The sequence below is a fragment of the Lepisma saccharinum genome, chromosome 18, assembly GCF_977018435.1.
Source record: "Lepisma saccharinum chromosome 18, izLepSacc3.1, whole genome shotgun sequence".
Taxonomy (NCBI): Eukaryota; Metazoa; Arthropoda; class Insecta; order Zygentoma; family Lepismatidae; genus Lepisma; species Lepisma saccharinum.
In genome coordinates, this window is record NC_139246.1 from 36,131,268 (window position 1) to 36,275,446 (window position 144,179).

The following is a 144,179-nucleotide window of genomic DNA, read 5'->3' on the forward strand; positions in this document are numbered from 1 at the left end:
ACTTTTCTTGTATTTTTATGTTCACTAATAGCATAGAGGAGTTAGGGAGTAGAGGATTATCCCACATTTAAACCTCGCTGCGCTTTGAAATTGCATTTCCATCGGTGGCCAGTAGATGGCGCGGCCGTCTTCTTTTGCTGTTTCCAGCACAAATTGGGGGGAGAGCTCTTTCGGTGACAGTCACGTGGGTTTCAAACGTCCTTATTGGTCAGATCTCTTGTATGCCATCAAGGCTGTTACCAATGGCAAGGGCTTCCTTTTTCGCTGGTTCCCTTCCAAGCACCGCTGTTAGGGGTGGGGTGAAGAGATGGGATGGGTGATGCGTTTCCGCCACCGCAAAGTTCTTCGGAATCTTTTACTCGAAAGTAAGGTTGCCTTTCCTATGCAATTAACAGATTCTTTGAGTGTTTATTTGAAGGCGGAATTGGGAATGTAAAATGTAGGCATTTTCAACTGGCGCCTGAATTTTCAAATTCAGTTCTCAAAAAACTTTTTTTAAAAAATATTTCAACTTCGCTTGTGGAAATTTTCATTACCACTTTTGAAATAACGAGTACAGTGTGTGGGCCTCCCCGATGGCTCAGTGGTAGCGTCGTCGCCTTGTAATCAAGGGGTTCCGGGTTCGATACTCGGTGGAGCTACAAGTGGTTCGGATCCCACTTTAAACTGTAGGTCTAGTCCCGATTGGCCTGAGCAAAAAGAAAAAAATAATAGCTCATAACTGAAGTACAAACGGGGGGCGGCGAATTCCATGCACCGGCGCAACAATCATTTCTTGACTGCAACAATCTTTACTCGGCCTTGCCGCACAAGAAATGAAAATGAACTGAATAGCGTGAAATTCAAATAATTTTTGTTTCACTTTGCTCGAAATAAAATCGTTTCTTTAAGATAGGGTGACCATTCGTCTCGTTTTGACCGGGAGAGTCCCGTTTCATAGGCGTGTCCCAGTTGTCCCGTCGATATTATACAAGAAACACTATTTGTCCCGTTTTTTAAAAGTCTAGGAATTAGCTTGAAAACCAAGTCTAAATTTGAGAGATTCTTAAAAAGAATGACTTTCTGTGTCTTGGCGGAAATTCAAATGTCAAATCCCGCGTTTTGTGTTAGATATTAATATGTGATGCAACTTTTTCGGGGAGCTTTATTAACGGTTAGTAAAGAATAAAGTTGTTCTCAAGAAGATTGGTCCTTCTGCAAAATACTTCTGGCATAGTAGTCATACCGAGATTATAAAAATTAATAGCTCTTGACAACGAGAGATCATATTTTACATAGATATTGTTCATGATGTATCATTTATGTGATCCATACTATAATAAATAATAAAAAAGGTAAAGTGCTCCCCTGTGCTTTGCACCACGCCATGAAGGCGTATCTCGGCCGAAGCTTGGAGTGATGTGATCAGCACCACGCCCCTGGTCGCATTTACCTCCCAGAGTTTCCTCCAGGTATCCACTTTATACAACACTGGGCGAGCGCCGGAGCCGCATAAACAGGTGGAAAAAGTCCCGGTTCTCTCAGCCGGGGATCGAACCCGGGCCTCTCGCATGGTAGTCAGACGCAATACCGACTTTTTTATATATAAAATAAAGAAATTCCCCTATTCGGTGGTATCCCCCGTCATTCACACACATTTTCTCAACATTCGTACATATCAGTTTTTCTCTATATTCTCGGTTTTCTAAATTTACGGACAACACAAACATCCAAGTCCTAGCCGGGATTCGAACCCGGGACCACTATGCTAACCACTCCTCCACGGAGGCCGACCACCGACTGAGCTACAGCGGTTACTATAAATAATAATAATAATACGTTAATGACAATAATTTTATAGCTAATTAGGCCTAACCAATTTTTCAGGAGGGAGTAAAGTGACCTTTGGGTCAAAATATTATGGTCACCCTACTTTAAGAGCAACATCAAATCGTACTTGACCATGTTTTTATGTTTAAATTTTTGCAGCTTTTAAAAATTAAGATATACTATTGATGAAATCCTACGAGCAATATTTGTATTTTCCTCAACCACTACAAATTTTTAATTCACCATGCTCCAAAAAACTTGTAAAATTATTGCTTTTTTTTTTTTTTTTTTTTTTTTTTTTTTGAAGAGTGACAATTGTCAATTCAACCTGTATGTGGAGTGAGTTGACGATATGTTCGGGGTCAGTTGACAATACTTGTAATTCTACCTTTGAAATGGTTTGGCATATTTTATTTCAAACAATATACTGCCTTAAAATTACAGATTACAAAAATGTGATTTAATGAACAGCATAATATGTAACATAAATGTTCCAAACCAAGGTGCGGAATCCCGGGGGGACGGGGGAATTCCTCCCACCAACGATCTTGTCTTGAAATTCCCCCCTCCCCCCACAAAAATTCTTCCAAGGGGGGAAGAGTTTTTGTTTTAACAACAAATATAAACAATTAGTTTGAGATTCGAATATACATGACTGGAATAATATCGAGAACATACAAAAAGAACGGACAACAAAGAGCCTCACCTCTAAGGACACTAAACCCAGCAATCCCCAGAACACAGAAATTGGACCGACTTGTTACTTCTTCTCCATTTCTCATCGTCTTTCGTTAGCAACCACGAAGTACATAGATATATTAATAAAACACGTAATAGCATTTATATGTGAATTTTATACATGAAACTATATCATCTTAATATATCTTATTTTTTATCCCTCCTCCCTTATGCACATCATTGTTCATCTATTTGCAATTATACATTTTGATTGAAAGACAGTCGATATAATATATTGTATATATTATAAAATAATTTGAGACATTTAATGACATTATATATATAAATATGGGTCGGGTCATTCATTCCATGTCAAATCAGGCAGGAGTTGACCCTCATAGTCACGATGTTGATGATATTTCGGACACAGCTTTGCTTTGCTCCAAAACCTGTGAAAGGATTTTGCTGAAATATGATTATTACGAATTATATGAGGGTTGTTCAAAATGTCAGTTTTGAGCATCATGCTCTTTTCAATTAAGTATATCTCGGGAACGAACGAAGATACAGAAGCGTTCTTGAGCTCGTTGTAAAGGGGAAAAACGGTTGCATATTATGAGATGATAAAATGTTGAAACTTTGTAAAATTTGAACACACTGTTCAAATGTTCAAATTTCAAGTTTGAACAGCTCAAAACATCCCCTCATCGATTTTTCTCATTTTTGAATATTTTTAACTACCATCCTTCCTCTTCATACTAATAAAGTTTTATGAAGGTTTTTTTTTTATATAAGAGAGAAAAATGAATTTGAAATTTGTCCTGCATCAGCAATGAACTGAGCTATAATGAGACTTTTCATTTGTGTCGCGCTAGAGGATATACATACGTACTGTTCAGGGACAGATGATATTCCTCTTGATAATAGCCTTTATTTTGTGCTGTTATTGCTAATTTATACGTTACTGTTTTCATATTTTTAGCCGCGTTCATGGGGACGAGATGTGGGAGTGTTGTGAAAACTTCTGTGTTAGCCAAAAAAAAAAAATTAAGTTGAAAACGACGAATGTTGGGAATGATTCCGTAAAAGATGGATTTTGGTCAGTTGTTAGACCTCTACTAGAAGAAAAAAATCTCAAAAGTTCACGTCCTTCTCCCCTGTGCTTCTCCTCAAGCATCGGATTCACAGACTCTTAGTTACTGGCTTATATCTAAGCAGTTATTTTTCTATTAAACTTTTGATCCTCATTAGATAGACTGAAGAAAAGGTAATGTTTCGTTGTTCAATAATGTGTAACGATCTGTAGGATTTTATGTTTTGGTAATGAACGATGCCCCTATAAGATTGGATCACATATAAAGACGAATTCAAAGGAATTATTTTCCGGAGAGGGGCATCGTAACGATCTGTAGAATCTTTTAAATGTAACGTACAACGAACTCTAAAATCCCAGACATTTAGCCATCACTTTCCAAATCAGGAAATTGCTAGAACCATCTAAGGAATGTCTTGTTAGACATTGCCGAGCTTCCTTGATCGCCGTCGTTGCAAACAGGTGTAAACGATCGCAATCAAGGAAGAGTCTACAGATAACTGAGTCGGCATTACTTAGTAAATTCGATTGGAATAAATGTCTGGAAGGAGAGAGGTCAGTGGTCAGTTCTAAGTCAGTCAATCGAGGAGCGAGTACGAGGATTACGAAGAGAGATAAGAGGACGCCTTGGGGAGACCGTGTCGAGACGAGTCGCAAGTCAGACTCTTTGTATAGTCTCGAGCGTAACCTCTCATCGCATATCTTCAGCTGTAGTGCAGAGACAAGTATACCCTTTCCAATAAGCCACGTTGATCCAGTCTTTGGGGGTTTAAAACTCAAGTGGTGTGTCTTGCCACACGTAGGGTTACCAGACGTCCGGTTTTTCCCGGACATGTCCTACATTTTAGCCTTATGTCCGGCGTCCGGGAGGAATTTGAAAAATATCATAAAAGTCCTACATTTTGAGCGTCACAAAATATTAATTAGGAAAATAGGTAACAGAAAGAAATCATGCTAGCTACAAGTCTATGGACTACGCTTCCAAACTCAATAGTGAAATTTATTTTGCTTCAGTCATTGATGTCCGTGTGCACGAACGAAGATCAATTTTTAAACTCGGATCGGGAAAGGATCACTGGAAAATTCCATTGCACGAAGACGGTTCAACACTTGTTTGCCTTCTGATCGGCCATTCGCGACCGTTTTGGTGTGTGATCCTGGTTCACGATACTGACGCTTCGACTGCAGGCAGTTGTTTTTTAATATAAAAAGAGCGGAAAGTGATATCGAGGGCGTGCAAACGCTAGAGATGTTGGATGTACAATGCTAATAATTCGAGAACTATGTAAACTAAAAACTGTTAAAATAATAATAATAATTTGTGGTTCTGTGGTGCAAAGTTGTAATATTTATAAATACTGTACTTTCTATCCCAGAACACAAAACATATATAAATGTCATATATTACGCGCAAGGTAAATTAGAACACAGCAATGTTTACGATATTGCTACATGGTGTTGGAAATATGATTGTATAAATTTACGAAAATACATGTTACTGGCTATTTACACGACACGACAATATAAATATATAAGAATTAAGAAATGAAAAATTCAAATAGTTACCACAGTACAGTAATAATAGAAATAATAATAATAATATATCTTTATTGCGGGCGAGGTTCAGCGTACACTGTTCTCTCAAAATCGAATGTATTTCGTAAGGCATTAAAGTCCCGTAGAAGAAGGTTCCATGCTTTCTCCTCCTTTTGTGTTGTGCCGTCAGTTCTTTTTTAATATCATTATTTCTTTACGCTCCACTACATCCTTGTACATATTGACAAGGTTGATTAGTACATCTCTCAAATTCAGAGAAGTTTGCAGCCCGAATTATCTTCTTCTCCTACATGTTGATACTTTACCACATCACATTACTCTATGGAGTTCTTGGTTGTGATTTGTGTTAGCCAACCAATCAGGTATAGCCTTACAAATTAATCTCGGATCAGTTGAACGGAACCTCCTGTACGTCGTTTTTCGTTGGTGCAATGCAAATCCTTAAACCAAGTTCATTTATTGTGGATTAAAATTGATCTCGTTCATCTGAACTTCGAAATAATCGGAGTTGGTGAACGCGGCCATGAGTCATTGCCCCCCCCCCAAAAAAAAAGTTTGTCCTGCTATTAAACAAACAGGAAAACGGAAGCACTTAATGAACAAAGTTTTGGGACCACTTTCTGATAACGTCACTGTTCAATGCCTGAGCAGAATTTCTTGTTTAGGGTTTATACTGATGGAACAAGGTCTTGCCCATTCTGATTCAATATTCAATACAATTTGATTGTAAAGCAGGGGTATAGATAACAAAATTATTCATGGTGTCTGCCAGTCAAGAAAGTCATGGTAGTCAAGAAAAAGTAAATATATTAACAAGTAGGTCAAGAAGTCAATAAAAAGGCAATAAATTATTCTTGTTGTCAAGAAGTTTTGCTATCATAATGACTGATTGGTTGATTTAGTTTATTTTACTTCACTTTTTTCTGTCCCTTTGGCTAATCGCGAAGATGAGGATGAATGGTGGTAAGATAAGATGGATGAAGAGACAGTCACAAACATATAGGGACAACCGACACAAGCCCCACATGAGTAGACGCCAAAGCCTCGCTTATCTGCCAAACACAGTTCAGGCCCTTTAGTAGGGTTTTTCATTAAATAAATATTTATTTTCTTAATTACTAATTTTCAACTTTACCTAAGTAGCGGTCGAATAAATAGACATTAAGAAAAACGGAAAAAGGTATAGAAAAGTCCAGAAAAAGTCGAGAATTCTGGATGTGTTATTTTGGTAGACACCCTGGACACTACTCAAGATGAAACTTCTCGAACCATTTTCAATTACGGTAACTGCTGAATATTTGTTTGCCATTACAGGTCATAATTCAAATGTTGAGAGAGTACTTTCATTACCATCAGCACAACAGACTCACGAGAGAAATTATTTTTTCATGAAGTCTGTAAAATGTTTGTTTGGTACTGGTCCCTATAATTTCAAAGAGTTTGACTGTCCACTTTAACATAAATATAGTTTGGCTAAACCTGAAATTTTGATAAAGATTGTCTCCTCTGAGAAGTACCGCTTAAATCATGTAGTGAGAGGTGCATTGATTAGTATGATTGCAAGTTTTGAAATTTTGCATTTAAAAATTCATTAAGAATTATTTTTTTTAAAACTGAAAAGTGTCACTTTTCAACTACTTTCTAAAGTGTTCTATAGAAATATCTATTATTTATTGAGAATGTTTTGTGTCCTACCTACATTTTGGATAGCATGTCCTACATTTCCCTTACAGCGATCTGCTAAGTGCTAACCCTAGCCACACGTATGTGTTTAGTCAGTACCACTTGCACCTTACCATCAGGTTTGCCATGAACAGCGAGTATGCCAATAGTTGGGGGTGATGAATGATGAATGAGCTACATTACCCGTAGTACGATCCCACGTGGTGATAGATGTGGGATATTCATTTATTTCAATTCGAAATAAATGAAAATTGGAAGGATAGGCAATGATACGAATGTAAGTGGTTTTCACGTTATGTAAGAAATCATCTTTTAAAATAAAGACAAGTCTTGTCTTCCCCTGTAAAATAGAGACAAGTCTTCCTGTACTTTTAGAATTTTCTCCATTGTAACTATCAAATAAATTATGCGACAGAAAATTATTTGCAATAAAAATTATAGCCTAATTTATAAGCGTTAAACTGATATAAGTTTTAATGTATTTAATCAAAGAATCGCCATAAGATGTGTCTCCAAATAGAGGACTCGTACCCACACTCTTGATCACTGTCCAGCGGCTAAGTCCCTAATGATTGACGAATTGTTACACTTTTTGATAAAAGCAAGAGACTTGGTAGTATAATTGTTATGCCATTTAAGGAATTTTCAGTCGAGGAGCCAATCGCTATGTGCGTGCCGATGCCTCCCATGTTCAAAATAGTCCACCGTATTAGGTTTATTTTGGTTTGATATTTCTCGGGAACGGTGACGCCTATGAATGTCTGGTTTTCTCAAAAGTGCTCCAAACTTTCACACTAAATCAATAAATCTATTTTTAAAAAATAAACGATTATTTTGTGAAATACTCATTTTTAAAGTATTTTGTGAGAATAACTGCATATTGAAAATTTTGTTGATGGTTATGTTCTTACATTTTCAGTCATATAAATTAGAGCTCATTCCAACATCTCGAATTGAGGTCTCAAGCAATAAAATTTTGTATAACTGTCATTTGTCCAGTAACTTTATAAATATAAAAATAGTATTTTAAGAGGAAATCATGACCCTTGCCCGAGCGCGACCGTCTCCCCCTCCCTTTCCTAGAAAGACGAGTTTTCCCCGTTTATTTGTAAAAGAAGTAATCAATTCCACTCCTCCGTAACTATTGGACTTACGACCTTCATAATTTATGGGACACTTTTTAAAGGTTTATTTCATAATCTATTCACTCAAATTCTCTGTAGCAATAATGATTTCATACTTGATTTTAATTATATTGAGTTCGGTAACAGCGTACAATTGCCTCACTAAATGGTCGGCTTCTCACTTTCCGATTCCGAGTGTAAACAAAACAGGTTTCGAGAATCGACGGGACCGAGCGGGCAGTGGTTTCTAGTGTTTCGCCCGATGGGAGGGATTGAGAGAGGGGGGGGGGGGAGTGAACTGCCTCCTCCAGAATAAATAGCCTCGGTCTTTTACTATAGCCATGGGCAGGGGCAGCGTGACAAAATTCGCAGCAGCTTCTATTCTCCACTTGCTTGTGTCCATAGGAACACAGAGCAGATGGTAGGTTGGTTACTCTATCCCAGTGGTTCTCAACCTTTTCGAGACCTCGGCCTAGTATTTTTTTATTTTATAGGACGATGCCCAATCCCAACAAATTTATTCGTAAATACTTTTCATTTTTTTATAGTTTATACTAACAATTGGAAAGTGTGGTATAATCATAAAGACTGACAAATATAAATTTAAATTAGTTACCAATCACTGGAGCAAAGCAATATTATAGCATATAAGTTCCTCAAGCCATCATCATTAAATTAATTTCTGTTCATTATTATTGACAAACCCCTTTCTGATAAAAAATATATAATATTATTCCGTATAAAATTGATTATTGTTTTATTAAATTGATTGATTTTAATTGTGTAATTAAAACTGCCGGCCCCCGTGGCGGAGTGCTTAGCACATCGCGCTACGACGACAGGGGTCCTGGGCTCGAATTCCGGCCTGGGCATGGATGTTTGTGATTGTCCATTCATCAATTTCATCATATCATTCCTCATCACCATCCTCGCAAATTAGACAAAAATGGCACAAAAAGCGAAGTAAAAGAAAGCAAATCAAATCAATAATTTTAATTAAAACTGTACTCACTATAGAAGTCAATTAAGCAGGAAGCCAGCAGAAGAATGACAGCTTATCGGCGAAACCCTGTCCTATCATATATACACAACAAATATGTACATGCGTAAAATATATAATTTAGTCAATAAACACTAGTTCAACACTAATACCAGGCTGTCCCAGAAGTCCTGCACCATCAGCACACTGAGCCCTAAGATATGAAGTTTGCGAGGGTGGGTGGCGCCACCGGTGAAAGGCTGTTGGCAGGCATAGAGGACAGGTTCGTGGGATCAAGTGAAGGCACGCGCAGCATGTGTAGCGAGTGTTCCTTTGAAATTAAAGTGGGCACGATGAGTGAGGACCAAATTGCACTTCGTGCAGTGCTAGCTTTTTTTTATGTAAAAAATGTCTAACAGCAAAAGCGGCAGCGGAGGAAATTTGTCGTGTGGAGAACGAAGAAGTGGTGAATCGATGGACAGCTTCCCGTTGGTTTAAAAAATTCGCTTCGGGTGAAGTACGCCTCGCGGACAAGGCCCGCACGGGGTGACCTCCGATGAACATTAACGAGTCTCTGCAGGATGCTGTGCATGCTACACCACAATCCAGCACACGTGTTAGCCAGAGTGGTTGGGGCATCCAAATCGACAGTAAAACTTCGCTTGCATGACATGGATTACACCAATACACAGTCTCGACAAAGTCCACACGAGCTGACAGAGGTGCAGGCCCAGCGCAGAGTTGCAATTTGCCAGACATTGCTACAAAACCCGCATGATCTTCGTTTTAGGAGGAGAATTGTGACAGGAGACGAGAAGTATGTGTTTCTGAAAACCCCGATACACGTAAACAGTGGGTGAAAAGAAGGGAAGGAGGCCATCGCCCATGTGAAACAGGACAGATTTGGGAAAAAGCTCATGCTGAGTGTGTGGTGGAATATTGACGGGATTGTCCATTATGAGTTTGTTCCAGAAGACCATGCTGTAACAGGTGAAATGTATTCTGAACAATTACGCCGAGCGTATGCCATTCTGGACGGGAAATACCCGGCATTAACGAGGAGGAAGAGGTTACTGCTGCAAAATGACAATGCTCCCAGTCACCGGTCTCGAAGAGTGACCAACACACTAGCTGAGCTTGACGGATTTGAGTTGTTACCTCATCCCGCCTATAGTCTGGAAGTTGCACCATCGGATTACGGTTTGTTTCGCTCTCTCTCATTTCCTGTGTGGTCGGCACTTCAGTTCATATGATGAGGTAAATTCTGCCTGTCGTGAGGTTTTCAATTCTAAACCTGCCACCTGGTATCGCCATCAGATTGAACTGTTGTCGCAGAGGTGGGTGAAGGTAACTGAACATGGAGGCCTGTACTTTGCTGAATAAAGTCTGTCTTTGTTTCTGATATTCTGTGTTTCGTTTTCGTTCTAGTATGGTGCAGGTCTTCTGGAACAGCCTGGTATTTTATTTTGAATCTGCAAACTCGCTGAAAAAATAGTTGGCTTATTTTATTACAACTGAGCTTCTTTTTTTGTAAGTTATTCTAGTGAAACTTTTGCTGCCGTTTTCTGTCCGTAAGTTTGTTAATTCAGGAATGAATTAAAGTGATATCCAAACGAAGACAGTCACAAAATTGCAGGTTTTTACCTTGGAACACTAAAACACTTCTATCTTCATTTAACTTCTTGGATTCCATTTTCTAATATTCCTGTGAAGAGCATGTTCCAATGTCACTTCGGGTTCGGGCCTATTATAATAATTAATGCACTGTTACAGAAATTGAATTACATGTTTAAGAGATGATAATTAACCTATCGTTAATGTCCAGGTTGAAGAGGTCCTCCATTTCTTCTCTTGGGATCTCGTCAAAGAAGGCGTCATTAGAAATATTATGCTTATTTCTGTGCTTATGTCAGAAATTAGTTTTTAGATTATATTTAGTTCAGTCTTCACAGAATTGCTTCCACATAAAAAACATCCACTGTGAAATGAGATTTGAAAAGCCTCAATTGCGTACACTTTATACGAATCCATGTTCGAAAGACAAATTGAACGACATCCAAACAGCGCAAATTTGTAATTTATATTTTCAACAGATAGTTTCTAATTTATATGATCAGCGATCAATATATGTCGTGGGATATACACTAATGAAATCTGTCCGAAAATCTTACTAATTCAAACATTAATAGAATTTTCAAGAAAACGTGTACATTACCCAGGGCGAAGTTCGAACCTGGAATCTTCGGCGGTGAGATTTTGAGTCGATAACTCAAATCATTTGGCCACTGAGGCTGTCCATTAAATGTAGAAAATATAGGTACGTGTATCAGTTTGTACTTAATCACTCCGGATAAATTCTAAGATGCAACCATAATGGAGGCTCTTCCTCCCAGTTTCATATTTTTATTCCTCCATCTCGTCTTTCTTAATCTAATGATATAAAGAGCAATATATTTAAGTTTATTACACTTATATTCACCTCACCGTTAGATCAACTTTGATGGGAAAAAGTTTCAAGATAAAGAAAATTGAAAGAAAGCATACGAGGTCTTTATGGAAAACACAGTCTTATAATTCACATAAACTGACTGTATTTATTATTTTCGTTGCTTTTATAATTCTTAGCTTAATCGCGAGTATGAGGATGATGAAGCGTATACAATACAATTTCTCTCTCCGTGTAAACAATAATTATAATTATAACCCATGGCGCAAAGGTCCAAGCAGGTCAAGATACTGCCGGCATCACTCCCACATGCCTCAGCAGAGGGAGATCATGCAACAGTGGCGCAACTACAGGGGGGCATTGCCCCCCACCCCAACCTTGGACGGAAATGAGTTCTGGGGGGGGAAAACATTGACGGCCAAGTGCATCTGCAAGGGGCAATTACCGCCCACAACTTCAAATTTTATGTAAATAAAAATGCTTTTCGTAAAATTTTCTTCCTCGGTTCGCTTGCAGTACCTGCTTTTCTTAGTATTATCAAGTCCCGAAACATATCTGGGAATGGCGAAAGTCGGCCTTGGGCGCCGAACGATCTAAATGAAAAGAGATGAATTGTGGTTTTAAGTCCACTTTATGCACAGAAAGGCTAATAGGGACTGGACATACAGTTTAAAGTGGGATCCGAAGCACTGTCATGTGCCTCCGCCGGGTATCGAGCCCGGGACTCCATCAAAAGGTGACGACGTTACCACTACGCCATCGGGGAAGCTAAAAAGTTGTAAAAGAGAGAATGCGTTGGCGTCCCGTGAAATTATTTGCCCCCTATTAAATTTAAAAAAAATGGATCTAAAAATATTCTTGCTCGCAGGTTGTTTTCTGTAATGCATTGTAAATTACCAGAGAGAGAGTAACACTTTTATTAATTGATTTTGTTTTAAATGTATGAGCAATTGTTGAGGAAAAGGAGCGTGCACAATTTATGTAATTTTTGCTGTTGGTTTATTGTGAGATGGATGAATTTATTGTGTAATGTATTTAAATAATATATTATATTGTATATAATATGCATTAAAGAAACTTTGAATACGTACACAATTTAGTGTTGCATATGTGCGAAACATATATCGTGCATGAGTTATACATGTTAATGTAAAAGGGAATTATATTTGGAATGCATTTATCAAGCATTACTATCTTTCAAAAATAGTTTGAGTACTTGTTTTCCGTTATTAATGTGAAACTGAACGTCTTGAAAAATAATTTAGATAGTTTGTTCGAAAACAAATACTTTAGCACCAACTTCTACCCCTTTTTGCATAATTTACGAGGGTAATAACGTCTTTGATACTACTACTACTACCGCTACTACTACTACTACCAATAATAATAATAATAATAATAATAATGTTGGTCCCGGGTTCGAATCCCGGCTTGAGTGTCAATTCATCAATTTCATCATATCATTCATCCCCATCTTCGCAAATAAGTCAAAAGTGGCACAAGAAGCAAAGTAAAATAAAGAAAATCAATAATAATAACATTATTATTATTATTATTGGTACGTTTATTATGGTACTTGCCCCGCCCCAAGACAAAAATTTAAAAAATTCGTGGTTCCGCCTCTGTCATGCTACCAGTTACGGGATGACGTGTGATTAGCACGACGAACCCTCAGTTGTTGTTATAGGTTTCCACGACCTGATTACACTAATCGTTCGTAGCTCCCCAATTTGCTCATGATGGTGAGTGCCCTCCGGCCTCATACCCTGGCCAAAATTTTCGGGAGAAAAGTTGTTACTAAGTAGAAATATTTTCCAAGTATAATAAGTAAGAATTTGATATGGTTCTACTAGAAAGTTTGTATTACTAGGAAGCTAGCAAAAAGTCTATCACTGTTTTGCAATTGCAAGCCGAACGATACTGATTTTATATGACCAGGGGTCAACCTAGAATTTTACAGAAGTGTAAGGGTAAATTTAGAGCCGAAATAATCATAAATTTGACTTCAGTGAAAAATTTTTGGTGAGAGTTGAGAAATTTTGTAGTCGTTAGGGGTGCGTGGATAAATTTCTGTATAGGACGTCATTATTTTCACAGGTAAGGTAAAGCAAAGTTCACCGTGCCATAACACACATTTAGGGGATGTGAGGTAGGGCCCCACACATTCTCGGTCATGTGATCAGCACCACGATCCGGCCGCCTTTATCCCAAGGGTTGCCCCCAGATACACATTGATTAGAGGCTAGGTGAGCCTCAGAGCCGCTTTATGAGGGGACAAGGCCCACCTCCAGAATAGAAACAGGGTCTCCTACGTGGCAGTCAGACGCCCTACCGAGTAGACTACCGAAGCCGTATTCTTTATTTTTATTTCATTTTGTCTTTATTTTTTTTTATTTTTGGTGATCTGGTGTCCCTTGCTATCACTTCGCTTAAGAATGATTTAATACACAAGGATTCTCTGTTTATTTTTAATACACCAAATCGCCGACCTACGTGACGCTGTGGTTAGCACTGTGCGCAACAATGCCAGGGATTCAAGGTTCGAAGCCAGGGCTTTGCATGGTTGTTCTTTGTGAGTGTCGGTTCATCAGAACATCAATCATCCTCATCTTCACGATTAGCTAAAAGTGGCAGAAAAGCAAATAAAATAAACCAATTCAATCAAACCACAAAATCGAAATTAAATATTTGTTTTTACCCGGACATGCAAACAATTTTCATTGTGAACTCAGCCGGCTCCCGTGGCGGAGTGGTTAGCACATTGCATTCCAACGCCAGGGGTCTCGGGTTCCCGGCCTGGGCATGGATATTTGTGAGTGTCCATTCATCAATTTCGTCATATAATCACTCATCCCCGTCTTCGCAAATTAGCCAAAAAGTGAACAAAAGTTGAAGTAAAAATAAAGCTAATAAAAAATATTGTGAAATTTTATGTAAATAAAAATACTTTTCGTAAAATTTTCTTCCTCGCTTCGCTAGCAGTACCTGATTTTCTTAGTATTATCAAGTTCCGAACCGTAGCTGGGGGTGGCGAGAGTCGGCCTTGGGCGCCGAACGATCTAAATGAAAAGAGATGAATGGTGGTTTTTCCATTAATTCCGAAGAAGATCACCCTGCCGAGATTTCTTCTTTGGAACCTTTGAATGTGGTATTCTGCGCCTTTTCTTTCTACTATCTTCCATTTCTTGAAGGTTTACTCTTCCAACGAAGAGTTGGCACTTGTTACAAATAACACAAACTCCCGTTGTTTCGTAAAACACACTGAAAGGAGGTTCAAGCATTCCGTGGTCAAAAGCAGGCGGGCCATTAGCAGCACCCCTCCCTTCCTTCGCGGTCCTGCCGAAATGAGGGGGAAAAAACTCCAACCGCCGGGAAAGACCCCGTCCCGTGTAAAGGGTCGAGGTTGACTTCGCCTGTTTATGGCATTTGGAATGAACATTGCCAAATTTAATGTAAATAAAACCAAATATCAAACCATTTGTGAGAATGAAAATTTGAATGAATGGATTATGAAATAAACCTTTGAAAAGTGTCCCATAAAAATTTGAAGGTCCTAAGTCCAATAGTTACGGAGAAGTGTAATTGATTACTTCTTTCAGAAGTAAACGGGGAAAACTCGGGAGACGAACGCGGTCGAGCGAGAGCAGGGTTGGCATGTTTAAAACAAAAGTGTTTAAAACACTTTGTTTTAAACGTTTAAAACACACGGCTTTGTTTTTTACAAATGTTTTAAACGTTTAAAACAATGTGTTTTAAACATGTTTTTTTAGAAGTGTTCAAAACACATTTTGGTACTTGATATTTTATAGTCTGTGATAATTTTTTTGTTTGGCAACCCTGTCTCTTCATTGAATCAGTGTCAATTAATCCGTGCTTTACGGGTCTCACTTATCGCTCAACACTTGACCAACCTCATGTTCTGACATCACGGGCTACGTTGGTTAGGCAGGCTAGCTATGTATGCACAAGGTAGAAAAACTGTTTTGCGACAAGAAGGGCCCGTACTTTACTGTAGAAATGGAAACTTCTCAGTTCTTTGTTTCGTACCGTCCTGTAAGTTTGAGACTGGTGGAAGTATCTGAATACACAATGCGTGATTTTGATGATGATGTGACTTTTTTCTCTTGCGATAGGATTCATTCGTTTGTATAACTGAATAAAGCGCAGACGCTTACTTTTGTTAACACAATTTTGTACTTTGGATTGATAAATTGACCTGGAGAATCTATTATGACACTGCAGGTTGTTTTCTCCTATATAAACTGTTCAGGCAGCAGGAACTATTTCACACTGATTTTTCCACGACGAAGATAGTAATTCTATAATATTTAGTTTCTTGAGATTTAGATGAATATGAATCCTAATCTACTTCAGCAGTGGCGGAAAATGGGGGTATTACTCCCTACTTTTGTCCCTCAGTAGAGGTGTGCGTGATCCCGAAGAGTCGGCACCGGGATCGGGAAAAGAAATTCCCGTCCGAATCCCCACTTTTTGAGGTTCCAAGCAGTAGGGAAATACAGAATGGTCATTTTAAAAAGTCGCCAATTCTGAACATTTTCTTCAATGTAAATGTATGTCTGGAACGTATCGGAAATTGTTAGTTTTTGTTCCAGAAGTGCAAAAACAAACACTTAAGATGAAAATTACGTGTAGAATTCGCGATTACAAGAGCTTCGGGAAATTTCGAACATATCCCGTCCCGAATGTCGGGATTTAAAGAATTTCCCGTCCCGACCTAAAAATTCTGTCCCGCACACCCCTATCCTACAGTATGGTAAACCTTATCTGCAAAGGGATATAAACTGTCCTTGCAGCCACTGTACTTCAGTAATATAGATTCATAAAAATGAGTATTTTTTCTATAGGTGTGCGAGACAGAATGTTTTTGGTCGGGACGGGATCGGGACAGGAAATTTTTTTTAAATCCCGACATTCGGGACGGGAAATATTTGCCATTTCCCGACAAAGTCAGGAAATTTTCGGGACGGGAAATGATCGAAATTTCCCGAAGCTCTAAAAATCTCGAATTCTACACGTAATTTTCATCTTAAGTACTTGTTTTGCACTTTTGGTACAAAAACTAACTGCTCGGGAACCCGAAAAGTCGGGAAATTTTTTTCCAGATCCTGGTCCCGACTCTTCGGGATTCCGCACACCCCTATTTTTTCTTTAACGACTTTAACTATAATTTACTGGAAAAAGTTGACTTTCTTTTGTTTAAAACACATGTTTAAAACTTGTTTTTTAAAACTCATGTTTAAAACTATGTTTAAAACAAAAAAAACATATTTTAAACAAAAAAAAACAGTTTGTTTTGTTCTTAAAAAAAAAAAAATTGCAAACCCTGAGCGAGAGGCATCATTTCTTCTTAAGTATTCAGTTAATCTAAAATTTAAATTAAAACTTCTAACAAACATTGCCCAATATTACAATATATATAATACTATCGTTTGATTCGGGAATATTTTTAAGACTGCTAACTAACTAGTAGTGGTGATCGGCACAAGAAGAGAAGTAAAATAAAGTAAATCAATAATAATAATAATAATAATAATAATGTTACAATAACATTATTAGCAACATTATTATTAACATTATTTTATTAACATTATTATTATTATTATTGGTACGATTATCCTGGTACTTGCCTCCCACCCAGACAAAAATTCGTGTTTGCGCCTCTGGTCCCAACCAAGACAAAGCCTACATCACGCAGGAAGTCACAGCACGGAGTTTGCGGGTTGTTTTTAAAGAAATCGTTGACGCACGACATCAAACTATGGTCAATGGATCCGTCTCTCCCCCAACCTTCCCTCGCTCAAGGACGACTGGTCCTCTATGCCTCGCAAGAAGGCATCCCTTCTGTCCCGCAGTCAAGTTACGACGTGCGTCAAGTGGGAATCGCCACATATTAATAAATTATGAAATTATGTCTCAAACTTTGCACATCGTTAGCACACGAAAGCACACTATTTATTTTAATAAGCACACAAATATTAATCAAGATATTAAGGAGTTTATTGTGGCGATTCTGGCTTGATATCAAGCAAGAATCGCCACAAATCAAAAAATTATTTTTGAGCAACCAAATTGTACTATCTTTTAGGCATTCGTTAGCACACGAAAGCACACTATTTATTTTAATAAGCACACAAATATTAATCAAGATATTAAGGAGTTTATTGTGGCGATTCTGGCTTGATATCAAGCAAGAATCGCCACAAATCAAAAAATTATTTTTGAGCAACCAAATTGTACTATCTTTTAGGCATTCGTTAGCACACGAAAGCACACTATTTATTTTAATAAGCACACAAATATTAATCAAGATATTAAGGAGTTTATTGTGGCGATTCTGGCTTGATATCAAGCAAGAATCGCCACAAATCAAAAAATTATTTTTGAGCAACCAAATTGTACTATCTTTTAGGCATTCGTTAGCACACGAAAGCACACTATTTATTTTAGTAAGCACACAAATATTAATCAAGATATTAAGGAGTTTATTGTGGCGATTCTGGCTTGATATCAAGCCAGAATTGATATCAAGCCAGAATCGCCACAATAAACTCCTTAATATCTTGATTAATATTTGTGTGCTTACTAAAATAAATAGTGTGCTTTCGTGTGCTAACGAATGCCTAAAAGATAGTACAATTTGGTTGCTCAAAAATAATTTTTTGATTTGTGGCGATTCTTGCTTGATATCAAGCCAGAATCGCCACAATAAACTCCTTAATATCTTGATTAATATTTGTGTGCTTATTAAAATAAATAGTGTGCTTTCGTGTGCTAACGAATGCCTAAAAGATAGTACAATTTGGTTGCTCAAAAATAATTTTTTGATTTGTGGCGATTCTGGCTTGATATCAAGCCAGAATCGCCACAATAAACTCCTTAATATCTTGATTAATATTTGTGTGCTTATTAAAATAAATAGTGTGCTTTCGTGTGCTAACGATGTGCAAACGTTTGAGACATAATTTCATAATTTATTAATATGTGGCGATTCCCACTTGACGCACGTAGAGAAACTGGCTCTGGCGGGATTGTAAACACGAGAGTTGGGGGAAGAAAATGCCTGTAGGACCTTCAAAAGCGGGCCAAACCTGAATCAGATCCGCGAGCAGTTTGGGCATCGGGGGGGTAATGGTTGCGGTCGTAAACTTGGGAACATTACGACAGTGAGTGAGTCCTAACTCAAGGTTACCCCCCCCCCTCTCCTCCTCGAAGCCAATGCGTCGCTATTTTTCCACAGAAGATTTGAATCTGAAACCTGCGAAGATTGACATAACAGCTACTGAAGGCAGCCACGAAAGCTCAATTGATCATGATAATTAGCGGCAATGCAGGGTGTGGCGAGGTGTAGAACCAGCCCCGCAATATTCTTTCTCTCTCTCTGCTTCTGAAATTTTATATAGCTTAGAAATTCAACAGGAAGTGTCGCTTATGAAATAATTTAATTTACAAGACAGAAATCTGGTTTCCAGTAACATATGATACGACATCTTCGATAATAAGCAGGGGCGTTCTGGTTCGGCCAAAGGGGCCCGGCTAACTTAACATATGTCCTCCTCCGAAATGCAGAATTAACTTCCTTGCTCGCAGGTGGACATCTATAGGAAAAATCCCATATCTCATAACTAGACCTCGGATTTTTAGATTCTAAAAATCCTGAAATAGGTCCTAAAAATCTTAAGTTAGACTCGAAAAATCCTAAAATAGGTTCGAAAAACCCTAAAATAGGTTCTAAAAATCAGTGACGTGCAGTGACGTCGACACTTGGGGTAGCAATGAGTGGCGTGCCCAACGGGTCATAATCCCCCCCCTTTTATAGGGCCCGGTATTCCTAAAAGAAGAACGTCAAATACAGGAAAAATTGCAAAGTTAGGAATGACTACAAAAAATTGTACACATAACTTCCACCCACTTTCGAAAATCAAAAACGATTTGATTTGACTACTGAGCCAGAGATGCCGGGTTTGAATCTTGGCTTGGCAATGGGTGATCTTTGTGTGTCCCTTGCCCTTCATCAATTTTATCATATCGTCTTCGCGATTAGCCAAATATGGCGGAAAGCGAAGTAAAATAAACTAAATCAAACAATCAATCAATCAATGATTTGATTTGATTCGCTTTTTTATACATTTGTTTAATCGCGAAGATGATGCGACAAAATTAATGACACCCATGTCCAGGTAGGGGTTCGAACCAGGAACTCCTGGTGTTGTAGCGCGCTGTGGTAACCACTCCCCCACGGTTGGTTGATTTGATGGTTGATTTGACGTTTTAAGTCCATTTTACACACAGAAAGGCTAATCGGGACTAGACCTATAGTTTAATGTGGGATACGAACCACTATAGGCCTCCATCGGGTACAGATCCGGTCGGCCGACAACAAACATGTGAGGAAGGCGCTAACCATTCGGATACGTGGGTATCGGTAAAGCAAACTGCATTTTTCCTGAGTAGTAATTTTCAGTTGAATTTTTGAAATACCATCTTTCGTTTTTTAAAAAAATTTGCATTGCTTGATTTCCATAATTTCTCACGATCTCGTTACTGAAGGATCCGGGCTCGAGCCCTGGCCTTTGCATGAGTGTTTATTTGCAACCACTCTTCACCCGTTTCATTTAATCAACGTTCATCGTCATGTCAGAAATTAGGTAAAGCGATGGAAGAGAGAAGAAAATACAAATAATTTCCTCCCAGTGCATCTGCAGGGTACTGTGAAATCAGGAGCCTAGAATTCTCTGTTTATGATTGTCCCTCACGACTTTCCAAGCTCTTAGCTACTTATTCCGATTAAATCTATACAGCTAGAAAAAGCGATGGGTAACAAAACACAACTTTAAACAAACCATTTTTCTACTTTCTTCAATGATATTCATTTGGCTTTTTGAGTTCTGGGATACATTTTTCATTTCTAATTTTCTCATTATCCACTGCAGGCAGAGTACAACACATAAGAACAAGAATGCACGCTCGTCACGAATCCCGGCCTGAATTGTTCTTTGCGAGGTCCCTTCATCAATTTCATTATATCATCACTCATCCTCATTTTCGCTATAACCAAATGTGACAGAAAAGCGAAGTAAAATAAACCAACAACAAGAATTAGAACGAGCGTTCACTTTCCCAAATAAATAAATCCGTATTTATGATTGTTTAGCTTATCCATTTTTTTATTGGAGGCCAAGAGATTTGTATATTTTAATAAAACACTACTAAAACGAGATCAAGAGAGAGTGTGAGCACATATTTGTTATTTAACCATTATATATTCCATATTTTAAAAAAAAGCATAAAATTTTGTCTGCACAGAAGACGTTCCAATTGCATAAATGATAAAAGCACATCCCATAGTATACATACATATTGTACAACGTGTAAAAAGTAGTGTAAATACAGAAGACAGAAGTACTGCAGGAAAAATTCCCCTTAGTTCTTTAGAGGATTTCAAAGAAATCGAAGGGAAACCAATCCCCTATCTGTCCTATAGGAGATAGACTGGAGGACCTGAAAGCACAGGCTTTCAACCATTGCAGCGGGGGCGAGGGGGCAAGGGAGGTAGAGGCAGAAATCTTCCCTTTCGAAAACCCGTTTCTACCTGGAACTGTGAGGCGGAAAAAGAGCGAGCTAGGCCGCTGAACGTACCGAGGGACGAGAAGCGCGTGAAAAAAGTGTTGCATATAAACTGTGGCTTCAACAAAACAATAAATATTGTGATTTGAAAATAATTAGAGATTTGAGATTGATTGATCTATCTCTGCTAGACTAGCTACTTCTCAGTGCACGTCACTGCTAAAAATCCTGAAATAGGTCCTAAAAATCTTAAGTTAGACTCGAAAAATCCTGAAGTAGGTTAAAAAAACAAACTTAAAATAGTTCAAAATTTCTGAATACTGCTGATTAGGTATAGTCACCGGCAATGAAAATGGGACACATATATCCTGAAATATGCACTATCTTGCATAACGTTATGTGTGTTGCCTAACCCTACGGCGATGGCAGAACTCAACATTGGAAATTTGCTATTAAAATCCACTCATCGCCGTATAGTTAGGCACCAATCTGTTTTCATGTTATCCACAGTAAAACTCCGCAATTTTGTCTGTGAAGATCATCTTATATTCTGAAAATCTTACAACAAAAATATAGTGAGTGGTACAAACTTCAATGCTGAAATGTTAGTTTGCAAGGCGTGAATGCCACAAAGCATGGAAGTGACGCCAAAGTGAGCAAGACCACACAGATCAGACCACTTTGTATTGCACAGGTCACAGTGTAACCTAAAATAGGTTCTAACAAGCAAAATAGGTTTTTAGGCACTAAAAAACTTTTGTTGCGTTTTTTAACGAAACGCTGACATAACTTATTATTTCTTGCATGAATCCAGTATAGAAAGATCCAGTTACTCAACCAGTCGTTGCTTTGTTGCTGCACAATATAAAGAATTAAATTTGATAAATCATGAAGTTTTATCACTAATTTTAATTTTACGTGTGGTATTTGAATGTAACTTCACATCAAATATTTTCAAGATGGCTCTAAGCCTTTTTATATTCAAATAAGAGCTGAAAAAACTCTAAAATAGTTTACACATGTTCCATGTTACTTCAAAGTGGTCCCAAAACTCAGTTTGATGTGGAGTCGAATTATCCCTTTGCCCTAAGGGTTCACAGCGTATGGGTTAAATGTTACCATTATTTGGGGGCATTTTGTGAAGTTCATTTTTCTTCCATATTGAAATTCTGTGGACATTTCCTTCTTTCCAGTGTGTTTTTATTTTATGATCTACAGTGCTCGAAGTGGATACTCCTATAGCTGGTATGCTTGGTCGAGGAGGATTGGATTGATTTGGTGTTTTAAGTCCACTTTATGCACAGTAAGGCTAATCGGGAGTGGACCTACAGTTTAAAGTGGGATCCGAACCACTTGTGCCTCCACCTGGTATCGAACCCGGGACCCCTTGATTACAAGGCGACGACGCTACCACTGCGCCATCAGGGAGGCCTCTTGGTCGAGGAGGGTCTTTGTGTAGATCAGCATGGAGACAATGAAGAAGTGGGGGATGCTTATGCAAATTATCCTAGCAGGAGGCGATGGTTAATGGAAATGTACATAACTGGGGGAAAAGCACCCCTCTGCACTCCTTCTCCACACCCACAACTCCAGCACTGACGATCTATTATTAATATAAAAAGGTCTTGTTTCATGAAATATATCGAAAAGAAATGCTATTGTTGAAATTATTATTAATAATGTCCACTATTATTAAAATTGAAATCCTTTTCGGAATTCAGTCTTTCCGATCGACTTTCATTGAGTGACGAATTTTCAGTGAATGAAGTCCCATCACCGCCCTATTACCCGTCTTTCAAGGCTGGAGTTCCGCCATATTTCCTTCTACTAGATTTCAATTGAACTTGTGATGCTGGGTTAACACTGGAAATCTAGAGGTCCAGTTCAACCCCCAAAACAGAAATGAGCACATTGTTGAATACATTAGTTACTATTAGTATTAGAAGGCTAATGTGAGGGGATTACTTTATATCATACATTTTAGTCCGATGAGAAGGTCCGTAAAAATGCAGATAGATACCTCAAAAATTTTTAGATCCAATTTGTGCAATTGAAAACAATATTGATTTATTAGTGCGCAATTAATTTCCCTGGACGCCATGGCATTCTCTCTTTTACAACTTTTTTTAGATCATTCGTGCCCAATGGCTGGCTCCCGCCGCCCCTCTGAACTTGATGAAAACAAGAATAGCAGATATTGCGAGCGAAACAAGGAAGAAAATTTTACAAAATGAATTTTTATTTGCATAAAATTTGAAATCGAAGGGGTAATTGCTCGCATTAGCCCCTGTCCCCCCTGTAGTTGAGTCACTGTATAATGCAGACATATTTAAGCAATATATGTTTACTTTGGATACTTTAGGCTCACTGCCATTGTTAGTCAACCTTATTCTGCACAGTTGCTCGACTAACCTTGTGTTAATGCAAATACCACGCACCCTTCCCCCTTCCATCCAAACCGATTCTAAAGGCATAAGAGATAATGTTTTATTTCAACCCTATCGCCGCGATCACCCACAGGTAGGTAGAAAAATTATACATAATAACCAAAACTAAAAATCAATAACAAGTCAATCAAACGATAGTTTAAAGTGGGATCCGAATCACTATGTGCCTCCACCAGCAGGCACGTATCCAGGAATTCCTTTCGGGGGGGGGGGGGGCTGAACATCATCTCTTTAAGATATATAGATAGAACCTCACAATTGTATGTTTAAGGCCTGTGGTGGCGATTGGGTTCCAAAACGGAGGGGGGGGGGGTGCAAGGAAAGTTTACTTTCTCTTGGTAGACAAGGCCTAGGAATAAGAGGCAAAAAAATGGGGAGCAACTATAAAGTAAATTGTTGCCACTGTTTAAGGCTGCCATTTTAATCAACGTGAAATCGGAACGTTTTTTATCACTCGACTCCCCTCTTTCCATGCATTAACATTGTGTACCAGTACCATCTGAGTGTGTGTGTTTGTCCATTTCTTCTCATCAGGCAGGCATCAACACATCTATGGTGCCTGAGTGTTTTTAAGAAGCCGTTACACATGCACGGGATGGACAATCCACTCGACAATGCAAGATTGAAACTGTGGGCTGCGAGTTGGACGCAGACAGTTCTCGAATATTTCTCTCTGATTCGAGCCTGAACACCACTACTGTGTCTTGTCCTCCCATGTTTGCAGCTCTTATAAAAGCCGAACCCCACTAAATTGTTCATATTCAGGCCTCTAAAAAACCTTCCGTTCCCAACACATCTAATGTTTCGTCTCCCAATATGATCAAATGCTTACTTATTTATTTCTATTGACGTGCCGAAGGGAGCATTGGTGGGGTCATAACTCCATTTGATCCAGTATTCCTTAAAACAAAAAAAAAAAAAAAACTTCAAAGACAGGAAAGGATGGCAAAATGAGGACTGACTACCAAAAATAGTATTCGTAACCCTTCTCCCTACCGATAATCCTGGGAACGCCATTCTTTATCTCGGACACATTTTTTTTTTAAAATCAACTCACCAGAAGTTTTTATCATTTCGTATTCGAGACTTAAGTAAAGTCTTCCTGCAGGTTTGGATTTTATCCTTTAGAGTGCTTTCGCCTGCCTTCGCACCTAACCTTAACAAAGCCCTAATTTTCCACCCTTGTGACTTGGATCTTCAAAACTTAAGTAGATTTCAGACCGAAGTGATACGCGATACATGACGTATGGAATGAGACAATGAACAAAACGTTTCACACCGTAGCGACACAAAAGGCCTCACAAACCAACGTTCGACTTGTGAAATCCTCGGGCAACACAGTGTGAAGAAAACTCCATCAATAGGCCACGAGCAGCAGCTCGTGTTGACCACCGAAGAAAAATGTCTCCTCAACCGGTGGGAATGCCCATCAGTTTTCTTCTTTCTCCTTTATTTTCTGTGCTTGTTAATAAAACAGGTAACATCTTACAATTTGACATACACAGAACATGTACTATGTAGCCTATACATTTTAGCGCAAGCTCAGTCGAAGTCAAGGGTGGCTCGTGGATCAGTTGGTAGAGCAATGGCATGGTGTGCCAGAGCCCTGATTCAGGTCCTGGTAGAGCCTGTAATTTCCGTTAAAATAACTACATATGCAACATCTTCTTGTTTCTCTTCTCGACATTCATGAAATTTTCGGCTGTCCCTTCATGGTAGTTAAGTATTTGTGTGTGTGTGAACCCAGTAGGCTTAAACAAATTTATTTCTTTTATGCCATGAAATTCTCGGACTGCATACATGAAATTTTGTTCGGGCACAACTAAATCATCACTCAAAACTTTGATTTTCAGTTGATCTGTGAAGCATATTTCTGTTTTAATAAACCTCTGAAATATTCACTTTAGAGAGAGAGACCTTCGATCTCTTCGGCCCTCGACCTGAACTAGCTGCACTACACTGAGGCTCCGGAAGTTCCGCTGTCGTCAATGTCTTCAGCTTTGGACCCGAACTAGTAGACTTCGTTACTTTACGATATTCAGTCCATTTTATTTTAGAATCACTAGATCTTACAAAGCAAGCAATGGACACTCACAGATCACTAATCGACTGTATGAATTGCCATACTCTGGAAATTCTGAAGTCTCATTAACCGATTCTGTTGTACAAATCAACTGGTAAATTGAAGCAGCATATTTATATCCTCATTATATTCTAGAACGTTCCGCAGATAAAACGATTCGTTAATATGGCCAGTAGTTCGACTCCTCTTATTCAAGAACGTTCCCTCTCGTGCTTTCCAGAGATTAAAAATTACAACGAATCGTCCTACTAGTTGCGCTACCTTTGTTGTGCAGCTTCCAAAAAGTTTGCTGCGACAACACCAAAAGCACAAGAATGGTTTACGTGCAATATTATCAACAAAAGGGTTATATAGAACATTCTCCGTCTTTATAATTAAGAATCTCCTTCAATTATCGTTACAGTATTCAAGAATACAAAAACATAATTTTATGTAGTGTAAACTGAACATTTCCTGTTTGTGTGTATGTGTGTGGGAGGGGGGCTCAAGTACCCTGATCCCACCTTGGATACATGCAATTGACAATAACAGGGTTATAGAACATTCTCCGTCTTGTCTTTATAATTATGTATCTCCTTGAATCGTCACATTATTCAAGAAGACAAAAACATAATTTTATGCAGTGTAAACTGAAAAATTTCCTTAAGGGCCGGCTCGAGCCCTCTGATCCCCACCTTGGATACATGATATTAACAATAATAAGGTTATAGAACATTCTCCGTCTTGCCTCTATAATTATTACTCTTAAATTATCATCATATTATTAAATCTCCAATAACCTAACGAAATGTGAAAAATTTTACTGACGGGGGCTCGAGCCCGCTGATCCCCATCTTGGATACGTGCTATTAACAATAACAATGTTATAGAACGTTCTCAGTCTTGCCTCGATAATTATTTTTCTCCTCAAATTATCGTCACATTATCCAAGAAGCCAATAGCCTAATTTTATCTAGTGTAAACTAAAAAAATTCCTGGGAAGGGGGCTCGAGCCCATGATCCCCACCTTGGATACACGCTATTAACAGGGTTATAGAACATTCCCCGTCTTGCCTCGATAATTATTTCTCTCCTTAAATAATTGTCACATTATTCAAGAAGCCAAAAACCTAATTTTATCTAGTGTAAACTGAAAATTTCCTGGGGAAGGAGGCTCGATCCCCCTGATTCCCAACTTGGATACGAGCTATTATCAATAATATAGTTACAGAACATTCTCCGTCTTTCTTCCATAATTAATTATCTTCTTAAATTATCCTTATTTTATTTTATTTCACACCACAAGGAACCAAAAACCTCATTTTATCTAGGGTAAACTGAAAACTTTCGGGGGGGGGCTCGAGCCCCCTAAGCCCCCTCCTTGGATACGTGCCTGTCCACCAGGTATCGAACCCGGGACTCCTTGATTGCAAGGCGAAAACGTATTCACGGCGCAATCGAGAAGGCAGTTATAAATATCTGATACATAAAAAATATCAAATAAATTCCCTTATATGTATTAAATACTAATGTATTTTTACATGTTTAGTAATTTAAATTTATATTTAATAACATTATAAATATTAATCATATAGGCTCTTTCTTCTCAGATGCTTGGTAGAAAATTTGAAAAGTTTCATGCACATACATAATATATATGTATAGTTTGTGTATGTCTCTGTAGACCACAATCTTCTTGCCCCCCCCCCCCTGAAAAAAAAATCAATCTTCAATGATTTCGCGCCATGGTAGGGTATGTAGCTGCCTGGCAAAGTCCTCATTCCGTAAATTCACGAACTGCATGAAATCAGAAAAAGACATATATCCCCCCTCGTTTTCAGAAAACCTGTTTCACAACCCACCCCTGTCCTTTCTGTGGTGAAGGACACTCCAGTGGGACAATGAATCTCCCCCCCTATTTACTGCGAGCAGCAAAAGAAGACGGCCGCGCCATCTACTGGCCACCGATGGAAATGCAATTTCAAAGCGCAGCGAGGTTTAAATGTAGCTTCCACTTCTATTCCCTAACTTTTCTATGCTAATAGTCATAACCTTTGATTTTTCTTCTATTTTCTATGTTATTCCATACTCTCTTATACTTTTTAATATGCATAAGTATGTGTTAATTCCTTTGTACTCAAAATCATACATGTAATTTTATTTTATACTCTTTATATTTTTTAATATGCTTAAGTATGTGTTAATTCCTTTGTACTCAAAATGATACATGTAATTGACCTATCTCATATCATAGTGCTATTTGTACTCATATGATCAAGTGGATGGAAATAAATCTTATCTTATCTTTTAAGCGTTCAATTCAAGGACTTGTTCATGATATATTTGATCGTGTACAAGGCGCTTTACTTCAGTCTCCAATACGAAATCATAAAAACTTTTGGGGACGTGATTTCAAAAAATGTGTCCGAGATAATGAGTGGCGTTCCCAGGATTTTCGGAAGGGAAAGTGGTTACGTATACTATTTTTGGTGGTCAGTCCTCATTTAGCCATCTTCTCCTGTCTTTGACGTTCAAATGGGGCTATGACCCCACCAACCCTCCCTTGAGCACATCACTGGAGATAAATAAGTAAGCATTTAACCATATTGGGAGACGAAACATTAGATGTGTTGGGAACGGAAGGGTTTTCACTGTGCATTAATTGTTTCGCGATCCAACTGTATTCTAGAAGACGATTTAGGGGATAGTTGCTCCCCATTTTCTTGCCTCCACACTATGTCCTCTTAATGCTAAGCCTTGTCTATCAAGAGAAAGTAAACTTTCCTTGCAAACCCCCCAGTTTTAGAACCAAATTGCCACCACTGGCCTTAAACATACAATACCCTTAAAAAATGGTGTTCACCCACCTCGCCGAAAGGAATTCCTATTTTTCGTTCCTAAAGGATCCGATTACGTGCAAGATGTGGGTTTCAAAGTGAACAGATTAGTTCCTGTTAACACCAAAACAGCGACAGTGTGCTCATCGCATTTTCTGTATGCCGATTACGAACGGAACTTAAAAGCAGAACTGCTGAGTATTATTACCTGTAGACCGCAGCTTTATAGAAATGCTGTACCATGTTTAAATTTGCGTGGTTGTGTGGTGAATTGTAGTAGTGTTCAATAGCCAAATGGCAAATGGCATAATTGATCGGAGTTTACGTGCCAATAAACGTCAGATTCGAAAGCGAGCAGTGGACACACTTGAAGAGTTGTCTCCTCGCAAAATAATTTGCATGGCACATAATTCAGAGACTTTGAGCACTGGAAATATACCCAATATACCCAATCTCCAACAAGATAGCGTGTTGGAAACTCTGAAAAAGAAATTAAAATGTACTGAAGAACAAATAAAGAAACTGCAAACACTGCAGGATGAAAGTGCTAAAAATGTAACTTTTGGATTTTAAACATGAAGTTGTAATATCTCGGTCCCAGTGATTTATCCAACAACTTCGCCCTAACACCCCACACAATGTTTTAAAAAGGACAACTTTGTGGTCATTTTGGCTCTAAGCATAACTTTTAAGCCCCATAAACACGAATTTACACCACTCAAATAGAAAATTCTGAACAAACCTCTCTGCTCCACCTCCGAGCCGGCTTTCCCGCTTTTCATTACATGTTAATTCTATTGATAGTTAACTTTCAGCGACACAGTTTACTAGATATAGTCTGCTCTATACATATACATTTATTTATACACACACGCTCGAACATTCATTCGATTTTAAAACAAATTTATTTCCGAAAACACGGAAGAAGTGTGAATTCCTATGCCGTTGCTGGTGCTCGTCTTTGACATGTCCCGTGGCTAACGTCATCCGTGGAGGTTTACGAATGGTTCCGAACTTTTCCGAACGCCAGACTGCACCTCCCTGGGGTAGCCCACGGTGAGCGAACATGTGCAGCAGTTTTACAAATGTGTACAGATTTAAATAATGGAAGAAGGAGCGATAGTGGAAAGGAAAGCTATACTTTGTAATGATCATTCTTCCATGAAATATCCCTGCTACTCAGGTAAAAAAAAAAAAAAAAAGGTAAAGTGCTCCCCTGTGCATAGCACCACGCCATGAAGGCGTATAGGGGGTGTGGGGGTAACGCCCCACACTTTCTTGATCCGGTCGTGAGTGGGGGTGATGTGATCAGCATCACGCCCCTGACCGCCTTTACCCCCCAGGGTTTCCCCCAGGTACCCATGTTTCGGGTGCAAGATAAACGAAAGGATCTGCTGCGTGCGTGTTCTCAGGTCATGCGAAAAATATTGCTTGTAAAATTGACTGCTGAACAAACTTTAAAATATATATATATTTTTAAACTTATATTTATCGAAATTTGCCGTAACGTATGCTGTGCAAAATAAGGAATATTCACATTCTTCACTGCATTTATAAAACCTATTTTACTTTATTTTCCATAAAGCAATTTCATTTTGTTTTTCATTTCTGTTGCGCAAGTTATGATCAAATATTTTTGGGCAATTAAGAGAAAATATACTGAGAAGATTACATCAGTTGCACAGTACATATTAATACCTAGTTTATGTATAAATATTACAAGGAAATAATGTGTATAACGAAGGGCATATTTAACTCTTTGCGGCTCAGGAGTTGGATAAATTACCCGACCCTTCCGGCGCGGAGAAGGTTCGAAATTTTTTTTTTACATTAACAATTTTAATATCTTTTATTTTGACATAAGAATACATATTTTCATAATATTTCTTAAATTCTATTGTAATTGTAATTTTAATTTGAAAAAAACTGGTGGTTATCAGCACTAACCACCACGCAAATGTAACATGTTTTTTTATGCAACATATGTGAATGAAAATTGTGAAATACAAAGGTTTTCTTTACCTAAATTCAACTTCAATTTCGGTGAAAGGTTTGGAAACAGTCTTTATCCTTCCGCAAACAAAGGGGCACATTACAAACACTGCACATCCATATTGTGCGGACTGGATTGCTCTTCGTGCTACACTTAGCACATCTTCTTGATGTGGACCTCTTAGGTTGATGGCTTGCACTCTGGTTCCTAATACTCGGCATGACACTAGGTTTGTGGCGCTTTATTTCTACACTTCTGTTTGGGGGAGTGTGTGGAGTTGCTATTCTTTTGGAGAGCAATCCTATATATACATCCCTCCTAAATTCCTTGTTAGTGAACTTCTCACCTTCAATTTGATTGTGAATAATAAAAGCATTTGTTAGAGCTGCATCAAAAAAGTGAAAAAATAATCTCAAGTACCATTTCCTACTTTTGCGGTCAATCTGGTAATCATTCTTCAGTCGATCAAAATTATCGACAAAATTCATATTTTCATTGTACTCCTTCACAATCTTTGGCAGGGAACATCTGAAATAGTACCATCTTTTGCCTTCCTACTGATGGTTATTGTATCATTGGGATTGTGGAAATTAGACAAAAAGTTCACTGCTCGTTTATCTTTAACCTTTTTACACTCATTAGTTTTGAAATATAATAGTCATGCCAGTCTGGTTTTGATGACCAATAATCTCTGTAACTTGACATTCGTTTGAGACCCATAAAAATGTTCATTCCTATAAATACTCGAATTTCATCCATGTCTGTTGGTTGGAAGGGCTTACCTTGTTGTGTAGCATATAAGTTCGTGTGAAACACAATATGATTGAGCTGCTCATCATTGAAAAAGAGTGAAAAAATTGCAAGAGGGCTCTTATCTTGCAGTTCCTTTACAGCATCAGTCGGTCCCACCCTACTTGAGAAATGTGGCACTGGAGTTGTTTGATGAGATGTCTGATCCCAGATTGGTGACCTTGTTACATGAACCAATGGCACAATTGGAGTACTCACTGTGACCTCATTGGAACCATCCTGTTGTCTGACGCTCATTGATACACTAACACAACCTGTGGCACTTTGTGTTGATGTCGAAGGTCCTTCGTTAGTAGGAATATTGCACTCAAGAAATTCATCTTCAGAGGACGTTTCTGCAATGCACATTCCTTCTGCACTTATTTCTGGGTGAAAAGTGGGATCTGCATCTGAATCATCACTACTGAAGTCCAAATCGGAGCTTGAGGGTATGTCCTCAGCATTAAAAAAGTCTTGAATATCCTGATCAGTCAGCCTCTCCATGATTCTAGGAAATATGTAAACTTTACACAGAGTTCCGAAAGCAACCAAATCTGCGCGGTGGTCAGCAACACTAACCACCTACATATGAAGAGTTCCTTTGTGAACGACCGCACAAAAACCTCCACTTCTTGGCACAGACGTAGCCACGGTAATGGGGAAATATAAAAGCACAGTGGATTCGGCAGAAAACGAAAAAGAACTACCATTACAACAATTAGTCATTAACAATCACTGTTTACAACAACATTCAACAAAAGCGGCACCATAAAGGAGGCTGGAGTAAACATAAGAAACAACAATCCCCAAAATCTCATTTCAGACAAAAGGCGATACACCTCAAAGCGAAACATTCGAGTTAAAATACCACACAAAACGAAAATTTGCATTTCAAGTGGTGGTCAGTGACACTAACCACCGAGCCGAAAAGGACAATCTTGAGGTGGTTACCATTGGTAACCACTGCGCCGCAAAGAGTTAAAGGGGGGTTCAACGGGTCCACCCCCCCCCTTTGGTTCAGTAAAATTACCAGAGGTTACCTGTTCTATCCGCTTGTTCATAAACATTTCTTCGGACTTATTTTATTCTTTTAAATTAGAGACATATAGGACGGAATACGGATGGGAAGGAAATTACGTAATTCCACACACCAGATGGGACTGCAGACCAAATGTCTGCAATGTCCTGCTAGTTTCGGAATTTCTGCGATAAGAAACTGCATTGAGACCCTCAAATCAGTTATTTTTTCCCCCTCGAGTCATCTTAAAGATATTTGGTTTTTAAAAACGCAGTGACGGAAGATGAACAGAAAAGTATCAATACTAGCGTGACTTTGTGACTACATACACACAACTTTGTCGGGTCCAGCACCCACTGCTCCCCAACAAGCTTTCGGCCAGCAGTGTCCAGGATTTTCACTTACGAAATAAAGCAACCCTAATCATACCAAAAGTTGATCCATTCCCCCACGTGAACTATATATACGCCCATGTGTATAACAATATCCCATACTGAAATGGTAAGATATATTTTGAATTTTGTACTGCGAAAAAAAACCGCCTCATCTCGTTACCCCGAACGCATTAATTGGTTTGTTCACAACTTCAGCACTAAGGATCCTATCGAGACAAAACATGGCAGCCTTGGTCTCGTTCTTGTTGAGAGTTGTAAATGCCTGTCTCGTGTTTATTTGTAAATGTCTCATTGAGTCTCGTCTCGATTTATAAACATCCGTCTCGGTTTGGGAGGTCAATTCTCGTTCTCGTATGCAAAGGCTTATCATTATAAATACAAAAAATAACCTTTCTTCTTATTTTTTTTTTGACTCCTCGTTTCGAAGGTACAGGCCCTCGAAAGCTGAATATTATCCTGCTTATATATGCAAACCAAACCGCAGATTCAGAATTACCAGGAATGAACTGGTGTTGTAATTATTATACACAAAATTCATGATTTATCTGAGGAAGTCACATGTTCCAGGTTCTCGACCTGGACATGACTGTTTCCTTGTGAGTGACATTTCATTCAACTAGAAATTGTTATATGGGAGGATGTTTGCTCGAGACTTTGGGGACAGCTAGGGGGATGCTTCTATTGTTAATGTTAGTGTTGCTCACGAGACGAGACATTTTCCATCTCGTCTCATAAAAGATGGACAAGTGAATCTTTTCGAAATGAGATGGGACAGAAGAAAAAGTTCGTCTCGTATCGTGGCAGTTTGGGTGATACTTAGATCGTGCTGGTTGGTGGTGGTGGTAGTGTGTGTGGGGGGGGGGGGGAAGGGGTGTCCTTCTACACCCTGACTTCGAATACTGCATGTAGTCATTCATCTTCATTGTAGCGTTAGCCAAAAGTGGGAAGAAATGTGATGTTAGAGAAGATACATACTAAATTAACCATGCGTTCTCATTGTTGCGGTTAACCTTTTGACGCCCAAGCCCTTTTTCAATAGTAAGCCTCGGTTGCCCAAGCCAATTTTGAGCAAAATGCAGAGTTTCAATTAAATGAGTGTAGTTCGGAAGCTAATTGCCCTAGAGAGATGAGTGATATACCGTTGTACGCGGAATGAACCAGAGATTCAGACTATATGAAATGTTTGCAAATTCGGCGTATATGTGGCGGGGGGGAGGGGGCTAACTCTCAAAACGACCTTGACACAGTGTCTCGATCGAGACGCTTGGGCACCTAAAGGTTAAACTAATTGACGGAAAAGCGACGTAAAAGTAGGCTAAATACAAAAATTTGCAATATATATATTAACTGAAGAAAACTGTCATTTACTGCAGGAAATTTAAAAACTCCCCGTATCTTTTTATACCATATCACCTCTTACATTGCAGAAATTGGCATGTAAACCAGTGTGTTCTAAACGAATTATCTTAAAATTTTGCGAAGAAAATATTATGACGGAGACAATTGTAATTCCAGAAAAGGCATTCCTATAACATTAAGTTCTTGCCAGTCAGAACCAACCTATGTATTCGCAATGAACAAGGCTGTTCACATGTTCAGCCATTGACTGTTACAAGTTTTGATTTGTCACCCTAATGGGAAAACCCTCTACCGAGTGGCTGAATTATAGTAAATACTGCTATACTGCTAGGGCATAATTCATCTCCAAGAAATGGAGCACAGATTTTTGCACTGGAAGTTACAAGATACTTGTTTTACACAGTAACAAGTGACTTTGCTGTCGCTTCCGCGGCTCATGCTAAGTTGACGGAATGAGCAGAAGCCCTGCCTGCACACATTTCTAAGTGATGATGTCAGAGGACCTCGTGTCTGTGGAGAGGACGTTTTCAAATCCGTGACGTAGGAGGCAGAGGCATGGCGTGCATGTAACCGGTGTTACTGCAGGTAAGAGCAAAATGTAAAGAATTAAAAAGTTGTTTCAATGAAAAGACAACATTGTTAAATACGTTAATAAACACCGTTGCCATCGAGTAGATATTGCCTAGGACATTTTTTCTGCACCCGACAGAAGTGAAGAGGGAGGCCGTTCCGCTACACTGAAGAGGCAACAAGGGAGAAGAGGGCGCCAATGCAAAGAAAGAGCGGGGAAGGACTTTGGGGCATAACGTGCTATGGGGTTATTCATATGCTTGTTAAGGGGCCCTGTTGCCGTTCAGACGTACCTGATCAGCCAGTGTTGTCACATCGGATTGGCAGAAAAGAGCTAAATCCTGCCTAAAATAGGATTACCATTTCTGTGAAGCAACTAGAGGTAGACTGCAGAGCCAAGGCTGGATTGAACTACAACTGAGACCAGTTAGGTAATAGACGAAAATATAGTTCCTTGGTGGGATTCATGATTTGGATAAACCTGACGTGAAATTGATGAAGGGACATTAACGAAGAGCACCCATGCTCAGCCAGAGATTCGAACCTGGGGCCCAGTATCAGATTTACATGTAATTAACATTTACTTTGTCTGGAGTGACTGACGAAAAGATTAAGAAAAAAACCTGCAACTTGTCTGATACTGGGCCCCAGGTTCGAATCTCTGACTGAGCATGGGTGCTCTTCGTTAATGTAGCACCAGCGCAATTCTGCCCAGCCATCTATTTCAATGGCCATGTGTTTAGACACTATAGTGCATGGATGCTACGTACACCATGTTCTACTTGTATACTTACTAATTACTTAGTACATAGACTAAAATCTGGAAGGCAAAGAAGAGGTTTTGGAGGAGTGGCTTGTTGGGTCTAGCACATTCTATTCACCTCACCATATTGGGAGAAGATAAATTGATGATTTTGGTAAAGTGTACAGAATCTGTAACAAATCTAAGAAATGCCAAGGTGTCTACCAAAATAACAAATCCAAAATTCATGACCTTTTCCCCTTTTTCGTAACATTTATTTAATCGCCCCCTACTTAGTTATAGTTGGAAATTAAGAAAATAGATATTTTTATTCAATGAAAAACCCCTACCACAAGGCTGGTTAAAATGAAAACTGAAGCTCTACTTTAACAAAAGATTTTGACTTATTTAATGCATGTAAAAATTAATACTTCAGACTTCATCCTGGATAGGGAATGGCCACATTACTTTGTTTAATACTTTTACAAAACTTCACGGATACAAGAATGCAAATCTTAACCACAACTCAATACAATTTTAGATTTCCAAATATTCCATTTTATCAAATCCCAGTACAGGTATATGAAAATATAAATTCACTATACTGTAAAAAATTGCAAAAAATCTTGACCACAAGCATAATTTCTTGACTTTCTTGACCTATCTGTTGATTTCTTGACTGAGAATGAATGCATAAGTTCAGGCAACTCGTGTAAAACAATATAATTGTGGTTATGAATATGCACTTGTAAATGAAACAGAAGTGAATTTTTAAATTATATATATTTGCAATGTGGTTTTGACAAGGCAGTGGCAAGACAGACTTGTTAAGTACTAGTACAAAGTTAATTTTTTACAGCATCTTCTACTACAGATGACAAGACTGAGCACCGTATTTACACACATTCACACACACATACAACTTTGCAAAAACTCCTAATTACTATTAAATAATTGTTAATATCGTGACTTCAGTGCAATTTATGCACAAACTTTGGTTTTGGAGAATGGACAGTTTAACATGCTGTGGTTATAAAACTTGTACAGAGAAAAATAAATCTGAATTACAACAACCTAAGAAGCAGTCATGAGTTCTTATGGACTTCGTCATTCTTCGAGCAACATATCTAGCTTCATCACTGAAATATTTTATGGTCATTTTACGAACATGACAAAACGCTGGATCAAATTAATCTTACCTCATCAAGTTGGTTAGTGTAGCATGAAATAGTGTATTTTACACAATGTCACAATAATTACCAGGAACATTATTCAGTACACAGAAACACTGTTTAGTAGGTTCAAAAGTACACAGACTCTTTTGGTCATCATCATCTTCCTTTACATGCACACAATCAGCATCACTCATTAATGCTAAGAAGCATAAAATATGAAAGACTAATACTAGAAAGTACAGGGTGTCTTAAACATCCCGCACCATAGGCTAAATGGTAAAAATGTCTGTTTTATACTTGTGTTGGTTGGCTGGATACCATGTTTCCAGAACACTGGATTGGTTGCTGAGGACCCATCTGGGTTTAGATACATTGGAGTGCACCTATGTTCTGAAATCCTGGTGTACAGAATGAAGCTTTGCAATTTGGCCCACTTCTGCACCAGGATCAAGGACAAATGCCATGCCGTGTCTTAGCCCCACACTATGTTCCCCTGAGATTGCACTCAACAGATCTGCGTGGAACAACATACTGAACAAATATGGTGCAGGACTTTTCAGTAACCCTGTATGATGTAGATACTAAGCATGGGTTACAAGATGTCAAAGTCTCTTTTCATTAAATTGTGCACCTTATAATTGTATTTGCACCACCAATAACAATTGTCTAGAGAAATGTCTATGGGACCTTCTTATTTGGTAAGAAATAAAGCTTACTAACACAATATGATCTTACATATTTTATCTTTATGTATTTGATTCCACTACCCTGCAACGTTAACTATTTAATATTAAAGTGCAGCATTACTTTAATATATGACAATTGTGATTGTTAAACTGATAATGAGTACTTGAAGCCAATCATTCTTTCACAATTCACATTTTATTTTATATGTATAACACATGAAAGATATTTAGGTGTCCCCATTAGAAGCAACACGTAAAAACTGGTCAAAAGTTCTTCATGGTAATGCTAACACCTTCAGCCTCTTCAATTTGTTGCTTTACTTACAAAATAATTATGTATAGCAGAACTGAAGCAAGAACACTCAGAGCAAAAGGGTAATGCTCTCTATTTCCCTGGATTTCAATAATTTTAACTTGACACAGTATATTTCCTTGCAGAAAATGGCAACACTGCAACAGTTAACTTTCCAAAAATATACACACACTTTTTTCTTAGAATTCAAATACTAATATGCACAATCATGTCAGGTTACAAAGGTACATTAAATTGACACCTTCCAGAATCAATTAAAACTAATTTCAAATTCCTAATGTAAATGAGGAAACCTGCACAAAAAGTAACCAAATAAATAACATTTTTACTGTTTACATTTATCCAACAGAGTAAATGTCTTTAAACTTAAATAATTAACACGTAGAATGTAAACAAAATACATAAGGTTGTACACTTAGCAGAAATGAGACAAAGATATATAGGTGAATCCTCCTTGTGCAAATGCAGACATAAGACACTTTTACTGGGAAACACCTTTTGTCAAAATATCCATAAATTAAATTATTGTCTACTGACTGTGTACATTAAGTGCTATTTGAAGTGTACATGATAAACTATTTCTTTACATGTAAGCTGCATCATGTAAAAAGAATCATAATCAACCAAACTGGACACAAATACAATGTTTGATTGTATGAAAAAAACTCTATAGTTATATTGGAAACCATAACACATTTTAACAATTGTTTTGCAATAAATTTGTTCTATGAAACACAATTTGTTTTAAATTCCACTAGACAAAACCTCTTATTTCAAAGAGAACTTAAAGATCACTTTTGAAAATGAGTAATGCATTTTCATTCTAGAATTATAATGTTGGCTGCAGCTCTCCAATATATGTTAAAAAAAAGTACAGGTACAGTTGATACTTGCAGCAACAAAAGGAACACGCATAAAAGACACAGCTTTCTTTTCCTTACAACACATACATGCACACACTCGCACATATAAAGAAAAAAGTCTATCACAGACGAGCAACAGATCCTTGCATACTAACTGGAATGAAAAAAAAAAGTCCAGATGATTCACAGGTGTGAAATTAAACTTTCACCATGCATACACATATACATACACGCAGAACTCGCACCCGCCACTTTCAAAGTCAACTGTGGTACTCTGTGATGCACAGTGCTGCACTTTTTTGCTTGGTATGCCGTCTTTGCGATGCAACAACTGTGTTGCTGAATTATCATTAAATTCTCATGTCTATGGTGTTATCGAGGGTACTGAAACGATCCGAATCCAAGACCGACACCCCTCTGAGTATGGGTGGCAACTCTGGCAACCTCGTACTGCTTCTCCATTGAGGTGAACAACTCTTCCTGTTTCTTGAGAATCTCACTATTTGGTGGCGGAGAGCTAGGGCCCGACTCAGGCTGTTGGATCACAACTGTCGATGTTCCTGGTCCTAGTATAAAAGAAAAATCTAGTTAGACTCGATCTTTAAGTTTCATGAAACATAACACAGTGTAGCTACACTAAGGTTAAAACAAAATTAAAGCAAACTGCACATTTTGAAGGTGTAATATGTCAACAAATTGGAACTTCATTTAATACATAACCACAATATCATGGTGTCTACAATTTTGTACAAACAAAATTCCCCAAACTTTTTAGGTTTTCAGAACAGACCATTAGCGCAATTCATGTACCGTATTGGCCTGAATATAGACACCCCCGCATAAAAGCCACACCCTAAAATTTGAAGGAGCAAAAAGAAAAAAAGATTATACCCGAATTACAGCGCCTTGAATAACGTAGTGTGGAAAACGACCCAAGAAACTGGTTCCCCAAGACGATGACAAGTAGATGGCAGTGCGATCGACCCAGGTGCTAATTTTGTTATGAAAGTAATGCGGCTTAGTTAGTTTTTGGAATATATTGTGTAGATTTGTTTCTCTAGAAAGGCGGTAAGTGAAATGATGGAAACAGTTATATTTGTGGAGTGATTTGCAGTCACGAAATGGCATTAATAAGAAAAGTAAAATAAAATTAATAAATAAATAGCATGCGTAACACAAGAAGAAACATCGCAATGTGATTCCGGACGTCAGGTCTTGGACTGTGTATTAGAGTTTATTTTTCTATGTTATTAGAATATAAATAGTATCCTGAGATATATTTCATACAGAGGCGACAAACCACAAATGTCGCTTCAAAGCGAGCAGTCGGAAATCAATGCAGCCTTTCGAACTGTAGGGACAAAAGCTCTGACTGCACAGTTTCCTCAAGGAGATTTTACACCAAAGCGACAAGCGATAAACGATACGAGGATTTCACACCAAAGCGACACGAGTCATTCGGTCCAAGGCAACTTTCATACCGAAGTGACACATGTTGCTTGGAAAGGAGCCAATCAAGAGCAACATTTCACATCGTAGAGGCATGACGGGAAGCACAGGCCAGCGTTCGGTTGGTGAAATCCTCAAGCGATAAGTGTCGCATGCCGCTTGTCGCTTTGGTGCGCAATCTCACTAAAGCAAGACACTCATTGCATCGTGTATGCGCGAACAACAAACCACGGCAACATGTTGCAAGCTATTGAGGAAATGGCCCAGTTTGAGCGACGCAGAAGTGACAAAGCGACACATGTAGCTTATCGTGTCGTCTAGATCTGTTGTTGTAATGTGCCGTTTATCGTGTCGCCTATCTGTTGTTCGCAAGCAACGCTTGCTAATAGACTGAAGGCACCATGTCGCTTGTCACTTAGTTGGGAACTCCCCCTGTAGTGCGTCGCTTTAGTCTCAGCACCCTTCCTTTAAGGAGCTTTCCGACCGAAGTAACAAGTAGCACGCGAATACGCCATATGAACGTGTCATTTGCTGTTTGGACCCTCATGTGCAATGAATGCTATTTTACAGTCTGGAAGTGTGTGTCACTAGTGTGACAGTGTGAACATCCCGTGTCGCTTGTCCCATTGGTTTGAAAGTTGCCTTACACTCATGTCGATGGCACTAAGAAAGTTTTGTGGGGTTCCCCTTGTCGTTTCATGCAATCATCATTATCATCATCACCGCAATTAGTTTAAAGCGGAAGAAAAGAGACAGTAAATATCCAAAATACAAATGCTTCAGTGTGTATATCTTTAAAAGAAATGATGATGATGATAATAATAATGAACCTAATTCATACACAAAAATTTAGTTGCCAAGAACATTCCACGCATATTTTTTCTCCCGTATTATTAATGAAAGTATGACGATAACAGGACGTGGTCGACTGTTTAGAATGTTCGTTAATATCTTCGCGACCACTGTACCAAATATCATAGCAATTATCACATTCATAGAAATGCTTCATGTAAAAGAATCAGACATTGCATCGAAAACTCCATTTACTTCCATTATAAGCAGTCGAACACCAAGCACCGGGGTCAACACCAGCGCCTCTAGCGGATCATTTTCGAGTGTAACCAGCCAGAGAGAGCAGAACCATGCCGTTTTCCACACTACGTTATTCTAGGTGCTGTACCCGAATATAAGCCGAGGGAAGAAAAGAAAATACCGGTAACCATTTACTGGCAGATTCTGGGAGTTCAGAGATGCCAATTTACTACGATACAATTATAATTAAATATAACACCTGTATAGTTACTGTACTACAGTTACAGTAGAACCGTACAGCACACAATTTGAATTTCCATTATCTCTCTCTTTCTTTATCTTCTTCTCATGCTCTCTCTAAGTTTGTTTCTTCTAACTTTCTCCCTTTTTTGTTATCCTCTACTTCTCCCCCTCTTTCCCACTTCTTTGTCTTTCACATATGATTTGATGAAACGTCATAATTTTTTTAAGGTCGCGAATATAAGACTCATCATAATTTTTCACAATCGAAATTTGGATAAAATGTGCTGCTTATATTCGGGCCAATACGATATTTAAACATGCATGTTAGAAGGTCACTAAATTTTAGCTAAACATCACACTTGAGCAAATTTTTAGAATAATCACTCCACATGTTATAGGTAAAAAGGAAACTGAACAGAAATTGATTCAAAGAAGTGTCCTCGGCTTATCAGTCAGATTAAATCCGCGTTCGCTTCCAATGTTTCAAGTGCATACATTGCTATCACCATCAGGGAATGTAAAAAAATAGAGACCAGTGAAAAAAAAAAAAAAGGTAAAGTGCTCCCCTGTGCTTACCATGCCATGAAGGCATATAGGGGGTGTGGGTGGGGGTAACACCCCACACTTTCTCGATCCGGTCGCGAGTGGAGGTGATGTGATCAGAATCATGCCCCTAACTGCCTTTACCCCCCAGGGTTTCCCCCAGGTACCCATGTCATTCGATGCTGGATGGGACCAGTATAGGGTTAAATATATGACTGATGGGTGGAGCTTGGACGCTGTCTTCTTATTGGCTCGCTCTGGATCCTGGTGTTCTTATTGGCTGGTGTCAATTTATTGTTGGGTATGAGCATCAAAGGTGAACTTTTATATAATACATGCCATGTATTGGCTAATGCTAAACAAAGAATTCTTTTTATATGAAAAATTTAACAATTATAGCATCAATAATTATAGTAAATTTTAGTAATAATATCTACATTAATCTTAATGTCTACCAAACACAACCCAAAAATTACAATAAGAAAGTGGTAAATGCCAATATCGATTTACTGTAGTAGATTTCTACTTAAAAATAGTAAAAACAAACCCTTTTTCTTAAGAGTATTAAATGTGCAATTGTACTGTAACTACTGGTAATACTAGGTACATCAAACTAAAGTACAATTAAACTTAACTTAAAATTTCTTCTTGCTTGTCCATTTATCTTTCTTAAAAAAAAAAACAACTTCTAGTGCACTACTACAAAAATGTTGATTTATCCAGAAGAACAGTAAATTCCCAGACTTTTCCACACTGGTAGGCCTTGGGTCTCCTTCGGTACTAGCCAGCAAATTGGCATATCATTGGCTGATTTTGTGGAGACAGAGAGGGGCCTTACCTCAAAAAGTGATGGCTCAGTATTATGAAAAGGTTGCTACGATACATGACTATGGCTACGCACTTTGGAGGATCATAGTAACAAGCCCAATGTTAAGCTCTGTAACCCAAAGAATTCCCAAAGACAAATAAACTGATACAAAACAACCCTTTCTATTCCCCTAAAAATTGTTCTTTTTTGTACGAATTGAATGAACCTCGTACGATTTACTGGTTAGTTATTATGTCCACTATGCACTTCAGTCCTATAATGATACACATTGTTAATATACACATGGAGAAAGATACACAAGATTGCTGAATGTGAAAAAAGGAAATAAACATGAAGAAGTGAAGGAAAGAGAAAAGAGAGAGGAAAAGTGAATCTCACATGGAAAGAAGTGGAGGAAGCTCTGAAGAGAATGAAGAGAGGTAGAGCACCTGGTGCCAGTGGAAATGATACTAGGAGCAGGAGTGATTGGTGTGCAGTGGCTGTACATTGTGTTGAAAAGAGTGTGGCAAGAGAGAGAAGTGCCAAGAGATTGGACAAAGGGACTAATAGTTCCCATATTCAAGAAGGCTGACAGAAAGGAATGTAAAAACTACAGAGGAATAACACTTATGAGCCACTCAGCAAAGGTGTATGAGAAAATATTAGAGAAAATAATACGGGAAGTAACAGAGCCGAACATGAGAGAGGAACAGTATGGATTTAGAAGAGGCAGATCAACAATAGACCTGATATTCACCATTAGGCAAATGCAGGAAAGGCACTATGAGTATGGGAATGATTTGATTGTGGCATTCCTAGATATAGAACTGGCATACAATAGCATGGACAGAACAAAGATTTAGAAGGCTCTAAGGCTCTAAGAGAGAAAGGAGTCGAGGAAGAGATAGTGTGTAGAGTGCAGAGCACATACAAGGCCAACCAGAGCTGTGTGAAGGCACCAGTGGAAAGAACAGAGTGGTTCAGTATAAGTAATGGACTAAAACAGTGAAGTGCTCTTTCCCCACTGCTCTTCATAATTACAATGGATGCAATTAACGAAGAGGTGGGCAAGAAGATAGAAGAGGAGGAGATGAAGGCCCTGTTGTTTGCTGATGACTTTGTAATATGGGGAAACAGGGAAGAAGAAGTACAGAGACAGCTTGATAGTTGGAATGAGGAAATCAGAAGAGCAGGAATGATATTCAGTGCAGAAAAGAGTGAGGTGCTAATAACAACAAGAAACAGAGCCAGAAATGAACCAAGAATAAAGATGGACCTGGAAGAGTTGAGCGTAGTGGAGAGCTTCAAATATCTAGGAAGCATAATTGAGAGAAGTGGAAGAATAGATGAGGAGGTAAACGGAAGAGGACAAATAGGTGGTGGACTACATCAAAGCATTCGAAGATTAATATGGAACAGGGATGTACCTATGAAATGCAAGAAGGTAATATGTATACTATGTGCCGATAATTATGTATGGAGCAGAGACTTGGACAATGACAGAGAGAGACAAAAGAAACATGCAGGCAGTGGAGATGAAATTTTTAAGGAGTATATTGGGGAAGACTAGAAGGGATAGAATAAGGACTGAGGAGATCCGACCGATAGTGGGTGTGGTGAAGCTTCAGGAAAGGATAGATCAGGCACAGATGAGGTGGTTTGGGCACATGAAGAGGATGGATGCAGAAAGACTACCAGTAAGAGCTTACCATGCACAAAGAGTGGAAATAGGGCCAAGGGGGAGACCAAGATGTCGGTGGAAAGAGCAGATAGCGGGGAGTGTTAAGAGAAGAGGACAAGATTGGAACACCATGGAAAGAGAGTCGTCATGGAAGACCAGGAAAATTGGAGAGGCTCGACTTCTATGCCGACCCAGCCAGAGGCAGGAAACGGCAAAGGATGATGATGATACACACGGTGAAACTCTTTATAATATGCATTAAAGTTGGTTGTGAAATTCTAACTCACTTGTATAACGATAAATAAGTGTTTATTGCAAACGACTTCTATCTATCAGCATGAAAGAGAAAATTGTGGTAAGACCCATTTATCAGAATACAACGTTATTGTCACAACTATTTTCATTTAATACAAATTCCAACATTATAGTTATGCTAAATTTCCTGAAATATAATACGGTTTATGGCTCAAATGTGAGAAATCATAGCCATTACATAAAATGCAAGTTTGAATCTTGATATTTCCAATCTAACACACACACACACACACACAATACTAGTTTTTCATATCTGTATCCACTTCAATTTTCCAAGAAGATCCATTCTTAAATGTGATGAGAATGCACAACCAATGCGATACAAAAGGTTTTATATTACCGTGCATATATTTTTCATGCAACTACATGACGTGACGTAATGTTTCTCAATCACATGCCACATAAGCACACACACCCAATATGTGATTCTCCATTTCATACTAGAATTTACAACAACGTAATTGTGACGAATTGTTAATTATTCAACTCGCGATTTATCTTAGCAGAGGTGAACAATATTGTGATGTAATCATCAACATTCTTTGCATGCTTGAAGAGGAATAGTAAGTAACAAGCATAATATTAAGCTCAAGCGAAGTTAGAACAAAACATCCTCTTGAATGAAACTCGATTGCTAGGGGAATGCATACTTAGTTTTTGACGAAGACAAGAAATCTGAAGAACACATTGTAATGTTATTTTTTAATATTTTTGAAAAGTATGAAGTGCAAAATGCAAAATAAGCTCTTGAAGACTAAATTTAGAGTTTATTTACAGACACGACACCTTCTGACGTCTGAATTATCCTGCGAGTTATGCAATTCATGGAAAATTGATTAATTCTGATGCAAACCACAAAAAAATTTATTAATTCTGGTGTAAATACAGTAAAACCTCGTTAATCTGGACAGGCAAAAGCTCAAAAAAAAAAAAAGTATTGCTTTACATTTTACTGTACTGTACAGGTATAGTGTATTTAGGCCTATGCCATTTAAATACACCATAATAAACATGTTTTGTTGCTATAAACAGAGTTTTAATGCACTTTCTACTGTTCTTTTAGGTTATTTCAGTTAATCTGGACTTTCGTTAAACCGGTCAACTTATCCCTCCATTAGTCTGGATTAACAAGTTTTACTGCATTTGAGAAACAAAAAAATGGACTCCTTTACACAAGTAAAAAACATAGTACTCTGATAACTATATCAATGTTCTATTAGAAGTGAAATGTTAATTTTGGGAAATAAGTATAGTTTTTAAATCAAATTTAGGTTTTTATTCACTATTTTAACACCAAAATGCCATTTTAGTTACCGCTTTTGATCCCGAAATATGACTAAGTTTTTGTACCGATATCTTGATCTTTAATTCACCATAAATATATGGCTCTACTAATTGCAAACTAACGGCATGTAAAACTTCTCGCGAATACTGTAGGTTATAGTAAAAAAACCTTATCTTGTTATATGGTGTCAGTTCTAATTATCATTGCAGCTTGCGATCACCCAACTTTTGCACTCACGAAATCTGAATGTCGACCTATCTCCACGGTTAAAGACTGCAACAAATTGTTCCTTAAACCATTTTCTTGTCAGGCCGTGTATCCAAACAACACCCTGATTACCATGCAATTTATGAAAACACGAGATTTTTACACTACTGCACAAAGCTTTCTCCCTTTGCCATCTTGTTTTGTTCCGAGAGACCCTGTTGCACACTCCCCGTGCTGCTTCCACAGTTTTAAGAAACCGTAAAGACAACAATGTAGTCCTCAAACCTTCAAATTACAACATAGTCATGTGTGTAAAGGAATTCTTTATCTTTCAACAATCTACTGTTGCTCCACTTGAACAAAATAAACAAACATCCCCGTACAAACTTTTGCACAATCTTCTGTGTGCCTATGCCAGCTCTCTTTTTTTCAAAGCATCGTCTAAACCTCGAACAAGACGAATTGTCTGTGAGTAAAGAGTAGATGCCATGTTTGAATTATTATAGAAATGAAAGAGAAAGAATCCCAAAGATCTAATTACATTGTTTATTGTGATACTTATCAAGTTTTCTTCATGATGCTCTTTAACAATTACAGTGCTGTGTTGCATGATTGTATTGAACAACAATCATCCCAACTTCCCTAACAATTCTACCAACATCTGTTGAGATTTTCGGTAACTGTTTATACAGTCTATCTATACCATTGGCCATCTCACGCCCTTAGGCGTTGATCAAGCGAATTGCTTGCGAGTACCATGGCATAACGTCATAAGTAGAGGCACATATTTTTGGTAAATAAAAAAGCAAAATTTCAGTATAAAAACTGAGTCAATTTCGGGTTCAAAAGCGGTAAATAAAATAAAATATTGTTGTTATAGCGGTGAAAAATTGGATCAAAGGTGGTACATAAAAAGACATTTTGGTTTTAAAATTATGAATCTAATCCTAAATTTGATTTAAAAACTACACTTATTCCACAGAATTAAGATTTCACTTCTAATAGCCCATTTATGTAGTTATCCGAGTATTAAGTTTATTTCTGTGTAAAGCAGTCAATTTTTGTTTCTCCAATATTAACAGCAGAATTAATCAATTTTCCGGGAATTGCATAACTCTCAGAATAATTCAGACCTCAGAGAAGGTGCCGCGTCGGTGAATAAACCCTAAATTTCGTGTTTAAGAGTTAATTTCGCTTTTTGCAGTTCATTTCGCATTATTTCGTGACGAAACATGGTCACAAAATGCATCTCACACCTTTCAAAAACATGAAAAATTAACATTACAATGTGTTTTTTCACATTTTGTTTTTTTCGTTAAAAACGAAATATGCATGCCCCTAGTCATAAGGTATAGTTATATTCCAATGAACCACAAAAAGAGAAAAAAAAGTTGATGCAACATTAAACAGAATCCTTCAATAATATCCGTTACAAAATACACAGTAAACATTTTATGAAGAACCGGAATGATTTATTCACAGCATAATTAATGTTTGTCACCAGATGACTGGAATGATTATTGCTTTGAGAGAAGACACTATGTACAATACACTTATTTTCCACAAAAGTACAGTAGTCTCTCGCTTATCCGACATAAACGGGCCGGTAGAACGTCGGATAAGCGAAAATGTTGGATAATAGGGAGGTGTTAAGAAACAGCCTATTAAACATCAAACGAATGTTATAATTTTACACATTACAAATCTAATACAGTAATCATGCTTCACAATACTGAGTAGCGAATGACAGACACATGAGTCATAGTAAAGGCAGGCGTGCTATGCGGTAGAGTCGGGAGAAACTAAAAATAGACTACGCTCATGCTCGCAACTTGCAGTTCTTGTTGCTGTTTGATGATTTTTTTTCTGGTGGTATGTCGGATAATATGGAATGTCGGATAAACGAGACTCTACTGTACTACAGTATTATGTACACTTCTAGTTGTAACAACAACAAAGAAAATCTGAATACCAATGTATAGTGTCCACTGTATATTAAATTCATAAAAACAACAACAAATTGTAACAACTGTGCAACCAATCATCAATATTATTAGCCATTTTATGAACACAGGACCCTACATATCAGTCCCATCCTACACTTTTACATAAATACTGTATATCTAACAATTTACCTTCTCCAGTCTTTATGCCCATTAGTCTCTTAAATTTTGCTGTTAGCTTTCCATCCTGATCTTGTGCAAATGTCGTGCCTTCCCATTTATTTGTTGTTGTAGGTGTTTCTTTGCTATCCTGAAACAACCGAGAAAAAAACAATCATCAAGTGTTTAAAAATAACATTTAAAAGACAATTTTCAAAGTCATGGTGAGGTTCAATGGTACAGTGGATTTCAAGTTCATTTTACAATCAATCTTCACAACCCCACAAAAAGGAACACATTCTAAAATTTTCCCCATTTTCCTGTATTTTAAGTTTTTTTTAAAAGTTGTTTTTCTACATCTTCAGTATAATTGTTAATGCGAGAATGAATGATAATTATAATTCGGCGCAAAAAAAGTTGGCAAAGTTAATTTTGTCCACTTTATGCTCAGAAAATGACACTTTTATTGTTTAGATATATGCCTATTACAGGGTGTACATAAAGTGTCTGACACATTTCTATTATTAATAAATCAGATACTAATGAAGATACAAATGAACTGGTGGCAATGATAGATAGATGAACTCAACTCACTGTTTATTCTGGCTTTCAGTTCATTCATGTTCATAACTTGTGTAAGGTTTGTCATCATTGTTCGTAGTGTTTTGAACAAACACTTTCTGAGAAGATGAATTGGACTTCAGGATCAGATTCCTCCCGAAGTCACCCGACACAACCCCATTAGATTATTTTTCCTCTGGGGATATGTGTCACACATTGTTTATAAGGCAAAAGTGATGAACATATGAACTGAAAGCCAGAATAAACAACGTGATAGCCACTGTGGATGTCCGCATTGTGACCAGAACGTGGGAAGAAATAGATTATCATATTGACATTCTCCGTGCGACAAAAAACACTTGTAGAAGTGTACTGATACAAGACATAGAACTTTTTGAGTTTATCTACCTATCATTGCCAGCATTTATTTGTATCTTCATTAGTCTCTGAATTATTTATAATTAAAATGCGTCAGACACCCCACCTGGGTTCTTCACCTTGAAAGGGGAGAGGATTAAATGCACATGGGTTAAAACAAGATAAAAATGTTGAGAATGTTTAGCAAGATTGCAAAGAAATAAGACACACACATTTACAACACACTATGCAAACAGTGACACCAAGTAAGTTTCTACTTTAATAAATTTTCAATCCACAACTTACCTTATGCCCCCACAGCAACTTCCTTTTCTGCATCTGTTCCGCATACTTCACAGGGTTCATTGCAGCAGGGTTGTAGTATTTGGGCAACTCTATTCCCGTCACATTCTTCACTTTCTCAATCTGGGCTTCCATTGACTTCTGCAACAATTGTTGCGGTGTCATGATTGGAGCTAACGACTCTGGTTTCAATCCAATCCCAAGCTTTTCCAACACTGCAGGAAGAAAGAAAAGGCACCTCATGACTAAGATTTAATTAGTGAAAAATTCAGGAAGTTTCCAAATTCGCAAGTGCTCAAGCAGTCAAATTTTTCCCCTGTATGGTTCCAGGCATTTGAACCAAATAGCACGACGGGAGCAGCTGCCACTTTTTTCATCTCTTTTTTTTTGACACCTTAGTTGGAAATTTGGACTGTAACCGAACAGGATACTTAGGACTGTGGTAGTTGCAGATTTGGAAATGAATACCCTGGGGGATATAGATCCCACTGAGATTGTTTCAAAATGTCAGCCTTTCTGTTGTTAAGTTTTATAATGTAATTATTAAAGGTCAGTGCCAACAAAGAAGAAGAAGTAGTAGTTCAGAGGAAAGTAAACTAATTTTGTGTTATGCTGACAAAGTGCAAACGTGAGTTCGTTTGTGTGCCGCATTTATTAAGTTGCTTATGTACATTTTTTTTGTGTTGCGTTATTTGAACTGTTGGTGATTTATTGTTGGTTTTGGTTTTGGTGTGTAAAATGGCAAAGAGCCCAATGTTCAAGTTCAGATTGTTTTTCCTAAGTTCGAGTTTCTAATAGTATGTAATAGCACTGTCAAATAGAATTGCAAAATATTTTTTCTCTCATACCTATTGAAGATATTGCAATGAAACTTGGCGGACGCATTACGTTTAGTCCATAGTATTTCTCAAGGTAAATTATAGATTATAATCGGCTACCTATATCCAGGGCCGGTCCAGAGGGCCCCCAAAGTTACCAAAAGGAATTTTTCGGAGGGAAATTTCATGAATTATCCCTGATTTCCCTTTCCTTATACTTGATGTACACATGTGTGTGGTATCATTCGAAAGCCTGTTCTATTCTGAAGAGAAAGATGTATGAACCATGATACTCGGATGAATTGTGCTGAAGCAGTAGCTACTTAAAAATATTACTACGCAAACTCAGAAAAAAAAATACACAGAATGGAAAAGCATTTTGTCAGAAAATTACACAGGGAAGAGGTTAAGTGATTATTTTTGCATTTATGGAATAAAAACTACCAATTTCCGAGAAGTTCCAGACACGTACAATGCAGAAAACATAAGAGAATTAACCACTTTTAAAAATAACCATTTGGAATTCTGACTGCTCCAGATTCTGAAAAGTTACAAGATCATTTCCTGAAGTTGGGATCAGGATGGGAATTCTTCTTGCAATCCCTGTACCGACTTTCTGGGATCTTGCATACCTCTACTGTTGTCTGGAAATGTTAACCCTCACACAGCTTGCAAGGAAAATCATGTAGCCTCACTGATGCTATACAAAACAAGTTATAGAGCAGGCGAGGTTCCATACTTCTACAATGCGGTTTGCATTGGTTTTCTAAATAATTCTGAAGGACCACAGGTTTTACTGACATGCTACCATCTCCATCCTAGATGCCATATTCTGAGTTAATGAAAACAGTAGTCCTTCGAACTAAATCAGTAAACCAATACAAATCGCAACACACAAATACAAGAACTTAACCTAAAAGTGCTTGCCACGTCAACCATGAAAACAAGGTATCATTCGTAACTACATCATCAATAGTTTCAGAGATATGGGTACCAGAAATGTTTGAAGAATTTCAGTTCCTTCAGAAGTGAGGAGGTTTATAATGCACTAAGAAGAAAAAAAAGAAGTTATGAATACAAGCTGAATTAGACATCAAATCACCAGGGTCGTGAATACACAACAGCATGATGACAGTTGAACAAAGAGAGAAGAAAACTCCATACTCAAGTATTGGGACTTTTACTAATACTATTATATTGACATCTAGAAATGCATATATCCACTTACCTTTCAGCTTTCCAGCCTTTCTGTCTTTCCTATCACGACTCCTGCTACGACGGTGGCGGTCACGACTTCGAGATCTTCTATCACGACTTGGAGATTTTTCATGAGTACGTGATCTCCTGTCATGAGGACTGCGTGACCTTCTGTCGTGGCTGCGAGACCTTCTCTCCCTACTTCTTGAACGTTTATTCCTTACTCGGACAGGCGACGATCTCCTCCTACGCTCAGGACTGTGAGACCTTGATCTCCTGCGACGTTCCCGGCTACGAGAGCGTTTTCTGAAATATATATATTTTACATTAACATTTGAAATATATCAAATTTTAAAATTAATGAATCTCTGAACAAAATGTGGTCACATTTAGAGTGATTGGCAAAATTAAGAGACAGTAGTAATGGATACCGTATTTCACTGCATAATCGTTGCACCCAAAAATTGGTTTATAACCTTTCATCACATAATGAAACCAATGACAATGGCGCAGAATTTTCAGACACCGAAGATTACATTTACTTACAGTCCGTAGTTCGCAACACTGCTTTAAATTTTCTCCAGTCAAATATAACAACTATTATACCCAAATCAATAAAAATAATAATTAACTTTTTTTTCAGACCAGAAATATGCTTGTTAAACTGTTGAAATGATTTGGATTATATTAAATTTTAATGTATGGAATGCATCCGAATCTTGGACCAAAGACATTTTAGTAATAAATTATTTTTAAGTGCTCGTAATATTGGCACAATTTTCTATTTATTATATTAAATTTTTTTTAAAAAAATCACAATGTTGCACCCCACTTTTTGCATATAAAATTGTCAAAAAATCTGCAACAATTATACAGTGAAATACAGTAACAATAACAATGCAGATGAATTGATTATGAATATAAGCTATGCAGTAGAATCCCAATTTTACATTTTTTTTTGCAATGCACATTCAACCTTCTCCGTCCCAAAAAAGCAATAGGTTATACAATTTTCCCAGATTTTACTTTCGCATGCATTTTACATTTATAGTCCTGTAAAATTACGGTTCCAGTGTATTAATAAAAATTATACAAATGTTATAACTTATTGTAAAGTTACGTGAAAATAATAGGTAAACTTAGGATACAATATGGGTCTTTGGCATTTTGTGTTAATGTCCTAAAAAGCCAACTTATGGCTACAATTTCAAAACTTACATCTCTGTGTAAGTCTCTAATTTTTCATTCCTGGTATACAGCAATTTCCCAATGCTAAAATTTATCAAATCTGTTATCTTGACCTCACCACACCTAAACAATTTCAATCTAATCTAAAGTGGTACATCATAAAAGCTAACACAATTTTCATTAACCGTTGCTCGACTTATATTATGCACTTATTTTGGCAGAACTACAGGGTGTCCCACGAACGGCGCAACTGGGAATTAAGAGTGGCGTTACTTTGTAACCGAAACCTGTACATACGTAAGTCATACACCAAATGTTAGCCCCGTCCAAGTAGATATTTTTAAACATAGAAACAACAAACGGGGTGCAGTGTTGCCAAATGTAAGTGAAAGTGTAAATTTATTTTTCCACAAAGCATGGAAAATTGCATGTCAAACATTCGTACGGAAATTTGGACGTCAATTTCCACCTTGGGTAGGTGGACTATTTCGCCATCTATAGTTCAGAGAAGAAAATCGATTGTTTTCGCGTATAGCCAATCCTGAAATGCCTCGTAAAGGCGTACCGGTCCAAATGGATGTTTAAAAAAAAATATGAGGTACAGTGGCAACACTGTTGATGTTTGAAGGCAACAAAAGGTGTGTTTAGTGATGGTCTATGACATGGAAATACTGGAAACAGGAAAAAAAGAAAATGAAAATTATGCCTTCTCTTCTTTTTTTCACCATAATTTTCATTTTCTTTTTTTCCTGTTTCCAGTATTTCCATGTCATAGACCATCACTAAACACACCTTTTGTTGCCTTCAAACATCAACAGTGTTGCCACTGTACCTCATATTTTTTTTAAACATCCATTTGGACCGGTACGCCTTTACGAGGCATTTCAGGATTGGCTATACGCGAAAACAATCGATTTTCTTCTCTGAACTATAGATGGCGAAATAGTCCACCTACCCAAGGTGGAAATTGACGTCCAAATTTCCGTACGAATGTTTGACATGCAATTTTCCATGCTTTGTGGAAAAATAAATTTACACTTTCACTTACATTTGGCAACACTGCACCCCGTTTGTTGTTTCTATGTTTAAAAATATCTACTTGGACAGGGCTAACATTTGGTGTATGACTTATGTATGTACAGGTTTCGGTTACAAAGTAACGCCACTCTTAATTCCCAGTTGCGCCGTTCGTGGACACCCTGTAATTTGCCTCACATTTCTGGCCAGTTTTAGATTAAATTTCCAAATCATTCTATGCACTTTAACATGCTAGCACCAAGTTTTAAGTGTTAGCTGATCAATACGTTTATGAGTCTGCAAATGTGCCATGTGAACACTAAAATTGATTCATTTCAATGCCCACTAAAAATATGCGCATGTGGTTCCAAATCCAAGCACACAGACATTGTTAGCAATCTCCAATGGAGTAACGTTGTTCATGTCTGTACATGCAAACCTTTATCAGGGTTCCTACACAAAATCATGCAATTTTTTCCAGGACTTTTCAAGGATTTTCTACAATTGCTCCAGGACAAGTGTAGAAAGTAAACATGGCAAAATACACATTATTACATATTTTCTTTTATTTAAAAAAAAGTTCTAAATTTTTTTAATGCAGGCTCCCAACTCCCTACACCTGCTCCTTTCCACACCTTTCATTTCTTAGTATAATGAAGGTTATTTAATTTTTACAATACAGACAAAATACAAAGGTAGAAAAAATAAACACAAGTATAAATAAGTTTATAAAAAATTACCATCTTGTATTACAAATAAACAAGAATAATATCCTTAGAAAACTTGGAATATTTAGGATAGCAAACCCTTTTTCTTTAACCATTATTATTATCATCATATTTTCTACCTCTGAGTGATACAAAATAATACAAAAATGCAGGGCATTATACATTATACTTCAATCACAAAAATAAAACTTATCACAAAACTGTGACTACAGTACACAGCAACGTGACATAAGTAAACCACTATCATGACACTGGCCTGTTTTAAATGAATACTTATTGTAATTCATACAAATAAAACGGGGTAAAGGAATTTCCAGGACAATCTCGAAAATTCCAGGTACAGCTTGGAAAACATAACATTCATAACATTTCCATGCCTGGAAGGAATATTTTAAAATTCCAGGTTTTCCAGGACGCGTAGGAACCCTGTTTATGTACAACATTCTCTAATGATATCTTTACATACACCTACCTTTCCTTTCCTCGTTCCCTATCCTTACTACGTGACCTTTTACTTTGTTCTTCAAGCCTTCGCCTTGATTCTTTACTACTGTTACCATTTCTTTTAGAAGATTTGTGCTTCTCTTCTCTGAAAAAATAAGAATATATGATTACTTATAGCAGAAATGTACTAGTGTGTTTCACTCTCTTTCCGCCCCTGATTTTTGCTTACAAATATCAAACTATTGGACATAATGGAATGAAATTTGCTACGGATATACCTTGGTGTATGAGAAGCCTGGTGGTGTCATTGGAGATGGCACCACAGTCCTTGCATGGACATCTGGGTGCCGTTAAATGCCAATTGTACAGACATGTGCTTTCAGTCTGAGTTCTTGGCCAGCTGGATGACGAGGAACTCTGTAATGGCTATTTTTGGCAGGATGGTGCCACTTGCCATGCTGCAGACGCCAGCATGCAAGAAATTGTGTCCTTTCAAGATAGTGTCATTTCCAAAGGACTTTAGCCACCCAGATTGCCTGATCTTATCCCAACCGATTTCTTCCTATGGGGCATGCTGAGAGAAAAGGTCTATCACAACTACCCATGGAACTGCAAGACAGTATTCAACAGGAAATTGGTGCTGTGATTCCTGATGTTTTGGTGGCTACCTTCTGTAATATACAGAGGCACACATTGATGCTAATGGCGACCGCTTCCAATACTCGCTGTGACGTCACCATGCTTCTCATTCACCAAGGTATGTCCGTAGCAAACTTCATTATGACCAATAGTTTGATTTTTTAAGTGAAAATTATGGGCTTAGAGTGAGTGAAAGGTGTAAGAAGTGAATAGAAACAAGCCACAGGAAAAATACAAATTAAAATATAAATTAATACTAGAAAAGTGGCAGAATAACAACGTAAAATAAACTAAACCAAATCAAAAGAAACCAGAAAACCACAGTCAGAGCTATTATGGGTCATTTCATAGTTTATGCAGCACTCTTCATGCTTCTTGAAAAAGCAAAGTACATGTAGCCAATGAACATATTTCTGAGATACGTTCAAGCTGTGAGGTGTTGAAAAATCTTTATCTACATTTCGTTCAACTCTGAAAGATAACAGGATACTGCTGCTCTGTGGCTGCAATACGTTAGGATGCTCGAAATTCATTGAAGCCAAGCGTATTGGGAAGTGGAGTTTACATCTTCAATCAGTTACTCATATGTTCTCCTTTTGCTACATCAGGGGCAACACCTGTGCTGCAAGTGGACATCTGTATTAGAGGAAATGATGAAACTGAACATGTTATCAACAGGTATTGACGAAAAATTCCGCATCTTAAGATAGGCAAAGTGACCCGGTTTAGAACTGTATTTTACCGTTATCATGTTAGTTCAATATATTTACAGTGGCAGTGATTAGGGGTGTGGGGGGGGGGGCATGGGGAGCATCTTTCCCCTATTCCCAACACACTTTATTGCCCCGCACTATGTCCTCTTAATGCTAAACCTAGTCTACCAGTGGATTTGACCCAAAATCATCTGACCGAATTTTATTTTCAATACGATTCTTTCTAATTGCAGTAGGTAAACTTTCCTTGTAGTGAATGAAACACTGCAGAAAAGAAAATATTACGTTCTCACCAAATATCATAAGAAATGGAACACATAAAATACAGGGAATCACATGACTGCATTAAATTACATATCTGCTCAACCCCTGACTCTAAAGGCACGAAACAAAAACCATTGTCTGGAGGAAATCATGACCTATGAATTTGGTCCAGTGACTCTAGGACATAAAATAGTTTTTTTTACATATTTGCTGTTACAAGGGTTGCTGGAAAAGTTTCTGCAAACTACCACCAACAATGGCGCTAGTGTTCTGCTATTATAAAAATTGGAAGAATAGACAATTTTTATATTTAAATTATCTTTGATTGTTTGTTTAAGCCTATTTGTTTATTTTTCACAGCAGTTTGAAGTAGTGAAAATTTCTCGTGAACACTTTTGCCCAATGATTTTTTATGATATCAAATGTAGTTTAACACCGAAACAATGCATTAAGCGACTTAATTTGGCTTTTGGGGATGAAGCACCATCCAATAGAAAACAATTAGTTTTCCGAATTACAGCATGTTCGCACATTTCTCAGTGATGAATTTCGTGAAAGTCGTCCATCTACATCTGTTGTTGAAAGTAATGTTGATGCTGTGCGTGAAATGATTGAGAGAGATCGGCATGTGACATACTGTGAGATTCAGGCATTCTTGAACATTGTCATGAAAGCAATATATACGATTTTGCATGGTCATCTGAACGTACGGAAACTTCCAAGCCGTTGGATTCCACACAACTTGACCGAAGCTGAAAAACAGGCTCGTGTAAATTGGTGTAAAGAAATGCTCAAAAAATTCAATCGAGGCAAGTCAAATTTGGTGTACTACATCGTTACATGGGACAAAACTTGGATCTATTCATACGAACCCGAAACTAAGCAGCAATCCACTGTACGGGTGTTTCAAAGCGAGCCGAAACCAACAAAAGTTGTTTGTTCGAGGATTGCTTGTTTCTTCGGTTTTACCGGACATGTGGCAACAATAACTTTAGAAAATCGAAGGACTGTAAATGCTGAGTGGTATACAACAATTTGTTTGCCAGAGGTTATCAATGAATTGCGTAAAACAAACCCAAATCGTCACATTATTCTTCACCACGACAATTCCAGTTCCCACTCAGCACACCAAACTATTGATTTTTTGTCCAGTAAAAATGGCGAATTAATGACTCATTGTCCGTACTCACCTGATTTATCACCTAATGACTTCTTTTTGTTCCCACACATGAAAAATAAGCTGCGGGGTGAGCGTTTTGTGTTGCCTGAAGCAGCTGTTGACGCATTCCGAACAGCGGTTTCTGAGGTATCAGCTTCAGAGCGGAAAAAATGCTTTCAAAATTGATTTGAGCATATGTAAAAGTATATTGATCTTAAGGGTGAATACTTTGAAAAAGAGTATAGCCATTCCCAGAATTTCACGTCTTTTTTCATATTGATTGCAGAAACTTTTCCAGCAGCCCTCGTATTTGTGTCGGAAACAAACATTTATCCTAATTCTAAAAATGAAAGAAAATTTTTGAAGCCTTGTAATTCAATTAAGATTCATGGTACATAGCTCTATCAAACAAAAACCATAATCTACAAAACTTTCTGCTCTTTCATTTTGATTATCTTCACTTTTCGTGTACAATGCACCTTTCTCGAGATATTAAATTTGTTACTTTTCAAGGTGAATTTTTGGCGCCATTTTTCAAAATGGCAGTAGATAGATCAGATAGTGGTACTCTTGAAAATCGGATATCTCACATTTTTTTTATTATAGGGGCAGTTTGTTTAACCTCTTATCATAAAAGACCGAGCAGCCTTTTAATTTTCACAAAAATATAATATCCCGAACATATTCGGGGTTAACTTCTTTTTATCCGTACACATTTTAAAAGGACAGTTATACTCGTTTTCCTATGTTTCTGTATGTTTCCGCTAGATAGTGCTGTTGAAGTTGTTGTTTACTTGTCTTTCCGGTAGATGTCACTAATCTCCTTCTTTCGACGTTTATTTTCGTCTACAGCGTAGGTGTGAGAAAGTCAGTTCGAGTGCCTTTGTTTTCATCCATGTTTCTTGGCTGTATTGTTCTTCTTTTGTGAAAATGGAGAGTGAAGAGCTTGATATGGAGTTTAGTGGTTCAGATAGCTCCGAAGAAAGTTATGAAGAAAGTGATGTGTCAGATTCATCGGAAACCGACTTGGCAAGTGCCAGACAGTGGTGTGAAATTTATACTTCTGGACAAATCCCACCTGCCCGACCATGCTTTACTTTCACAGGTAAACCCGAAGTGAATTTCGAGCCACACATTGAGGATGTTATGCACTACTTTTATCAGTTTATTGATGATGATTTTGTAGGAATTTTGGTGACTGAAACTAACAGATATGCCAGGCAGACACTGGCACGAGAATGGAAAGACGCAACAATGGACAAAATTTATATATTTTTATTTCACTCATACTGTTACAGGGTATTGTAAAGAAACCTACTTATCAAATGTACTGGACTAAGAATCCAATTTTAGCTACACCAATTTGACAAATTTTGCAGTTTCATAGATTTGTGAATTTGAACAGAAATCTGCATTTCTCTGAAAATAGTACATATGACGCTGAGAGACATCCTCAACCAAAACTGAATAAAATATGGCCAATTTTGGATCACTTTTCTACCAAATTTAAATATGCTTGTACTCCAGAACGAGCTGTGGCAATTGATGAAAGTTTGATGTTATACAAAGGACGGTTGGGATGAGTCCAATATCTACCTATGAAATGAGCCAGATTTGGCATCAAGTCATTCATGCTGTGTGAATCGGCAATTGGATATGTCTGGTCCCTAATAATATACACAGGCGCTGGCACTAAATTTCATGAGGACTATAAAGATTTACCCATGTCATCACAAGTTGTCATGATACTCATAAAACTCCTGCTGAATATGGGATACTGCCTAACTTTTAGACAACTACTACAGTTCTCCCCAGCTTGCCGACATTTTGATATCTAATAGAACAGGTGTGTATGGCTTTGTGCGCCCCACATGAAAGGATATGCCTCCATCATTTCAAATGATGAAACTGAAGAAAGGAGAGACTGTAGCATTCCAACGAGGTAAACTTCTTCCACTAAAGTGGAAAGACAAAAGAGATGTCTCGATGTTATCCAGTTTGCAGTGCGGAAATGGAAACATGCAGACAAAGGAACAAAGATGTTGTGAAGCCTGTGGTCGTGTTTGCATATAATGATACAATGGGAGGTGTTGATAGGGTAGATCAATACATTGCAAACAATCCATTGCCACGAAAGAGAGGTAAAAAATATAAGAAAATATTTTTCCACCTCTTAGAACTAGCTGTGTGGAATGCCTTCATACTCTACAGAAAATATGGAGGACGAAAGAGTGCCCTTGACTTTCGCGTCACTGTCATTAAGAAAGTGGTTGCTCATCATCAAAGAGAAGAATTTTCGCCGAAAGAAGATGGTCGTCCCTCAGCAACAGCAACACCAATGCAACTGGTTGGTCGCCATTTTCCTTCACTGATTCCTCCAACTGAGAAGAAGCAAAATCCAACAAGAATGATCAGCAGTGTGCGTGATGCTGAGGGAAGAAGGCTAGAAGAGAATCCAGATACATGTGTGAGGAATGCAGTGTAGCTTTGTGCATTGATCCATGTTTCAGGGCTTATCACACAGCCAGTAACATATAAACAATGTATTTCACGTTTAGTGTGTACACTTATACATGTTTTGGGGCTAATGACAGAGAACCTATAATATAAATTGTTTTCAAGTTCACGAATTAGTGTTTCAGTGCTGTTTTGTGTTTATTTTGATTATTAAAATAACTTATCTTGCTTATTTTCACAAGTTCTATGACAGAGAACCTATAATATAAATTGTTTTCAAGTTCACTAATTAGTGTTTCAGTGCTGTTTTGTGTTTATTTTGATTATTAAAATAACTTATCTTGCTTATTTTCACAAGTTCTATTAGTAATATTCTACTCATTTATAGCACGAGTATACTCAGGATTTTATTTCAGGAGCTTTTCAGATGCATGTATCTCATTGTTGAGTTGTCAACATTCAACATTATTATAACCATTTATAATGTTCTTAACTGATTATTTCAACCGAGTAATAAAACAAATTACATTACGTTAAGAGGTTAATTTCTGTTGCAATTAGTTCACCAGACGACATTATCTGTCCTCGACTATAGGGCTGAAATGTTACATGTATGGTGTTTTTTCTGGTTTAATTGTGACCAAAAGCAGCTAGTGAACCACAATGATTTGAATCATTCTTACCTAATTTCACGAACTTTCACTATGTGATCCCGAGGACTCTTTGATCGACTTCGCACTTTTTCCTTTTCAGGTATCCTTTTGACCACTTTCTCCTTCTCTTTCCTCCGCACCTTCTCGTCAGCGGAATCTGAGGAACTTTCATTGTCCGAGCTCTCGTGCGATTTGGTTGACAGAGAGGATTTTGATGACTTTGATAACTTCTCCTCTTCACCGCTGCTGCAGGAGTCCTGTTAGGAGAAAACCTATGGATTAGAAAGATAAGGGGAGAGAAGATGATGAACTTATCAATTATGAAATACAAGAAGCAGCAGCAATTTAAAGTTTGGTCGGTGGTAAGTTGAGAAGTAAACACACACATTGTGCTTTTAATTAGATTTAGAAGAAAACATGAAATTCCCACATTTGAACATTAATTGCACACTGTTACAATCTTCGAAAATTTCTATCTTTATCTTGAGTTCAATAATGGCCTTCACATCATGTTTCAATGCACGGATATTCCACTTGTTCTACTATGCAGTCCATTGAAGACGTCTGTGTTGGTGTTTGAGCTATCGGCAAGCGAGGCACTCGCATTTGCTTGTCGACATTGTAGTGTGTCGATGAAGCAAGCGCACAACAGTCTCATAATTATTTTAAAAAGTGATTTACTTACCACATATATAAAAGGTGTTCAAACTAGTCACCTTTGATGGTCACACATTTTTGATACATCTCTATTAAGACACCCACTAACGTTAAGCAGGCGAGGGGGCATAGAAACCAGTTTTATGGAGGTCCTGAAAATAGACACGAGACTGAAGAGATAAGGGTCCTCGTTGTGGCCTGTTCATTAGTCTGGCGACTGTGAAGTGACTGGAAGCTTGGTATGTATTGCATTTTTCTAGTGTATTCAACTGCAAATAGATCATGGCATGGCAAATGTTTTCTATTGCACAGGGTGTACTTATTTATGATTTGTGTGTGTTAACTCAATTGGCACTTGAAGTTCAATGATGATTTGAAAGATTCCCAGGTGTAAAAGTTGCATACAATTTCTACCTCTGGGGTAGATTAAAAAATGCTATATACAAGTCAAATCTACCCACCCAGGAAGAACTGAAATGTAACATCCGTCAAGAAATTACCAACATTAATCAACTGGAACTGCAACAAGTTATGGGTAACTTCATCAAGAGTTGTAAAACAATGTGTGGACAACGATGGCAGCCAGTTTCAGTACCTTCTTTCATAAATTGGTAACTAAATCATTCTTTAAACTAGTTACGGAAACTTCCACGCTTGATTCATGGACAGTCTACAGTGCCAACGTACCGCTTCAAGCACTTCGCTTGCCAATAGTGCCAAACCAACAAGGCAGGCACTCTACTCTTCAATGGATCGCTCTGTAGAATGTGGCTATGTAGCAATGTAAAATGTATGAAAAAAAAAATTATTGGTACCAACGCATACTGTATAAAATCTGAGAATGTAATTTGAATTTGACTTTATTCTTGATTCAGTGGTTTTAATATTAAGAACTGGATGTTGCTTGTAAGCTCATTATAATTAGGATGCATATTTTTGCTTATCTGTCTTTTTATTCCTTTAACATAAAATGTAGCCTTTAATGTTTTACACTCGTTTCTTGTTATTCAGAATGAGAATGACTATTCACAGTACACTACAGACTGTAATCTCATTTTGTGAATGTCCTTGATCTAAGGACAGGATATAGCCAATGAAGGAATCATCATTTACCAATATCACCACAATTAGCCAAAGGTAACAAAAGAACAATGCAAATTGAATGTTTGTTGTTAAATCCACCTAAGGCACAGACAGCTTAATTGGAACTGAACCTACAGTTAAAATTAGACCCAAATCACTATATGCCTCCACCAGGTATTGAACCTGGAACTCCTTGATTACAAGGCAACAGACAACAGCAATGCTAAAATAAAAAAAAAAAAACATGCAACAGAATGTAATATATTCAAGTCAATAAGTGTGCAACTAAGAAAATTAACAACTTCATATTTAAGCTCGTTTTGGCGTATTTTTAAAATTTCAAAGTGCCTATAAATCTTCACCCTAATTACAATAGTTCAACTTTCTCCATTTATGTTATCCATCTTAGGGCCAAAAAAAATAATCACTATTTTAGTTTGTTACCTTGTAAGAGAACATTCTAACTATTTTATTTTCATGCAAAATGTTTTACTAGTGATGCATCTCTACTGTGTATTATACAGGGTGTTTCAGCGGATTTGCCCCGATTTCAATTTCATTAAAAATATTACTACAACAGATACAAACTTACACATGGTACCGTTGGAAAGACGAAGGTTCAAAATTTTACTAATAGTTGGTGCCACCAGTTTATCCATATTTTCTGCGCTGTACTGCAATCGTTGACACAGACAGGAAAGCAGATATACCTGGACTTTGTGCATGAATTCTCGTATGATTCTGTGCTGGAAAATTTATGGGTAAGTGACGAGGCTTATTTTCATCTCACCCAGGAAATTAACAAACAAAATATTCAATTTTGGACTAGCAAGAACACACACGAGTTTCAAGAGTTGTCGCACCATCACAAAAAATTCTTGTCTGGAATGTAATTTTGAGACATGGTGTCATTACTCCCTTTTTTTTGCGAGGAGTACGTCAATAAAATTACCTTCAAATGCTCAATACCTTTCATCCCAAAACTGCTATGCAAATGTATTCCAATATGAAGACAGTGGTTTCAACAACATGGGGCCAGGCCACACACCACAGACGTAGTTCTTGAATTCCTGAACAAGCATTTCCAACATCGTGTCATTCGAATCGTTATCCTGAAATGTTCAACTGTAGCATGTTATGGCCTCCCACAAATACAGACTTAAATCTGTGACATTTTTATTTGTGGGGATAATTGTAACAAGAAGTTTTTAAATCTGGCCCGAGGACTATCCATGAACTGCAAGATGAAGTCAGAAGGATAATTGCAACCATTTTGAAGGAAATGTTGAAACTTGTTTTCGACAACATGTGTGTTCGCCTTCGTGTGTTGCCGAACTATATGGTGGCCATATTGAAAACTTCCAACGGCACCTTGTGTATGTTTGTATCTGTTGTAGTACTTTTTTTAAAATAAATATTGAAATCTGAGCAAATCAGCTGAAACACACACATAGGCAGTCCCCAAAATTCTATCTTAGCCCTCAGGGGCACATTGATTAGAAGCTGTGTGAGCTCTCTTGCCACTTATGAAGGATTATTTATAGAACACCCAAGCTCATTCAATGTGGAAATGCGGTAACCTGTTGGAAGTCCAGCCTGTAGGGTACCAGATTGTACTTTTATCAAGAAGAAAATTATGTGGATCAAAATAGATTACCAATAAATAGAGCCACATATTTATGGTGAACAAAATATCAAGATTTCGGTGCAAAAACTAGTCATATTCCGGGATCAAATGCGATATATAAAACAGCATTTTGGTGTTAAAATGGTGAATAAAACCTAAATTTGATTAAACAAACTATACTTATGTCACAAAATTAACATTTCACTTCTAAGAGCACATTTAAATAGTAACCAGAGTATTAAGTTTCTTCCCGTGAAAAGGGAGTCCATTTTTGCTTCTCAACTATTTACAGCAGAATTATAATCAATGATTTGTATGACTCGCACATTAATTCAGGCCTCAGATGGTGTTGGTATATAAACCCTAAATTTTGTGTTTATTTCGCATTTTGCAGTTCATTTCGTGACAAAACATGATAGTAGAAATGCCCTCTCTCACCTTTCAAGAGCATGAAAAATTAACACTACAATGTGTTACTTCAATTCTCGTGTTTTCATCAAAAATGAATAATCATGCCCGTACTAATAAGATATTATTCAATAGGCCATAGACAAATTATGCAAAGATGTTTAGCAATTTTCACAGACCAATACCATCATTAATTCCAAGAAACCCTGTAAAACACTTGGGAGAAGACACAGATGGAAGGAACAGAAGGATATAGATGATGCAGCACCTCTTTAGGAAAATGATTTGAGTGGAACATTCAGGAAATATTTGCATGCATTTAGCATGACAATAGAAAATTAAAAATTACATCAACACAGTCCAAAAGAAGTTCAGACAAAAGCCTTCCACACATGAAATCATCTAATGCAAAGTTTTCGATATTCATCTTTAAAAGTATGGAAGGTATTTTCCAGGCTTCGATGAAGCACTTCTCAGGCGAGGACAAGAAGTATTTAAAATACAAAATTTGCAGATTACAATGTATTTAACAACAATTTTTTTAATTCATTGTGATGCACATGATTGTCAAATATTAAAAGATACCATTTCCAGTAGGACAAAAATAAATTTACATACAAAAATTTCTGTTGGTTTGCTATTATAAATATTATAAGAAATATTACGCTGGCACAAAAGCTTTACCATGCATATCAGAAAGGTATAGAATGCATGAGATTGTGGAGAGGTTCACAAGAAAAGAGTTTCAAAATCGCATTTGGCCCATACGTGGACATGTAACTGGGTGAAGATCAGCTGCTTGTTTTGCGAGTTCCTTTTTACACACATTTTACTGACTTCCATTGAAGTAGGACAATAGAATGAAACATTTCTATTTATAGATGTCATTTATAAATTGTTAATAACCCTCCACAACATGCAATTATAAATAGCACTTAAAATATAGGGATAGAATGAGGAAAAGTCCACTTCATGCACAGATAGGCTTATCAGGACTGGACCTACAGTACAAACTGTGTTCGGAACCATTGTGCAATGTGCCTCCATTGGATATCAAACCCAAGACCCCTAGATAGCGATGACGTTACCATTATGCCATCAGGCAGATCCATAAAAAAAATCTAATTGCACAAAAATTTCAAACTGAAATTTACCTAATCATCTTCAAGATACCTTATCTGGCTATAATCTCCTGTCTGTCAGATAGATTGATCTGCAAAAGACACTAATGAAGTATACGGATTGAGAGAATTCCATTTTATTCTCCATGCAGCTTTCTTTTCCTTCCTCGATAAAAATAAAAGCAAAACAGTCAAAAACTTGCCTCACGACATTCATAAATTCAAATGCGAGTTGGATTAATAACAATTTTTCACGTCTACAGAGAAAGATTCATGCAGAATTCAAACATAATTCCCGGAGACAATAATTCACGCATAATTCCCGGTGAGTAGCCACCCTGCACCAACCTTGCAGAAAACACAGACTGAAGTACTTTTCTCATTGATGCCTGTCACCTGTCACTTCTTTCTGGCTACACTGCTGCACATCTGCCTTATTCTTCTGTGAACATGTGGCCAGGCCGTGAAATATCTTATTTTAGTGTTTGGTAAGTGTTTTACTAGTCTCCTACTCTACATATTTTTGATACCTTAAAATGTGATATTCAAATTCAATAATAATTAATTAACTCATTAACTGAGGCAGAGCTACATATACACTTTCTAAAAATACATAGTCCTTTTTTTTGTGGAGCATCCATATATAGTTGGTACTTTAAAATTAACAGTTCTTGTATCGCGACAAGTTATTTAGGCACCACATTTTCATGCTATTATTAGTCTATGTGGGCTATTGGTAATCAAACAATCCATTCTTGATGCTTTGTCAGTCCCTGAAAAATATTTCTTGCAATATTCCTGGGATGGGTGTTCTAAGGTGGGAATTTTACTGGCCTTATTGCACATAAAGTAGCTTTGGGGCTCACCCAGCCATAAATAACCTGGGGGCAATCCGGGAGGGTAAAGGCAGCCAGACTGTAGTGCTAATCACTACATCCCCTACATGTGCCTTCATGGCATGGTGCAGTATGCAGGAGAAACTTTTGCTATTATTTTACCTAGTATGGAATGTTTATTTGCGGCAGTCGATATATACTAGGGATGGGACCGATTAATCGGTACTCTATCGGTATCGGCCAATATAGGCATATCGGTGTATCGGTTTATCGGTAAAATTACCGATTATTTTACCGATCCGATATATCGATAAATATCTTATAATTTAGTGCAAAATTCTGCCATTTTGTTGTAATTTTTATGGATAATTTCCATGCTCTTCTTTCTAAAAAGTAAATGTCTAAATATTTAGCTTCCCTTACACTGCAGTCACCTCAAAACACACAGTTATTAAGGAGATCAATGAACATTTCAGGTTCTTCAAGGACCATTTCTAATTTTATATCGGATCGGTAGAATATCGGTTATCGGTATCAGTAAATTTTATATCGGTACTTTATCGGTATCGGCCAAAATTTCATATCGGCCCATCCCTAATATATACACATTGTTTCTTTTAGTTTCATTATGCGACAAGTCCTTATATAGTTATTCCTTTACACTATTTACAATGAAACGAATTTGCAGTTTCATCTACACATACAGGGTGACACAAAATTAAGTTTACCCTTACAAAAATTCAAGTTTCAGTGGTTTTGTTCAAAGTGTCCTCCATTGTTTGCAATACATTGTGTGCAAAGATCAACAACAGAATTGCAAATATGATGCAGTAAACTTGTATCATTTGATGACATGAAACACATTGATAATTGAGTCTTTCAGTGTATCCAAATCTGCCAGTGATGATGAGTATACCATATCCTTAACAATTCCCCACAAAGCAACGCATGGCGTCAAATCACAAGAACGCACAGGCCAATCAATGGTACCACGGCATCCTATCCACTCTTCAAATGTATCATCTAACAAGCCAGAGACTCAACTGTACACAAAAGAATAACGAGTGTACTGTTGCCAGTGTCAAACGACAATTTTACCAACCATATACCTAAAAAATATTACTTAGCACAAGAAGCACATACACTATCGTAATACTATTATCAATGTGCTTTTTGGGTAAACTGACCTTTGCGCCACCTGGTAATGATTTCTTTTGGATGTACTTCCCCTTCAGGGTCACCGCAGGGAAGATGTTAATGCAGCTCAAATATGATAAGTTACTAGAAACTTTGAATTCACACCTAACTAAACAAATAATACAAGTGCAAATCGTCGAAATATTAAACTCCTCCAATTCACAGTAAATGCCCATACTAGTCACCTTCAACCCAGTCGAAACCATTCACGCTTGTCAAGAATGCAACAGAGCACTCGTGCAAGCAACTCAACAATCCCACCTGCTGGAATGAGTACTCTGCCAAGCTGTTTATATGAGGAGAGTAGCTCGCTTCATCCAAATCGTTCCAGCTATATACATGTTTATTCAACTTTGGTCTTTCATTTCAGAACAGTCTTGGGAAACTTGTTTGTACTCGTGGAAGCCAACACACACTAATGTGAAGTGCAAGTTCTCAGTTTGCACACTAGGTGGACGTGATCAAGACAGGCAAAGCATCCTGCCTTGCTCCCTCCCTCCTTTCCATCCTTCTTAAAATGCTCCAGTGCTCCTGCATATGAGAGCACTCTTCCTCGGTTACAGAGGGTTAACCAGACCTGTTGTAGGACACCAAACACTGTACATACTGAATGTGAATGATGTGTAAAGTTAGGAAAATATGAAATGAGAATGAACAGTGCTTTATATCTCCTATCTCACTCTAATTTTGGCTCATAATATTCACTCATTCCACTTTAGCTTTGTCTTATCCCCACTTCATACCAAGGGCCTCTCTTCTTAGTTAATTTAAGTTGATACTATTGTGTTGTTAGTTCTGTCATGACAAAAGGATATGCATATAAAGGGGTATCTACAATTACATACTAACATGAATAATTAGTACAGAATCTTAAATGTTCACTCTTACGCAGTATAAGAACTCTTTACTAACACAGTGACAATCTTATCCAACTGATCAAGTGTTTTGTAATAAAACCTAAATAGAACAAATATCAACACTGAACTTGTGCCTTACACCAAACATCCTCTGGGTAAATGAGATCCTACAATCACATTAAAAAAAATATTCAAAAAGGAAATCAATTGCTACAATTGCTAAGGAGATTTTGAGGGGACTAGCTAAAGAACTTATAATGTAAGAAAAATAAATCTGGGAACATACATCAGGTTCCATTTATTACATCTTTTACAAAAACAGTTTCCTTTAGTGCAAAATTATTACAAATAGCAAAAAACTGATTAATTTAAAATGTCATATTTTTCAAATTTTGGCTAATTGTGAGATTGAGATAGATGAAAATGATGGACGCTCAAAATAATCACATCCATATTCAGGCCGAGACTCATATCTGAAATCTTGGTTGGCACAATCATGAGTTGACCAATGAACATGCTTGGGGATAAAAAGGATTGGCACAAATTTTACATTTCAAATAATGTACTGAATTGCTCTCATTGAAATGCAAACAAAATTACTCATAATCACCAAACTAGAATGTGTGTGTGTACTATCAAAGCATACATTTTTGTTTCAAAATGAATTTTCCTCTGAAAAAGTTTCCGCTTTCAACACAATATTTTTGAAGAATCAAAAATAATATGCGAACTTCTGAGAAGAACACGGATATACAGGGGTATCCTTGTGTCAATAGCAGGAATGAAGAAAGCCAAATAAACAATTTTGTGGCACCAATAACAACAGTTAATTTAAAGATTTTATGATGACAATTTAACTGGGGCTTCACACTTTTAGCAATGTATTTGAGTCAAATAACTTTCAAGATGGCACAGAAAAAAACAATTTTCGCCACATTATGTTTACTGTGTTCCGCCATACGTTTTCAAAAAATATAATGCCTACTTTTGAAAGGGAGTGCGAGCCAAGTCACAAATATTTTGAAAATAATAACTGTCGTAAATTTAGAGGCTATAAGCTGAAACTTTGCAGAAGTTGGAGACCATGGAATTAACTTGCTTGAAGTTAGTGAACGTGCTGGAATATACTTGGATGAAAGCCAATTTCGCTATGCTGCGAGAGCTCCAAATTTTCTCGAGATTTTCAAAACTCTGATTATTATACTCTAAAATTGCAGCACTTTTGTTGCATCATTTCAGCTATCAAAGAGGTAACCCAACACCTACATATATGTAAGCAGTACAGACTATCAGCTAACAAAACATCCAAGACCGGTCACAACTTGAAGGTTGTTAAGAGGTTTTGGGGGTTCTTCTATATTTGTACCTGTGCTGAGATAAGATTGCAGCATGAGGCCTCCTCTACAGCTCAGCTTTAGCCATATGCAGCTACGCAGTGTCCAACTTTAATTTGTGGAAGAGGTAGGTGACATGATATGTACAGAACAGCCAATCTGTTGAGCATATCTTTGAAATTTGAGCACACTCATATGTCAATAGAGGGTAGGAATAACACTGGCCTTACTGAAGATTTCTAAGATACGAGGAGGTATCATAATGTTTTAATTATCATCCGGAAATTATTGTGCTGTGTGAATTAAATTTCGCCAGTGTAGTCACTGGTCCTTGTGTGCATGATGGTGTAAAAATGTTCGTAGCATGTCGTTTACTTTTTTGACAGGTGGCGGTAGATGTCCTTAACTTGCAAGATTGAGAAGAGCGAGACTCGCAACGTGCATTTGAAGGGTTACAGTGCCCAGCAAATGTATGACGAAATGAAGGCTCTCTATGGTGATGGTTGTCCATCATATGACACTGTTGTGAGGTGGAAGAGAAATTTCCAAAGTGGCTAAATGTCCCTCACAGACGAGCCAAGAAATGGACGACTGACATGTAACTCTCCACATGATCATGTATGCAACTGGTCTTAGTTACGATAGCATGTGGAAAATTATTCATGACGAACTCCACATGTCTAAGGTGTCAGGACTCTGGGTTCCAGTCTTGTCTCCTTTCCAACAATGCACCCGCTCACTCATCTCAAGCTGTTGCTGTGGAAGCAAGGCAATGTGGCTATGAAATCTAGCCACATCCACCCTATTCTCCTGATCTCGACCCAAGTGACTTTTCTTGTTCCCTGAAATGGAAAATCCATGGCAGGGTCGGCTATTCGACAACATAAATTATAACAGTAAAAAACTTCTCACGCGACGTGTTGGCAACATACTTGTTAAAATCAACACAAAACACACAAACAGCATGATAAAAAACACTTTAAAAACAGCAAGTAGCACCAGCAGAACTTCAATCATGTCCACTTTGTCATCACTTGACCAGCTCTGATGATTCAGAGACAGAATCGAAAGCTTGGAAAAACTTTTAAAGTGTTTTTTATCATGCTGTTTGTGCATTTTGTATTGATTTTAAAAACACAAATTATGTCATAGAAGAGATGGAACACTGCTTCTCGACTCAATCTGAGGACTTCTGAAATGACAGCCTGCGTAAGGTCAGGAAACGCTGGGAGAAATGTGTGCATCTGCACAGTGATTTTGTACAGAAGTCTTAAGGACCACAACTTAAAATAAAGTTTCTGTTTAGTTTAATTCATGGTGATAATTAAAACTTCACGATATACCCATGTATCAAATTTCAGATTTCTTGAAGCAAACAACAGATATTGAAAGGAAATTATTGCTCTGAGAAGCTCAAGCTCCAGTAACCTAGTGAGGCAGGACAGCAGTTCATTCCAATATATATAAATAAAAAATATAGAGCTTTATCACAACCTAATGACACGTTCACAGAACAGGCTGTGTTGCTGTTGAACAGGGGTGTGTAAAAAGTGAACCATGGAGAAACACAACTGCGAGTAACTGTCCTGTATTAATTTCAACTGGGACATTCTGCATGACTGGCAATGAATGGGCCACCGATCGACAGCAGTTTCCTGAGCTGCTGAAGAATACCATCGAAACTGAGTCACAGGCAAAGAGTTTGTGCTATTGCAGACGACCTTGGTATATGCCATACATGATTGTTTGGTGCCTTAAAATAAAGTGACCAGATCTCTCATTATTAGTGTAAATGTCCCTGTGTCCCACAAAACTACTAGGGGATGAAAAATTGTTCCACTTTTGCAGAACATATTTGAAATTTCCTGCTTCATAAGAATATTATTTACAAGTGTTAGCAGTCATTATCATTAAGAAATGCCCAAGCTTCTTCTTGCATAATAAAGCTGTAATGATGAGCAAAATAAATTTCACCAAGACTTGCATCAAATTTCTAATTTGCTCAAATCAAATACCCACTTTCTCAGACAGTCATTGTTATCTAAGAATGTATTCACATTTTGATGTTAAATACATTTCTCTCAATTTTTAACTCTTCTTACCACTGTAAATAATGTATAACAATGTTAATTTATCACAATTTAGGCTGCACACCAAAGTCAAGTACCTTAAAATTAAAGTGCAAACAACAGTGCAGTTTAATTCTCTCAATTGTTAAAACTGCATTTAATTTATATTCAACATATGCAATAAAAATGTAAGCAAAGCTTTCTCTTCTAACACAAATATAGAATAATTCCATGCACTTTTGCATAAAATTACTTGATTCGTCCATTGATTTTGGTGACTTACTGTCGCCATTTACAGAAGGCAGTCTCACTGAAATCAATAGGTGAATGCAGCAATTGCTTGTATAAAAAGTTAAACTGAATTATAATATGTTTTTGTAAGATAATTCAATCATGTTTGTGCTATGGGTTTAGTCTCAAATATGTTTTTCTTACTGAAAATTCAGCTCTTCAAAAATAGTGATGAGCATTTTCCAAAGTTTACACACACACACACACATATATTGTCGCTGCAAAGTTACACTTACTTCATGATGAAAGATAGTGATTATGGAACTTTTCTCCCTTAAACAACTTTGGAATAAATTTACAAGGGAATTTCAATCATAATATTCCTACTCTTGAAGCATGCTTATACAGATAATAATATTTGAGGAACTACTATTAATAACCTCACATCATTTAGCATCCTGATGGTCGATTTTGGAAAAACACCTGTATTTCCGTTGAGCTCGGATGGTTGATATTTCGACCAGCAGTTTGAAAACTATACACGGTATTTCAGTTCTGACTCTTTCTGTTCGTTTTCCTTTTGTTACTATGGGCTAAATTGAAGATAAAGAGCTATAACTATCAACCACTGCATCTCCTTGAAAATTCTAAATGTAGGAATAAGTAAAAATCAACATTTTTAGTAACGTCTGATAATTAAGGGTCCAGGGGGGAAGCAGGGGCAAAGGCCCAAAGTTCGAAATTTTCCGTTAATTATGCAAAATTTCTGAATGACGTAATTTCCAGGTTTTTTTTCCAAAGTTGCAGCACCAGGATTACATATCATCATATAGTACTTTTTTGTCCTGCTTCCCTCCAAATTTGGTTAAGTCCAGCATCCATACGGCCAATGCTAGAAGCAAAATTCCAGACATTATCCGGAAGCTGGCAACACTGTATGGTTCTAGGAATGTACCTCCGCTACAAACTACATTTTTCATTCGCTTTGGTCTATTGAGGGAAAGGAGGGGGGGGGTGGAGGCACAGAACTAGGCCAAATTTAAGAAGAGAAATTAATTTTCTTCTTCTTCCTTACTAATTACTGGGAGGAAGAATGTACAAATTCTGTCTCCGCTAAAAGTCCAGTATTTTAAGACAAAACAAAACCTATTTTATCTCTCTACAACAATTAGTCCTCCAACTTTGATTTTTTTGTACTTCAGGGCAAGTTTGAAAAGCATGACAGGAATACAGGCACGCGAGGTTCCATTGACTAAAGGTTAAAAATCTGAAGAGAACATGAAAATACTGGCATGAACGCAAAAGTAACTAACTGTCTTATGTCTAACATACATAATTACAGAACTCCTGGCCAACATGTCGGCCTCTGCTTTCTACATATGTGTATTCCAAACTTTCAACCAAGTATATCAACTACTCTAGCACACACATAAAGTACTTAAACATTAATAATTTGCGATCCAGCATTGCTACTCCTTGAAACTATAATAAAATATATCACTAATATGCTTAAAACTTACTTCGTTACCTGGTGTCTACTTACCAGTAGTCATCTCACAACCATTGTAGTAGATTTGACGAGTAGACCGTTGGGACTAATGTTCTCATCTTGAAGGGCAGCACTGATCCCATGCACATGATATATTTAACAGAGCGTGTTAATAACTTTTGAACTTACAACAATGGAGGCAATAATTGTATAATCACACAGTGAACAATAGTAAGGCTGCCCCAGGAGACTTGATAGTCCCCTGCTACCCAAAATGCTCCACACAATTTAATATTTTTATTGTGACGTGGCTATACTTATGATTTTTACTTCTCCACAGCTGTCTTTGTTGCTAATGCAATAATTTGCTGAGTTATTCTTTTAAAGAAATATATACGAAAAATACAGAGCTTTTAGACTAAACGAAGCGTAATGTTACCAGAAGTATGGCCACAACTTAACATAAATAAAATATATATTTAGTATGACCAGTGGAACTGTGATAAATGTTGAAAATAAATAACCACAGTAAAAAATAATAACTTTCTGTAACTGACAAATGCAAATTAAATTATATTATTGCCTCAATACATTATTACATACGCTAAAGCCACCAGTCAAGACTTAACCTCAGGTAATTAAACACATATATTTACCTAGGTATGCACTAATACACAAAACAATGTGAGAGTAACCTTATAGATAGCTCAGTGTAAACCTGTGCCATAAGTACTAGTCATACCTCACTCATGTCCATTTTCACATCGTCGTAGTTGACGTCCTCTTCACTAGAATGTCTAAGGAAGCTTCCCTTCATGTCTGTCTTTAGCATGCTACTATTTTGGGACTCCTAAAACAAGGAGAAATTTGAATAAATAGAAATGAAGTCAAAAGGGATTGTAAAAACGACAATACTTTCTATACACATAGTCATTCAATGATGAGTGCAAAAGGTTCATGGACACTCCCAGGGGTCTACACATCTTGAAAATTATGGAGGAAAAAAAATCATTAACGTGGAAAAAACATATTTCACGAGTATCATATTTCTATCTTTTTATGAGCTTATCACGACAATAATGTTCTGTGATTAGATGGAATTGATGAAACTCCACACAATGGGGGCCTCTCAGATGGTGCAGCGGTATCATTGTAGCCATGTAATAAAGGGGTCCTGGGTTTGATACCTGGTGGAGGCACATAGTGGTTCGGATCCCACTTTAAACTGTAGGTCCAGTCCCTATTAGCCTTACAGTGCATAAAGTGGATTTAAAACACCAAATCAATCAATCAATTCACACAATGGAACACCAATGCTTAAGGCAGGCTGGGACTTGAACTGGTACCTTCTGTGGCAAATTGAAGGGTAGTTTCCTTCAGGAATCGTGGAAGAGACAAACACGTGGGGACATTTATGTGGTCTATCAGATGGGTGCTAGAATATTACATGAGTGCTTCTTTGACATCCTTAATCCTTATACCAGGCTTGTTTTCAGTGTGAAATTTAAAATCTGGCAATGCTAAAGCCCGTTTGGCAAAATTTTGTCTATTCCGTTGAAAGCCAGGGAGGGTCACATGAACTGCTGAACCAATTGGCTTGGTCCGGTCGTCGTGGTGAGGAGAAATTCTCGTGGTATTCTGCATTGCCAAATTTTTAGTTTTGAGTCATTTTTGAAACAGGTGGCACCCTCAACAAGGCCAAGCCTAATGGTTGAGTAGCAACCGAATGGGTCTCCGATTCCCTGTCTCTCCCTGGAAAGTGAGCAAAGGTACAAGTTGACAGGAAAAGGTGTCGTGCACGACTGGACAAAAGTCAGCCTTTCCCCTACTCTGAAACTCGCACAACTGGAGGCAAAAAGGCTAGGTTTCCTGACGTTTGTTCTTTCGCTGGTCGGGCTTTAGAAGCACAAATTACAGCTCATATTGTCCTATGATTGATAAAAGAATTCCTTTAACAAGTAGAAGTAAAAAATAATCCCCGAAATTTAAGCAATGCTGGGACATGAGGGTTCAAAACGGTACCTGCATGTTACTTGTGCCATGCACAAAGTGGCGGAATATGTGCAGTTGGAGGGGAGAGGTGGAAGGCACAACAAATGAATGCTTCAACTTGCCGTGCCCCTGTGCTTGACAGCCATATTCCAACTTTCACTTTGCAGAGGCAATATTTGCTGAACTGACATGTAAAACTCAGTGCAACTTGGACATTTTATCGATAACACTATGTAGAAAAATTGTAAAAGAAGAAATCACATGCCACATATTTAAGAGTAGTTTGGTTGGAGTTTGCCTTCTGCGCCCCAGAGCGCTGTAGGTGACGTTCGAGCTGACATATGTTGGTAAAAGTGGCAATCCTACCGCAAGGGTCATGTACATTCGGACGATCTCAAAGGCACACAAAAGCAACGGGAGAGAATGGGACGGAGTGCTTCCCAATTCTGACATGTATGTTCGATTCTTGTGCCAAGAATTACGCAGTTGCTGCTGATACTTTCAGAGAAAAAATATTTTCTAATAAGAGCCATGCTTTTGTTCGGCAGGAAATTTAAAATTCCGCAAAGTTTTATATATTGGAAACAATGAATTCTAGTTACAAATTATACTTTGTTTTCTTAAATACAGGCTAGGTAATAAACCTATGGTCGAAAAACCCCAATTTTCTTTTATCAAGTAGAAGATGACAAAAGTAAAAAAAATATATTTTTTTAGGATTTTATTTATTTTACTTCACTCTGGGCTAACTGCGAAGATGAGGATGAGTGACAGTATGATGGAATTGATGAAGGGACACTCAAAAATAGCTCATTACCCAGGCCAGAATTAGAACCTGGGACCCTTGGTGCCATACTGTGCTGACAATGCTGCCACAGAGGTCAACATTTCTAAAAGTCGAAAAGGCTCCTTATGGCATGTATGTCACATCCATCATTTAAGGATTACTATAACTGTACAAAGTAAAAGAGTGGGAAAAAATTGTGTTATGGATAACGTCAACAACAAAGTGAGGAAGGACCCTCCAGTCTACAAAAAAATCATTCACTGTGGATGCGCTACCACTATTGAGAAAACTGGGTCAGTTCGAGTGATACCAAACTGACATGTGCAGCTTGTAGTGTCCATCAGTTGCATTACTTCATGAAGGTTTATCCCAAGGAACAAACACCACTTGTATTGGTCTAAAAGCTCCCTAATTTTAATGAGTGGGCATTTTTATTCTAAATAATTAATGTGTAGGAGTTTAAAAACATTTATTAATGATATTAAAATAAGCATTATCTAGCTTAATAATGTGCATCAAGATCATTTAAAAAATGCAAATTGAAGAGAAATACATAAATAGAACTTGGCACCTTTCTAACACAGGCATTAATACAGACTTGGAAGATACTAGCCAGTGAGTGAATTTGTGGTCATGCTGCTTCAATGTGAAACTCTCATGTTGTGTGTCACTTCTTTCACTAATAAAACTTGCTTAGTGACAATACTTCACTTAACTATTGACATCAATGTAAGGCAGCTTTCCAACTAAAGTGTCAAGCAATATGGGGTTCTCTATGGAAATGACAACGTACATTCTCTGGTTCAAGATACTATTTCTATTTTATTAACATAGAGAAATAAAATTCCGTACATAAATAATACTTTGGAATCCTGCATCACACAGTGACATTGCTGCTTGTGTTGTGCATACTATCTTTCCAAGTCACTTTGTGATTGCAAACCAATTGACAAATATAATTGTTCCCAGCAATTTTCTAACAAACCTTTAAAGGTAAAAGGTTAAGTTACCCTTGCATATAGAACCATTCCATTAAAGGTACATTTAGGAGATGTGATCAGCACTATGCTCCAGCTGCCTTTAACCCTCCCCCCAGGTACCCATTGATTTGAGGCTGGATGAGCCACAGAGCCACTTTTTTGTGGGGACAAGGCCGGAAAAAAATCTGACCCTAGAACACCCAACCGCGAAAATCAAACCTGGGTGTCCCATACGGCAGTCAGACACCCTACCGACTATACCCTGTCCCAGCTAACTGTGGAGCAAGTCGGCGCATAGCATCAGAGAAGCGAGGGAAATCGAGTGGCCAGAGCGAAGCAGTGCACGCTTTCCCTCACTCAACTTAATTTTGTCCCTCTCACGTGTTCATTGGTGGAGTCGTCTTGCGTCACTACTTGCGCAGACACTTGTTTTTGTTTGCCTGCTCCACAGTTAGCTCGGACAGAGTATAGACCACCGTTGCTCTTTCAAAACAAAAAGTAATCCACATAATGTATTATTATTATTAAAAAAAACTTGGCTGAATTACTTTTGTAACACAATCACTATAATGGAACCACTAGCAAAAAAAAAAAACATGCGCAGACTCGCAACTCCTGTGAAACATCCTCCCACAAGGTGGGGAGGGAGAGAGTGGAGAATGCCTCCTTATGGCCAGAGGGGAAGGTGCGCGAGGGATTTTAGCTGAAGGTTATTTTGTTTGTGGTCGCTCTATACATTTACTGACTGCACAGACATCTAATTTACTCTTCAAGCAAGATACCTTCTTTTCTCTATCCCTTTCCACACTACCCAAGTAAAAAAAGGTAAAGTGCTCCCCTGTGCTATGCACCATGCCATGTATCAGAGAGAAATGTGGTGCATACAACCCATTTATCACACTTTTCTCGATTAAGCATGTGTCAAAATTATATTTTTAAAAACAGAGAGCATAGGAATTTAGATATAAGCATTATGAGAATATCAACTTGTACAAGTGCAACACACAAAATTTAGACTTTGCTAGCCAAATACCTTGATGACGCAACAAATCATGCCATGGAACAAAATAATTTGAAGAAGCTCTTACACATACAATTAAATCAAAGCCAACGTAACTGGACATATTAAAACACAAATACATATTAGAATTTTTTGTCTACATTCAAGTAAGAGATTTTGAAAGTCAAAACTAGGCTGATATCAATATTCATGGGTACTAAGAATATATCAAGAGTTTTAAGTGCATGTGCAGAAGCAGAAAAAATGTTTTACAACACACATGCAAAGAATTTAGAAAGACAAATGGGGAGCCACACAAGATTACATATTTGTATCAATTAAATGTGAATAACATATCATAATAAATATTAAATTATGACATACATTTTACCTATATCAAAATAACATAAAATACAACAAACTATAAAAAGACATTTCAGGAGAACACACGCTCCCTTCATCACATATTTATTTATATTTTGACTAAAGATACAGTTATAACAATGGTTAACAATTTTTTAAACAAAAAGAATCATTATATAATGGATGTTGCCAATGCTACATTGTTGTAATATAGCAACCTAAATGTGAAAAGAAGCAGTCTGTTTTATTTTTATTTCAGATAAAAAAAAAATGATCACATTATTTCTTATTTAAAATTATGAATCCCAAATATCATCAGGTAATTCAAATTCATCATTGTTTTCACAAAGTTTCTTGATGTTTTCTGTTACATTAAATTTTAAAGATGGTGGCTTACTCCATTTGTGAAAAAGAAAACTCCATACTGGATCTATGTTACCATTTTCATTATTTAATTTATTCCAGTGTTCTTCTGCAATGAACAAAGCTTCCCAGACATTCAACCCTATGTTTCACCATCATGGACGTATTTAAATTGTTAAATGAATCACACCGTCACTTGCGAACCCATGAATAACAATGTAATTTCTTTCCTTGATCTGAAAATTAAGACAACTGACACAACAATTCAAACATCAGTCCATAGGAAAAAAATAGCAGGGGAAAAATGCATCCAAGCCAAATTCAGAACATTCTCGTATAACAATGGATAATATATTTTCAATTTTTTTCCTGAGAGCACAATGTTCTAATAATAAGGATATCAAAAATGAAGCAGAGAGGCTTTTTAATATAGCAAAAGAAAAGGGCTTTCACACTAACAGAATAAACCAAATCAAAAAACAAGTCGCAAGAAAACTAAAGGAAAAGAGAAATACAGAAAAAGATGAAAAATCTGTTGAAAAGAAATGTGTGTGCATTCCATTCCACAAGGGATTCTCACATATAATTGCAAAAATTTTTAGAGATTTAATTTCAAAATTGTTTTTAGATCACCAAGTAGTTTAGAATGTACATTTAATGAATTCAAAATGAGAAATTCTCTACCAGATGTCAAAACTACAGGAATATATAATATAAGTTGTTCATGTTCAAAGGATTATGTAGGACAAACAGCAAGGAAAATGGCAGGAACATGATTTGGACATTATAAATCTAAACCCAAGAACAGGTTTGTCAGCTCACATCATCGACGAGAAACATTTGATTACAAAGAGAAGGGTTTTAAAAAGACTGATGCGAAACATAGAGTTGAATGTCTAGGAAGCTTCGTTCATTGCAGAAGAACACTGGAATAAATTAAATAATTAAAATGGTAACATAGATCCAGTATGGAGTTTTCTTTTTCACAAATGGAGTAAGCCACCATCTTTAAAATTTAATGTAACAGAAAACATCAAGAAACTTTGTGAAAACAATGACGACTTTGAATTACCTGATGATATTTGGGATTCATAATTTTAAATAAGAAATAATGTGATCAAATTTTTTATCTGAAATAAAAATAAAACAGACTGCTTATTTTCACAGTCAGGTTGCTATATTACAGCAATGTAACATCGACAACATCCATTATATAATGATATCTTTTTGTTTAAAAAATTGCTAACCATAGTTATAACTGCATCTTTAGTCAAAATATAAATAAATGTCTGATGAAGGGAGTGTGTGTTCTCCTGAAACGTCACAACGAAAAACTGTTTTTCTTATGCTTGGAATAACCGTAAACTACAAGAAAATAATTCTATAAAGCAAGCAATGCATACATACAAGAAAAACTATTATAAAAAGTCTGAAGAAGCTACATAGTTTTAGTGCCTTCTTTTGTTTTACTCGTTATCTACTCATTACTTTATCCCGATGGCCAGGATTCAACATTTCTGCAACGTTGATAGACATTTATTTGTGGGATCTCTCGTGTTTTCTTCCTGATTTTGATACAATGAGAGTGTGTACTTTCCTGCAAGAAGTCTTCGTAAATATAAAGCAAATAGGCCTGTGACTTTTAAGTACAATGATATGTATATTACTATCATTAAATATTCAAAATATTTAATTTAAGGTGCTGAGTTTCTATTTACAATCAGAGGCACAACCACGAATTTTTGTCTAGGAAGGCAAGTACCAGAATAAACGTACTACTACTACTACTAATAATAATAGTGTTAATATTATTATTATCGATTTGTTTTATTTTACTTCGCTTCTTGTGCCACGTTTGGCTAATTTGCGAAGATGGGGATGAGTGATATGATGAAATTGATGGACAGTCACAAACATCCATGCCCAGCCAGGATTCAAACCCGCTGGGACCAACATTGTTGTTGTTGTTGTTGTTGTTATTATTATTATTATTATTAGTAGTAGTAGTAGTAGTATCAAAGACGTTATTATCCTCGTAAATTATGCAATTATTTTTCTCCACACGGCACAGTAGTTCGGATTCCACTTCAAACTGTAGGTCCAGTCCCGATTAGCCTTTCTGTGCATAAAGTGCACTTAAAACCACAAATCAATCAATCAATCAATTTTACACCATTTTTCATTTAGATACTTCGGCACCCAGGGCCGACTCCCAGCTATGGTTATAAACTTGATAAGACTAAGAAAATATTACGAAAATAATTTTTATTCGCATAAAATGTGAATAGGATTTGGATTAGAAAAAGTTGTAATTTTTCACGCGTACAGAGAAAAATTCAAGTAGAATTCACGCATAATTCCCGGAGCCAATAATTCACACATAATTCCCGGTGAGCAGCCACCCTGTCAGTGAAACTTGACAGGGAAATAAAGGAAACAAAAAATGCTCATGCCAGGACTCAAACATGCTACGTTCGATGATGATATTGTGAGTAGACCACTTAATGTGCTCAACAATCCAGGATTCATAAGGTATCCTTATCATCTTGCTCCTGATACACTGTTCTTCTGTGGAACAGATTAAGACACCCTCTAATGGAAAAAAATAAGATTCGATATGGAGTTTTCTGCATGCCCAACTTTTCAGTATATGAAGCTGTAAATGTGGCTGGCAATAAAATAAGTAAATACATTCTCCTTTGAGGAGATAGCTCCTCTTGGCACTTCCTGATTTAGAAGCTACATAAGTAGGCAACACTGACTGTAGCTGTCCACGTGGTGAAAAATCACCCGAAGCAACACACTGCCCTTCCAGCAAATTGTGCAGGCCTTGTTGAATGCCCAGTTACATTGGAAGCACAAAGCACCTTGAAGAGGAGAAACCTGGGTAAAGACACAAGTCAACTCGTCGGCGCAGGCAAGAAATCAGGAAAACCCATTCTAAGAAGCAGGTAAGCATGAGTAGGATAAATAGCATCATTACAGTCCTCTATGTACAAAGAGCTTCATATACCTTGTTGAAGACACCTTACAGTTATGTCATTTGGATCTGAAAAAATTGGGGCACCCTTCTTACAAGTCAGACCTGGCAGTTCTGTATCTTTCTACACATGAAATAGTTCCTCACAGGTTAATGATGAGAAACTGAAAATGCTAAATGAGTCTACGGAAATCAAACATATAATAATAATAAAAATACAGAAATTACTTCATGAACACTCAGCTAGTAACTTGGTAGTTGTCTTCTGCGAGGGTCTACAACAAATGGTTTTCTGATATGACAATTATCTCAACAATGGTGGTGAATACCGCGAGAAATAGCTTATGGCGTAAGGATTCTGATGATAATTTTGTGACAAAGGGCCAAATAAATTTATTCGTTTTTTTTTACTAGTAATACATAAACATAGTAAATAAAAAAAAATAACTCTTGATTTCAAACAAGAGCTATTTACAAAATTACAGGCAATCTAGATATATATAAAAAAACAAAAAACAATGGTGTAGATGGTGGCAGAAAGATGTTGCACATTAGCATGTATTTAATTTCCTAAAATGAGCTACACAATGCAATGAACCTTGTATAGCATTAAAAAAAGAATCTTACATTTGCTTCTGTACAGATATATAGAATACCTCTTATGCCTGATTTACATACAAAAACAACCCTTCTTCGTAAATCTTCCACAAATTGTGACTACTTACCTTGACTTCACGATGAGAAGCAAAGTGATGCCATCCTCAAGTCATCTTAAAGCTCTAAAAGCTTTGTCGAAATGAACCAGTACTGCTCTCCAAATGTTTCTATGTAACAATAAGTAGCGATTATGTGAATATAATGATCTTCTAATTTTTTAGTACGATTTTAATAAGAATCTCTCAAAGATCTGTGATAATGATAAGTCTACAAGTTACGAACACTTTAAAATCCTCTGGGAAATACACAAACATAAATCAGCAAAATACATTCACTTTTAACTTCATCAAAAACTGTTTATCTAACATCATTTGCGGTAACTCATACATGTAGAGTACTTTTCTTATCCACTTAGATGAATGTAGCTTACATTGTAATTATGCATGTCCAAAACACACAATTCTATAAATTAATAGACCATTTAACTTATGCCCTCAGAGCTGTTGAGATGCATTAAGAAATCTGATAGATAGTGATTTACTGTTAGAAAATAACTAATACAGCAGGTCCACAGATAGTGACAAAAAATACTTATACAACAAGCAGTCAAGACATGCAGCAATAAATTTGAGAAATCGCAAGCTGGCCTTACACAATACAAATTTCTGGTATTGTCTGTGGGTAATAATGGAATGTGAGGATGCAACATCCACTTTGCAATACAAACAAGCATAGAAGCGACTTTTCTAATAAAATGGGTTCCTTAAAATTTCGATTACAGCTGAATGGGCATGACGTACACATATACTCACTGTTATTAATAACAGAAAACAGAAATGGATATGTATAGTTGTTTTAATTTCAGAATTAGTATTGTTTAATGTTTGAAACAGTTCCAGGTAACGATGCGATCTCGCACAAACATATTTATTTTTTACAGGAGAAAGTATTTATGGAATTGAATTTCTATAGATTGTTTAAAGGGTGTGGAAGTATTTTTTTCATTAAAACTCCAATCTCCATGAAACGTCTCAAATTCGTTTATTTTTCACATTTGTACTTACCTATTATGCATTGCTAAGAATTCTTGAAGGTGGGATTTTGCTTTTTTCACCAAAATAATTTCAATTTTCCACATATTGAGTAATTATTGTTAGTTCGTTTTTCGCTTGCATTACACACAATATGGCAGGCAAATCTTGACTAGCATTTTCTATGATCAGTGGGTATGCAGGGTTTCCAACCTTCTTCACCGAAAAATACCTATTTTCGTGTTACTGATTTTGTATTTTTTTCCGGGTTCGAAAACCCCACGAACCATGCACGTAACCCCACACACCATTTACGGATAGCCCCATGAACCATGCATGGCAAGGTTAGGTTAGGCAAACATAATTAAAATTGTCATGTTCTTAAAAAAAAAAAGGCATGGTTGAAAACACTGACCGGGGGTTACATCATCAAATGCACGCAACATTTGGTTCACGTAGTGGAAGGACATACGCCAAATAAATTAAATGATTGAAAAAAAAAAAACACTTCCATGACCTTTCAAAAGGAACTCAGTTCGGTAAGTACTTTCTCCTGTAAAATTGAAGAAATATGTTTCCCGGAGATCAAAATTTTATCTTTTTTCCATCTTGCAATATATTGGACCGCAAATTCATGTAGGCTATCTTTCAAGCCAAGTGGTTGTTTTGCAAGAATTTTTCTTGGGTCCATGTTGAAATCTTACATCCTCGATTTCGCAGGTGAATTTTTTTTAAATAAAGATTGTGTGCTGCTAATTGTGAATAATAAAATTCTGGAGCGCGGAAATAAGTATTTACGACTGTACAGCCGCTTGAAGTTGCGACGTGGTTGCTGTGTTGAAATTTCCCACCGATTTCTGGCTCTGCCCCTGGGGTATTTAACCTACTGCTACCACGACCCCGCCTCCGGCTACCCACCTTTCTATATAGAGTCAGTCCCTTTTGAAGGTATGTTAGAAACTGACCAGAGCCACCTGCCCCAATACTATTTTTCTCACAGACATATTTAGGTACCAAAGAAATAAGGCTGAAATTAAACCTCAAAAGGTAACTTACCTCTTTATCTCAAGTGTAGGCTGAAATGCGGGTCGAAGTTAATTTGAAAGCCCAAAAGAGAAGTCAGTCGTATGTCAAAAGTCTTTGTTGCCTTTTTCCACAGAATACTACCTGCCCCTGTTCGTACCATCATAGAAATAAATAAGAAATACAATGTTGCAAATTATCCCACCCACAAGTCACTCAAAAAATGCAATTTCCTCGAAGCAGCCAGCAGACCATCTCCCTGCAAGTCAGGCATAATGTCACGTACGTCTCGTCTGACAAAGTCCTCTACATCCTTCATCCATTGAACATCCGTCAATCTCATCTTGGCTTGTTTAGTTCTCCTTTGTTTGTCAATTGGATGTCACACAAATCAAGAAATGTCTGAAATCAAATCTCCAACCCACCAATACGTCATACCAATAACATATCGCAAATTATCCCATTGCACAAGTCAATCATAAGAAGAAAAATAAAATGTTTAGACGTGCGCCTGTGACATGAATCCAATATGGAAGCCCTGAAAAGCTGTATAGACACAACGTACGTAAGGAACTTCAATATAAAAAAAACAAAAAACGTAAGTTTCGTAGCCCTAGATGTAAAAAAATACCTTCCGCGCTATTAAGAAACACCCTTTGTTACAAGAAATTTATTTATTTGACAAAAAGATTTGAAATGTTCGCGAAATACAGGGTGTAAGATTTCGACACAGAGCCTTATTTTTAATTTTTGAAAGCTGCATCACATTATGTTACGAACAAAATTTTAACTATGCTTGCCTAACCTAACCTTGCCGGAAATGGTTGTTGGGGCTATCAGTCAATGGTTTTTTGGGGATCGAACCCTAGAAAAATCCAAAATTAGTAACACCAATGTAGGTATATTTCGAATAAGATGGTTGGAAACACTGCATAGCCACTGATGATTCACTATGCTACTCAAGATGTGCCTGCCATCTCGTGGTATGCAAGCGAAGAAAGCAAGAACAATAATTACTGTTAATATGATAAATTTAAGTTATTTTCTCCACAACAGCAAAATCTCACCTTCAAGAACCTGTACTTGTTTACTATCCGTCGGACAGATTTCTTCATTTCTACAGAAGAAACTACTTACCGTCATAAGTTCCTGTTCTAACATCGGGAAGGTGTTTTGTGTGAAATTCAGGTAAGTTTTCCGTATCCTGGAAACGATTTCTTAAAATTTAGAAGTTTGGGGCTCATTTAGGGGAAGGTGACTCCGGCCAATTTCTAACATGCCTTTAACAAGGGAGTCTATAGAAAAAGCTGGGAAGCCGGAGCGGAGCCTAGAATCGGTGGGAAATTTGAGTCAAAAATTTCAAATGAAAATAATTTTTTTCTTTAAATTTCGCACCGATTCCGGGATGGATACACCCAAAAACCATTCGCGGAACATTCCGCGAAGCAGATAGGTAAGTACGAATGTCAAAAATTGATGGAACTCAGAAGTTATATGTGTCCGACGGATAGTACACTTTGGTAAGAATTGACAATATAGAGAAAGTCTCCAATTTTGTTAATTGTTGGTATACTAAATAATTTTGGCCTCCTAATCACGAATCTGTTGCAAAAAACCGGGGGTCACGTCTGGAAACATTGTTTGTTAGCCCCAAAAACCATCCACGGGTAGCCCCACAAACCACTGATATTAGCACCAAAAACCATTAACAGGTAGCCCCACAAACCATCCACGGGTAACCCCACAAACCATTGCTGTTAGCCCCCAAAACAATCCACAGGTAACCCCACAAACCATTGACGTTAGCCCCATGAACCATTGACATGAGGTTAGGTTAGGCCTGTTAGGTTCCATTAGCACTCATTTCACCCCTAAATTCATCGAAAAATATATAGAATTGAACATCATAAATCATTTTCTTGTAAAACAACGGCGTGGTTGGAAACAATGACAGGAGATTACATTTTCGATCATAAAACTATGCATATACACCTATATATATAAAAAAAATTAATCGGCTTTTTTTTCAAATTTCCAGACGTGACCCCTGGTTTTTTACAACAGATTCGTGATTAGGAGGCCAAAATTAGTTAGTATACTGAAAATTAACAAAATTGGAGACTTTCTCTATATTGTGAATGCTCCTAAACTTTTACCCAAGATCCTTTCGCAATGCATAATCGGTAAGTACGAATGTTAGAAATGACGAAGAAACGTGTGAAGGTAACAGTTTCAAAGATTGGAGACACATTAAAATCTGATATTTTGTGTTTCGCATGGTTCGTACTCACAAATTGTGTATTGCGGAACATAGTTCAAGGTGCCATTATGATTTTTACACGAAAACAAACACAAATTTTCACATTCTGAGTGCTTTTTTTTATCGTTTCTTCGCTTTCAGAACACACAATATGGCGGGCACATCTTGACTCGTGTTGTGGGTATGCAGCGTTTCAATCTTCTGCACTGAAAAATACCTACTATCGTATTCGTCACCGGTGGAAATTATACATTATGCACGGGTAGCTGATGGATAGCCCCACAAACCATACATGGATAGCCCCACGAACCATTCACGGATAGCCCCACGAACCATTATGCACGGTAGATGACCGATAGGCCCATGAACCATTTCCGATAAGGTTAGGTTAGGTTTGGTTACGTTAGGCAAGCATAGTAAAAAAAAGGAGGGGGGGGGGTTGAAACACTGACAGGAGCTTACGTCATCAAACGTATGCAGCATCCGGTTGTTGCAGGGCAAGCAAATGAAAGCAATGGCAAGTTTGCGTCGGTGAGATATTTCTCTTGAAAAATACATTATTTCCTGGTCAAATATATTCCACGATGAAAGAAAATACCTCTATGAACGTTGTAAACCTTGGAGAAACTCATTTCCGTAAGTAGTTTCTTGTGTAAAATTGAAGAAATGTGTCTCCGATGTAGGAAACTGTTACCATTTTGCTATGCACTATACTGTCATGAAGGCACATAAGGGTGCAGTGAAATCAACGCCACTCTTGGCCAGCCTTTATAGACATCATAAAGCCCCTCTGCACCAATTAAGGGGAGTTGCCAAGCTGCTTATGGGAGAGCATCGACGTGAAAATTCCTGGCAAAGATTACTAACCCCGAAAATAAACCTGGGTGCCAGGCGAACTACAGACCGGCTGGTGTATTAAATGTGATAGTCGTTAATTTTTCAGCAACCTCTTTTGGATGCTAGTGATGCGGATTTTTCATAATTGTACTTACCAACACATACAGCTTCGTATTTAATAACGGTACGTATAAACCAACCTTAAGAGCATACTTTAAATGCCATTAACACATGTTACATGTAACAAATATAAAATAAAAGTAATTTCATATGTTTGAAATGTCCTCACCCACAAAAATGGCGTCGATACCATTCATGCATTTAACGTAATGAAGTAGTGAAAGCGTAATCCTAAAAACATAATTTCAACACGATATTTATTAACAACTAAAGTGTCAGTTAATAATGTAATAATGTACCTTTGCATCGCGTGATTTATCCCCGGTTTCGTCGTCACTCTCGTAACTCGCCAAACCTTCCATATTGGCTCTAACAGTATTGCCAAGTCCCAAAATGCGTACTCAAAATGCTAGCAGGAAAAATTCCAAAAAAACACAAAACAAAATAGCTATTTTTTTCCGCTTTCTTGAGGGGCATAGCCGTCGCACGGAGAGTGTCAACTGCCAAGGGTTCTGGGCACCCCTAATGTTTATACGGATTGAGAGCATTATGCTTTGTTTTCCATGCAGCTTTCTTTTCCTTCCTCGATAAGAATATATTCTTATTATCTCTCTTTCATCATAGAAACGTTACTTTTCTATGATGCAACAGAGGCGAAACCTTGTTTTTGGACTCATCTTGTCATGTTTTCCAGCATTTCTTGTTTATATGTGTGTATGTATGAATGTGTGTATGTTTTCCAGCATTTCTTGTTTATATGTGTGTATGTATGTATGTATGTATGTATGTGTGTGTGTGTATATATATATATATATCACAAAACCATCCTGAGGATGTTCTGGATTGATTTGTCTCGTTTATTTTACTTCACTGTTGTTCTTCTTTTGGCTAATCGCAAAGTTGAGGATGAGTGACATGAATTGAAATTGATTAAGGGTCACTCACAAAGAATATCCATGACCAGGCCTGGATTCGAACGCGGAACGCCTGGCGTCGTAGCGCGGTGAGTAACCACTAAAGTCGGCCTGATCATGTTCTGTCCACCGAAGCCTTCTCGATTTCAGCATTGTATTGTTAGAAAGGTAGTGTTGATTTACTTATTGTTCAGTTGCCAGGTAATCTGTCACCTAATTACGCCAGGCTTGAGCAAATCGCTTACACTTGTGAAAGCCAGCGAACACTGCCGTGCAGTACGAGATTCCCGTCTGCACCTGAAAGCAAGTAACCAACAGAGGTATAGGTAGGTACCTATACATATTTTTAGTAGATTTCGTCATCGGGGCTTCTATCCATTCATAAACGTTTTTGAAGTGACAAATAAGTCAATAATTTTACTTCTCCCTTACACTACATGCGCCAAATATGTACTCCATGCCAAATTTGGCGATCGTACACATACAAACTATTTATTATTTCTATAGATTGTTATGACTGTTAGTATTATTTCATTCATTATAAAATGTTGATCTGATTGTGGACTTCTCGTAGACTTTATGACGTGTAATGAAACTGCTGTGAAAAGTTATGAGAATGGATTTAGATAGAACGTATTCAGTTCTGCAGGAGACTCAAAGCCGGTATCGCTGCAACGGACTACAGTTATTGTAGCATACAAAGTACCTCTAATACAGTAGTATTGTAAAGTGATGAACGTGCCTTAAATATAGACAGAGCTGGGTTCAGTCAGTTTAGTTGAACCAACCACGGTGATCCAACCGGTAGGGGGTGCGAATGCAAGGAGGGGAGACCTGGGTTCGATTCCCAGATGGAAATTTTTCCAACTATGTTACTGCATGCAGCGGCTCTGGAGTTGACCCAGCGTCTACAAAATGGATACCTGAGTGGTAATCACCTGCGGAGCGTGGTGCTGACTACATCACTTCCACGAAAGTGAATGTAAGGGAATGTACCTTCACATCCCCCATATGCCTTTACGGTATGTTATAACGGTCAAATATTGAGTAACAGGTAATTAATCTAATTGCCCGTTAGTAGGAATTAATTGCAATTGGTAATATTAAAATCCGTCGCGAATACAGGTGTCTAGCGAACTGCCTTAGCCAGCACTAGCTTGCTCAACCACCGTTTTTCGCCCGAATTCGGATTTACATGCATTCTTATGGGAATATCAAGAAAAATGCAACTTCTAAACCAATGGACCGAATTGGATGAGATTTCAAGCAGCGGAAGAACACATCATGAAAGTACTGATTCCAAGATTTGAGCCTAATCAGAACAGAAATACGGGAGTTATGATTTATTAAAGATTCATCGCTGAATTGAAAGGGAGACGCTACCCTACCGAGTTGTCCTTGCTTTTCGTGACCGAATACAAAAGAGGAAGAGTTAGCCTAATCTCTGCGCGAGGGGCTGCGGCCAGAGGTTAAGGACCTGAGTGAGCATTGGCCAGGATAGGAGGACAACGGTCAAAGCACCAGAAACAATAAACAAGCACATGATCATAGAGGGTAGCGCGTCACCACGTTCAAATCTGGAATAAAAGGGATGATTTGGAATAGCGAGACACAGTTTTGACACAGTTTGCCTACAATCACCACCGGAGTGTGAGCTACGCGCGACCTAGCTGCGAGGTCTGGATTTGTTTTCCTCGAGTGAGTGTTTTAGAGCCATGGAGTAGAGCAGAATAGAACCAGGGGGTCGTTCTCCCCCTCGCCGTCAACGCATCCGTGCAAATACGTGTGGTTATGTGAGAATAGCGCCAGACACGTCCACCTGTGTCAATCGTCCGAAACAACGTCCTAAGTAGTAAAAGTTAATAACATTTGATATCCATGTGAAACCGCCAATGGCTCATCGCGTATGTTCGTCTCATCGCCCAAGTCACGTATCTGTACTTCCGAGTGACCGCGAAGAACTGACCTATTATTGCGCAAGTTGTCGAATGGAGTCGACAGTGGACGTGTACCGTCCTGGACGTCCCTGTGAAGTGAACGAGTGAAGTCAGGATCCGATGATGCCAGATGGAGCCGCCGACTGATCCACTTTCGCCAACCAGGATAACCGTGAAGTACAACACTGGAGTGTGGAGGCCTTCCAGAACTGTAGGACCACTTTCACCCAACCCAGGTCAGAGGGAATGCAGCGAAGGTAAGATCCAACCATGTGCGTGTGTGAGAGAGACGACGACTATCTACCGCGAATCTGCGTAAATCAAATCATTGCTTAACTTAAATCAGTGCTATGGCAACCCTAGACATCTGTTTTCCGGCGGAGTAATCAAATGTTAAAGATGAGAGTTTATCTTAACAGCAAACAATAATTCATTGAATATATTTATACCTTCAGAAAAGATAGAAGGGGTTCGCACAAGGAACAATTATTCACTTTATACTTAAAATCCTAAACGATAAATTGTAAAAGGCAATGTAGCCAAGACATAGCAAGAGTATGGTCAAAGTAGTAATTAATCTAACCTTTGTAATTGTCATATTGTCGCCATATGCCATAGAATGAGAATATGAATGTGAGATCGAGTGAAAGAGGGCAAGATGTACTGTGTATTTATCTGTGCTTTAATATATGTGTATATTCAGAAACACCGTAGTATTATGTAACGTCATTTCAGGTATTTAAAATCAAATCCTCCTAGGTTTATTCTTGGTAACTCCGACTGTTAGGCACTTATCCTGACCGTATTATATTTCATGTAATGTTTAATTCGCCCAGCAGGTGAGGCGAGAGATTCTTTGTTGTTGCGTTGCTAAGCTCAGTTCAGTTGAGTTAATTGAGTTAATCAGTTAGTTATTAAATTAGCAGCACGTAACAATGTTCAATGTGCAAGGGATAGCTTTACCTTTTCTTGTGTGTGAGTGTTGTAATGCAGTGTGTCCGGGCTAGAAGTTACAAAAATAACTGCTTATAATGCGAAAACTGCTCTTTGTATTGTCTCGTAGTGAAGCTCAGTCGATTGACCATCGATTCAAGATTTCAGTAGTGCACTTGGACGATCAAGCGTGCTGTCGAGACCATAAGACCATAAAGAAAAAAACTTATCATAAGACATAATCCATCTATACATAACAAATTATGAGAGTATTCTCTTGTGTGAGGATCTAAACCATCAGCAAGAGGTAAAGAGTTCAACATAATAATAGCAGTAACATAACGAATATGCTGTGTTATGGTATTTTCATCCGGGGGTAAAAATACTTCGTTATGATTCCGAATGGGAGGCTAATCCAAAAAAGTTGTACGTGGAATCAATGGTCGCCTGTTTTTTCGGGAAAACTGGTCATGTGGCAACTGTGCCTTTAGAGGAACGTAGAACGGTCAACTCTGAATGGTACACAACAATTTGTTTGCCACAGGAAATACGGAAAACAAACAAACACCGTCGGATCATTCTTCATCAAGACAATGCCAGTTGTCACACATCTCGTCTAACAACCGACTTTATGAACAGTCAAAAAATCGAATTGATGGGTCATCCGCCGTACAGTCCTGATTTGGCACCAAATGACTTCTTGTTCCCGAATGTCAAGAATAAATTCCGTGGACAACGATTTTCGTCGGCGGAAGACACCGTTGATGCGTTCAAAAACTATATTATGGAGGTGTCTCAAGAAGATTGGAAAAACTGCTTTGACAAATGGTTCGAACGAATGCAAAAGTGTATTGACCATAAAGGAGAATACTTCGAAAAACAATAAAGCAGTTTTGAATGCCAAATTCCTGTTTTTTCATTGTTAGGCTCAAAATATAAATAGTGACCCTCGTAATGCAATGGTGGGATACACAATGGTTCAATCAGTCATATGAGACAAATTTGTTTCTTTGTTTTGTTAACAGAGTAACATTACTTACGACTGTAAAACTATAATATAATACATTTATAACTGGCTAGTAATCTTACTACACCAAAATATTGCTTCATTTTCGTTATCCTAGTAATCGTAATAACTATATTCAGCATCTCACCAAACAAGACATGAGCGTTAAATAAAGAATACACACACTATTATTTACAATATTAAGAGTAGTTATAGAGTTTCACAATCATATTAGAATTTATTAACTAATGTTGTTAAACGTCTACCTTCAGGAAAAGGAACTGGATGTGCTTCTATGTTTGTTCCACCATCTATTTGCTCTGCTTATTATTAGGGAACGAGTGTTAGACAAAATAATCTATTCTTTATTTTCATAGATGTCATAACAATGACTTGATATAAGTTCATGTCAGGGTATTAGGGTTTCGTACACAAAAGTTTATTTTTCCTGGAAATTTTGACCAAATAATTCGGTTACTCCAAACAAACTCGCACGATTTCTACAAGAAACTGTTTCTTACGAATAATTATTTCTTTGTTGCCTATGCAAACAAATATTTGGTTGTCAGAAACTGTTTTTGGTGGTTCCAAACTAACTTTCTCTACTTCTCTGCATAGGAATGATTCGAAACAAGATTTTTGTTGTAGAGAAGTATATTAGTTATTAATTTCGTTCTTTTCAACGTAAGCATTTCCTATTTGTCGCATACCTCACTTTCCTCAAAATTCTAATTCCTTGCTCATATATTTGGGCCTGCATCCACATCAACCCCTCTCTTGAGTACGCCATTGCCCTGAATGGAGACCTTCTTCCTGGGTGCATTCTACAAATGGTCGTCCGACAAAGTGACAAGCAGCACCAGATGACGATTCTCACAGTTAACTTTTGCGTCCTGCTATTGTTCCCTTCGAAGAAACAATGTCTGATTAACACGTCGCTCGATAAAGGAAGACATGGAGAGAAGGAATGTTGCGTAGTCACGTGTCAAACGACATGTAGGATAGCGGCGGATGATACTCTCATATAAACAAACGGGATATGATTATCGTTTCGGAACGTGGGTGCACATAGGAGATGATGTTGGAGGGAAATGTGAATTCTTATCAATTGCGTCACAAGAGAATTTTGTTTGGGTGGTCTCAAGCATGGACGAGGTGGTCTGTCTCATGGCTCCCACGATTCTCTTTTTCTTATTATTCTCCTCACTTTCATTTCCCTTATTCCTCTTTTTTCCTGTGTCCCTATCTTTCTCCTCGCTTACTCTTTCCTTCTCATTCATCCTTTCTACCTTCTTTCTTCTTTCCTTTCCCCACTTACTTCCTCACTTCCCTCTTGCTCTTCCTTTCGCCTTTCTTCCTCCTCTTTTTCCCCCCTCGTTTACTATTTTTCACGTCCTTTATCTTCTCATTCTCTTTCCGATCACTTATTCTCTTTCTCTTCCTTTTGTTTCTCTCTTTCTATTACTCTCTTCCTCCTCGTTCTTCTTCTTTTTTACTCACTTACTCTGCCTTTATTCTCCTGTCGTTTTTCCTCATATCTTATTCTTTTTCTCTCCTATTGTTTCTATTTTTCCCTCACTTATTCTGTCTCTATTCTCTTGTCGTTCTTTCTCATCCCTTATTCTTATTCTCTCCTATTGTTTCTGTTTTTCCCTCACTTACTCTGAATCTATTCTCCTGTCGTTCTTCCTCATCCGTTATGCTTATTCTCACCTATTGTTTCTGTTTTCCCTCACTTACTCTGCGCTACGTTTCCTATTACCGCAGTGTGACATTCAAATGTAAAACGTACTCGCGGACAATTTTAGAAGGCAACTTTTAATCGGTCAACCGTGGTCCAGGAATTGTAAACAAATTGAGTCCCGGACTGGGATAGAGAATCAGCAAACGTAAATAAGTTCTAGACAGTGTATAATCCTTTTCTTATTTAAATCATTTCAGTTCGGTCCAGGAACATTTCTTGTTGATCAATTTAAATACGGTCCAGGAACATTTTTTCCGGATGAATTTAACACGTTAAGCGCCATGTGAATAAATTTGATACACAAACTAAGTTTGCCACCAGGCCGCGTGCATTAAAATGATACACGGTATAAGTCCGTTTTCCAGGCACTGTGTATCACTTATATGCACAAATAACAGGGATATGAATGCAGATTTAGTTTCCTCTGGCTCTGCAGAAAGCATATATAACAATGGTCCGGTAATTTTCAATACAGGTGGCAGGAGTGCATGCTGGGAATCTCAGCATTTTGTTAATTTGTTTAGCATTGTGTAGCTGGTCGTGACGTTTTGCCTTTGCTGTTTTGTAGCTAGAAGTTTGTTTCTTGAAGAAAATGGCAAATTCCGATGACATACGACGATGGATCGAGACTGAAGAAAACTCCAGCAGTGAACCTAGTGTTCTGGGTGCTCTTAGTGAAAGCGATGATCCTGAGTACATACCAAGTAGTGACAATTACAGTTCTGATGATATGCATACTTATGTTACAGGCAGAAAAAGAAAACGTGAAGTGAGTTCTGAATTTGATACAGCAATTGAACAATATGTTTCCCCAAGTGTTAATGAGGTAGAAACCGATATAGGTAATTCTTCTAAATAGGCAACCAATCTACAAAGAGATGAACATTGAGAAAGTCCAGAAAAATAAATCCGAAAGCAGTTGTGCAAGCGAATTTGGGAAAGGGTGAACTGAGAGCTTTGGAAAGCAACACAAAAGTTCTTGTTGGGAAATGGAGAGACAAAAGAGACGTGTTTTCCCTTACAACTAAAGATGATCCAAAAATGATGGAGGTGGCCAACAAACGAGGAATAACCAGAAAACCATCAACAATTTTGGAATATAATGCAGCAAAATCGTTTACTGATGTATCAGATCAGATGGCATCTTATGCAAGAACAATAAGAAAGGGTGTGAAGTGGTATACAGTGAAAGTTGTATTTGAACTACTAACCAACACAGCGGTTGTAAATGCTCACATCATTTTCAAGAAAATAACAGGAAGCATTGAACATATAAGAGACTTTCGTGAAAATTTGGCACTTTCGTTGATTTATGGCGTCATATAAAACCAAGACAATGATTTGAGAAGTTCTCCTGGACGTACACATGCAGAGCCGGATTAACCTATGGGCAACTGGGGCAATTGCTTCCTGGCCCCCACCAAAAGGAAGCTGTGAAGGGCCTCCACCCAAAAAATCTTTTAACCAGCTGGCTATGCTTGTGAAGAATTACATAAGAAGTTGTATTTGAAAAATATAATAAAATCACACATCGATCAGCTGACAATAGTTGTGCGCTATATGAAAGGGTTATCTCCAAAAGAAAGGTTTCTTTTTACCAAATTGTGGTCACACTTTGTCTGCTATTGCTAATGCGTTATTAGAGTTTCTAGATCATCATAAGATTGATATACGTGTCTGTCGTGGCCAATCGTACGATAATGCTGCGAATATATGTAGAAAGTATAAAATCATGCAAGCTCTCGTCAAGGAAAAAAAATAAACTAGCAGAGCTAGTACCATGTTGTACCCACTCCTTGAATCTGGTAGGGAAAGCAGCGGCTAATGCATGTCCTGCAGCTGTTCATTTCTTCGATTTTGTACAACAGATTTATGTGTTCTTGACAGCATCACCTCACCGTTATGAAACATTGGTGAATAAGTTAAGACAAGCAGAAGGGAAATACTATGTTCCCAAGAGTTTAAGTGAGACTCGGTGGGCATGTAAAGCAGATGCCACAAAAGCCATAGTCCAAGGTTACGAAAAATTTAAGGAAGCTCTTGTCGAAATAGGCAATGACAAAGAAGAGAAGGGTACTGTGAGAAGTGAAGCAAATGGGCTCTCACGGCAGATGTCGTCTCTGGAAATCGCATTGTTAGCCGTCTTCTGGAATGACATTTTAGAAAGATTTGATGCTACGAGCAAAACACTCCAGGATCCAAGGTTAGTTTTTCAGTCTGCCATTGACATTTTCAGATTTTTAAAGAAGTTCGTAGAATCAAAAAGGAACTTGTTTTCTGAATATGAGGAGATAGCCAGAAGAAGAAGTGGCACAGAAGAGTACAATAAGGAACAATCAGTCAGTGGGTGAGAAACGTCCGACTGAATCCTCTTGACTATGAAAATGAACCTCAAATCCACCTCTTGCCTAGTGAACATTTCAGAGTGGAAAGTTTTCTACCAGTGATTGATCAAATCACCTCATCAACCGCAGACAGGGTTTTTCCCTATGAAACTGTCGCAAAGAGGTTCAGTATTCTAAATGAATGGCAACTCCATCACAAATTACATCTGCAGCTCGCGAGCTTGTGAGCATCTGCGAGGAGGATCTTGAACCCTCACTAGAGAATGAGCTGATGCAGTTTGCACACCTAGTAAGCAGTAGCAATGTCAAACATCAGGAAGACCTCCCAATGGAACTGTCTGTAATATTGTATGTAAGGACCAGTTCCGCAGTACATTTCCCAATGTCGAAATTCTCCTTAGAATGTATTTGGTCTTGATGGAAACAAACTGCAGCGGAGAAAGATCTTTCTCAAAAATGAAATTAGTGAAAAACAGGCTACGTGCTGCCATGGAACAGGATCGCTTATCCAATCTTTGTTTATTAAGCATTGAACATGAACTTCTTCGTGAATTGGACTTCGATGATATAGTAGATGAATTTTCATCGAAAAAGGCAAGAAAAGTGTGTACTATAAGTGTTAAGCGTTTGGGAATTTTCTTGAAGAAAGTGTGGTTACTACAATTTCCACAATGAACCTTTCGATAATTGTCCAGTAGATGGACCGTGCATATGTAGTAACATATTTACTCTTAATTGTAAATAATATCATTTACAATAAATTATGTACGTAAGAACAGTCTACTGCTCAGTTCTCTGTTTCCGTCTGAACCCCCTTAGTATTTACTATATATTGTAGTTACGGTGTTCACTCTTCATAATATACTGTAGACATTTAGACGCAGAATTTTACTGCTGCTATAGCGCTACAATTTTTGTCCTGTAACCTTATTTTACTGCGCTTCTCCCTGCAAACCTATCTGAGATATGTTCGATTGTGAATGACTACTGATTCTAAAATCAGGTCTACCATTTCAACTGCTGAAAATTGGTGGTTAACATATTGAACTAATACAGCTCCTAGAAAAAAATATAAGAAATGGGGGGGGGGGACCAAACATTTTGCCCAGGGGCCTCCACAAACCTTGATACGGCTCTGTACACATGTATTGAAGGAAGCTGGAAGTAAAAGAGGACGCTGTTCTGCATGCTACAAGATGTTTGCTGAAACTAATGGACGAACATATGCAGCAAGACATTGCTGGCTGTGTGGAGGAGAAATTCATGTGTTTGGACTGTTTATTTATAAAGCACGTGGCTACGCAAGGTGCTGAACTTAAACACGTTTATATTACTTTGTATGTTTGACATTTGACAGGTGATTTTATCATTCTTTTGCACTGTTTATAAAAACAATACTTTTCCCACAACCATACTTGTAAACTATATATGTTTTACAATGAATTTAGTTAATCTATTACTATCAGTAGACTACTATAAAATACCAATATATACTGCTAACTACATTTCGTATAATTTTGTTTAATAGAAATTTTAAAAAATGAAAGCAAATTAAGTAATTCTAAACAAAATCAATGTGTATAATTTTGATTCACATGGCCTCACAAAGTTCTAATAACAAAAAAATATTTCAGGGGACCGCGTGTATTAATATTATACACACTAATATTTGTCTCAAAAAACACCTGGGCCTGGACAATAAATTTGTGAAATGGGGTCTGGCGCTTAATGTGTTAAATTCGGTCCAGGAACCTTTTTTCCAGAATGAATTCCAATTATGTCCAGGAACCTTTTTTCCGGAAGAATTTCGATTCGGTCCAGGAACCTTTTTTCCCGCATCAATTTAAATACAGTCCAGGAACCTTTTTTCAGGAACAATTAAAATACGATTACAATTAATAATAGAAAACAAGCACACAAACTATTTTTGAAAGACAGAAAATGCTTGATAAATGCATTCCAAATATTATTCTTTTTTACATTAACATGCACGGTATATGTTTCACACATATGCAACATGGAGCGACGTGGACACTAAATTCTGAACGCATTCAAAGTTTCTTTAATACATATTATATACAACATATATTACCCATCCAATTCATGCATCTCACAATAAACCAACAGCAAATATTACATAAATTGCCTCAAATGTGCACGCTCCCTTTCCTCAAAAAAATTATTCATGCATTTAAAACAAAATCAATTACGACAAGTCTTATTTCTCTGTCTGTACAATGCAGTACAGAGAACAATGATACATTGCGAGCGAACCAAGCTAGAAAATTTTTGGGTCCAATTTTTTTTTCCAGGCTGAAATCAATGTTGATTTAATAGGATGCAAATCATTTCACGGGACGTCAATGCATTCTCCCTTTTACAACTTTTGTGCCTCCCCGATGGTGTAGTGGTAACATCATCGCCTTGTGATCAAGGGGTCCCGAGTTCGATACCCGTGAAGGCACAAGGCACAGTGGTTCGGATTCCACTTTAAATTGTAGATCCAGTCCCGATTAGCCTTTCCGTGCGTAAATCAATCAATAAATTTTACAACATATTTTCATTTAGATCGTTCGGTGTCCAGGGTCGACTCCCACCGTCCCTTGGTCCTGAACTTGATAAGACAAAGATAGATTGATTGATTTAGTTTATTTTACTTCGCGTTTTGTGCCTCTTGGCTAATTTGCGAAGATGGGGATGAGTGATGAAATGATGAAATTGATGAATGGACATTCACAAACAACAAGCCCGAGCGGGATTCGAACTCGGGACTTGGCGTCGCAGCGCGATGTGCAAACCACTCGGCCATAGGGTCCGGCGATAAGACAAAGAAAAAGGAGACATTGCTAGCGAATCGAGCAAGAAAATTTTACGAAAAGTATTTTTATTTGCATAAAATTTGAAGTTGTGGGCGGTAATTGCCCCCTGCAGGTACACTTGGCCGTCAATGTTTGCCCCCCTAGATCTCATTTTCGTCCAACGTTTGGGGGGGGGGGCGGCGGCAACTTTTATAAAACGGGACAAATAGTGGGTTTTTAATAATATGGACGGGACGACCGGGACAAGACAACGGGACTGTCCCGGTCAAAACGGAACGTGTGGTCACATTACTTCTAGTTGCTCTAGCGTCTGACTCGATTTCCTTTAAGAAATGGTTCGTTGCAACGAATATAAGAGCAGTAATAAAGTGAGGTCGTTGAAATTCTCACCATGGCCTCGAATGGCTAGGGATGGGCAGAATGCCATAAGCGATAGTAGGGCATCGAGGGGAGAGGAATGCGACGAATCGGAATGCAGGAGGTGGGTGGTTAAAGGGGAGGGGAGAACCCCTGCTCGTAGATGGAAGAACTGGGAGGAAAGAGGAGACTCGCACGGATAAAGGAGTTTCGTTTATAGGCAGAGGCGCAACCACGATTTTTTGTCGGGTGGGGGGGGGGAAAGTACCAGAATAAAAGTACCAATAATAATAATACTAATAATTTTAATAATAATTCTAATAATAATAATAATGTTATTATTATAACATTATTATTATTATTATTATTATTATTATTAACGTTATTGATTTCCTTTATTTTACTTCGCTTCTTGTGCTACTTTTGGCTAATTTGCGAAAATGGGAATGATGAAATTGATGAATGGACACTCACAAACATCCATCCCAAGCCGGGATTCGAACCCGGGAGCAACATTATTATTATTAGTAGTAGTATTAGTACTGGTGGTCAGGGGCGCCGACTTGTCCAAATTATTGAAGGGGCTCTGAAATAACTGAAATGAATGAATGAATGACTCACTCCCTCCCTTTTTTAAAAATAAAAATTACGTCTTCGTATAGCAGTTTTTAAGCAGCTATTATATTCCTCATGCAAATGAAATGTAACATGATAAACGTGTGTCTACTCATTTGTTTTTTTTTATATAACAATTAACATTTTTATTTAAAAGTAGGCTATGTATTTACATTAAGAGGCCAACATAACAGTTTTATGCCGGCCTCGGTAGCCGAGCGTGTTGGGTGGTCGGCTGAACTGGCTTTGATCCGGAGGACTCGGGTTCGAGTCCCGGCGAGGGCATGGGTGTGTTTTAATGTCCGCAACAGACTTGTAAAGAAAGGACATGTGACGGGTGCAAAGAACCTTAGTGTTGACGTACCCATAAAAATAGCGAATATTTACAATATTTAACAGTTTTATTTAATTATTTACATAAATGCTAACACAAATCGCAGGCAAATAGTTTTACTTTTTTGTTCTTGCTACAATATTTCACTTTTCAAATTTAATTTTGCAATAATAAATAAACACACAGCACGCCGTGCATTAGCGATAATGCCTTTGATCATAGCCGTTCCCGCTTTCGCAATACAGACTTTTCATAAGCTTTCCTTGCGTACTTTACTGCAAGCCTGTGTTAAATAAACTCAAAGACTTTAGAATTATTTTCCCCTTATTCTTTGGACTAGAGGAAGAGATTTCGTGGATAACTAAATATCGTACATATCAATATTGCCTGAAAGTCGAGTTTACGACCTCAAATTGTTCAAAATTCACTAAACAACATACTGGTATAATTGTCATATCACTTCGTTATTTTGAAACTCTTTTTAGTAAAAATGTTAACAATACTCATAATTATATACTTAGTATATAGTAATAAGTCATGTGTTCATAGTCACCCCCCCCCAAAGTTGATGGTTTAGCGGTCTCAGCCCCCCCAAATTTGATGGTCTAGAACATTTGAAATGTGTATTTAAAGTTAAGTTCATGTTGCACAATTCAGAGTAAACTTTAAAAGAGAAGCAAAATAATACATTAGATCCTCTTAAACAAAATTATTTGAGGGGCTCTGCCCCAACATCATTAACATTGGGGGCCTCGAGCACCCCAAGCCCCATGGAGTCGGCGTCTATGCTGGTGGTGATAGAATCAAAGATGTTATTACCCTTTTAATTATGCCAAAGGAGGGTAGATGTTGGTGCTAAAGCATTTGTGTTCGAACAAAATATTTGAATTATTTTTTCAACACGTTTAATTTGACACTAATAATGGAAAATAAGCACACAAATAGTGTTGCCCACGGGACGAGACGGGACAGGCTTTTAAAAATTCGAGACGAGACGTGATTGATCATGTGTCCATTTGACAAACGAATATTTTCGAGACGAGACAGCATTTCACAGCATTTCCACGAGACGAGACAGGCCAAAGTCTCGTCTCGTGGGCAACACTACACACAAACTATTTTTGTAAGACAGAAAATACTTGATAAATGCATTCTACATATAATTCTTTTATACATTAACATGTATAACTTTCATGCACGATATATGTTTCACATATGTGCAACATGGAGCGACCTGCACACTAAATTGTGTAGGTATTCAAAGTTTCTTTAATACATACAACATATATTATTTAAATACAATAAACTTCATCCATCTCACAATAAACCAACAGAAAAAATTACATAAATTGTATCTCAAATGTGCACGCTACCTTTTCTCAAAACAATTGTTCATACATTTAAAACAAAATCAATTAAGACAAGTCATATTTCTCTGTCTGGTAATTTACAATGCATTATGGAGAAGAATGAAATATTGAGAGAGAAGCGAGAAAGAACATTTTTGGATCCAAATTTTTGCAGGCTGAAATCAATATTGATTTAATAGGGTGCAAATAATTTGACGGGACGCCAATGCATTCTCTCTTTTACAACTTTTGTGCCTCCCCGATGGTGTAATGGTAACATCGTCGCCTTGTGATCAAGGGGTCCTGGGTTCGATACCCGGTGCAGGCACAGTGGTTCGGATCCCACGTTAAGCTGTAGGGCCAGTCCCGATTAGCTTTTCTGTTCGTAAAGTGGACTTAAACCACAAATCAATCCATCAACTTTAAAACTTGTTTTCATTTAGATCGTTCGGCTCCCAGGGCCAACTCCCGCCGCCCATTGCTGCGGTTCTGAACTTGAGAAGACCAAGAAAAGCAGGCATTGCGAGCGAAGCGAGCAAGATATATTTACGAAAATTATTTTTATTTGCATAAAATTTGAAGTTGTGGGTTATAATTGTCCCCTGCAAGTTATCTAGGCCTTCAATGTTTGCTTCCCTTGCCCCCTCTAGAACTCATTTCCGTTCAAGGTTGGGAGGGGGGCAATGCACCTCTGCCTCCCTGTGGTTGCGTCACTGTTTATAGGCATCCGCGGGAAATCTTCCATTTACCAGTGGTATCGGTATCGGAAAGTATCGGTAGAATTGACCTACCGATACCAGTCGATACTTTTATGTCATATTAGTCTTTCACGGGGTCCGCAAAAATGGGAGTGAAATTTTCGCGGAGTCTAATTATCCTGGGAATTATGCAAAATTCAAACATTCTTTTTACTTTGCACCAATTTTGCACGAAAAACTGTATTTTGTGATTACATGGCACCTATTTTAATATTCTGATGTAAATCTTGAATATTCTAAAGCAAATTTCTTGGTAAAATGATCTTATAATTGGAGAAGAATATTTACATTATTTATGAATATTTGGCACAAATTTTCATTATTGTTTTCAAGTATCGATAGCGACGAGTATCGGCATCGGTATCGATATCGGTTCAAAGTGATACCGGCCCAGCCCTCGTATAAATATATATATGAAGGGCTTGGTGCATGACAATTGACAAACCACACTGTTGTCGAAAATGAGGTGTGTTCCTACCGTATCGAACAGAGGCGCAACCACGAATATTTGTCTGGGGAGGGCAAATACCAGGATAAACGTACCAATAACGAAAATAATAATAATAATATCTTATAATAATATTTTTATACTACTACTACTACTACTACTACTACTACTACTACTACTAATAATAATAATAATAATGTTAATAACATTATTATTATTGTTATTATTATTTTACTTCTGTTATTGTGCCACTTTTGGCTAGTTTGCTAAGATGGGAATGAGTGATGAGATGAAATTGATGAATGCACACTCACAAACATCCATGCTAAAGCCAGAATTCGAACCCGGGACCAACATTATTATTATTATCATTATTAGTATCAAAATACGTTATTACCCTCGTAAATTATGCAAAAGGGGGTAGAAGTTGGTGCTAATGCATTTGTGTTCGAACAAACGATTTTAATATTTTTTCCACACGATCAATTTCACATTAATAATGGAAAGCAAGCACACAAACTATTTTTTAAAGACAGAAAATGCTTGATAAATGAATTCCAAATATAATTCTTTTTTTACATTAACATGTATAACTTTCATGCACGATATATGTTTCACATTATGCAACATGGAGCGACGTGGACACTAAATTGTGTACATATTCATATTATATACAACATAAATTATATAAATACATTACACAACCAATTCATCCATCTCAGTATAAACCAACAGCAAAAATTACATAAATTGTCTCTCGTATGTGTACGCTTCCCTTCCTCAAAACAATTGTATTTAAAACAAAACCATTTAAGACACAAGTCTTATATCTCTGTCCGGTAATGCGAGCGAAGCGAGGAAGAAAATTTTTGGATCCGATTTTTTTCAAGGCTGAAATCAATATTGATTTAATAGGGTGCAAATAATTTCATTCTCCCTTTTACAACTTTTGTGCCTCTTTGATGGTGTAGTGGTATCATCGTAGCCTTGTGATCAAGGGGTCCCGGGTTCGATACCCGGTGGAGACACATGGCACAGTGGTTCTGATCCCACTTTAAACTATAGGTTCAGTTCCGACTAGCCTTTCTGTGCGTGAAGTGGACTTAAAACCACAAATCAATCAATCAATTTAAAACTAATTTTCATTTAGATCGTTCGGGGCCCAGAACCGACTCCCGCCGCTCCCTAACTACAGTCTTAAACTTGATTAGACTAAGAAAAACAGGTATTGCGAGCGAAGCGAGGAAGAAAATTTTATGAAAATTATTTTTATTTGCATAAAATTTGAAGTTGTGGGCGGTAATTGCCCGCAGCAGGCACACTTGGCCGTCAATGTTTGCCCCCTTGCCCCCTAGTACTCATTTCCACCCAAGGTTAGGGGGAAGCAATGCCCCCTGCCCCCCTATGGTAGCGCCACTGGTATAGAACTATTTCACATGATATTCCCATAAATTTCTAATAGATAACTGCATGCGGACTGTCATGTTTTTGCCCAAATGATTTTCCCTCTCTTTTTTGAGAAGAACTTGACAAGCCACTCTGTAAGGTGACGTCATGCAGTAATGTGTTTCTCAATAGGGGGAGGTAATAGTTTAATTTTGACACTTTCTTGCCTAATTATAGTGATCATTCCAGTTCCCTTATAGACAATAGTGATAAGGACATTGACTATTGTCCATCAGGTGATAATTCGTCGTCTTCAAGTCAAGCAATTAAACAATAAAATAAGTTCTGGCTTGTCATATTATTGTGTTTGCAATTTCCAGAACTTTTGGGGGAAGGGGGGCAAAATACTTGGTACAAAATTATTTACGGCATCAAATGGATGAGTTTTTAATGTAAAGTCCTTTACATCGGATATCTTCGGAAAGTAACAACAACAATTATCAGATTAAGATGACATGTATAAAAAGCGTAATGTTGTAGTAGTTATTAGTGTTTTATAGAATGTGGCTTATCAAATTGTTGCAGCGAGACCTTTCAGTTGGTTTATTATGTGAGGGCAAGAACATGACAAGCCAAAACATCGTGGGTATTATTTTTAAAAAGTAACATTTGAGTGAAGTTACACTTAAAACCCTTTCCTATGATTGATCGATTTTGGTTTTGATAGATTTGGTTTATTTTACTTCGATTCTCTGCCACATTTGGCTAATCGCGAAGATGAGGATGAGTGATGATGATGATACAATGAAGTTGATGAAGGGGTAAAAACACCCATGCCCAAGCGTGGATTCAAACCCGAGACTCCTTGACGTCGTAGCGCGCTGTGCTAACCAATACGCCACAGAGGCGTACGTTTATTTGAGCCCATGCTAACCACTCCATAAAACCCTTTCCTTACCCCCATGGCTTCAACCGATCCATTCGCTTCCTTTGGGGAATCCCTTGCGCATCAACTTCACACATCTGCCATGTGCTTTTTTGAATAGAGCATGCCGCATTTCTTTGTGGAACGCCCTTCGCAGCGGTCATATGGTTGGCCGTTGTGCCACTATTTCCTTGTCAACATAATTTTCGCCCTTTTCCCACTTCAATAAATCCGAATGGGTGCCGTTTTCGGCATTTCGTCACGTGAACTTCTGTGTTTATTTTCACTTGTACGCGTCGGAAACGAACTTTAGAAACACCCTGTGTACACACACACACACACACACACACACACACACACACACATACTTCACAGGTACAGTACTCATACCTAGTAGGCACGTATCTAGAAATACATTTCGGGGGGGGTGTCCAACAAAGTGTCGCAATAATGATAATAATAAATAATTAGGATAATTACATTTAATTGAATTAAGATATTAGTTAACTATGTAAACTAATTAATATTGTATTGTTATTATTACATGAATAGGTAAAATATAGTAAGAGAATAGAGATAAAACAGCATGTATTCATTAGCTTACGTGTAAATAAGATCGCCAAGATTTGCATAAATGCAACTGCCTGCAAGGAATTTAATATCAAATAGAAAAAGAATTGAATATTTATTGAATAACAAAAAAGGAGTTAGATCCAATTAACGAAAAGTAAAGTTCCTGGTTAATATTTTATAGATATTATAATTAGTATTGTGCATAAATCCTTGCAACCCTTCAAAGCCGTATGAGCCAAATTCCTTTCCTTCCAATAAGTTCAGCGGAAATAACCATCGATTATATAACAAATACTAAACAATTATATAAACAATAAACACTTCTGATTATTTACTTTTACTAGTTCTGGGGAGGGGGTCCGGACCTCCCCTAAATACGACCTTGATACCTAGGTATAACGTGAAGCCATGGAAAATATTCTACTTTAGAACAGTACACACGTATGTCCTGTTATTTAATGCAAAATTTTCATATATATTTTTTCTATGTTTTTCTTAGAATTTTTTTAACCCCCCCCCCCAAAAAAAAAGATTTTAAAACCAGAAAACAATTCTGAAACATACCTATAAAGCACTGGACCTCGTTCTGGGCTTATTTGGATTTAACGGAACGGAAAATGAGGAGTTCAAAATGTGAAAATTGCAAACAGAGATGCATCTATTCATTTTAATGCAGGTTGTTATTATACGGGGTGAGGAGAGTCTTGAGCCAGCCCAACCAGGAATAATCATCTCCCACCCAATGGATATACAAACCACTTCAGTTCAGTTCAGTCTAATTTTAAAGTCCTACTGCTAGACATAAAAATATCATTAAACACTTAATGGTAGATGTGTACCACATCCAATGCCTTAGATGCCATGTATTTGGTATTTTCTCAGATATCTATAGGGCGTTGTATTAAAAAAGAAAAAAAAGAACTAAGTTGAAATGGTTCCCGATCAACTCGTAAGAAGTCTAATTTTGAAATATTTGTGAAACATTTTACAAAGCATTTATTTGTTATATAATTAACTGTACCTAATGACACCCTTCAAGCACTGGAAGTATTATCATAACATATACAAAACCGAAATGCTTCAGATCTCAGAGCAAGCAAGGAAAACCATACGCTCGAAAGTTTTTCTTTTCAATCTTTGGTGGACAATATGAGGAGTCGTATGTAGTGGTATTAAATGTACGTAGATACATGCGTCTGTTTTAGGGTGACATGTCAGTTTCTCGTTTATGTGAAAAGGTAAACTTTTATGTAAGCAAGAGCATGTACGCGTCACAGTTAAAGATTTTTGCATCTACAAAGAAAATCCAAAACACATTCTCACCTCGCCGGCCTCCATGGCGGTGAGGTTAGCATAGCGCGCTATGACGCCAGAGGTCCCAGGTTTGAATCCCGGCTTGGGCATGGGTGTTATTTGTGAGTGTCCATAAATTTCAATATATCATCACTCATCCTCATCTTCGCGATTAGCCAAGAATGGCAGAAATACGAAGTAAAATGGACCAAATAAATCAATCAAACATTCCCATCTCACTCCCCCAAAATACCTTGTGAATCCAATCCAAAATCTACCAATGGAATATGCAGCGAATCTAATTTATCTCATGCATTCATCTGACTAATGTAATTTTCTTACAGTTTGATTTTAGGGTTTAACTTAAAGTGGCGTTGTGTCTGTGATGCATTCGATATCAAAATTTGATTTTAAGCAATTAATGTCCAATTATAAGTATACCTAATACATAGGTAAAGATAAGCCCCCTCTGATAAAATCGCAAATTGCACCCTGTTTAAATGTCTAGGAAAAATTTCATTTCACCTAGGAATGATATCGCGATGCGATGAGTCGAGAATTGTCACAGCCTTATCACGTCTCCATGTGTGGTGAGGTCAATCTCGTTCTTGTTTGTGCTAATTTTTATTTCGGTTTCCATTCTGAAGTTATTGAAACTTATTCTAGATTCACTTTATGCTCAGATAGGCTAATCGAGACTCATTTTTTTAAAAAAAACTCAATATATTGTTGTAATCCCGTTTTACCTGGGATCTGAGGTCACAGGGAAGTTTCAATTAGACATTTAGGTAGAGCTTAATTGTGTCTGTTGGCTGAACCTTCTCCAATTAGGAGGGTAGAGATATGGAAAGTTGGTGTAAAGGTTATTCACGCTTGTTCATACCTGGTAGGTGTGTGATGTTCTTGTCCTGATGCTTCTTGCAGACCGAGATGCTTCGTGACAGGTGCCAAGGTTCTATCCTCGATCCTTAGCTCACCAAACCGAGCAATCCCTTGCGACTTGTAGCATGCTAGGCAGCGGTAACTCCGTGTTCCATCGTCGTAGTTCAGCAGTGTAATGTGTTGTAGAGTATTCAGAGACTACTTGTCCATGTGAGCGTCGATGATAGGTGTAGTTCAAATGAGCGTCAAATTCTAATAGAGAGCTAGCTCCGGGAAAGAGCTTGCTTTTATAATCTTAGGCTTCGAAAGGTTGTTAAACCTTTCGAACGCGGTAGATCTTGTTTTGATCCACGCGTTTGCCTTTCAGTTCCTTGTTTAACGGAAGTTACAAGTTAGCGCATTCTTGGGATCACCCGCTGGTCGGACAATTCCAGGAAATAAACAAGTGTGAATATTAACATGACGAGGTTTTCTCGGTTTAATAATCTCCATATCTCTACATTCCCCTTGTTGAGTTAATCGAACCAATCTGTGATGGTCGACTACCTTCTCCGGAGGAGGTTATATTTAAAAATTATCATTTATTAACATATCAAAAAGCCGTAGAAAACCAGTACATCAATCCATTCACCATAAGAATCACATCACCATAAAAAATTGAGATCACCAAAATAGTCATATCATCAAAAAAAAAAAATTGTAGCACCAAACACCGTTGAGAAAAAAAATATAAAACACGTAGAAAAAAAATTAAATTGCAAGTTAAAGCCTCTTATATACTCAAAAAGTACGAGCACCAATAAGTAAGTTTTGAGGCACATATAAAAATAATCGTGTTCTATTGACACATAACTAGGTTTTGAATGAACGATGACAACACGATAACAGAAAAACACATGTCATTACTCAGCAAAAGAATGCCGCACCACGCACGTGGGTTTATTTACTGTTCGCGGAGTTCAAAGTACACACTGAAAAATACACACAAGGTTGGGCGGAGCATTGAGGTAATGCTACCATGGCAACCCCTGTAGACGTCATGTCGCCATAGGCGGGACGTTCTTTGCAGTAGACAATAAAAACACTTAACGAACACTTTTATCTCACACATGGCGTAAGAATTGAAATCCACTAAAATATTTGCAGTACCCGGGGTCACAAACTTTGGCGCTGTAAACGACATATTTGTGTATTAAATATGCGTGCCTGACGTTAATTGATGGAGGCTGAACACTGGAACACACTTTCAGCCGATGACAAAGGACGATGCGTGTCATGTGATGGCAATACACAAGGGCAATACAACACGCTCTCAGTGGGAGGGGCTTTGCCGATGTAGGTCGCCGTGACGTCAGGTAAGGGCAGTCTGGATTTCAAGTCTACGATGTCGGTTCGGGTCGTCCTGAGGAAAGCGCTCCACATCTGGATCGCGGCCTGGAAGATGGGAAAATCAGCCCTGCGGTCCAGACGGGATTGGGTCCTTTTGGTGCTGGAACTCCACAAAATCGTCGTCGTTCTCTGCGATGAGCCTAGATCTCTCGCTCGGAAGCACAGGCAGGAGGTCGTCATGATGAATCCATCCAGGAGCATTCGCAGCGATGAGAATGAAACAAGCGCAAAAAGGGAAAAATTAGGAAAAATGTAAAGGGTAGTGGAGCAGATTTACAATAAATGCTGACGGGTTATAAAATCGATTGAAAAAGGACTTTCAGATAAAACTTGGGAATTATTTTGGGGGGAAGGGTAGGTAATATCTGATCGTAGTGACGGCGAAGGGGCATTGTTGCTGATATGACGTAGAGTTTTTAAGGGGACCTGTTTATGAGTGTCAGGTTTACATGAGGGAAGTTCGCAGAGGGGGAATGGGGGGGAATAGGTGGAATAATCGGCCTAGCCTTAATAGGGGCCGGGGGCGGCGGTGGCTTCACTTGAGGTGCCGGAAGTCGGCGTTCTTTAGAAAGAATGGTGGTACATTGAGTTGAAGTATTTATTTGTTTCGTACCAGAGGTGAAAGGGGTCGGGGGAAGAGGGGGTGGTGTGGGAATGACTGTTGTCTCCGGGGCATGTGAAAATGATTGTAAGGCAATTGGGGCACTAATGGAAGGTTTCTTTAATCGTTTTTGGGGTGTTATGACACGTGATTTTGGGGGAACAACAGCAAGATATAATTAATAATTCAAATAAAATAAGTATGCCGAGAAGAGCTATCACGATGAATGCGATAATAGCATAATGAGCGGGAGACATCTTGTTGTAGGAGTCTGAAATGAGAAAAGAAAGGGGAGTTCAGCGATAATAGAACGAACTAAGTGATTACGAGACATTTCCTTCTGCAATATGTGTAAATGTCGTATATAAAGAGAATTGCAAGAATTTTACGTGTCTTGTGGTCAAAGGATTAAGCGTCTTCGATTCGCTGCTAATAAAAAAAAATTGAAAAAGAAGTGAAAAAGAGTAAGTAATATGTTTATAGAAAGTTCATGGAAAAAAAGAGTAGGTTTTAATTTCATGGGATATAAGCTATACCATGTTGTATGCTATCAATATTTGAACTATAAAATTAAAGGAGAGAGTGGGAACATTTGCCTATATTTATTATATGCTTTGTTAACATATTTAGTGCATTGCAGCCTTCAAAGAAGCAGTTCGCGTTACACCTAAGCGTAAATAAAAAAAATTGCTATGGCCAAAAAGCCAATTGTTCAAGCAAGTTCTACGCAGTTCATTTGTTCTTTAAATCGTTATCTTGTTCTATCTTAGTTCTTTCTTTCTTTCTTTCTTTGTACTTTTTTTTTCATTTGAGCGTATATGTACCAGCAAATGGGAAAAAATGTTTGCTAGTTAGAATCATAAACGCACTAAGTACTTATTAGTCAAATCAGCTAAGTGATATGTTCTGACTATTACTATGCGTTTAATCGCAAATTATAAAATAACATTAAAATATCAGTAGAAATTAATTATTAGGCAAGAGATTTATTATAAATGTTCCGACGATTGAGATAGCATTCTGTAATCCTGATCTTGTTAAAATAAAAATGAGTTCGTTCTAACGAAGAAGTGCAGTGCGAGCACGGGAAGTGGAAAAAAAAGGGGGGGGGGGGTCGATGAGCGTGAGAAAATGCTGGATCATGGGATGTTAGCATGTGCAATGTACGTAGCGAGGAGGCTAAAGAGAGTGATAACAGAGTGGAGTGGTAATGAATGTTAGCGTATATGTTAGTGGGGTTTTTATGGCACTAGTCGTAGCGGGCTTTGAGTCTAGAAACAGTAATTGTGTCAGATTTCTCCTTGTTTCTGCCGTCGATGAAAGTAACTTCTTAGGAATTCTCGTTAACTTTGCGAAGAATAGTTCCTTTATACTTATAAGAGGACGCAAAGGCTTTTGACACGCCTGGAGTCGGAGTGGCATCTAGAATCCACACATGTTGACCTGGTGAGTACTGTATTTGCCTAGAAGTGCGGTCTATGTACTTTTTCTGCTGTTCGTAACGCTTATGTAAGTTGTCGTGAGCGGTCTTACGTATGGATGTCAGGAGTTCAAGTCTCTGTGCGTTCGTCTGGGAGATATTGTCGGGGTTCGAAGGAAGGACTGCGTCTGCTAAAATCCTTGGGTTGTATCCAAACAAAGTAAAATACGGGCTCTTGAGGGATCCAGAATGGATTGTAATGTTGTGGCTGAACGTCGCACTAGCTAAATAGTCACACCACGAAGCCTTTTTCTATAACACAAAAACTCTCATAACTTTCTTTAAGTAACTAAATGAACTCTCAACTAACCCATTCGTGAAATGTGCACAAGTATCTACATATTTTAGTTGTACGCCTGTAATATTAGCTAACTCTCGTAAAAGTAAACTTGAATTGGGTGTTGAACGATCTAAATAGATCGTTTCCGGGATGCCATGGACTAAAAAGACTTTCTCAACTAAAGCTGTTGCTATGTTTTGTGCATCATGATTAGCCAAAGGAGCTGTAATGACGTATCTTGTACAACTATCAACTACTAATAGAAAATATTTGTATTTGTGCGTTTTAGAAGAGACTAAAGGACCACATACGTCAATATGAATTCGTTGGAAAGGAATTTGGGCTGGTTGAAATGTTTGCAGCGTATGCGGTTTAGAACCTTGTGGTTTCTTTGAGATCTGACAAGGGATGCAATGTCGAACCTTATCGTACACAAATTTCTTCATATTAGGGAAAAAGTAACGCATAAGCATTAAATTATATGACTTTTGTGTAACTTGGTGACTTCATTTTGTGTGTATGAATAAGATCGAAAACTTGATTTCTTAATGCATGGGGAATACAAAGTCTATCCCTATAGCCAGTTTTGATTTTATTAGTCCTGTATAAGACTCCATTTTTGAGCACATAAGAATACGAAAGTTTCTCTAGCTTAGGATCACTAGTTTTGTCTTTGTTTTCTAAAACGTCAATAATGTCTCTGAAATAGGGGTCTTTACGTTGTTCTGAACTAATATCAAAATCTGCTGCTTGTGCATGACATACTTGATGAAAGAATAGTGCATCATCATCATCATCATCATCTTTCTTGTCATGATTAGTCTTTTCTATAGGGTTGTCTTTGGGAATTACAGGGGACTGAGGGTTTACTGTAGCATTGGGAAGGACTACTGGATGCTGGGTCATAAGGGAAGCAGATGGGGTAAAAAGTACAGGCTTAGGGGTGTTAGGTGTCGTAGTGGTAAGTTTCAAATTGATATAAGTTTTTGATCGTGGACTTAACTGAATTGTGTTTGAAAGGGTAGCTTTTCCCTCATACACATTTACATTTTCAATTTGGGTGAATATGTCATGTGACAGCTGGTGAGTCTTGTACTTTGATCTCAAAATACTATAATTTGGAGTACGTCCTAAATGATAAAGAGTTATTGTGTTGTCTTTTAACGACATTTCGCACCTCTGCGTTCGCAAAAAGTCATTTCCTAAGAGGGGAGGGACATTTGTTGAATCTACAATTCTAAACGGGTGCGAATATTTACGCTCTCCAATTATGATAGGAAGAACTACAATTTCAGACACACTCAGTTTTGATCCGGACACACCTTGGATTGTGGACTTGACCTTGTAAGTTTTTCTTTTAGAAGGAAGAAGGTGGGAGGGATAAATTGAGATTTGGGAACCCACGTCAATAAGTAAATCTACTTCTTTCCCTTGTATGCTACTATTGATAAACTATAAGCCATTTCTTTCAATGATAGGAACTTTGTCTAATCTACTATTATCTTCGATTTCGTTCCTGCAAGTCGAAGACGATTATAGTTTAAACTACTGTCTCTTTGTGGCTTGTAAAAGCAGTTATCGCTCTCGTGATTATAACGACCACAGAACTTACAGGCTGATGTATTTGCATCGTCGCGATTACCCTGATCTCGACGTTGAAACCTCTTGTTACTATTACCTCTGAATTGGCCTCGAGAGTTCGACCTAAAATTTCCTCTATGATTAGCTTTATTATTATTATTACCCCTGTAAGAAGAGGAGTTATTATTCCCCTTGTTGAAAACTCTGTTCCCTTTGTCATGTGCGTTTTGATTAGCCGTTTTCGCAAATTCCAAAACATTGGAGCAAAAATTAAAAAGAGAAGCTGTATTCATTTGTTCCTGCGAAAAGAGGGATATGTTCGACATTTGTGACGAAAGTTTATTTATTTCATCACTAGAGGTAGCATTTTGAGCGTGTTCCATTGTGGCTACGGCTGGTGGCGCCGCGCAGTGTGCACTGTCAGAACTCGGTACATGGTACATTCCTTGATACATTGCGTGGGAGTTATTTACGGGAGCGGGATTTGGTTTCAGACTTTGGACTTGATGAGCCGATGGTGGGAGGAAAGGAGATGGACATTGGTTATATGGTACAAACTGCTGACTCGGGTTCAGTGGATTACTTGGGAGGGGGGATAGACCTGTGCATGCGAACAGCTGTGAAGTGGCGTCGGGGTGAATGTCCGAGGCAAGCTTGCTTGTGCGATTGCCTGATCAATTTCCAATTTCTCCTCCATCATACGGGAATTAATCAATGACTGCTGGCGTTCGAAATTTTGTAGGTGGGCAATTAATTCCTCTGTTTTGGCAAAGTGCTTATTAGTTAAACAGCTAATGTATTTGGCTCGCAGTCCCGTGATGATATAAGAGAGAGTTTGTTCTTCAGTGGCGTTCGGGAAGTATTGCTGGACCAATGCCTTTTTAGCAATAACATAGGTATGGATCGGTTCTGTTATCATTTGCTTCCTTTGGAGAATTATCTGTACGGGATCCGCTGATAAGTACGATCCTTTAAATAAAGTGCTTAGCTCGTTTTTGATATGGGTGTATGTCAAGTCTACAAAATTGGGTCGTTTCTGTATGTCATGAAAATAAGTTAAAGCTGTGTCAGTCAAAAATAAAGGCAGCATCTCTTTACGTTTAGCTTCCGACCATCCTGCGGCGTGTGCTACATTTTGAAACTTGAGGAAAAATGAGTCAATGTCCTTAGGGTCATTTCCGCTAAATGGTGCCGGGTACAACGCAGTTGGGATTGTGTTGGCCATGTTAGTGGTGGGAGTTTCTACAGTTACGTTATCAGGGCTATTAATAGTGTTAGAGGGAGTAGGAACGTCACCTGGAGAACTTGCTAAGGGCTGGGGTCGGTTTCTGGTGGGTGTTTCCAGTCCAAGGACAAATTGAGGGTAGTTTCTATTAGCAGACCTTAACCGTGTTAGTGGAGGGGAGGGAATTGGGGAGAAAGGACGTGAATTTATTGGATTTGCCGTGATTGCAGTAGCTAACTCTATGATTTGGTCGAGGGAGGAATCTAGGTGTTCGTGCAATGCTATCTGTGACGTATTCATAAACGAAGGTTCGTCGTGCTGACCAAAGAACAAATGAAAGTATGGTTATGCAGTTATTTATGTCATTAATATATCGCTTGTCAAATAAGTATAAACAAGTGTTCTCATTCCTGTGTGAATGATGCTTGAATACGTGTTATGCAGAAGAACTAGACTTTGTTGGGGGGGGACTCGGCATAAAAAGAGAAAAGAGGGGTGGTATTCCAGAGGGTAATACACAAAATTGTCACTGGGTCTGACGCATCTTAAGCGTACTGTGGGAGTATGAGTTGGAATTACTAAAAATTACTTTAAAAAAAAATGCTCCCAAAGTGGGAGGGAGGGGGGGACTAATTTAATGTAAAGCAATTCGTACAGAAGGGTACTCAATTGCAAAAAGGGCCTGAAGCACCTCCACCATGTTGTAATCCTGTTTTACCTGGGATCTGAGGTCACAGGGAAGTTTCAATTAGACATTTAGGTAGAGCTTAATTGTGTCTGTTGGCTGAACCTTCTCCAATTAGGAGGGTAGATATGGAAAGTTGGTGTAAAGGTTATTCACGCTTGTTCATACCTGGTAGGTGTGTGATGTTCTTGTCCTGATGCTTCTTGCAGACCGAGATGCTTCGTGACAGGTGCCAAGGTTCTATCCTCGATCCTTAGCTCACCAAACCGAGCAATCCCTTGCGACTTGTAGCATGCTAGGCAGCGGTAACTCCGTGTTCCATCGTCGTAGTTCAGCAGTGTAATGTGTTGTAGAGTATTCAGAGACTACTTGTCCATGTGAGCGTCGATGATAGGTGTAGTTCAAATGAGCGTCAAATTCTAATAGAGAGCTAGCTCCGGGAAAGAGCTTGCTTTTATAATCTTAGGCTTCAAAAGGTTGTTAAACCTTTCAAACGCGGTAGATCTTGTTTTGATCCACGCGTTTGCCTTTCAGTTCCTTGTTTAACGGAAGTTACAAGTTAGCGCATTCTTGGGATCACCCGCTGGTCGGACAATTCCAGGAAATAAACAAGTGTGAATATTAACATGACGAGGTTTTCTCGGTTTAATAATCTCCATATCTCTACAATATAGTTTAAGTATAGTTTACATATGAAAAATATGGGTGCCCCCAAGTTGGTCTATCGTGTCTCGTCTCGTTCGTGTAAGCATTTCGTTTCGGAAAGTTCCATTTTAAATATTCAAAAGAAAATTGAGTCAGCCATATACTCTTCTCATGAAGATTTGTATCTTATCTTCGAATTGACGCAACCACTTCTTTAGAAAAGTGTACCCCACCTCTAGGAAAAGCAGCATTCGTCTGCAGTGTGATTTTCTGAGAGCAAATCTGATTCCATCGTTCCACACACATTTTAAACAATCGTCATCTCAAGAAGTTTCCAAGAACATAGGCCAATTAACTAAATCGTAGCAAGCACAATGTAGTTGAATAAGTTTACAGTGGTTTGAATTTCTGTGGTAAGGAAGATAATGTTTATAAGTTATAAACAATATATACACTTTTTTTATTGGGAGAATTGAAAATAGGTTCTTTTAACAGTAACACCTTGCGTCTCCTGTCAAATTACCAAAAGGAGGGGGGGATAACTCGATTTACGGATTGAGGGGGTACAGTACCCCCTTCAAAAATATTGGGGGGTATAATGTACCCCTGTATCCCCCGTTCCTGCGCCACTGTACAAAATTATTTGTTTGTGGTTGATCTAGCTATTCCTGGCACCAAAACAGCTTAATTAACATCATTTGTCAGTCTGTATCTGCGACGGCGTATTTTTTATTAATTTAATTTTAAGCTAAAAAAACAAAACAAAAACAAAGCCTATAATTTTTATTCTGGAAGCCAGAACCAGCAGTGTGTTGAATATTATGTTCCTTAGCCAGGCACGAATGTAGAAATATGTTTGGGGGGGTCCAAACCAAGTGTATCAAAATAATAATAATAATAATAATAATAATAGTGATAGTAATGTTTAAACAAAAATAATAATTATATTAAATTAATTAAAAGATTCAAATTAATTAATATTATATTTTATTACATGAATAGGTAATAGGACGGTTTAAGAATAGTGAAATAACAATATGTATTCATTATCTACCTTACGTGTAGTTAAGGTCGGATAACCTTGTGGAAAGGAAATGTCCTGGCAAGGAAATTAATTTCAAATAGACAAAGAATTGAATATTTATTGAATATAAAATAGGATGTTAGAGTCAGTGGATGAAATGTAAAGTTCCTGGTGTTATTTTCTGAATGTTAAGTTATAACCTATAAGGAGTAATAAATCTTGCATAAATCTTCTTTGGTACTGTCATTCAAGGTAGTATGATTGATTACAATATAATTCTTGTCTTCCAATAAGTTTGGCGGAACTAAATAACTCTCGATTAAAGAACAAGTATATTTTCATTACTTAATTTTAGTTATTTTATTATTTTATCATTTAATTTTTGTAATTAGGAAGTCTTTCGGGGGTGGTCCGGACCCCTTGCACCCCCCTAAATACGTCCTTGTCCTTAACTGACTTATAAAGTTCAATTGCATCTAATTCACCCACGTCTTCCGCTCATTCTGGGATCCCAGAACGTAGCCCCTGAACTCTGTACAATCAACCGTTAACACTTATATTACTCAGAGGAGGTGCTAGGTTTCATGTTTCGTTCCTCGCGATTATCTATGTTACGGAAAAGACAATGCAGCATTCCTTCGCTCTTCTCCGCGGGACATGATATCCACTTATCCGTTAAAACCCCTTCCCTGTGAAGTTTTCTGACAAATGGTTTCCCGTTCTGTGTATATTTTTTTTTCTGAGTTTGCGTAGTAATATTTTTTAGTAGCTACTGCTTCAGCACAGTTCATCCGAGTATCGCGGTTCGTACATCTTTCTCTTCAGAATAGAACAGGCTTTCAAGTAGCATGCACATGTGTACATTAGGGATGGCCAGATCCGGATCCGGTTGGTTCCGGATCCTAAGGATCCGGATCCTAACATTTTTTAGATCCGGAATTTTCAGATCCGGATCCGGATCCAGAACTTTCGGATATAATATACATACATACACACACACACATGTACAGTGTCTCTCAAAAGTTTTAGGACAACGACATTTTAAACTAGGCAACCCAATTTACACAAGCCGTTGGTGGGTTGCGTGCAGAGTTAGGCTCAATTTCAGGGTTGCCACATGCACAATAGATATTTATAAAATACGCGAAAGAAATATAAACAAGTATTATTGTATAAAATTATTAAAAATATCACTATTATATCGCAAATGACAAAATTCTTTCTGAAAGAAAAAAATAGGTTTTCTAGTATTTCATCGCTGATGAGTCTACAGTAAGGAAAAGAGGTGAGAGGAAACGAAAGGTTGCAAAAGAGAGGAGAAAGAGAAAGCGAAAGGAGAAGAGGAAAAGTAGAGGAGAGAAGAAAGATAGGATAGACGAGGAGAGGAGATGTAGTGAGGAGAATGGAAAAAGATTCGAGGAGAGATGAGGAAAAAAGAACAAAGAAGAGAAAAGAGGAGGAAAACGAGAGGAGAGGAGAGGAGGAGACGAGAAGACGGAAGTGGAGAGTAGAGTAAAGAAGAGAAAAAGAGAAGAACGAAAAAAGAGAGAATAGTGCAGTGGAGTCTGAAATCTAAGACAGGAAAGGAGATAAGAGGAGTGGAGAAAAGTGGGATGGAGATAAGATGCGAGAAAAGTAGGGAAGGCGATATGAGATAAAAGCAGAACGGAAAGAGGGGAGAGAAGAAGGAGAAGGAACTGGAGAGAAGAGGTAGTTGCAGAAAATATCGTCTTAGCGTCAAGAATGGATGCATTGGTCAAATTATCGACGTGAAACATTCAATAACATTTTGAAATGTACTGGAGAATATATTAGATCGGTGCGAAATGCCTTTTGACTGAGTTCAGAGCAAATTAAAATCTTCCATGTAAGATCTTTGATTTTACCTGCGATTACACCACTAAAAAAATTAATGTAATTTTTAATATTTATAAGAATTATTCAATTTTTCTCCACTTCTCGGTTCGTTGAAATGGAGATTTTGTAATTCAATATTTCCCCTCCCCCCATCGTTAATTCCAAACTGAATCATTCCGTTTCACACGGCGTGGACAATGAACACAATGGGATATGTCTAAAACTTACGAAAATGTTCTGCCACCGGAAGGGTTTGAACCTACGACCATCAGATTGACAATCCTGAACGGTAGCCACTACCCTACAAGCTTTAGCTCCTTAAACCAGGTAGAAGAACCACTACACCACGCCTTTACCTTCGAATGAAACAACATTTTTTTTTTAAGTATTCTGTCCCTCCAATATTGTAAATGTCGTTTGGTATACGTGTAGTTGAACTTTTACTTTAATTTTGATTAGCTTTCTTGTAGTATAACCGATATCTTCGAGAAATAATTTTTGAAAGTGATTAAAAACGAGAATATTGGTAGTTGTGAAAATGCGAGTTATTTCTTCTAACTTATTATTGTGATTAGACATTATTAATGGAAAATATCTAGAGGCTTGGACATTACAGGACGATGTTATTTTCCTGTGATACTGTAACAGACAAAATGCTTGTTTACTGATGCAAGTCTTGTGTCCAGAACAGTCTTATGAAATGTATTTGCTGTTGCGTAAGATAACACGAAATAATTACACCGTGTTCGAACTACCAAATCTGTGCAACGTTATACGTAAACAGGCGGAAAATTTTATTCATAAAATCACTTCACATTTGACAGTGTTAGTCAAGAGAGACTCGTGGGACACTGTGTTAAGGTGCTGGACTAAATCCTTCTAATTTTTCTTCCTCGAAGAATAACAATTTCTAAGGAAGAGCAACAGTGATGATCTTTCTTATTTCTTTTAAATGCTTACACTTTCCTTTAATTGGTTTAAAAATAAATAAGAATATTGCTTGCATTTCTGTCATTGACGTAGACCAGAGAGAGAGAGACAGACAGACAGACAGATATTACAAAATAGTTAAAATAGTGCGAGCGCCATTAAAAAGTCATGATAATTCTATGTTGCGTACTTAGAATTATTCATACAACAAAGAACATGTCTAATTGTGAGTTAACAAAAAAAAAAACAATAATAAAGAGACATTTTTGCATCACGATTGCAGTTCGAAAAAGTCGGGCTGTCCTGACTAAATCGGTGAATCGGACGTCTGGTAGCCTTGCATCAATGATTATAAAACTAAAACCACCCAATATTGCAGCTTGAAGACTTTTGGCCAAGAAACAGATTCATTTATACAAAAGCAAAATTGAAATTTTTACTCATTTCAAAAATCGACGATGTTATTTTCGTATTTATTTATTTATAGGTTCACATTTAAATATTTTAGGGTTCGAGGGGGAAGCATGGCCCACATGGCCTCTCCCCTGGGTGCTGACCTTACGTAGACAGTGGAAGAGAAATTTTGGAGAACCTTTCTATTAAATTTAGTATTTACATTCACCTTATGCTCAGATAGGTTAAACCGTTTATTGACAATCGTGAACTTTTCGTTTAATAGATAATATTTGGTTTTAAACGACGGGAGAACATTGGTCGAATTTCCTATCTTGCTCTTTTGAGAGAATATATACTTCTACAATAGCAATCGCATTCGGAAACCGTGAAAAAAATGACTTGGTTTTCTAAGGCAGACAAGCTTGGTAGTCTAGCTTGCTCGCTCACGCTATTCAAGGCCGCTTCTTATCGCAAAACAGTGTGCTTCGATGCACAGTGTCTGCACCCAGCACGTGACAAGTGACCAGAGTCGAATTTTAAAGAGAATCTGAAGAATGGTAGATTTCACTAGCAGCTCAACATGCAGTAGTTTAAGTGATAATTCCTGAAAAACAAAAAACCGTATTGAATAATTATTGGGATAGTAATACGTGTATCCGCTCCTTCTTAACAATGTAACCTCGAAGACAATCTGTATTCCATTTATTTATATTGGCAACTTGGTCAACCGGAGGTTATTTTATCAATTTTATCGAATTGTCTGATCGATTATTTTTTGTTTACCCAGGAACATACCCCATAGGAGATTTCCGAGACCGGGTTACGCTACTCACTCGTAGTTCTCCAATTTTTTCACGATCGTGGGTTGCCACCGGTCCCATACACAGGCCGAGAACCTAGAGAGTGAGCATAGGCGGATTCGAATCCATGCCGTCCTGCAGTCGGAGGCCACGGAGGAGGACTTTTCTTATTTTACCTTTGGCTAATCGCGACAATGAGGATGAATAATGAATAGAAACAGAAAGAAGGTCATGCACAAAGTAGACGACGATCTTCAACGTCTTAAGTGACGAGTTCAAGCCCTAAATATGAGGATTTCAACCTTAGACAACCTCAATTTCAAAATTATAAACAAAATGCCTACTTACACTAAACTTCTCATCAAGGCCAAAATAGTTTGTAACTGTGAAACTACCCCTGAATACAAATTGACATTTTCTTTCCATGTGAGTAAGAATTAAATGTGTGGTATACAGAGATAGATGATAGCTTTTGAGAAACAATTAACTGTACCCTTTCCCAGCATCTCTGGAGCAAAGCCGCGCACAGCGGAAGAGAAGTGGAGAGAGGGGAGAGGGGATCGAGTGGACAGAGCGAATCAGTGCACGCTGCTGGGAAGCCTGGTAACTGCAGTGGCTTTCCTCCCTCCACGCAATCCCATTCCTCTCACGTGTTCATCGCTGCTGAGATACTTGTTTTCGTTCACCTGCTCCAGAGATAAGTGGGACAGAGTGTAGTTCGCATACATGTAGCAAGTAAAGAAACTTATCCCAGAATGAAAATTCCACATAGTTTTAAAACGTTTGTTTAAGCAATGAATAACTGGAAACGGATCACACATAATTCCCTTGCCAAAATCTAGAATTAATTTCAAGACATTTCATATCTATTCACCATATTCCAAGTTATAAGGAACTATTTCGTAGATGTTCATGAAACCGTTATAAAGTTACAAATAAAATATATTCACAAGCTTAGATATACTAATACGAAGAAAGAAATTCAGAGTTAAATTTCAAATGCATGTGTATAAAGTAATTCTAGAAGTACAGAGCTATATCTGAGTATTTAACTTCTTTTTTTGCAGATAACGTTTACAATATTGAGGCGAAAGAATAATTAGGAACAGTAGCTCCAAGAAATCAAAGGGCGTAGTGTATTGGTTAGAGTTCTTGAAAGCATTGCGGTCCCACTTTCGATCCTCCATAATAGATGTTCCTTAAAAAAGAATACCTTCTATTAAACAAGAGAATGGTAACATTATTTGTAATAGCAGGATATAGTGGCTACATTGTTCTGCATATGGAATTTATAAAAAAAATAAACAAATAAATGAATTGACACACGTTCAACGGGATATTTTTATATATAAGATCATGGATTATGATACTCTAACGATAATTGTGTACTGCTTCAAATACATTGACAAATATTAATGAATAACTATTTATATGTGTGGCAATTCAGGACATGCTAATTTTACCCCTTTTCCCACTTGAGTTCAATGCAAGGATGTGTAAAAAATTCAATTTTGCTCTTGTATAAATGAATCTGTTTCTTGGCCAAAAGTCTTCAAGCTGCAATATTGGGTGGTTTTAGTTTTATAATCATTGATGCAAGGCTACCAGACGTCCGATTCACCGACTTAGTCAGGACAGCCCGACTTTTTCGAACTGCAATCGTGATGCAAAAATGTCTCTTTATTATTGTTTTTTTTTGTTAACTCACAATTAGACATGTTCTTTGTTGTATGAATAATTCTAAGTACGCAACATAGAATTATCATGACTTTTTAATGGCGCTCGCACTATTTTAACTATTTTGTAATATCTGTCTGTCTGTCTGTCTCTCTCTCTGGTCTACGTCAATGACAGAAATGCAAGCAATATTCTTATTTATTTTTAAACCAATTAAAGGAAAGTGTAAGCATTTAAAAGAAATAAGAAAGATCATCACTGTTGCTCTTCCTTAGAAATTGTTATCCTTCGAGGAAGAAAAATTAGAAGGATTTAGTCCAGCACCTTAACACAGTGTCCCACGAGTCTCTCTTGACTAACACTGTCAAATGTGAAGTGATTTTATGAATAAAATTTTCCGCCTGTTTACGTATAACGTTGCACAGATTTGGTAGTTCGAACACGGTGTAATTATTTCGTGTTATCTTACGCAACAGCAAATACATTTCATAAGACTGTTCTGGACACAAGACTTGCATCAGTAAACAAGCATTTTGTCTGTTACAGTATCACAGGAAAATAACATCGTCCTGTAATGTTCAAGCCTCTAGATATTTTCCATTAATAATGTCTAATCACAATAATAAGTTAGAAGAAATAACTCGCATTTTCACAACTACCAATATTCTCGTTTTTAATCACTTTCAAAAATTATTTCTCGAAGATATCGGTTATACTACAAGAAAGCTAATCAAAATTAAAGTAAAAGTTCAACTACACGTATACCAAACGACATTTACAATATTGGAGGGACAGAATACTTAAAAAAAAATGTTGTTTCATTCGAAGGTAAAGGCGTGGTGTAGTGGTTCTTCTACCTGGTTTAAGGAGCTAAAGCTTGTAGGGTAGTGGCTACCGTTCAGGATTGTCAATCTGATGGTCGTAGGTTCAAACCCTTCCGGTGGCAGAACATTTTCGTAAGTTTTAGACATATCCCATTGTGTTCATTGTCCACGCCGTGTGAAACGGAATGATTCAGTTTGGAATTAACGATGGGGGGAGGGGAAATATTGAATTACAAAATCTCCATTTCAACGAACCGAGAAGTGGAGAAAAATTGAATAATTCTTATAAATATTAAAAATTACATTAATTTTTTTAGTGGTGTAATCGCAGGTAAAATCAAAGATCTTACATGGAAGATTTTAATTTGCTCTGAACTCAGTCAAAAGGCATTTCGCACCGATCTAATATATTCTCCAGTACATTTCAAAATGTTATTGAATGTTTCACGTCGATAATTTGACCAATGCATCCATTCTTGACGCTAAGACGATATTTTCTGCAACTACCTCTTCTCTCCAGTTCCTTCTCCTTCTTCTCTCCCCTCTTTCCGTTCTGCTTTTATCTCATATCGCCTTCCCTACTTTTCTCGCATCTTATCTCCATCCCACTTTTCTCCACTCCTCTTATCTCCTTTCCTGTCTTAGATTTCAGACTCCACTGCACTATTCTCTCTTTTTTCGTTCTTCTCTTTTTCTCTTCTTTACTCTACTCTCCACTTCCGTCTTCTCGTCTCCTCCTCTCCTCTCCTCTCGTTTTCCTCCTCTTTTCTCTTCTTTGTTCTTTTTTCCTCATCTCTCCTCGAATCTTTTTCCATTCTCCTCACTACATCTCCTCTCCTCGTCTATCCTATCTTTCTTCTCTCCTCTACTTTTCCTCTTCTCCTTTCGCTTTCTCTTTCTCCTCTCTTTTGCAACCTTTCGTTTCCTCTCACCTCTTTTCCTTACTGTAGACTCATCAGCGATGAAATACTAGAAAACCTATTTTTTTCTTTCAGAAAGAATTTTGTCATTTGCGATATAATAGTGATATTTTTAATAATTTTATACAATAATACTTGTTTATATTTCTTTCGCGTATTTTATAAATATCTATTGTGCATGTGGCAACCCTGAAATTGAGCCTAACTCTGCACGCAACCCACCAACGGCTTGTGTAAATTGGGTTGCCTAGTTTAAAATGTCGTTGTCCTAAAACTTTTGAGAGACACTGTACACACACACACACATATATATATATATATATATATATATATATATATATATATAGTGTGTGCGCGCGTGCGCGATTTGTAATTAATTAATACAGGGAGGTCTAAGTCTTCCCCTTCGATTTCCATGAAACTTGGCAGGTGTATAGAGCCCCCCCTCAAATGTCAAGATGAGGAGAAATTGAAGTGGGGATCTGACCCCGAAACCACGTAAATATGGTATAGGAGGAAACAGGGGGCATAGGGCCTCTCTATACACCTGCCAAATTTCATGGGAATCAGAGGGGGACACAGGCGTCAGATGATCCCCACGTCTATTTGTCCTCATCTTGACATTTGAGGCGGGTTTTGCCCCCAAAACAGTTTTTTAGCTGAAACAAAAAAAACACGTATTTCTTCATTTGTGCCCGTTTATTCACACACCTGCCAAGTTTCATGGAAATCGGAGGGGGACACAGGGGTCAGATCCCCACTTAAATTTGTCCTCATATTGACATTTGAGGGGGGTTGCCCCCTAAAACAGTTTTCTAGCCGAAACAAAAAAACACGTATTTCTTCCTTTGGGCCCGTTTATACACACACCTGCTAAGTATCATGGAAATCGGAGGGGGGCACAGGGGTCAGATCCTCACTTCAATTTGTCCTCATCTTGACACTTGAGGGGGTTTTGCCGCCTAAAACAGTTTCTTAGCTGAAACAAAAAAAAACACGTATTTCTTTCATTGGGCCCCACTATACACCTGCCAAGTTTCATGGAAATCGGAGGGGGACACTTAGATAAACTCCCTTGTTAGTCTTACACTTTGTAATTATATAACACTGCATATATTACAATGTTTTATTTTAATTTGTAAAACTGTAACAGTAGAACAATTGTATAATTTTTGTATAACATTTCTATCTTGCTATATGTGTTAAAGGTTTCATCCTGGAATGGAATGGCATTTACAAAATCACCTCTGACATTTTATGTTAAACAAGTAAGATTATTTTTTGCACGAGTGTGTTAGCCGATGCGTAGCAAAGTATTTTAGGAACAACACTTGAAAAAAATTCTTGTAGGACTAACTAATGAAAAATGTCTTTGTAATCGAAGATCATAATACCTGTTAAGGTGTGGTAATATTAGAATGAGATTGAGATACGAAACTCTCGGATCCGTAACTTTCGGATCCGGATCCAGATTAGGAATTTTCGGATCCGGATCCAGATCCGTAACTTTTGGATCCGGATCCGTTTGGCCATCCCTAGTGTACATCATGTATGAGGAAAGGGAAATCGGTGATAATTCGGGAAATTTCCCTCCGAAAAATCCCTTTTGGTAACTTTGGGTCCCTCTGGACCGGTTTTGGATATAGGTACCCGATTATAATCTACCTTGAAAAATACTATGGTCTACGTAATGCGTCCGCTAAGTTTCATTGCAATATCTTCAATAGGTATGATGGATGAGAGAAAAATATTTTGCAATCCTGTTTCACAATACTATTAGAAACTCACAAACTCAAAAACCAAAAATAAATCACCAACAGTTCAAATAACGCAACACACAAAAAAAAATGTACATAAAGCAACTGACTAAATGTGGCACACAAACGAACTCACGTTTGCACTTTGTCAGCATAACACAAAAACAGTTTATTTTCCTCTGAACTTTTTCTTCTTCTTCTTTTTCTTTCCTTCTTCTTTATCGGCACTGAAAATCGTGACTAAATAAAAGGTCGTTGTTTCTCCAAGAGCAAAACATATTTTTCACCAACAAAAACCGTATTATTCCGTTCAACACAGGTTACTTCAGTCAGAGATGTTCGTTGACGTAATATTACGCCGAACACAGGGAAGGGGTTCCGTTAGATGAAGGAAAGGACATGGATGTTTGTGTTTGTCCGTAATAAGAAAACCGAAAATATTGTGTGTATTTATATGTGTGAAAGTTGAGAAAAGTGTGAATGACGAGGAAAACTACCACATAGAGGTATTCCTTTAAAAAAATAAAAATGAAAAGTCGTTAGGGCGTCTGACTACCATGCGAGAGACCCGGCTTCGATCCCGGTGGGAAAGAACCGGGATATTTCCCACCTGTTCAAGGTTCCGGTGCCCATCCAGCGTCTTACAAAGTGGGTACCTGGAGGAAACTCTGGGGTGCACGCCAGGGGCGTGGTGCTGATCACATCACCCCCAACTTCGGCCGTGATCAAGAAAGTGTGGGACTCTAACTCCACACGCCATATACACCTTCATGGCGTGGTGCAAAGCACAGGGGAGATCTTTGCTTTTTTTAAACATATTGTTCAACCTCCAAGTGAGAGTTGAATTTGAATTTGAAATTTCAAGTTAATATTTTGGGTGCGTCAGCACTTAGGCTATTTTGCACCCGTCACATTATACGGGGTCCAGCCCCTTACTATAACTAAAAAAAAAAAATGTTATGTCGTGTCACTGAAATATTCTAACTTCCATTAAATGCTGAGGCTGTAAAGTGACACTCAGCACACAAGGACAAAAAACAGGACAACACACAGAATTATGCTGGCCATGGAGCCAGTCGCTAGAGCCTCGTTAGTCTGCAAAATGCAGTCCAGGGTGTACTACGTGGACGTGAGGTTGACAATTTGGTGTATTACGTGGAAGGTCACCCCTTACACCCTTCCAAATTAGAAGGTGGCGAATGACTAATGCCATAATTTTTCATCTTTAAATCTTTCACCGCCATTGTAGTTCGATTCCAGAGGATGCACATTTCAGTGCTTTAAACTGCTGGCCTATCGAAGCACTTATTTTAAAAGAAAAATCTTTCTGGCTGTGGTAGTTTCTTGCATATGTAACATTAGCATTTTTTTTCCAGCTTTACTGAACACTATACTTGATCTGCCCCTCCTCCCTAAACACGGGGCCCGCCACTCAAGACAACCCCTAAAATCGTTCATCATAATCGAGAATATCGTTTGTCTTGTAATGCAGCTATAGTATAAAAACTTCACGTTCACCTCATTAAAGCGCCAAACACGCATCCTAGTAATACACCATTGCGAGCGAAGCGAGCAAGAAAATTTGTAAAGGCGGATATTACATAGCTTCATTCTAGGTGGAGGGACATACACAATACATAATTCATAATTATAATTTTTAATCTTCGTTTTAAAAATTTTTCAAAGACAAGAATGGTAATGGGAGTCATTTTAAAAGGAGTTTGCATTCGGACTTCGGTTTATCTCTATTTCTTTACTGCTGCCATTTGAAAATGTTAATTTTCTCAAAATTTCAAAGGGGTTGAAGCCCATCAGTGCCCCTGCGTATGCCGGTGACTTTATACACAGAAAATTTGAATTTTTTAATAGTATTTCTCTCCCTCTTCTCTCTCTTTCTGGGCTCTCTTTGTGAGAACGTATCATCTCTTATTTACTGTTTGTACTTGATTTCCAGTTGAAGTCCTCAGTGGTAGAGTGGGATGCATAAGCAATGTGCGAATTAAGCTTTTTACTTTGGGGATCTGTGATTTCCTTTCCCGGGGGGCAGGATTTTTTAGGTATGCAAATGATGTCGTCCTAATTGCGAACACTTGCTGCACAGGGTCTTAATTGCGAACACAATTTCTACCTTTGGATCTACAACTTTCTCTTCCACTTCCTGTGTCTTTTTAACGATTTTTTAAGGGACTTTGAGACTGGTCAGTGCCTTGTTGGAATATAGAAAATTCAACATGATTAAAGTCGTTGCCCAAGTATAAATAATTTAATATTAAAAGTGTGGCCTATTTTCTGTATACGACTACATACTTCACACTTTCTAACTGAAAAGAGCTTCGTCAATTATTAATTTCAAATTCAAATTTCAAAACATTATGCTGTACTTAAAAAAATATGTATACCATCAATGCCCTCACACCTGTTAGTGCTCTTCGCCACTTTTTCGTAAAAAAAAAGTAAAAGTTCGATTGACTGAAAGGGTGAATTGACTATGAAGGGCTTTACAAAGTAGAAGACCATGATAAGTCAATCACGTTGGCTATTGTTGCTAGTCAAACCATCTGTCTCTCTGCGTCACTACCCTTATTAGTTTTTTAAAACAGGTTTTTTAGTTACATGTGTTCGCAATTAGGACATGGAAGTATTTCCTCATTTTTATGTGTTCGTAATTAGGACGATTTAGGCACTGTTCGCAATTAGGACACAACCATGCAAATTTGTATGTTACCAGTTAGTAAACTCTACTATTGCCTGCCAGTTCTAAGTACCTATGACATTAAATTTTATGATAATATTTAGACGTAATTTAGAAACCAGTATATTTACATTCTAAGAAAACCAAAACCCAGACACAAAAAAGAGCTATTGAACTAGTAACACCGAGAAAACTTGACCAAATATCTATTGCGCGTTCAACTCAATGACGGCGTGTGGCGAGAATGTGATCTACGTCCAACGAATAAGGCTGACGAAATCAACTCTTCTTGCCATGGCGGTAGGCTTCATTTGACAACGACTTTACTCTGGGAGCTTCTTGTGAAACCCAGGGGTGCCGACAAGGGGGATTATGGCGCAATTTGCGCCATCGAGATTATTTGGGAGGATTTTTTCCCTTCAAATAATATAAAATTCAACATTTATATCTTTTTTCCAAAATATATGTAAAGATTTTACACCTTAAATGCACCATATTTAATCCATTAGATGAACAAAAGTAAGTGGTTAAGGGCATTATGGAAGGTGGGGGGCGAGGGAGGGAGATATCCAACTTTTACATATTAGGCCTTAATTGACATGTGGGTTCTGGGAGGATTCTGAATTAAATTTTTGGGGGGGGGACAGTATCCAACTCTAGGCCTTAGATTATGAGGAGGATTGAGGGAGATTGAGCATTAAATTGAGGGGATATCCAATCTTGTGTATTGCTATTATCTTAGACTGTTGCGGAAATTCTGGTGTGGAGACTGAGAATTAATTTTTTGGAGGAGACAATATCCACTCTTCAATATCAACAGTAAGTCTAAAATTAATTAAGTATTAAATTTAAAGGGGGAGATAGAAAGCTATTGATAAAGTGTTAAATCTTAGATTGTCAAGGGATTTCTGTAGAGGAGAAAGAGTTCGAACATTAAATTTTGGAGACTATATTTAGCGATATGGTATCCACACGTTTTCGACCCAGAACGTGCCAAAGGGGAAGCTGGAAAAGACTAAGGAAGTATTGACATCCTATTAAATTAATATTCTTGAAATCCCGCAAAGAAGTGGATGTAATATTTTTTTTTGCTTGCTTTGCTCGCAATGGTGTGTTACTAGGATGCGTGTTTGGCGCTTTAATGAGGTGAATGTGAAGTTTTTATACTATAGCTGCAATATAAGACAAGCGATATTCTTGATTATGATGAACGATTTTAGGTTAATTAAATGTTTTCCCGAATTATTTTTTCATCCCACTGTACAGTGGTTAGCATAATAATCTGTAGAGAAGGAGTCTTGGGTTCCAATCTGGAGCACGACTTTTCTTTTATTATTAGCACAGTCAGGTGCACAGATATTCGTAGTTTACGTATGCCTATATTCTTACACCAAGCTGCGAATATTAGAAATACAAAAGTTTCTGGCTGTACATTAGAGTCACAAATCTAAACAACACAATTTTCATTATTTGCACTTAGAGGCACAAACTTCTGTGTTCCTAATATTGCCAGATGACTACGATCTAAATAACATCAAAATCCGTGCAAAAGTACTGGTTCTACCGATCTACAAAAATTGGCATAGTATTTGTTTGCGTTAACATGTATCAATACACAACTCTACTCCAAACGAAGATATAATTTAGCAAATCATGTGTTAAGTAACAGCACAAATGTCAAAATGGAATAGGAAAAAAAAAACATTGGAGCATTACATTACTTTTAAACGTTCCTAAGTTAAGCTTTACCATGAAATTTGAATACAAACATTATTCCGTGTAGATAAATGACGGGACAGATGTTTGAAAAGACTGCCCCTGCTTAAGCGAACTTCATTAAAACTCTTTTTGTTTATTGAAATATATTCCACGTCACATAATTAATTATTTTGAGAGAAATTTGGATCAATGAAAGCTTTGTGCCAGTTGAAAGGCCTTAAGTGGTTGACTTTGGAAGTTCCCAGATTGAGGAGCCCTGGAGTGAACGTGGGTATTCTTTGTGAGTGACCCTTTATTAATTTAATCTAATCAGCACTCTTCCTCATCGTCACGATTAGCTAAAAATGACAGAAAATCGACGCAAAATAACAAAATACAAATACATTAAAACTCTTTGCAACCCCTTTTCAAATTAGTAAATACACTTTGAGGTGGGTCAGTTGGATGGGGGGAAGAGTGAAGTTATCGAGATTCTCCAGAATACTCAATATTGATTTCTTGGTTTAATAACAGGCACATGGAATGCACTTGCTACCAATATGTTGGGATATACCAGTAGTCATATTTTCTTATCTAACAAGATTCATGAGAATGTGTTTGTGTTTATGTTTACAAACGGTATATTTTTTGTTGTATTCTTTTTAAATAATTTTGCTTTCATTTTTTATTTGTAAACAGATGTAAACAGATGGTTAAGTGTAAGAAAATACATTAATTAAAGCTTTAACTTCGCCATGTATATAAATCTGATATAAATAAATAAATAAATAAATAAATGAGAATAATATATTAAGTCTTAATGCATCCTCGTTAACTCGATTAACATATAAGGAAATATAAGAGACGTAAAATGACAAAAGTACTGTACCATACAGCATATGTCGTGATGACCATTTCCTTTTCAACGAGAGTTCTCTTGGCTCGCAAACCCTCCTCCAATTGAGGGTCAATCTGGATGCACTTATCGCGCGTGCGCGCAAATTCGCGAAATCAACTTCTCTCTGACTCGCCTACGTGACGTTTCCATTCAATATTTTGGCGCTGAGAGTCAAGTCAAATTTTCCGATGTTCGTATGGTGCGTGTACTTTGAAGTTTCAAGTGAATTGTATGTGCATTCGTTTCCCGTGTTCGTCTGAAGTAAAATGGGAAGTTGTGAGCTAAGTGTTGCCTCAAGTTTATTTATATTACGTGTTTTCTATCAGGGAAATCTTATCGTTCGGTGTTCGTTTTCAGTTCGTGTGTGATTTTTTCTTGTGCAAAGTGCAATAAGGAGTGTGAGGCAAGAACCGGATACGACTGAAGGTAAACCGTAATTTAAGCATGTCAAATATGACTGGATCTTGCACAGGGCGTGAAAAGGTTATGACAAATGTTTGAGAAAGGGTACAATACTTACAATAATTATACCTTGTATGCAAGGAAATAATCTGTTATTAGTATGCTCCTTATATTCTATTTTTCGTATACAAATTTTCAATGTAGCCAGTCACCTTTCAAATAATGTTTGGCTAAACTTTTTCGAATGCTCGGCGTTAGACATACATGGATTCAGAATATTTTTTTCTGGAGGTAGTGGGAGAGGGTGTCATTGCATGCCCTGTAAGCATGTGTGTGTGTGCTTGTGCGTTCATGTCACACGCACAGGGGCAGGGGTTGTATACAGAATGTTACCGTAGGATGCGGCCGTTGCATACGTATTGCCAAGTAAATTGCCGATCAGCATGTTTATTCTCATTGTTCTACGCAATGAGGACTTCAGGAATTGAAACTAAACGTCAAATAAGCTGCTGGCAACCTCTGCACCAGCATATGTAAAATACACACTTGCAAAACACGTAGGATGCAAGAGAAAACTTAATAAAAATAGTCATGACAATTTTCGAAGCAATACTTGTGCATCCAACTGTACAGTGGGATCCATGAGTATTACCGTGCACATTGTCCATCACCATGTTCGTGCACTTTATTTGACCCAATAAGATCTTCAAGAAATAAAGAAAACTCAAAAGAATCTGTTGACAACTTCTGCACCAGCATACATAAAAATCCATCGCTTAAAAACACGGTAAGATTTTACAATACCGGACCATTCCCCGATTTCGTTCATATTTCGCATACTTAATGATTTTGGGCTCCTAATCACGAATCTGCAGTTAATATTTAGCGGTCACATGTAGAAATTCGAAAAAAGGGGGTCCGTGATGTGTCACAATACCGGACACATCTGTAATTTCTATCCTAATTCTTATAGTTACAAAATACGTAGTCCTGATGAAGTATCCGAGGTTAACATGTGGGGGTAACGTGTTGAAATTGTTATTTGACGTGTAGAAGTTGGAAAATAAGCTTCTCAATTACCGCGATCGTTCTCCGTATAGATGCATGGAAACCATGTTGGTTGATATGAATACGTGACGTTGCGAATCACTTACGGTGTCTACAGTTAGTAATCTGTGTCGTGTGAGGAAGATGGCGACTTTGAATATAGGAAATAAAGTTCTTTCTTTCGTAAGTTTTTCTTAGTAAATTTTAGTTGGGTACATATTAATAATACAGGCCATTTGTTCATATTCGCATATTCAATATTTTAGGACACTTGATCACGATTTTGTAGTTATAATTTGTCTCTCCAGTGCTACGAAACAGATTTTTTTACGGTGCCCCACACACCATTGACGCATAGCCCCAAACACCATTCACGTATAGCCCCTCAAACCTTTCACGGTAAGGTTAGCTACAACTTCCTCTCACACTTCCCGAGTCTAACGATTTTGTTTTAAAGGGACTCAGTTCCAGACTTGAGACTGGTCAGTGATTTATTGGATCATAGAAAATTCGACACGATTAAAGTCGTCGCCAAAGTATATATAATTTAATAATAAAAGTGTGGTCTATTTATATTGGAAAACTCACACTTCTTAACTGAAAAGAGCTTCATTATTTAATAATACAATTATTAACTTTACATAAATTTCAAATTCAAATTTAAAAACATATGACGACACTGTTATTAAAAAATTAGGAATACCACTAATCTCCTTATACTTGTTAGTGCTCCTCGCCAAAAAACAAAAACACATTTTTTCTTCCGTTTTACATCTTCCAGGCCCATTTTCATCCTAGGATCATGCCATTAGACTTTTCTGCCTCAGCCTTTAAGCTTTACAAGGGGTTTTCCAGTCATTAACACACGAATGAAAGTCAGACTGACTGAAAGGGTGACATGAACTTAGAGGGATTTACAAAGCAAGACCATGTTAAGTCTCAGATTGGCTATTATAGCTAGTCATACGAGCTGTCTCTGCGTCACTACCTTATCTGTGTTTGAAAACAGGTTTTTCAGTTTTATGTGTTCGCAATTAGGACGATTTAGGCATTGTTCGCAATTAGGACTGTTCGCAATTAGGACACAACCGCTGAAAATAGCATTAAAGAACACGTGTGCATCGTTCCGCATCGTTAGGTGCTCTTTTTCTAGGGATAATTCTTGCATTTAGAACAGCATTAGAAGAGACTGAAGCGAGACGAAAGAGAGAACAGAACTATGGTCGTATTTATCCTCTTATATCTGCTTTCTATAGTCTTTCTTATGATTGTTCCAAATATTTGCTTATTCAGTACTTTTTAGGCATAAAATGTTTCTGAATTTGAAATATGTGTTTATTTTTAAACTTAAGGCAAGCAACCTAACCACACTATACTGCTTTTCCGGATTCTCTGGAGTAGCGACGCGCAGAGGGGAAAGATTGTGGGCGGGGTCAGACTAGGTGGAGAAGGGTGCAGGATGAAAGCAACGAAGTGCTGCGCGGTATAACGGCCGTAAAGCAAGACGCTTTCTGCTGCCAATTTCTTCTTTTATTCTCAACAATAGCCAGTGTATTGTTTTACACAAATAACAAATAATATTGCACGTTTATTTGTCTTTTGATGCTACGAAGAACACACAAAAAAAATTAAAACAAATTTAACATACATTTTCAAAAAACATGCAAATAACCACAAACTATGAAACATCGTGTATCAAAGTGAGTTTTAAACAAGTATGAAAAACATGTTTCAAACACTTTGTTTTAAACATTTGTAAAAAAACAAAGCCATGTGTTTTAAACTTTTCAAACAAGTTGTTCTGGAACACATTCAACACTATGAGGCGCTCTCCTGAATGCAGAGTTCCCCTAGACTTGCGAGCTGACATGTGTACTACGGAACTACTGGACCGCGAATGAGCCCCCTCCTGTGGATGCCCCTCCCCTCCGCGCGTTCATTGGACGAGGCGCACACCCTTCAACATGCGCACAGAACGCGTTCGCGTTCTCTTACACCAGAGAATCCGGGAAAGGAATATAACTGAGCGTTGCAAGTGTTAGATAGGCCTACATTCTGACTTGGGCGCCGTGGAAAAATCTTGAAAGGCTAAAGGCGCCGTGAAACGAAAACGTTTGGGAAGCTCTTCTTTAGAGGGAGATCAGGGACATACATGGAATATAATAAATAGGATAGGTGGTCGAGTAAAGCCTACCTAGTTTCTAGTTGGATAGGTCTTCCATTTTCATGGGAAAAAATTATGGGTTACTATATTTATATGGCTGACCAAAAAATGAATTTGTGCGAACTTAAATCTACAAAGGACATTTCGCCCTCGAGGCGACACGGTGAGGGATGTATTGATGATTAAATATACAAAATTAAACATGCATGATGTGCCCAAGATTCGAACCTAGTACTCTTGGCTTTGTAACGAGATATTTTTTAAATTTACTTAGTACTAACAGATTGAAGGTATACGGGCATATCTCATAGGTTAATAACTACTGAAGGAATCATGGAAACATTCCAATTGGCATAACGAAATTTAACCCGCATTTGGAAATAGTGTGTATTTCTGCCAAAGCTTGTTTTAAATTAACTTATGCACAAATAGGCTAATCGGAACTGAGTCTAGCGTCTAAAGTGAGCTTCGAACTACTATGTGCCTCCACCATGGGCAAGGTGACAGAGTAACCTAATCACTAGGCTATCGTGGAGGTATAAAGTTGCACCCATATTTTTCGACTGAAATCATCAACCCAAAGATTTGCTAAAAGTTGAAATTCGGTTTATTACATTGTTGTGTGTGTACATTAGTTTCTGCGAACGAGTCACCTATATGTCAACATGCAGTGAACCAGATTGGACCAGCATCTTCTTCGAGTCCCTTGCGAGGTACGGCTGTGGTGCAACGCTGAATGGTGCTTTCTTGAGGTAGTCTCTTGTGGTACGTAATACATGGGTGTTCAAAGGGTTATCCCGAAGCTGTGGCGAAGGCCCCCCAGATCAGGGCGAAGACGCTGGCGAATATCTCAACGAAGAATGTCCCGATGGCCGTGGGACTGAGGTCTAAGTCTTCGAATATCTTATCCTGAGCTTCGTCCATCTGCGGTGCTTCCTCGGTGGCAGGTCTCGCGGCTACTTCTGTCAGTACCTAGAAGGAACGTAGAATACTTAATTAAATGATTGATTAGCTTTATTTTACATTTTACCACATTTGGCTTATCGCGAAGATGAGAATGAATTTATTTATTTACTAGCTGATTACCCGGCGTTGCCCGGGTATATATTTAACCTATACTACTATAGCGTAAAATGTAACTAATTTTAAATGTGATCGTGAATGTCACCAATTAGCTTAGCGACTCCGAAAACTATGGATTCGACACTAATCTAGGTCATTTGTGGCATTTTATTTTCACCCCCTCTCACCCCCATGCCGATAGGTGATGAACTTGAAGTTGAAACGCATTGGGAGTGTCACGAGAACTATCGATTCCATTCGCAACACAGCCTGAATGTTAGACAACCCGAGAAACAGTATCGTTGTGCGGATTGCATAGAGTCACGGATGTCTGTTTGTGCGGAATTTAATATCGGTGGTTCTCGATTATTTTTACATGTCACACCTAGGGGTGCCAGGGGTGTCTTACCCCAAAATATTATTTCCACATTGCAAGTGATACGTGTACCAAGTTTGGTTGAAATTGCTCCAGGCGTTCGAGAGTTATTGCTGAACAAACAAATATATACACCCACACACACACATCCATCCATTTTTATATATGTAAATTTCTTGTTTTGCATGGCGAAGTTAAGGCCCGCTTTGGACGGAAGCATTTCCTATAACATTGTTGCCAGCATAAATACTACGTAAATGCTTCCAAAAATCTTATAGCAGAGCAGATAGTACTTTGCACGGAGGCATTTCATCTAACATTTCTGTAATCTTTTGCGATTGCAATGGATAATATATACACGAGTCGAGACACGTCAAGTTACACCATCTATGGTGAGTTCACGGTGTTTACAATTGAAACAACTAAACTATTCTTCTTTACGTGTACAGTAAACGCTATAAATGAGGTATTTAAGCAGCGCCATTCTAGGTACACAATACCTTTTAATAGAAAAACTTATTTCTCTCGGTTGAACAGTTATCGGCTTTTAAAAATGTGAAGTGATACATTGTTTATCTCTCACTCGGCTGCCATTACATCTGCACTCGTGACTTAGAGCTCGCTTCTGATTGGTTAACAACTGAAACAGGAGCGATTCTATCAATCTGAAATGCCATAAGATTTTTCACTTTACACGGTAGCATTTTGATCATGGCATAAATGTTAAGGAAAATGCAGAAGCCTTTTCTTCCACTTAACCATCTCTACTTCAGATATTACAAATTGATTACAATAGCTAATTGTTTGCGAAGTATATAAAAAACTAAAAACATTAAAATACAAAAGAAAAGAAAAAACACACGAGAAATATATCATACGCTTTAAGAAAAGTGAATAATATACGTAAAACATACCAACACAAACATACATAACAAAAGTACTCAATATACAGAAGAGCAAATTAGTTTTTGTAGCAAACAGTTTGCAAATAAGGTTTCGTTTTTTGTATTTTCCCTGTTTTTGGTACTGGTAAGTTAGTTTCAGAAGGCGATTTTTAAATTTTGATTTAAATTTGCCGAGAGAAGAATAGCTTGTATCATTTGGCAATAGGAATGGTAATACGATGAGATGCATGAAAGGACAATCACAAATACATATGGACGACGCTACACAAGTCCCACAGGAGATTATCCTTGCTACAGGACCAGGCGCCAGATCCTCATTAGGCTGCAAAATGGGTCCATGGCGTGGAAATGATGTTGCAATAATTAAGAAATTGGTAAGGTATTTATGTTCGTAAAGTTTTAAGTTATTTAACATCCTGCGTACGCTGGTGGATGACCCAACACAAATTCCATTGAAGATTATACTGACTGCGGGTCAGTGGCGTGCCCAATGGAGGGTTGGTGGCTCATTATGCCTAAGAAATGAACCTCAAAGGCAGGAAAAGATGTCAGAATGAGGCCTGACTACCAAGGAAAGTATACATAATCCGCCCCCTCACCTTTTCGAAAATCCTGGGCACGCCTCGATAGCCTATAAGAATGCAGTCCATTGTAGTAGCGCCTTTTGAAAAACATTTGATTGGCTGAACTCAGAGACTTCATTTATAGTTTTAGGCATTAGTAGGTTTAGGATTTGTCCTAAAATGCCCTTTTAGTCATAAAAAAAGCAGAAAAGATTTTATTCAGGAAATAAAAAGAAGCATACGGTAAAGACACAAGTCGTTATAGCAAAAGAAAGCAAAAAAATTATAGGGTAAGAATTGAAATGGATAGTAAACCTGAAGTTATTGATGAACTTGAGAGAAAGATTATACTGCTAAAAATTGAGCCAGAAGCTTTGAAAAATGAAAAATGATCCGTTTAGGTTTTTGCATTTAAAAACCGTTTCAGGCATTTATGAGAGGAATATATAGTCGCCGTTAGGGCCTATTTTAGTCATAATTGCCTATTTCAAAAGTAAATTCTTTCTGAGTGCCTAACCTGCGAAAAGGATGAAAACTCTGTAGATGTTCATTACTATTAGTGCCTATTTTGTATTTTTGGTGCTATTTTGCGTGCCTATTTGATAGTTTTTAGTGCCTATTGATCCGTCGTGCTGACCACACGTCACTCGGTAACTGGTTGTATGATCCCCCACATCGGCAGGTTGGAGTGAGGTAGGCCCTGACCTTCACGGGCTGTGAGCCACTTTTCCATTTATTTTTTATTTTTTATTGATCCTCATTTTGATTATAAGCTCTTACCCTCCCATAATTTCCTAATAAGGACGTGACCACGTATAATGTAAATAATATAGGACAATGGCAGTACCACATTAGAGATCAGTAATTAAGTTTTTAGAATTCTTTAAATATATAATGATGAAATATTTTGTTTCTTAAGTATGGGGATTTTTATTTCTAATATAAAATATAACAACAGGCAAATTATTGGATGGGCTCGAGCCCCACAGGAAAGTATAAGTTGATACCACTGGTCCAGTATGTACTATACCCAGTACCACCTATCTGTAGACCAGGCAAACGAGATGATAGTCTCTGCGCAAGTGTTGATGAGAGACGGCTCCACCAATGAACAATGAACGACTGGAATTACCCGCTTTCCCTGCTTCACTCTGCAGCGTTGCAAACTTTTGAAAAGGATATTACCGTACGCACATGGCAAACGGACCGTATTTTTGTTTCCAGGTCCGTACGATTGGTTTAAGAATTTCTTAGGGAAATATTAGGGATAAAACAGCAAGTGGAAATTTTGACAAGCCGTGCATTTAGGTCTGAACCGTACGTCCGTACATGCCATGAATTTTCCTTCCATGTGTAGTCAGGACAGTACGGTTGGCAACGCTGCGCTTTCACCACTCGATTTCTCTCCTCCTCCTCTGCCGATATGCGCTGCCCTGCTCCACAGTTAGCTGGGACAGGGTATACATGAAAGAGAGGTTGACATTTGGGAAATTTGACAGGTCGCAGTGTAAATTATTTTGCCTGAATACACCGTGTGACGCCGCTACGATGTGAAGAAAGTTAGCAATTATTTCGAAGTGGCGTGTTGATTGTTTGATTGATTGATTGAATTGTTGATTTAAGTCTACTTTATGCACATAAAAGCTAACCGGGACTGAACCTACAGTTTAAAGTAGAATCCGAACGACTGTGCCATGTGCCTTCAACGGGTATCGAACCCGGGACTCCTTGATTACAAGGTGACGACGTTACCACCACACCATCGGGGAGACTCCTAAGTGGCGTGTTGTTCGTCCTTTTAGTGTGAAAGCGGCCTAAGTTTTACGGTTGAAAATGCAAACGCTCTGTTTCTTTCTGGAGTGCAACTAGATTTTAAGTGATGTGAGACTATTGTACTGACAGACAGTAAGAAATTACTTCTTTATTTTTGTCGCTGCTTCCCCATGAGTGCTTATTGTTTGCCAGTGATAATGACGCGACCTTGAAAACGCCCGCATAATGAACAGAACAGTAGCCATTGCTTATGGTTTCCCGCTGGTAAGAAATGGTGCACAGTGAAGGATATTGAAATTCATTCATTACAAACTTGAATCTTTACTGTTAATGCTTTGTGTATTTGACTTGCCTTTTAGTGTGCATGCGAATTATTTGGGTGAAGACACTGAATAACATTTTAAGGTCTTGGAACTCAAGTTATCACTCTCTCTTTTCCTCTTTCTTTCTTCTATCTCTCTCTTCATTCTCTCGCCATATTTCTCGAAACTATAGCGCGATTACTTTCGTAACATCTTTGGCCAATTTTTATGTGTAGCTTGGGAGCAAGCATCAACCTCCGAAGTCACCATTCAACCAACGGTACACTGACGTCATCTCAATACGGCACCTATCGCTGACCCTCTTCCTCACGCACTACACTGCTAGTAGGCTCGCTAGCTAGACTCTCGCAGTAGATTGGATATTTTCATCAATTTCATTATATCATCACTCATCATCATCTGCGAGAAGTGGCAGAAAAGCGAAGTAAAATAAACGAAATGAATCACACAACTTGTCCTGTGAGAACCAAAGGGACGCAACTCCAATTATCAAATCTACAGAAGAGAGGAAATAATGTATGCTTAGAAATATGCTTGACTCTTAATAAAAGTCAGTAAATTAGAAATACTCGTATGTGACTCCACCTAACTTCTAAGGATTAGGAGTGGAGATATGTGGGACTCTACCTTACTGCTAAGGATTACAAGTGGAGATATGTGGGACTCTACCTTACTGCTAAGGATTAGAAGTGGAGATATGTGGGACTCTAGTTTACTGCTAAGGATTAGGAGTGGAGATATGTGGGACACTTCCTTACTGCTAAGGATTAGAAGTGGAAATACGTGGGACTCTACCTTACTGCTAAGGATTACAAGTGGAGATATGTGGGACTCTACCTTACTGCTGAGGATTGGAAGTGGAGATATGTGGGACTCTACCTTACTGCTAAGGATTACAAGTGGAGATATGTCAATCTGTCTCCAAATACAGCTTCACATGAGTTTATTTAAATAAAACAGAAAACCTAATTTTTGGATTTTCGTTCAGTTTTTCTCGTACGACGAACTGTTTGTGATGCATTTACTAACTTCCCTCGCATTTACATTACATTCGAGTCCCGTCTGCGTTTGTTGCGAGTATCCCTTCATCAATTTTATCTAATTTTATCCCCATCGTTGCGATTAGCCAAAAAGAAGAAATACAACGCAAAACAACAAAATGTACAAGAAAGAAATTTGCTGAAGGATTGTCAGATTTCACGTTAGATATGAAAAGTATTTGCTCTGAAATAAAGCATCAAAGACATTTTTTATTGATTTTGGAGAAGGTTTGAAGTGGGTCGATCCCATCTTTCTTTCAAGTTGCTTTCTCACTTCTTCCGCTAATCGGAACCATGGGGATGAATGATAGAATAGATGGTGGGGGCAAACACAAAAATTTACTCATTCATTGCCTAAGGTACGAACCTGGGACCTCCTGTGACTGTCATCTTTTTATAACATTCACAATTAAGTTGTATTAACGATAAAAATCTTTGATAAGAAGAAAGACATTTCATTATCACTGTTACTGTTTTAATTATGTATTATGGGATATAGTGTAATATATACCAATTCGTAAGTAGATTTCTGTATTTTCTTTCATAAAACAAATAATATATTTTTACTAGTTGCTAATACAAAACTAACAGCAACAATTATGGCGACCTTCAGCCAGGATTCGTGAATATATAGTATGAAAGTTATCTTCTGATTACTTTAAATAATGGATCGGAAGCAACATTCTTACAACTTAAGAACGGGAGTTTTCTTAAGATCCGATGCCGTCGATAGTTTCAGGGAAAATGAAACTATTGAAGAAAATGCTGACCCAATGAGGTTTGACTGTAATGCACTAGGTAATATTTAGCTCTTCTAATGAAAGCTATTTTTGTAAATCTTGTAAACCAGATTTTGATCCTTTTTTGTTAAAACCTTATACAAGTACAGTGAATCCAAACTTGGACAAGATTATTGCTGCATTTCAAGTTACGGTTACCCAAAGTTTGCAGCAAAATAATGAAAATCTTCAAGAAAAGTTGCAACAGAACATTCGCTGTGAATTGCAACACAATAATGAAATGTTGCAAAAGGAGTTGCAAAAGGATATGCAACAAAATAATGAAATGTTGCAAAAGGAGTTGCAAAAGGATATGCAACAAAATAATGAAATGTTACAAAGGGAATTGCAACAAAATATTGAAAATCTGGAAGAGAAGTTTCAAGCCATTCAAAATGAATTACAGCAGCATAATGTTAGGTTTAACGGCCGGCTTGATCATATTGAACATTCGTTACAAGATGTTGCCCAAACTTGTCAAAATGTTAGCAGTGAGTTGAGGTGTAAATTGGATGAAAGTATTAGTACAATGCATGTCGAAGTTTCAGATATTCAAGAACAAATGAAGAGTCATGACGGAAAGTTGGCAAGGTTGGAAGTCTGCAATGAGGAAATTATGGAGAAATTTACTCAACAAGAGGTTAGGTTTGAAACATTAAATGCGGAATTAGATAGAATGAAGGTAGTTCAGACTGCTACAAGTAGCTCTGAAACCTTGGTAAATGACCTTAGAGATAGGGTTATTTCTTTGGAGCAAGGCAATGCCATCAGCAACAGTGTTGCTAACGAAACTTTGAATGGAAGACGAGAACTGAGCGAAGAGGATGGAAATAGTAAACAAACTGAGCATGTGGCTTGTCAAACAAATAATGCAAATTCAAATCGAAGATCACGAAATGTTAAATTTCGGGATAGTGCTCGAAGTGACAAACGTGGTGTTGGTTCTTCCGGTTATGATTCCTCTGATATTGAGGTACCTGCAATTACTAAACGTAAATCAGGTCAGAACGCTACTTCTTTAGGAACTGATTTTACCTATAGGCTTTCCAATACATCCTATTTGTGGGATCCTCCATTACGTGACGAATCACCTGCTCATTTCACTACACATCCGTTGGCCAATAGGGACTTCGCACTTCCGGAGAATACATATAGAGTGCATTACAATGAACCTTGTTCTACTAACCATTATGGTTATGGAAGTCCTCTGAATGCCAGTTTTCATAATGAAACTCAATGTTGTACAACGAAAGCTTATTCAAATAATCCAATTTCACAAATGTATTTTCAGCACACACCTTCATGTGAGAAGCCAATATATACTGTGGCTGGTAATACAAATGCTACAACTTCAATGAGTCCGATGTTTTGTAATCAAAATTACATTCCCAGAAATAACATTTTGAATGATCCAATTCACATTGCTTCTAAGAATTCTGAGTCTCCAAATTTTGAAACACAAACCACTTTTGTAAACCTGCGCGTGCAGAATGTAATACAAATATTTCTGCAAGAAACCCATTTGGAGAATGCCCGGGTAAAGTTATTCGTGTAAATGAGCTAAGCCAGTTACCACGTTTTGGAGGTGACGTCTCGAAACAATCAGCTAGGGAGTTTATAGACCAGCTGACAACAATGTTAAATTTGATTGGTGTATCTTCACAATATCGCCTGCAAGTTATTCACAAATGTTTCTACAATACTGCAGCTTATTGGTTCAATAGTGAAATACGGAATTTCTCATCATATGATGATTTTGTGTGCAAGTTTCTTGAACAATTTGCTTCGAATGATTTGTTAGAAAGCAAACTGGCAGTTTTGCGTTCTCGTAAATACAATACATCTTCTGGTTTATCATTAGAAGCGTACGCATTGAAGGTCTATTCATCTTATTGCAACCTTGTAGAAAGCCTAAACAAGCTGAGATAATAAGAGTAATTCTGAAGCAATTGCCAGAAACAGTATCTAAGAATGTGGATTGTCACGAAATTTCCAACCTCAAACAATTAACACAAAAACTCAGGACAATAGACTTATATTCTAGTGACAAAACCAAATCTTTGTCACTACCTGGTGATTATATAAGTGGGGAGTACAACT

General features: G+C 37.7%; 1 protein-coding gene and 1 long non-coding RNA gene across 3 annotated transcripts in view; both read right to left on the reverse strand.

The window, feature by feature from the left end:
- Positions 1-35,934: 35,934 nt before the first annotated feature.
- LOC146002527 (uncharacterized) lies at positions 35,935-88,047 on the reverse strand. Of its 2 annotated transcripts, XM_083140438.1 has the most exons (9): positions 87,968-88,047; positions 82,466-82,564; positions 74,018-74,125; positions 60,397-60,623; positions 54,510-54,626; positions 51,136-51,410; positions 49,093-49,304; positions 47,902-48,019; positions 35,935-38,769 (listed from the first exon to the last, which is right to left on the reverse strand). In XM_083140438.1, the coding sequence occupies exons 3-9, from the start codon at positions 74,105-74,107 to the stop codon at positions 38,576-38,578; spliced, it is 1,233 nt and encodes a 410-aa protein (XP_082996564.1). In that variant the 5' UTR covers positions 74,108-74,125; positions 82,466-82,564; positions 87,968-88,047; the 3' UTR covers positions 35,935-38,575. The 2 variants fall into 2 exon arrangements, with proteins under 2 accessions (XP_082996564.1, XP_082996563.1); XM_083140437.1 differs by lacking the exon at positions 82,466-82,564 and having other exon boundaries at positions 87,968-88,046.
- A 47,801-nt stretch (positions 88,048-135,848) lies between these two features.
- Positions 135,849-144,179, reverse strand: part of LOC146001961 (uncharacterized) — a 19,014-nt gene continuing 10,683 nt past the window's right edge. Inside the window, exon 3 of the long non-coding RNA XR_014443637.1 lies at positions 135,849-136,230. This is a non-coding gene — a long non-coding RNA (uncharacterized LOC146001961). The remainder of the gene's footprint in view (positions 136,231-144,179) is intronic.

Bases quoted from the DNA above. Each gene is read 5' to 3' on its own strand.
- LOC146002527 (XM_083140437.1), bottom strand. From the start codon at position 88,030: ATGGAAGGTTTGGCGAGTTACGAGAGTGACGACGAAACCGGGGATAAA. The intron at 54,627-60,396 runs GTAAGAATGATT...TTATTTTTTCAG, and splicing joins GTGAAAGTTCGTGAAATTAG to AGAAGAGAAGCACAAATCTT. The intron at 49,305-51,135 runs GTAAGTGGATAT...TTCTTCCTGCAG, and splicing joins AAAGGCTGGAAAGCTGAAAG to TGTTGGAAAAGCTTGGGATT.